The 114,111-nt window shown below is 39.5% G+C and overlaps 1 protein-coding gene, 2 long non-coding RNA genes, 1 other non-coding gene and 6 pseudogenes across 6 annotated transcripts; 8 read left to right on the top strand and 2 right to left on the bottom strand.

Annotated features, from left to right (window-relative positions):
• Positions 1-21,645: 21,645 nt before the first annotated feature.
• Positions 21,646-22,550, bottom strand: LOC112696934 (uncharacterized). Of its 2 annotated transcripts, XR_011862482.1 has the most exons (3): positions 22,192-22,512; positions 21,866-21,959; positions 21,646-21,751 (listed from the first exon to the last, which is right to left on the bottom strand). It is a non-coding gene; the product is annotated as an uncharacterized lncRNA (long non-coding RNA). The 2 variants fall into 2 exon arrangements; XR_011862480.1 differs by lacking the exon at positions 21,646-21,751 and having other exon boundaries at positions 21,816-21,959; positions 22,192-22,550.
• A 1,850-nt stretch (positions 22,551-24,400) lies between these two features.
• On the bottom strand, positions 24,401-27,573 carry LOC112696933 (uncharacterized). 2 transcript variants are annotated; one of them, XR_003151000.3, is made up of 8 exons: positions 27,279-27,568; positions 27,121-27,145; positions 26,846-26,946; positions 26,366-26,633; positions 26,080-26,279; positions 25,828-26,008; positions 25,086-25,163; positions 24,401-24,981 (listed from the first exon to the last, which is right to left on the bottom strand). It is a non-coding gene; the product is annotated as an uncharacterized lncRNA (long non-coding RNA). The 2 variants fall into 2 exon arrangements; XR_011862479.1 differs by lacking the exon at positions 27,121-27,145 and having other exon boundaries at positions 27,279-27,573.
• Positions 27,574-39,506: 11,933 nt separating this feature from the next.
• Positions 39,507-43,372, top strand: LOC112805736 (arogenate dehydrogenase 1, chloroplastic-like; annotated as a pseudogene).
• Positions 43,373-43,663: 291 nt separating this feature from the next.
• On the top strand, positions 43,664-47,656 carry LOC112805735 (uncharacterized; annotated as a pseudogene).
• Positions 47,657-48,674: 1,018 nt separating this feature from the next.
• Positions 48,675-50,761, top strand: LOC112805734 (arogenate dehydrogenase 2, chloroplastic-like; annotated as a pseudogene).
• Positions 50,762-50,786: 25 nt separating this feature from the next.
• Positions 50,787-51,828, top strand: LOC140172993 (arogenate dehydrogenase 1, chloroplastic-like; annotated as a pseudogene).
• Positions 51,829-53,385: 1,557 nt separating this feature from the next.
• Positions 53,386-82,245, top strand: LOC112805733 (arogenate dehydrogenase 1, chloroplastic-like; annotated as a pseudogene).
• Positions 63,041-63,148, top strand: LOC112699680 (small nucleolar RNA R71). The gene has a single exon (XR_003152625.1). It is a non-coding gene; the product is annotated as a small nucleolar RNA R71 (small nucleolar RNA).
• Positions 82,246-90,004: 7,759 nt separating the features above from the next.
• LOC112696931 (pentatricopeptide repeat-containing protein At3g29230-like) lies at positions 90,005-91,335 on the top strand. Its single transcript, XM_072198241.1, has 2 exons — positions 90,005-90,235; positions 90,421-91,335. The coding sequence occupies exons 1-2, from the start codon at positions 90,005-90,007 to the stop codon at positions 91,333-91,335; spliced, it is 1,146 nt and encodes a 381-aa protein (XP_072054342.1).
• A 78-nt stretch (positions 91,336-91,413) lies between these two features.
• LOC112805731 (pyrophosphate-energized vacuolar membrane proton pump-like) lies at positions 91,414-95,089 on the top strand (annotated as a pseudogene).
• The last annotated feature ends 19,022 nt before the right edge of the window (positions 95,090-114,111 follow it).

Here is a 114,111-nt window from a genome sequence, read left to right as displayed (position 1 = left end):
TGACTGAGACAACAACGATTATCCAGAAACGGACGGAAGACCTGTTCATGTAATCCATAAACACTGCAGGAGCGTCGTCAACCCGAAAGACATTACAGTGTACTCGTAATGACCATAACGAGTCTAAAGCAGTCTTAGGGATATCCTCACCCCTCACCCTTATCTGGTGATAACCGGATCGCAAATCAATCTTGGAGAAAACTCCAGCTCCTTGTAACTGATCCATGAGATCATCAATTCTCGCAATGGTATTTATTCTTTATGTAACCTTGTTCAGCTGCCTGTAATCCACACAAAGCCGCATACTCCCATCCTTCTCTTCACCAGTAACACTGGAGCACCCCACGGAGAGACACTTGGTCGTATAAAATTCTTTCCCAACAATCCTCTAACTGAGACTTTAGCTCGTTCATCTCTAACGGTGACATCCTGTAAGGAGCACTTGAGATTGGCCCCGCCCCGGGCACCAACTCAATAGCAAACTCAACCTCTCGTTAGTGGAAACTCATCAATATCATCAGGAAACACTTCCGGAAACTCACACACAACCGGAATCTGTTCCAACCTTTGATCATCACCTGAAACACCCGCGGTTAACAACATGATACCCTGACATTCGATTCCAGAACAGTTCACCATCATCGAATTCAAGTAATAATTATTCACCACGACCGGTCCTTCAGTATCCTCTGGCATAAAGTACACCGACTTTGTAGAACAATCAAGCAGGACATGGTTCTTAGATAACCAGTCCAGTCCCAAGATAAGATCAAGACCAATCATCAGCAAGCAGATTAAACTATGAACAAAATCACGCTGCTTGAACCTAAAAGAAACTTCCGGACATCCTAGCCTAGTTACCATGGCTTCATGGGTAGCATTATATACCTTTAGGTCATAACCTAAAGTTGCAATCTTCAACCCTAACTCATGGGCTTTCTCAAATGCAATGAATGAATGTGATGCTCCCGAATCAAATAAAGCATTTAAGTTTGACCAGCTATTTCACAGTTACCTCGAATGAGTGTCTCAGATCCCTCAGCTCCTACAGCTGAAGTGGTGAACACCCGACCAGTCTGTTGTGCCTTCCCAGCACCTTGTTTCTGCCTCTCCAGACAATTGGCGGCTTTATGCCCCGCTTTTCCACAATTGTAGCACAAACCCCATCCTGCCTTGCATGGTGCTCCCGGATGGTGACTCCCACACCTAGTGCAAGCTTGATCATTCTGAGGCTGCTTCCCAAACTTCTTTCCTTGGGAATTGTTGTTGTTGTTGGGCCTCCTGAAAGAGCTTCCTCTCTTGAAAGACGAACCTCTAGGTGCAAAGCTCTTCCCTCGGTTCTGTGGGAATGATCCCCTTTGACTCCCTTTCTCAGCGGTTGCCCTTTTCACACACTCTTCAGCAACTCTACACTTGTTCACCAATTCGGAGAAAGTCCTAATCTCCATTGGTCCCACTGAACTGAAGATATCACTCCGGAGTCCTCCTTCATACTTAACACACTTCCATTCCTCATAGTCCACCGGAGTCCCTTGGCACATACGAGAGAACCTGAACAGCTCCTCAAACTTGTCAGTATACTCTGATATGGACATAGTACCCTGCTTCAGCTGTAACAATTCAAGTTCCTTAGCCGTCCTAGCAGAAGTCGGAAAGTACTTCTTATAGAACTCCTCTTGGAAAACATTCCAAGTGATATAGTCATCACCCTGCTGCAGAAGACGTCGGATACCTTGCCACCAATGGGACGCTTCACCGACAAGCATATAGGTAGCAAACTCGACACGCTGTCCTTCAGGCACCACTTGCGCTTGCAGCGCTCGCTCTATAGCCTGAAACCATGTATCAGCCTCAGTCGGACTAGTAGTTCCCTTGAACTTAGGTGGATTAACCTTCAAAAAGTTTGCCAAGGTCATCGGACCCTGAACTCCACCTCCATCATTACCATGATTGTTCATCTGTTGACCAAGAGCCTCAGCAGTGGCTTGCATAGCAGCAGCCATGTCCTCCAACGCAGCCATAAAGTTCACCGGGTCATTAGGGTTGTTTTCCGGCGCACGAGCGTTCGTACGACCTCTCGCACTACCTCTACCGCGTCCACGAGGCGCCATCTGGTTCCTATACATACCAAACAATCGATATTAAGTTGATCAGTCTCAATATCGGAAGTCTAGTACTTCAAAGTCCCAAATGCATGCTCATGAACGTTTATGCCAATTATATCAAGCAGATATACTAATAGCACATAACACACACACAGAGAATGCACAGAAGCATAATCAGTCCATCCCTCAGGCTCTACAGGAACGAACTGCTCTGATACCATAATGTAACACCCTACCATACAAAGTCTTATGCTTAAGTCATAATTCAGAGATGGCAAGGTATTACGACCTCTAAAACAAAAATTAGTACGTATAGTAATATGAATAATTAATTATAACTAGGAGCCTTTGTAGAAAAGGGGTAAACAAAAAAACCGCAACCTTAAAGCGCAACACTCCGATCGATAACATAACGAACAAGGATAATCCAACGCGTGATTATATATATACAAAAGAGTGTCAAAAACAGGAATATCAAGACTCAAGATCCGGATGCGAAGATAACCGGTCCGAGCATAACAATATATATACATATGATAAAATAAGGAAAACCCCAAAGGAAACCCAAAGGGACACAAATACAGAAAACCTATTCTCCAAAATCTCCCATAAGAGGAGTCATCACAGTTGTATTATTTAATGGAGATATAAGTGTCTAAGCAAAACATATAAACCAAAAACATAGTCCCCAAGAACAAGGAATCTTCGCAATCTAGAAGTCTCCAGCATGCATCAACGGGAAACCTCACGTCCTGCATCTGAAAACCACAAAATCCGCATGGGTGAGAACCAGAGGTTCCCAGCAGGTAACAGCTTCCACATATATAATACATAATAATGGAGGAAAGCCGAAGGCAATCCTAGAACTCCCTCCAAGAAATATCAAAGCTTATAAACAAGTTAAACCGTATATGGGCATCTGACTAAAGATTCTTCAGTCTAACTAATACTTCCCTTTCCAATTCCTTCAAACCTCCCAACCACCAGCAGGAGTATATTATAGCAAACACAGTTATATCAGACAAAGAATATACAAGTAGGAGCAGTTAAGACATTTAGACAATTAGCAAGTAATATGCAGTCAAATAGGCAAATCTCCAACAATTCACATAGTATGCATATGATGAATGCCTGTCCCTAGTGGCCGATGATATCATCTTGTCGGTTATATTGCCAACCCGACAAGTCCTGGTCGCTAACCATTGGACTGTCCCTCTGTCGTGCATCCCCAAACTCGAGTTATACTCGTTTTAAACTTGATCATAAACATGATCCATATACATCACCCTCATTGGTGAATATTTACGGGGGTTCGAGCTCATCCGGGCCTTTCACAGTGCCCGGCCACACTTACAACATAGGGTTAACAGAGCTTCGAGTCTCAACCTGGAGCACGTGGTGGCTAGCCACTGCTACTACCCAAGGAAACTCGTACTCAGATAGTGGAAGTGCAATTTCACAATTATCAATAATTCAGCATCAACATGCATGAATTCTCATCCATGGATCAACATCCATATCAGCCATTCCGGCTCACGGTTCAATCCAGAACCAGCCAATATTCATAGCATACACAGCTATTCCGGCTCACGGTTAAACCCATAACCAGCCATATCATTAACAATTATAGCCTTTCGGCCCATGGCATAACAAGCACTTCCACCACCATCCTCCACATCTCACATAATCACCTTGATCCTCATTGATCATTCGTATTTCCCTTGCTTCACTCGCAAGTTATCACATTCACTAGCCCCTTTTTAATAGCTAGGCATGCCATAATGATTTAAGACATAAATGGTGAGATCGGAGGCTTAGAAGTATGAGATTTGGCTTTTAAAACTCAAAAATCAACTTTGGGATGAAAACAGGGCCGCGCGTACGCGCACTCCACGCTCACGCGTGGATGGCCTCAAAAACTCATCGACGCGTAAGCGTCATGCACGCTAGCGCGTGGATTCCAAACTTGCCCATCGACACGCACGCGTCAACCTCGCGTACGCACGGGTGTCCTCGTGCCCCAGGCACAACACCGGCACAGTTCTGGCATAACTCTCTGGAAAATGGCTGGGCATTGGGTGCAGCACAATCGGCGCGCCCGCGCACATCACGCGTACGCGTGGATGGCGCTTTTCGGAAGTTCGGCGCGTACGCGCCAGGTGCGCCCACGCGCAAGGAGTCATTCTGCTAAAAATTTTCTAAGTTAAAAGCTGCAGAATTTCGCAGATTTACACCCCAATCTTCCAACGGACATAACTTCATCATTTCAAATCGTTTTTCACCCGTTCTTCGAACGGCATGGACATCCCGGATCCAATTTCATTTTTAAACAGATTTGGTACAAAACGGAGATCCGTAGTCCAAGTTATGTCCCGTCAAAGTATGCCCAAAAACCATATTTTCATACAAAACCACAATATGCCATTTTCAAAACAAACCATTTTCAACTCTTTCCAAAATCAATCAAAACATGCCAATTTCATCCCTTTTCTTTGAAATCAATCAAAATGTATCAAATTCAACATCAAGCCTCCTCAACTCACACATTGACACATTACCACAATATACAAAATCACTATCTCATCATTTTAGCCCACTTCACCTAAGTGGCTCAAACTCAAACATATTGACATATCATATACTATTCTCATGCCAATTCTCAACAACACCAATTCCAATTAACCATCATTATACATAATCAATATCATATTCACTATCAACATGGTTCAACCCACAATTCAACCATAACCAATCATCAAGCATATATCACATCATGCATACTTCTCATACATCATACCATTAAGGCATCAATAATCATCATCACATATATGACCACATCATATATCTTAATCATTCAACAACATCAACCATTCAATGCCTATCTTAGGGCCTCTAGCCTAAGTACTTCCTACCACATTACATATTAGATACGGGAAACCGAAACCATACCTTAGCCGATTTTCCCAAGCTCCACCGGAGCACTTCCAAACCACTTATCCACAAGCTCTCAAGGCCTCAATACCTCCAAGAACAGATTTTTTTCACCACCAAGCCCTTTCCAAGCTTTTCAAAATCACCAATCAAGCTCCAATATCCACACATACACAACCTAAGTCACAACCATCATACCCATACACAACATCTCAAACCCAAACATCATAAAACAACAAAAATACACTAGGGTTGAGAATCTTACCACACCCAAGATCCAAGGAGACAAGATTGACCTTCTCCTTCAAGAGAGTTGGGCCCTATAACATTAAAGAACCCAAAATCTCAACATTTCACCCATAAAACTCGAAAATAGGGGCTGAAATTTCGAACAGCAAGGTGTGGCTTACCTCAAGATTGGTTGTATGGGTTTTGTAGAGCTCTCCGCGGTGAACGCGTGGCCGCAAACGGGGCGGCAATCGGAGCTCTAGATCAAAAGTTATGGTGGTTTGAAGATTAAGTGAGAGAGAGAAGTTGAGAGAATGTTCTTCCCTTCCTCTCCACCATTTCAGCTTGTGTGTGTAACAAATGAGGAGAGAGAGTGCTGAAAACTAGGGTTTTGGTTAAGTTATGTTGGGCCAAGGGCCCACTTTGGGTCCAATTGGCCCGGTTTGGCCCGTTCGGTCCAATCTTGGTCCGAATTCTATAAAATTGGTACCAAAATTCTCGTCTCAGTCTCCTCTATCACATTTAGCCATAAAAATCACATTTTAGGCTTTCTAGAATAAATTCTCATTTATGGGTTAATTAGCCGTTAATTAACCGGGTTTTACATTCTACCCACCTAATTGGGAATTTTGCCCACAAAATTCAAATGCAATTACCTGAGAATAAATGCGGATAATCCGTTCGCATCTCCGACTCAAGTTCCCAAGTGTGTTCCTCAACACCGCCTCGACTCCAAGCCACTTTCACTAAAGAAACCTCTTTTCCACGCAACCGTTTGATACTAGTATCATCAATTCTGACTGGAACCACTGGAAGCGTCAAATCTTCCCTTAACTGAACCGATTCAGGTTCCAACACATGGCTAGCATCAGGGGTGTACTTCCGAAGCTGCGACACGTGAAACACGTCGTGCAGGTTCGAAAGATGAGGTGGTAGAGCCATCCGATACGCCACCGGTCCAATCCTCTCCAGGATCTGAAATGGACCAATGTATCTAGGATTCAACTTCTTTGCCTTAATCGCCCTACCTACTCCCGTAGTCGGAGTAACCTTAAGGAAAACATGGTCTCCTTCCTCAAACTCTAAGGGCTTTCGCCTCTGATCAGCGTAACTCTTTTGACGACTCTGCGCTGTAAGCATCCTATCACGGATTTTCTTGACTTGTTCAGTAGTCTCAGCTATCATTTCCGGCCCTAACGAGCTTTTCTCTCCAGCTTCATACCAACATAGTGGAGATTGACATTTCCTCCCATACAAGGCCTCATACGGAGCCATTCCGATGCTCGCATGATAACTATTATTGTATGCAAACTCCACCAATGGCATATACCGATCCCAACTCGCCGGTTGGTCCAAAACACAAGCTCTCAACATATCCTCTAGTGTTTGGATCGTCCTCTCAGATTGACCATCTGTTTGAGGATGGTAAGCCGTGCTCAAGCTTAATCGGGTTCCAAAAGCCTTCTGAAATGCACCCCAAAACCTTGAAGTGAAACGAGGATCTCTATCAGAGATTATAGTAGCAGGTACACCATGAAGTCTCACAATCTCCTTTATGTATAACCGTGCTAGCTCCTCAAGGGTATAAGTCATACGAATGGGCAAAAAGTGAGCTGACTTCGTCAGTCGGTCCACAATCACCCAAATAGCATCAAAACCAGTCCTAGTCCTTGGCAATCCCGACACAAAGTCCATTGCAATACTTTCCCACTTCCATTGCGGAATCTCTAAAGGTTGCAACATCCCGGAAGGTCTTTGATGTTCAATCTTTACCTTTTGACAAGTTAAGCACTTTGAAACATATTCCGCCACATCATTCTTCATACCCGGCCACCAAAACATCGCCTTTAAATCATGGTACATCTTAGTACTTCCCGGGTGAATGGAGAATCCGCTTTTGTGTGCCTCCCTTAAAATATCTTGCCTCAGAGTACCAACATCCGGCACAATGATCCTACCCTTGAATCTCCATAACCCATCTTTTTCTTCCGACACTCTCCACTGTCTTCCTTGCTCAATAGCCGGTAACACTTTCCATAACGCTTCATCATTTTGATGAGCCTTTAGGAGTTCGGACTTAAAGTCACTTGAGATTTCTAGTCGGCTCAAACACAAAGTTCCGGATACTTCTTGAGTACCAATTTTCAGACTCTCGAATCCCTTGAGCAACTTCTCCTCTTGGAGCATCATCCAAGCTGCACATAACGACTTCCGACTTAATGCATCCGCCACTACATTCGCCTTTCCCGGATGGTAATGCAACTCAAAGTCGTAGTCCTTCAACAATTCCATCCACCTTCTCTGCCTCATATTAAGCTCTTTCTGATCAAAGAGGTACTTCAAGCTCTTATGATCAGAGAAAACTTGGAACTTAACCCCATAGAGATAATGCCTCCACACCTTCAAGGCAAACACAACCGCAGCGAGTTCCAAGTCGTGCGTAGGATAACTAACTTCATGAGGTCTCAACTGTCGTGAGGCATACGCCACCACATTACGATGCTGCATCAGCACGCACCCTAGACCCTTCAATGAGGCATCACAATACACCTCAAATGGCTCATTCGGCTCGGGTAACACCAACACAGGTGCAGTGGTTAACTTTTTCTTCAATGTCTGAAAGCTCTCCTCGCACTCAGGAGTCCAAACAAATGGAGTGTCTTTGCGAGTTAACTTTGTCATTGGCAAAGCTATCTGTGAAAAGCCTTTGATAAACCTTCGGTAATAGCCAGCTAAACCCAGAAAACTCCTTATCTCCGTCACGGTGGTTGGTTGCTTCCAATCCATTACAGCCTCCACCTTAGTTGGATCTACGGCTATTCCCTTCTTACTCACCACATGGCCCAAAAACTTCACCTCACTCTTCCAAAACTCACACTTAGACAGTTTTGCATAGAGTTTCTTCTCCTTTAGAATCTGCAACACGTCCTCAAGTGTTCCGCATGCTCTTCTTCAGTCTTGGAATAAATTAGTATATCATCAATGAAGACAACAACGAATTTATCCAGAAACGGACGGAAGACTCTGTTCATGTAATCCATAAACACTGCAGGAGCGTTCGTCAACCCGAAAGACATTACAGTGTACTCGTAATGACCATAACGAGTCCTAAAAGCAGTCTTAGGGATATCCTCACCCCTCACCCTTATCTGGTGATAACCGGATCGCAAATCAATCTTGGAGAAAACTCCAGCTCCTTGTAACTGATCCATGAGATCATTAATTCTCGGCAATGGGTATTTATTCTTTATTGTAACCTTGTTCAGCTGCCTGTAATCCACACAAAGCCGCATACTCCCATCCTTCTTCTTCACCAGTAACACTGGAGCACCCCACGGAGAGACACTTGGTCGTATAAAATTCTTTCCCAACAAATCCTCTAACTGAGACTTTAGCTCGTTCATCTCTAACGGTGACATCCTGTAAGGAGCACTTGAGATTGGCCCCGCCCCGGGCACCAACTCAATAGCAAACTCAACCTCTCGGTTAGGTGGAAACTCATCAATATCATCAGGAAACACTTCCGGAAACTCACACACAACCGGAATCTGTTCCAACCTTTGATCATCACCTGAAACACCCGCGGTTAACAACATGATACCCTGACATTCGATTCCAGAACAGTTCACCATCATCGAATTCAAGTAATAATTATTCACCACGACCGGTCCTTCAGTATCCTCTGGCATAAAGTACACCGACTTTGTAGAACAATCAAGCAGGACATGGTTCTTAGATAACCAGTCCAGTCCCAAGATAAGATCAAGACCAATCATCGGCAAGCAGATTAAACTATGAACAAAATCACGCTGCTTGAACCTAAAAGAAACTTCCGGACATCCTAGCCTAGTTACCATGGCTTCATGGGTAGCATTATATACCTTTAGGTCATAACCTAAAGTTGCAATCTTCAACCCTAACTCATGGGCTTTCTCAAATGCAATGAATGAATGTGATGCTCCCGAATCAAATAAAGCATTTAAAGTTTGACCAGCTATTTCACAGTTACCTCGAATGAGTGTCTCAGATCCCTCAGCTCCTACAGCTGAAGTGGTGAACACCCGACCAGTCTGTTGTGCCTTCCCAGCACCTTGTTTCTGCCTCTCCAGACAATTGGCGGCTTTATGCCCCGCTTTTCCACAATTGTAGCACAAACCCCATCCTGCCTTGCATGGTGCTCCCGGATGGTGACTCCCACACCTAGTGCAAGCTTGATCATTCTGAGGCTGCTTCCCAAACTTCTTTCCTTGGGAATTGTTGTTGTTGTTGGGCCTCCTGAAAGAGCTTCCTCTCTTGAAAGACGAACCTCTAGGTGCAAAGCTCTTCCCTCGGTTCTGTGGGAATGATCCCCTTTGACTCCCTTTCTCAGCGGTTGCCCTTTTCACACACTCTTCAGCAACTCTACACTTGTTCACCAATTCGGAGAAAGTCCTAATCTCCATTGGTCCCACTGAACTGAAGATATCACTCCGGAGTCCTCCTTCATACTTAACACACTTCCATTCCTCATAGTCCACCGGAGTCCCTTGGCACATACGAGAGAACCTGAACAGCTCCTCAAACTTGTCAGTATACTCTGATATGGACATAGTACCCTGCTTCAGCTGTAACAATTCAAGTTCCTTAGCCGTCCTAGCAGAAGTCGGAAAGTACTTCTTATAGAACTCCTCTTGGAAAACATTCCAAGTGATATAGTCATCACCCTGCTGCAGAAGACGTCGGATACCTTGCCACCAATGGGACGCTTCACCGACAAGCATATAGGTAGCAAACTCGACACGCTGTCCTTCAGGCACCACTTGCGCTTGCAGCGCTCGCTCTATAGCCTGAAACCATGTATCAGCCTCAGTCGGACTAGTAGTTCCCTTGAACTTAGGTGGATTAACCTTCAAAAAGTTTGCCAAGGTCATCGGACCCTGAACTCCACCTCCATCATTACCATGATTGTTCATCTGTTGACCAAGAGCCTCAGCAGTGGCTTGCATAGCAGCAGCCATGTCCTCCAACGCAGCCATAAAGTTCACCGGGTCATTAGGGTTGTTTTCCGGCGCACGAGCGTTCGTACGACCTCTCGCACTACCTCTACCGCGTCCACGAGGCGCCATCTGGTTCCTATACATACCAAACAATCGATATTAAGTTGATCAGTCTCAATATCGGAAGTCTAGTACTTCAAAGTCCCAAATGCATGCTCATGAACGTTTATGCCAATTATATCAAGCAGATATACTAATAGCACATAACACACACACAGAGAATGCACAGAAGCATAATCAGTCCATCCCTCAGGCTCTACAGGAACGAACTGCTCTGATACCATAATGTAACACCCTACCATACAAAGTCTTATGCTTAAGTCATAATTCAGAGATGGCAAGGTATTACGACCTCTAAAACAAAAATTAGTACGTATAGTAATATGAATAATTAATTATAACTAGGAGCCTTTGTAGAAAAGGGGTAAACAAAAAAACCGCAACCTTAAAGCGCAACACTCCGATCGATAACATAACGAACAAGGATAATCCAACGCGTGATTATATATATACAAAAGAGTGTCAAAAACAGGAATATCAAGACTCAAGATCCGGATGCGAAGATAACCGGTCCGAGCATAACAATATATATACATATGATAAAATAAGGAAAACCCCAAAGGAAACCCAAAGGGACACAAATACAGAAAACCTATTCTCCAAAATCTCCCATAAGAGGAGTCATCACAGTTGTATTATTTAATGGAGATATAAGTGTCTAAGCAAAACATATAAACCAAAAACATAGTCCCCAAGAACAAGGAATCTTCGCAATCTAGAAGTCTCCAGCATGCATCAACGGGAAACCTCACGTCCTGCATCTGAAAACCACAAAATCCGCATGGGTGAGAACCAGAGGTTTCCAGCAGGTAACAGCTTCCACATATATAATACATAATAATGGAGGAAAGCCGAAGGCAATCCTAGAACTCCCTCCAAGAAATATCAAAGCTTATAAACAAGTTAAACCGTATATGGGCATCTGACTAAAGATTCTTCAGTCTAACTAATACTTCCCTTTCCAATTCCTTCAAACCTCCCAACCACCAGCAGGAGTATATTATAGCAAACACAGTTATATCAGACAAAGAATATACAAGTAGGAGCAGTTAAGACATTTAGACAATTAGCAAGTAATATGCAGTCAAATAGGCAAATCTCCAACAATTCACATAGTATGCATATGATGAATGCCTGTCCCTAGTGGCCGATGATATCATCTTGTCGGTTATATTGCCAACCCGACAAGTCCTGGTCGCTAACCATTGGACTGTCCCTCTGTCGTGCATCCCCAAACTCGAGTTATACTCGTTTTAAACTTGATCATAAACATGATCCATATACATCACCCTCATTGGTGAATATTTACGGGGGTTCGAGCTCATCCGGGCCTTTCACAGTGCCCGGCCACACTTACAACATAGGGTTAACAGAGCTTCGAGTCTCAACTTGGAGCACGTGGTGGCTAGCCACTGCTACTACCCAAGGAAACTCGTACTCAGATAGTGGAAGTGCAATTTCACAATTATCAATAATTCAGCATCAACATGCATGAATTCTCATCCATGGATCAACATCCATATCAGCCATTCCGGCTCACGGTTCAATCCAGAACCAGCCAATATTCATAGCATACACAGCTATTCCGGCTCACGGTTAAACCCATAACCAGCCATATCATTAACAATTATAGCCTTTCGGCCCATGGCATAACAAGCACTTCCACCACCATCCTCCACATCTCACATAATCACCTTGATCCTCATTGATCATTCGTATTTCCCTTGCTTCACTCGCAAGTTATCACATTCACTAGCCCCTTTTTAATAGCTAGGCATGCCATAATGATTTAAGACATAAATGGTGAGATCGGAGGCTTAGAAGTATGAGATTTGGCTTTTAAAACTCAAAAATCAACTTTGGGATGAAAACAGGGCCGCGCGTACGCGCACTCCACGCTCACGCGTGGATGGCCTCAAAAACTCATCGACGCGTAAGCGTCATGCACGCTAGCGCGTGGATTCCAAACTTGCCCATCGACACGCACGCGTCAACCTCGCGTACGCACGGGTGTCCTCGTGCCCCAGGCACAACACCGGCACAGTTCTGGCATAACTCTCTGGAAAATGGCTGGGCATTGGGTGCAGCACAATCGGCGCGCCCGCGCACATCACGCGTACGCGTGGATGGCGCTTTTCGGAAGTTCGGCGCGTACGCGCCAGGTGCGCCCACGCGCAAGGAGTCATTCTGCTAAAAATTTTCTAAGTTAAAAGCTGCAGAATTTCGCAGATTTACACCCCAATCTTCCAACGGACATAACTTCATCATTTCAAATCGTTTTTCACCCGTTCTTCGAACGGCATGGACATCCCGGATCCAATTTCATTTTTAAACAGATTTGGTACAAAACGGAGATCCGTAGTCCAAGTTATGTCCCGTCAAAGTATGCCCAAAAACCATATTTTCATACAAAACCACAATATGCCATTTTCAAAACAAACCATTTTCAACTCTTTCCAAAATCAATCAAAACATGCCAATTTCATCCCTTTTCTTTGAAATCAATCAAAATGTATCAAATTCAACATCAAGCCTCCTCAACTCACACATTGACACATTACCACAATATACAAAATCACTATCTCATCATTTTAGCCCACTTCACCTAAGTGGCTCAAACTCAAACATATTGACATATCATATACTATTCCTCATGCCAATTCTCAACAACACCAATTCCAATTAACCATCATTATACATAATCAATATCATATTCACTATCAACATGGTTCAACCCACAATTCAACCATAACCAATCATCAAGCATATATCACATCATGCATACTTCTCATACATCATACCATTAAGGCATCAATAATCATCATCACATATATGACCACATCATATATCTTAATCATTCAACAACATCAACCATTCAATGCCTATCTTAGGGCCTCTAGCCTAAGTACTTCCTACCACATTACATATTAGATACGGGAAACCGAAACCATACCTTAGCCGATTTTCCCAAGCTCCACCGGAGCACTTCCAAACCACTTATCCACAAGCTCTCAAGGCCTCAATACCTCCAAGAACAGATTTTTTTCACCACCAAGCCCTTTTCCAAGCTTTTCAAAATCACCAATCAAGCTTCAATATCCACACATACACAACCTAAGTCACAACCATCATACCCATACACAACATCTCAAACCCAAACATCATAAAACAACAAAAATACACTAGGGTTGAGAATCTTACCACACCCAAGATCCAAGGAGACAAGATTGACCTTCTCCTTCAAGAGAGTTGGGCCCTATAACATTAAAGAACCCAAAATCTCAACATTTCACCCATAAAACTCGAAAATAGGGGCTGAAATTTCGAACAGCAAGGTGTGGCTTACCTCAAGATTGGTTGTATGGGTTTTGTAGAGCTCTCCGCGGTGAACGCGTGGCCGCAAACGGGGCGGCAATCGGAGCTCTAGATCAAAAGTTATGGTGGTTTGAAGATTAAGTGAGAGAGAGAAGTTGAGAGAATGTTCTTCCCTTCCTCTCCACCATTTCAGCTTGTGTGTGTAACAAATGAGGAGAGAGAGTGCTGAAAACTAGGGTTTTGGTTAAGTTATGTTGGGCCAAGGGCCCACTTTGGGTCCAATTGGCCCGGTTTGGCCCGTTCGGTCCAATCTTGGTCCGAATTCTATAAAATTGGTACCAAAATTCTCGTCTCAGTCTCCTCTATCACATTTAGCCATAAAAATCACATTTTAGGCTTTTTAGAATAAATTCTCATTTGTGGGTTAATTAGCCATTAATTAACCGGGTTTTACAAATTACTTTGATTTGATTAGTTAATTAAATGTTTTTGTTAGTTAATATTTTTTTTTAAATTCAAAGAGGATTTTTAAGTATTATTTTTGTATCTTGTTTATTATGTTGTGATGTTTATTTGAGTTGCATTTTAGATTTGTTAGAATAGATTTGGACATGAACTTAGTTTGGAATCGAATCTTTATAAAAGTTTTTCTTTTAAACAGAGGCCTCGCTTGCTACTACTTAGGTGGGTCAGTCATACACTTGCACCCCCGGACGCCATCGTCCCTTACTTGAGGGAGGTTTGGTTTGGCGACACGGTACAGCTCAAGAACTTTGTATTTGACAACTCCCTGATCACTGTATTTGTGGAGCGTTGCGTCTGAAGACCCACACTTTTCACTTGCCAAGGGGTAGTGCACCATCATCTTGCAGGACGTTACGTACCACCTCAAGTTATGCTCACACGGGGAGCTAGTGGGTGGATGTCTACGTGACTTCCAGACTTGCATCCAATGTATGGTAGTGACTGGGTACAGATGATAACTTTAAAATTGGACGCGGAGCAGGCAACAGGTATCGAACTGATCCACCAACAGGAGTCTCAGGTATGAACTCATCGAGTCATCATCATCATCATCGTCAGAAGAACCACTTTCGTGGCTATCGACAATGTACTCTTCGTCAGATTCCTCATCCTCAACGTTCATGTCATGTACTGGACTAGCACAGTGTAACGGTTGTGGTGAGAGTGGAGGGTCATCTGATACAAAATTCGAGCTGCTAGCACCACCACCACCAACATCACAAATCTCCGCAAAAAGCTTCATTCCTTGTTCAACCATAATTCTGCCGTGCACATCAAATATTAGGCGCACATATTCATCGCCATCGAACTACAATAGGCGAAATCGAAATACACCATTCCCCATTAGTACTAGCATCCTATACCCAACTCTACCAACCTCATTTCTCTCACCACCACCGACGTGCATCAATATCATACTCTTTAACTTAGACTATAAATTTGCTTTTCGAGTTTGGAACAACGCAGAACTCTCACAATCAAATATAACCCTGCTATCACTGTTTTTTATCTTACAGTTGGGATACACTATCACAACAAAAAAACCACTACCACTAGACATTTTTGCTAAGTTTTTCGAAGAAAAGCAAAAGAGAAAAAAGAATTGAGGGATTTCTGAGGAATACCAACGATTTTCTAATCCTTTTATAAGGGGTTATTTTTGTCCTATTCTATCTCGCTATGATGCACGGACATTGACACAAATATAGGACACGACACGACACGGGACAAGCCGACATGTAAATTTTAAAATCTTATAAGGCATGAGGACAAGCATACATATAAAATATAAAGTATTTTTTAGATAAATTGTAATGATATTTTAATATTTTATTGATATTAAAATATAAATTAATTTTTTTAATTACTTTTAATGTCTTATTTTAATTATATCAAGTATTTAAAATATTTTTTGTTGTAATAAATAATAATACTACTATATCTAAATTTATTTCAAGAATATATGTTAAGAATAAGACTGGATACACTGACACGTGATGATATTTAGGTGTGTCCAAGTGTGTCCGGAGAAAAAATTTTATTTTTTATTAAGACACGATTCGACACAACAGAAACGTGTGTCGGTGAGTGTCGTGTCCGAAAGTGTGTTCGACACGCGAACACGACAACTCGTGCTTCATAACAGTATCTTGTTTACTGTATAAACATTTTTACTCCACGTATCTTATTTACAATGTAAACGAGATATGATTAAACAGCTATTTCTTACCTATCACATTTATAAACGTGATACGTTGCCATATGTTCGTGTCTTATCTTGTTTATATTGTAAACGAAAACGAAATAAGTCACTTAATGAAAATTCATAAATACTCTTAAATTAACGTATATTTGTAATTAAAATATTTATTTTAAAAAAAATCCTCATTTCTGTAGGAACGGAGCAAATTGAATTTATGTCCTTAAATTGATATTCTATTCTTAGTTGGATTTTTGGTACATTTATATTGTTTTTCAGTTATTGTACTTTTTGCTGGTCCATTGAAAGGACGTCTTAAAAGATAATATTAGAAGCGATTTACGTATATCGTTGTATTTTAAAGTTGTGTTTATTTTTAGAGACAGAATAAAATATGATATTGAAACAGAGACAATAGAATGGAGATACTAAAAATTATTTTTTATGTATTGTATTTAAATACGATGTATAAGACATTAATGTTGTTAGAAACAAGAGACGAAACTGAAAAAATGATGGTATATTATTGAGTGTGCTCAAGTTGTCTACTCAAGTTGTCTAAAATGATACAATATGAAAGGATATTTATAGGTACTAAGAGAATCGTAATAATAAGGACGTAATCTCCTATAATAAATATTTAGATGTACTAAATAATACTAATTGATCCTAATTGATCTTAATAATATTCTAACATCCCCCCTCAAACTCAAGTTGTCACTTGAGTTTGAAACTTATTTAAAACAACGAAATAAAGAGAAAAAAACTGCATAAATTGATAAAACGGGTGCAGACGAAACTGCCAGAAAGAAGCGCAGACGGAACTGCCGCTAGTCTGAAGGAAGCGCAGATAGAACTGCCACTTGTCTGAAGGAAGCGCAGACGGAACTTCCGCTTGTCTGAAGGAAGCGCAGATGAAACTGCCGCTATCTGAGGAAAACGCAGACGGAACTGCCAGAAAGAAATGCAGACGGAACTGCCACAAGAAAACACAGACGAAACTGCCACGAGAGAAGGCAGTAACTGTCACGAGAAAACGCTGACGGGACTGCCACGAGAGAATACAGATGTAACTGCCACGAGAGAACGCAGAGAGAACTGCCACGAGAGAATGCAGACGGAACTGCCACGAGAGAACGCAGACGGAACTGCCACAAGAGAACACAGATGAAACTGCCACGAGAGAATGCAGACGGAACTGCCACGAGAGAATGCAAACGGAACTGCCACGAGAGAAGACATGCGGAACTGTCGAAAAAAAAGCGAAAACTATATGATTTCTTCATGAGAATAGGTAAGCAGCGGATGACAATTGTGTTTGATCATACGACTCAAAAAAAATACAAGACAAAAAAAATAGGCTAGTCGGTGAAGTGAAAAAGTATCAAAGGAGTGACAAAAGGGAAAGAAAAATGGCATAGAAAAAAATATAAAAGGTACGATGATTTCACCGCAAGGGAAACAACCTATCCTCTTCAAGGAGGATACCATGGCTCTGATACCATGTTAGAAACAAGAGACGAAACTGGAAAAAGGATGGTATATTATTGAGTGTGTTCAAGTTGTCTACCCAAGTTGTCTAAAATGATACAATATGAAAGGATATTTATAGGTACTAAGAGAATCGTAATAATAAAGACGTAATCTCCTATAATAAATATTTAGATGTACTAAATAATACTAATTGATCCTAATTGATCCTAATAATATTCTAACAAATGTAATGTTCAGTATTATATTTGGATATACATGGACACAACTAAAATATTATATGAAATAACTAAAATAGCTATGCGATACCAAATTTTTTACATCAAGTACAAACTAATTTAATAGAGAATGAGAGTACGTAGGAGTATAGACAGAACTTGAAAAAAATGTTTGAAGAGGCCAACAATTTTAATAAAAAAATATATAATAGTATTTATATTAAAATAAAATTTATAAATATAATTATTTTATTTTTAAATTTATTATTAATATGTAGGAATACATATGATTAAAATTAATAAAAAAAATCTGAGTTTGATTAATAAAAAAATTTGTTTAGATTAATAAGTCAAATTAATTTTAAATAAAAAAATCAGTTTTAAAAAAGAATCCATTTTTACATGAAAAAAAAAATAGTTTTTCACATAAAAATATATTTTTATTTAGAAAACTAATTTTTTATTATCTAAAAACTGATTTTTCTTTTAAAAAAACTGATTTTTCTTTAAATTATATAAAATTAATTATAATTTATAAATTATTTTTTAGCATTTTAAAATATTAATTTTACCTTTGATAATATTTATCTTTCAAAAGTTTTAAAATTTATTATTATTATTATTATTTTTATTACAAATCAAATAATATAATACAAAGTTAAAATGGTATTGATGTAAGAATGATAAAAAGGAAGGAATAATCCAACCCAATAAAAAACTCTACAAAAAGGAGAGAATACCTGAAAAAAAAAAAGAAGGAGAACACAGAAATAGAGAAAGAGCATGAATAAGAAAGTACCTCATTGTCCGTGTCCATTTTTCTAAATCCCGTGTCCATCATTGTCCAGGGGCGGAGATACATACATCTAAAGGGGGCAATAGCCCCCAAAATTTTAATTTTTATTTAAAAAAAATAGTCTAACCCCTCCTTTTTTTTATTTCCCAGCCCCTCCTTTTTTTTTGTACACTTTTCCGGTCCCTCTCCCTTTTAATTCATACAAAAAAAATCAGCCCATTCTTTATTTTTATATAATGTTAATATAGTATAATAATTTTAGGCCTAGTCCAATAGCCTACTTTACTTAAAAAATAAAATATAAATTCTTTTTCTTCTCCTAATGTCTTCATTCACTCAAACTTTTCACTTTCATTTTGCAGGTAACAATTTTTCCTATTCTTCTCCTTCTTTATCTCTTTAATATTTTTATCTTTTACCTTTTTGACTCTTTTTTTTACAAATTAAAAAAAAATGATAATAGTTCAACAAGTGATTCTTCACTCCTCTTTCTCAAAAAAAGTTCTATTTTTATTCTTTTTTATTTCAAGAAAATTATTGAACTAATAATAAAGACACATAGTCATACAAAAATAGAATAAATAAATTGTATTTAATTTTATAATTTTTTAAGAATTAGTAAATGTTACTAGAATGAAAGGATAAGAAGAATAAATTATATAATCTAGCATTATAATTTTCTTTTATGCTTTTTTATTATTTTTCTATTAGTCTTATCTAATTTTTTTATGTTTTTTTATATATTTAATTATTTACTTAATTTATTATTATTTGTTAATTAAGTTTATGTTATTATATGTTAGTTTGTATATTTAGTTTTTTTATTAGTTAACTATTTAATTATAATTTTATATTATTTATACTATAATGTTAGTAATTAGTATTATTGTTCTGAATTTTAATATCTTATTTTGAATTGAAATATAATTTTTATATTTTATAAAGATTTAGATTATAATTTACATTTTTTGCTAAATATATTTTTAATTATAGGAACTTATTTGGCTATTTGAATTATGAGTAAGTTTAAAATCATTGATACATTTTTTAAAAGAAAAGATCAAGAGAATGAAGATGCTTCTACTATTACTACTCCAATACTTGAAGGGTCATCAAATTTCATTACTTCAAGTTTTTCATTGAATAGCTCAAAGCGTCCACGACTTCTTCCAAATCAACTAGATGTTTTTCATTTGGAAAGAGATCCTGGAATGCGACCAATGATTTAAAAGTTTCTTCCAAATCAAAGAGAAGAAATCCGTCGGGTTTATATTAAAGTTGGGCCAAATCAACCAATTCTTGATAATTATCCATTTTCTGGTCATAAAAGTCATCATCGCTTTCAAACTTCATGATTTAAATTGTTCCCATTTTGGTTAGAATATTCTATAGAAGATGATGCTATATATTGTTTTTCATGCTTTTTTTTTGCTAAGGAACCTTTAATGAACACGGGTTCAAATGCTTTTATTAAGAATGGTTTCAGGAATTGGAAGAAAATAAATAGTAAAAAAGAATGTGCTCTTTTGAATTACATTGGCAAAGGTCCAAACTCATTTCATCATAAGGCGCTGAAATCATGTGATGATTTGATGAAACAATCACAACATATCGACAGACTTCTTCATAAGCAAACATCAGAAAAGATTGAAAATAATCGAATTTGACTAAGAGCATCTAGATTGCATTAGATGGTTGACATTTCAAGGTTGCGCGTACAGAGGACATGATGAAAGCCAAAGTTCAAGCAACAGAGGTAACTTTTTGAAAATGTTGAAATTAACAAGTTAGCAGATAAGTTTTATCCCCTTGACTTTCCTTCTAATGAGCTAAATATTTTGAAATCTCAGTTGCAACATTATCAGCATGATATACCAAATCATTTGAAAGGCATTGGTACACTTTCTGAATCGTGCAACAAGTTGCAAGAAACGGGAAAATCAAGAACTTTTCACATGGTTGATAGATTAATACGTCTTGTTTTGACTCTACCAATGTCTACAGCAACAATAGAAAGAACTTTTTTCAGCAATGAAAATTGTTAAAACAAGACTCCGAAGTAAGATGGCTGATAAATTTCTTGCGGACAATTTGGTCATCTATATAGAAAAAGAATTAGCAGTTATTTTCAACACAAATTTAATTATAGATAATTTTGAAAATAGAAAAAACGTTGAATAGCCTTTTCATGATACAAAATCGTAAGTGGTAACTTTTATATATTATTGTCTTACTTTGATTGAGATTATATATTTAATTTTTTTAATTTTATCAATAGCAATAGTAATATAAATTATTTTTAGTAAATTATTAAATATCGCCCCCTCCTAAATAGTTAGTCTAGCTCCGTCTTTGAATTGTCTTTCGTAAAAGAGTGGACACAAAAGTATAAAAAACTGTTTTGGAGACAATGTATTCAGTGTCCATGTCTCTGCTTTCAAATACTTTTTAAACATGTATTGTCCATGTCTCTGTGTCGTGTCTCCAAAAACAAACGCTACCTAATTGAACATTGTTCTTCCCATCATTTCAACCAATAAGATTTGTAATAAAATATAACAAAGGATGAGACGAAAGCGAGAATTTTGTACGTTAAATTATTTGTTTGAAGAGTATAGTAAAAAAGCAACTTACCTTTTTCTTCACCCACATAATGAGAAATAAAATTACAGTCTCATCCTTTAATGCTTTAACCAGTTTATGTTGGAAAGGACTAAAAGCAAGGTTCTGAAAACCGAACCGATCATCAAACCACTCTAGCTACTGGTTTACTGGTTTATAGGTTCAACCGATTCGACCGTGGTTGAACCGAAAAAATTGTTTTATAATAAAATAATAAATAAAATATAAATAAACACACTAAAATATAATTATAGTCTAATATAAATTTTAAAATATCTAAATTAAAAGTACTATATAAACCCGAATATTATAATCTCATTCAAATACTTTCATACTGTATCTTTTGATTTTTTTTGTCTTTCTGTCCTAAAAAATTAAATACAATATATGATAAGCCTAGTATTACATTTAACTACACAAAATCTAATTGTTATTGAGTGTTGGACCTAGGAACTATCTCAAAGCTCAATTGTTGATACTTAATCAATAGCTCAAGCTATTAGAGGCCATCAAACAATTTAAGTCTACTTCTTCAATGTCACAAAAGAGTAATTTAACTATGCAGATTAATATACCCCGAAACAAAAAAAATGAAGATTAATATGATAGTAGTGAAAAATTAGTGAAAAAGTAATTATTTATTCGGAAAAAGAAAAAGGGACAAATAAAGGGAATGTTCACCTCTCTGGAGCAATATTAAGAAGTTGATTGCATAGGGATCAATCCTAGAAGTGTCAAGTTTTGAAGCACCAAAGAATAGAAAGTATAAATTAAAATGAGCATGGAAGCTAACTAAATGGATGTGCATATTGGAGTGGATAAAAAATGTGGTTACATACTTTATCTGTATTCAACAATTGAAAGGTACAATTCAAAAACTCTATAGCTTCACTTGTTAGCTCCAAACTCTATCTCAATGCATAAGAGTCTGATCTGAATAATAACAGCAGCAAATTTCAACCAAAACAGAGTCAAAATTCAACCAATAACAGCAGCAAAATTCAATAATTATTCAACTAATAACAGCAGCAAAACTCACAGAATAATTAACAATTATTAACCCATAACAAGTTTATAGATTATTCAATAATTATTGTTTAAAAAAACCTAGAAGCTAGAAGCATAAAAGCATAAAATAGAGGGGGAATCGGTGAACAAAATTGACCAGTGCAACCGAGCTGACGCCGGCGACGGTGGAAGAGAGGTGTACGATGGAGGAAGGAGGCGAGTCCGGCGACGGTCCTTCCAGAGCTGAAACAGCGACGATGGTGGAGAGTTGCACGATCGCGACTATAATCTTCGAGGCTCCAACTTGCGACGGCGGCGGGAGCAGTCCAGCAGCTGGACGAAAGTGACGGAGACAACTCGCCGGCAGTGAGAGGAAGGACGAGCTCGAGGGTGAGGGTGATGGTGAGGGTGAGGGAGGGAGAGGGAGAGCTGCGCCGTTTGTCTTGTGTGGAGCAAGGGTTAGTGGAGTGGGTTACTGAATTAGGGATTTAGGGTTGCTGGGTTAAATGGGAAGGACCAAACGGCTGTGTTTTGGTCAAATTTAAAAATCGGTCGGTTCACGGTTCGGTTCGACCGACCGATTCCCGGCCGGTTTTGCGGTTCGACATCGATTTTCTAATTCTGCGGTTTTGCCATTAGTCCGAACCGAAAATTCTATCGGTTCACGGTTCAACCGGTTCGACCGTCCGGTTCGAACCGATTTTCAGAACATTGACTAAAAGTTATGATGGACTAACATGAGTAGATCTCTTTTCAATCAGTATTTTTGTTACAAAATAATTATTATTTTATTTAGATTTGTAATATAATTGAAATAGTATTTAATAAAATATTTTTATTCAATAAAATGTTATACACATATATTATTTAAGCTTTCTTAATATATATACAATTTTTTCACAGTAGATAAATATGTAATTTAGGCATTTGTTATATTTTTATATTTTAAAATATTCTCTTTATAAATTTATTTTATAACATTCATTTTAGTATGAACTTTTATATTTATTATCATCTAATAATCTCAATAAATAATATTCACTGGAAGATTAATATTCAAATTTTATTTTTTACCAAACGTTTTAGATGCAACCATAAAAATATATGTTTTTGTTATGTTTGAAAAAGATAATGAATTATAATAAAATACTTTCGCAAAAATAATCTTCATATCACTTTTTATATATATGTACAAGAAAATCATTTTTTTTGTAATAGAATTTCTTTGTGTTAGTTGCAAAAAAAACTTTACAAAATTTTAATATTATTAAAAGGTTTAACACTTTTATATCTACAAAATTTTAATATTATTAAAAGTTTTAACACTTTTATATCTGCAGGAGGGGATTATTTAATTCAATTTTAAAAAAAATATTATATATATACTAAAAAATTAATTATTATATATTTGTATATAAATATATAATATTACTTTATATATTTTTAATTCATATTCTATATTTTACATGTACTTTATATAAGTAATTTAACTCTCTTTTATTTTAAAAACCCATTTTATAATAATTAAAAATTATAATTTTTTAATATATTCAATACATTAAAAAATATAAAAAGATATTTTTCATGATTTTTAATAATTTTTTTTCGTGATACTGTTAAAATATTTTCTTAAGATATATGTTAATAAGATTAAAATTATATTATCATTAAAAAATTTAAATAGAAAATTAATATCGTGTAAATATTATAAAAGACATAAATATGTATGAATGAAAATAAGATAGAAATAACTGAATAATTCACACGTATTTGAATTTAGTTTGTGATGTATATCTATCAACACAACTAGAAAATGGATTGATACAGACAAATTTACAGACGGATTTAGTCTTTATTACAGACGAATTTTTGGTTACCGACGAAATTACCGACGGATTTTGTCCCTCTGTAAAAGCCCCGTCAGAAATTATTTACCGACGGATTTTTTTTCCTTCGAAAAATTACAGACGGATTTTTACCAGTTACCGACGGATTTTCTCTCTGTAAATTTTCGATCCATTTCCCAAAGGCAACGAACTTTTTGACGGATTTTCCGTCTGTAATTACAGACGGATTTTTCAACGGATTTTCTGTCTGTAGTTACAGACAAATTTTTTGACGGATTTTCCGTCTGTAATTACAGACGGATTTTCAGACGAATTTTCCGTCTGTAATTACAGACGGATTTTCTGATGGATTTTCTGTCTGTAATTTGAACCTTGAAAAATCATCTCACACTATGATTACAGACAGAAAATCCGTCTGTAAATTCGTCCGTAAAGTAAAATATAAATTTTTTTAAATTTTTTCATTGCAAAATGAATACTTTAAGTTTATTTTTTAAATTTTCTCTATCAAACACACTGTAAATTGAAAAAAAAAAGACTAAAAAACAGAATATTCATTACATGATACCTATAAAATTGGATGTTATTTTTCAACATCATTGACCAATATTTCACTATCATAAAAAGGTACCCAAAAAAATAAACCATTGACAGAACTATAACTATTTACATTACTCATTGACACTACTAGTTCCTTCATTTTCAACAATTTAAACAAACAAGATTTTATATTGATCCTATTCCTTTTAGATTGCATGATGGTGACTTGCTCAAAGCCATTGACAAATACACCTCCTGGATCTCCTTGTGGTTGTGTGTGGCCACTTCAAGTTAAACTCCACATCAGCATTGCAATATACAAGTTCTTCCCTTTGGTTTTCAAGCTAGCTGAGGAAATTGCAGCCAGTCTTTTGTTGAGTCGCAATCAGGTTCGCATTGTTGGAGCTAATACAGCAAATCATCAACTAGAGAAAACCATTGTTCTCTTAAATTTGGTGCCTCAAGGAGTTAAGTTTGATGATACAATAGCATTCTTGATATAAAGAAATTCTGGCACAAAGAAATTCTCACTGATGCTTCCCTTTTTGGCACAAGCAATTCTGGCACAAAAAAATCTAATAGCTTATTCAACCAGAAAATAAAGTGATAATGCAAAGTGTAGTCACCACAGAAAAGTAGCAAGACATTAGATGTAGTTCCATACCAAGTATTTTCAGATGAAAGTGCTTATATATAGGACTGAAGTGATCAACCTTGAAGCCATCTCATCGAACATTCTCAACTAGAGCAGGAGAAAATAAATAAAAATAAACAATGCAGTAGTTCTAATTGGTAGATAAAATAAGTTACAGAAGACTAAGATATCAGCAAGTCATACAAAGTTGACCCCATTCATATCACCTGCTCAAGAAAGTTTACCATGTTTATAATGCAGAGTGAAGTATTCATTATTTTATACTCTTCCTAAGGTTTTCATTATTTCGTGGTGCTCTCATTTTTTTCCTTTTCCCCCTATTTGTTGACTTTATAATGAATTGAATTCTTCCCTAATTGATAGATGTTGTTCTGTCTATAACCTGATAGTATCACTACCTTCAACATAAATGCACCTCTGTCATTTATCAGCAACTTAATATATTGCATTTGATTCTTTTATCATTAGAAGTTGTTCCATTTTCAGATATCTCCTACTTCTATGTTTATGTTCCTATTAAATCTTGTTTCAATAAATTATGTACGAGTTCATTGTCTCCATAATTACTACATAAATAATTTCCTGGTGACTTGAACTTGTATAAGGTACAGTATTTGATAGCTTTCAAAATAGCTTGTAATTAAATATCAAATATTGTAATTGATATTTTTAAAATATAAAAATAATATATATTGCCTCCAAAACTCCAAAAGAATTTCTAGTAGTAATGAGTTCATCAGAGAGAGTGCACATGTAATGTAGTGTTTCAATTCGTTTGAAGGCAAGTGGAATGTCGACAATGGCTTTCAAGAATCGGTCAGCGGGTCCAAGCATGTGTAGGTTCCCTGTGAAGAGTCTGAGCTTTCATTCTTCCTCTTGACTTGGTGCCATCTTCAACAAAGTGTTTAGGAATTCTGGAGGTATTTCATTTCCTATCACCAACACAAAATTATAAGAATTAATGCAAGTAAAATATATAATTGAACGAGGAAGAAAAAACCACCTTCAAGGAGTGCATCACAAACTTCTTCTAGTGTTACATTCAATGCTCTCAACAGAATTGACAAATTCTGTGCTTTCTTTGGTTCAATGATCTGAATATATTGAGGAGTTTGTTCACGAGATTCTTTCTTTATTATGGGTTTAGATTTTTCTTGAGCAATATTATATCCAAAAAATGACTCCATCATTTCTTCATTGAACCTGTCAAGAACATACCATTCAACTCAACTCAAATGTAGTCGCAACAAGAAAGCAGGAAGCAAAACTAAAAGAAACTCGAAACTTACTAAAAGACGCAGCTCTTGGAGATGGAGCCCTCGGAGAAGGAGCCCTTGGAGAAGCAGCTATAGGAGGGACAACAGGGGCTGGTTTTGGTTGCTCGAGAGGCATTGGAGGCCTTACAGATAGTTATTGTTGCTCTCTTTCAAAGTCGCCAAAGATTTTCTCAATGCTGCTTGGCTATCTGAAGAGGGGGATGAATGAATTGGTCTCTCCATGCCTTAGTTTTCCTAAGCCTTTTTTCTTCTTATCTTTCGAGCTTTTGTTCTCCGAATCCTGTTATATTGGCAAGGTTATCAAACTCGAAAGTTCACCCAAAATTTCAAAATATTAGAAATGATTAAGTATTTTAATACTACTACAAGTCTCTATCAGTAACAAGAAAACCAAACCTAACAACAACAAAAAGAAAAATCAAGAACATGCCAAACAGGATTAAGATTTTTCACATCATAAATAAATAAACAAATATAAATAAAATCACTTACATTAGGTACTTGCTTCTCCTTAGAGTGGTGTGTGAAAACTCTCGTTATTGCAGAAAACCAACTACCTTTCTTTCCCATATCAGTAGCATTAGTATCTTTTCCTGTAAAGAGTTTATGATTTTAGGAAACTCCAAATATAACATGAATCCAGTGTTGTAAGATCAAAATCACATTCATTTTTATACAATCTTGGATTCTTTTAGAAAAAATAAAACTATTATCAAATCAAACTATTATCAAAACTATTATCAAATCAAACTATTAAGTATTAGAACCTGCTTTATATCTTCATCATAATCGCTGATGTTGAAATTATCATAGAATAGGAAATAGAATCATAGTTAGCAATGGAACATAGGATAACATAATTAGAGTTAACGATGGTATAGAAAGAAAGAAAACAGTGATGAAAGAGAAAGGAGATTAGGGTTACCTGCACAACCGAGGCAAGATCGAAGAAAAAGAGCAAGCACTAGTGGTGAAAACGAAGAGAGAAACGCACATTATGGTTCGAAAGGGAGCGATGCGAGCAAGACCGACGGAAGGGGTGCGACAAAGATGAACCGGAAAGGGGTGCGACGGAAAGGAGCCATGCGAGCAAAGCCGATGGAAGTTGAGTGCAATGGAGGTTCGGTGAGACGGCGGAGCAAGGCTGATAGCGCCGCCGATGAAGATTCAGAGGGGATGAGTGTGGAATCGCGTAACTGGGGTGTGGAATAGAGTGGTATAACCGTGATCCTCACATTTTTATTCTAATATTTCCGACGAAAAATTTTAAATTACAGACGAATTTTCTGTCTGTAATAATTTAATAAAAAGTAGTATTTTATCTATTTAATTACAGACGGATCTTTCGTCTGTAATTATTTCCCACGAAAAAAATTAATTTTATCGACAGAATTATCGACGGATTCTATTTTTCGTCTGTAGTTTATGCTAATTCATTTTTTTTGTTTTCCGACAAAAAATCCCTCTAAAATTCCGTTTGTATTTTCGTGGGATAAAATCCGTCGAAAATATTCGTCTGTAATAACTAATTTTCTAGTAGTGTAAGAGTATTCAGAGCATTCTAGAAAAATGTTATTGTACTATGAAAAAAAAGTAAAGAATGCAACACTCTTTAAATTTTAAATCATAAATCATAAATCTTAAATTTTAAATCCTAAATCTTAATAAATTCTAAACTCTAAATTTGAAGTGTTGATATAAAATATAATAATAAAAAACTAAAATTTGTTTAATTGACAAAAATGATAACACTCCTTACTTAATAAAAAAAGTTTAAGAATTACTTTTAAAATAATAATGTTAGTCCAATTTGATGAAATTCGATAACAATGTATTTTACATTAAAAGTAATATACTAATATATAAGAATTTGAGAGACACTACAACATTTTCAGGTTGAGGAAACATTTAAAAAGTATTGCCTAAAAGCTGACAAATAGTTGCTTTTGATCTATGGCAATACTTTTGGACCTAAGGCAACGTTTTTGGGCGGCGTTGCATATGCAGCCGTTGCCTTAGATCAAGGCAACACTTTTTTGTTTCAAAAGCAACGCTTTTGAGAGCAACACTTGGTAAGTGTTACCTTTAGTTGAAAAACAACAACACTTCAAAGGTATGTTTGAGACAACACTTTTGCAGTGTTGTCTCTGCTCTCGTATTTTGGTCACTACTAAAAAGTGTTGCCTATTTGCAATAAAATACAACTCTTTTACGTGTTGTTTATAAGTTGGAATTTGCAATCCTTTGAAGTGTTGCCTATTAGTTTTGAATATGCAACCATTTAAAGTATTGCCTTTTCTTTTGGATATGCAACCTATACAAGTGTTGCCTTTTTTTTGGATATGCAACCTATACAAGTGTTGCTTTTTCTTTTGGATATGCAACTATACAAGTGTTGTCTAATATTCAAAATATGCAACTAATAAAAGGGTTGCCTTTTTGATAAAAGTACAAAAATAAAATTTACAATAAATTTTTTTTGTTCATACATGTGTAATTATTTTAATTAATAAAAAAATTTGTGCACAATAAAAAAATTATAAAAGAGACAAAATAACTAATAATAAAATTCTAATTAAAATAGATATTAAAAAGTTCAATTAGTATTTCAAATACATGTTCATCAATAATTCTCAAAAAAATAATAAAATTTTTGTCCAACAATAATTGTCATAACAAAATAGTAATTAATATTTATCAAAAAGATGTCAATCTACTTGTATATTTTATATCCATATTTGACTTGTCCCATATGCTAAATCTGCAAATACACAACAAAAAATAAGCAACTTATCATAAAAACTAAAAAATTATAATAATAGAATTTTTTTTATATATTAAATACATAAATATAAAAGCAATAAATAGGTCTAAAAAACTCCTTCTAATGTTCCTAACAATATATAAATATCATGAGAGTGAATGAATGGATAGATTGAATGGGTCTGGGTCTTCTCATGAAAGCAAATTTAATCCCATGTATATAACTGCATTTCCATTGGATGAACTTTTAATATGTTCAAATTTCTCGTTAGTAACTTTTTACAAAGAAACTAGTCAAGGCATCAACCAATTTATGATTAAAACCATGACATATGTAACAAATAACAGTCAGCATTAGGCACTAAATTCAATCTAAATGGGAATAAGAAAACAGTTTGAAATTTTCTTAAAAGATAACAGTCCAACAGCAATGCCAATAATTTATGAAGAAATATTGGGTAGCTTAATTTCTGACACTCTAGTAGTTTATGTATACATACATCATTGTTATCCAAATCTCTCGGATAGATCAAGGTAGAGTGATTAGAAGGATTTTAAATTAATCTATTTTTTAAAAAAATTCTAAAATAATGTGAAATTTAACAATTAGACCTGTATCAATATTTTTTTGGCAAGATTTAAAATAGTTATAATATAACTAACATTTGACCACTGAAATAATAATATGATTATTTATCAAATAAGAAAAAAATATCATTCAACTAAGAATCTTACATAGTACTGTGGTTGTGCATTATTTTACCTTCTTTTGATTTTTTGGGAAGAAGGTGATTACGTACAAAAGATACCCCACAAGCCATGAAAATGCTCATGTGGAACAGTCGGAGTTTAGAAAAATTTTTGATAGTTCACATGATACAATAGATTAAAAAATTTCACTCTCCCAATATGATTTTTCCTTGCGAAACGAAAAACCAAACCTCATTGTGGTGAGAAAGTTAAAGGAATGTGGCTATAACTATGTGTATTGTATAGAACTTAGAGGATTAACTGATGGACTAGTCTTAGTATGAAAAAACAGTACTGATGTGAAAGTAAAAAGCAGCCGTAAATTTTATATTCAGTTTACAGTATTAGATCAAGAAAACAGATTATGTGAAAAGTTCATAGAAATGAATTAATTTTTTAATCTCCTTAAAATTCAATTTAATTCCGCCATTTAGAAACAAATTCAATTGTATGGCTTATTTTTTTGGATATGAGAAGTGTGTATGTTGTGCATTGTTATGAAAAATGTGGGTGTTAGACATGGATGTGGAACAGCTTTTTCTGAAATAAAGGATGAAAAAATCAAACCATGCGATTTCTTTGTTAAAAAAATTAAGTCTACTAATTGGATAGTCCGATTTGTGTGGGAGGAAAAATTTGAATTTCGGCGAAGGTAATTGGACCGTCCGATTTTCATATAGATTTATTTTTTTTATTTCGCGAAAATCAAATCGAACCGTCCGATTTGATTATTATATGTGTTATTTGAATCTGTGAATACAAATCGGTGGTCCGATTTGCTATATATATATATATTAACTCGTAGAGGGGTTCTCATATCTCCTCTCCTTTTTCTTTTCTTCTTCTTCCCTCTGCTTCTTTGTCTCTGTTATTTCGTATGAAGTAAAAAAAATTGATATTGAAGTTTATATTCATATGAGTGAGAAAAATGGATGATAGAGTCATATTAAAAGTATATTATTTCGATCAGATTTTGTTACAAATATATGAAGGAGTAAAATTTATTTGTAAAAATCCGTTAGATATTGTTATTCCATTCACAATCTCATTCGAAGAACTAAAAGGTGTGATTTGTGAGAATATAGGTTGTGTAGTGTCAAGGAAAATATCATGTATTTTATACAGATATCATATACCAGTATTTAGTGAATTCGTTCAATTTCAAACAAAATATATAACTGATGAAGCGAGCATGCAAGAGATGTTTTCAATGTACACTGAAAGTCGAATTCCGATATCGTTCATTGAGTTGTATATTGAGTTCGAACAATCTGACGCCAACCAAAATATTAAACGGAAATATTATAATAGTAACAGTGAGGAAGAGTTTGAAAGCAATTACAAAGTTGTTGGTCCAGACGGAGACGAAGATTAAGGTGACGACACTATGACTCCAAATGTGACAGACGTGGCAAATGCACTCGCAAATGAACATCTGTTTGAGGAGCCATCTTTCATGTGAGTTTTGGATTTGGAAGCCATGCATGCTCCGGAGTTTCCGAAATATATGAATGCAGGTACGTAATTGTCTATATTTATACGAAGGATTAGAATTTTATAATAATTTATATTGATCGATGGACTAAATAGTTACGTGACATGTGAAAATATACTTAATTAGCATTTGTTTATGTGTTTATTTAGTTAAATTTAAGATAATAATCTTTTTAGTTAGTTATTGATTTAGTTAAATATAAATTAGTATTTATTAATTAGTATCTATTTATGTGTTTATGTGTTTTATGTTTTTATTTTGTTAAAATTGAGATAATAACTTGATATAAAGTTAATTTATATTAATATTGATGTAGTGAGTGTTGATTTACTTTTAATTTCACTTATTAAATATTTTTGTATTAAATATTTATCGTATGGTCGTGGTAGAAATACCTATTGTCGCAGATAGTGAATTTGTCGACGAAATGGAATTCAGTTCCAGGGAAGCTGTTATTATGACAATGAAAGATTATACTATCCAAAGAGGTGTAGACTACCAAGTGTATGAGTCGGAGTAGTTGACATTTTATGCCAAGTGTACACAGTATGGGTCAGGTTGTGATTGCTTAATCAGGGTTAGCATGATCAGCAGAAAGTATAGCATGATCAGCAGAAAGTATTGTTGAGTTATAAGGAGGTATAATGGTAATCACACTTGTACCAGAGCCACCATTTCTCAGGATCATTCAAAGCCGGATTCGAGTACAATTACAGAAGCAATAAAGTCATTGGTTGAGGCTGACCCCTCTATAAAGGTGAAATCAGTTATTGCGGAAGTGCAGTCAAAGTTCAATTACACCATAAGCTATCGAAAAGCATGGTTGGCTAACCAAAAGTCAGTGAAAAAATATTTGGAGGTTGGAAAGTATCGTATGAAGCTTTGCCCATATGATTTGAAGCCATGTGTTATAAGGAGCCATCAATAGTCGTCCATTTTGAGAGTATGCCTGCATATCAAGGCGATGACTTGGTAACTGATATCCGGGTATTGCATCGAGTCTTCTGGAGTTATTATCCCTGCATTAGAGCATTTAGACATTGTAAACCAGTTGTCCAGGTGGATGGGACTCACTTGTATCGAAAGTATAAGGGTTGTCTATTGGTTGCAGTGTCACATGATGGTAACAACAATATCGTCCCAATTGCATTTGCTATTGTGGAGGGGGAGACTTCTGATGCGCGACACTTTTTTCTTAGTAACCTGCGACAACATGTGGTGACTCGGGATAGTGTGGGACTAATCTCTGACCAACACGAATCCATCAATGCATCTGTGGCCCGCAGTAATGGAGCTTGGTCACCTTCTAGAGCTTTCCACATGTTTTGCATCAGGCATATAGAGTCGAATTTTTTGAAAAAGTTTAAGGCACGGTACCTACAAAAACTTGTCGTCAATATAGGTAACATTGAGTAATTTGAAGTTCATTATTAACAGAGTTACCTTTAAACAATGTTTTTCATCTTTTTTTTTTCTTTTTTTTCTTATTGCGCAGGATATTTGAGGACGGTTTGCGAGTACGAATTAGCATTTACGAGTACGCGGCGAGGCTTACACTAATTGGTTAAACCGAATCCCCCGCGGACAGTATGTATTGGCATTCAATGGTAGTTACTGATGGGGTCATATGACCACGAACCGTGTGGAATACATTAACTCAGTCTTGAAGGGTGCACGCAATCTCCCTATCACTGCACTTGTCAAAGCAACATTCTATAGGTTTAATGAGTTGTTCACCCAAAAAAGAGCCGAGGCGGAGGCTCGGATTAATGTTGGACATGTTTTTTCTGAGCTTGTGACCTCCAAATTGCATGCAAATCAACTTGCATCAGGAAACATCCAGGTTAATTGCTTCGACAGGCAGAATGAGGTATTTGAAGTGTGTGAGATGCCAAGTGAAATGGAGTATGCCGTCGACCTCCGTCGACAACAATGTGACTGTGGTGAGTTCCAGGTAGGCTGAATTCCATGTCGACATGTGTTTGTATGTTGTGCGAATCAACGGCTAGATTGGCAAGTGTATGTTCATGATGTTTATAAGATGGACCAAGTTCGACGGGTATATCGAGCTAGGTTTAGGCCACTGGGGAATCCTACTACATGGCTTGCTTACAACGGGTCTCGATTCGTGCCAAATCCGTTCCTGAGACGAGTTACCAAAGGTCACCCAAGGTTGACGCCTTTCTTAAACAAGATAGGCACGCGAATGTTATGTGGTCCTAGGCGGTATAGGCAATGTGGGGCTGAGGGCCACAGTCGTAGTAGATGCCGTCAATCAGAAGGTGCAAGTGCCGACAATAATGCTCAGTAAAGTTATGTATTTTACATTTTATCCAAGTACTCGATGAATCTTTATCCTACTTACTCTTTGACATTTGTGACTTTATGTTTTATCTAAACACTCTATGATATTTGAAACATTGCATTTTGTAAAATCACTCTATGACATTTGCGACTTTATTAAGTACTCTATCCCAAGCATAGTAATGATACAAACAAAACTTAAATGATACATGAAAAAGTTAAGTGATACTCATAACTTGTTAAGTACACAATTACTACTTTCTCATGGACCACTTTACATCTTTCACAAAATTCTTGCACTTCTTGGCGGCCTTCTTGAACATGGATGGGGTGAATCGATTAGCGCTACGACGTGGTGGATCAACCCTAAAATTGTAGCCTTTTCCTGTCTCATCTAGAGTTCGTGCCTCACCTGTACATAATTTAATTAAACAGACCATCCAAACATGAATCTAGTAATAGTAATCAACAACACCTCCAAACATGAATCTAATATAATCAATCAACAGCACCTCCAAATATCAATCTAATAGTAACAATCAACAGAACCTCTAATTATGAATCTAATATAAGCAATCAAACAACGAAAAAGTAAACCTATACCTGGACCTGCATCATCACCATGATCAAAATCATTGTCGTCGGATTCTTGATCATCATCCATATCCTCATATCCGTCCTCCTCGTCATCTGGTTCATCTACTAGATAGTCATCAGTCTCTTACTCAATTGCCTTAGTATTTTCTTCAGTTAGACCCATTGAAACACGTCGTGGGTTTTGGCTGTTAAGAATTTCTTGACCACTGTCACTCTTACTAGAGTCTCCTGATACTATCCCTCCAAAAGTACCAGAGGAAATGCGGCATGGATAACTTGCGTCCAAGGAATACCTACCCATCATCATATTAGGCTGATGGCTAGATTGAGATCGGCTTAGACTACAGCTATGAACCCAAGTAACTGGCTAAATGAAGCTCCTTCTCCTGTGTTTGAGTACTCCAATACTGCTGATGTAATGGGTATGACGGGATTAACTGTGTTTGCGGTACATATAGAATCGAGGATTGTGGTTGTTCTTCTGGAGGTTGAGGTTGGGGTGGCGATGACTGTGGCTCATCATTCTCCTGCTCTTGGTTGTCATCATCCCTAACTGAATTACCCTCATCATTCTCTTACACCACAAGATCCGACAAGTTCAAGTGGTTGCCATATTTTGTACGGTACCAATGCATGTAAATCTCTAAGGGATGCTGTGGAGGCACGGGAATCTCAGTAAGAATGTGATTATACCTGTTTGTCCACTGTATTACCCAAAATGAGTGCGTCGTGCTTGTGGCCCAGTCAAGATTCTTAGGACTAGTCAGGACTTCCCCGTGTGCCTTATCCAGACTTCGTTCCTGATGAGGAACTCCCTGAATGAAACCAAACTATCACCTAAATCGATCGGTTGCATGCCATTCAATGTATTCAAATAATACCAATGACACCGTAACACTCCACACAACTGAGTCAATGTAGACTTCTGCAGGAATTATGTCTGACTCAATGCAATCAACACCATAGGCCTCCCACACAAACTGCACACAATAAAAGAAACAAATGATTACAAACCAAATAATAATTACACTAAAATAAAAATAAATACTCCTTTAATGAAAACAAACCTGACCTTCCTGAAGATCATCCAATGACTTCCTAAAGTGAGCAAGACAAAGATATCTATAGCATCTGTCTTCACGCTCCCAGTTACACCACCTAATATAATTTATATCATTAACACAATTGGATTCTAAATATTAATTTACGATGTAAGTCAATAATGTTACCTGTTTGTAGGCAGAAAACTATGGGGTTTCCTAGGAACCGGCGCAAGATGTTGTAGACAGAGCCAAGCCCAAGCTGGCAAAAGTGCTAGTGGATCGTCAATTTCCTTGCAGTCAAAACGAGAAGAGCTGCATAACACCTTGTACAGGTGTGCTAGGCATGCCGATCCCCAACTATATTGTCCGATACTGCCAAAATCACGAAGCAAAAGCAGAAACTTCCAGTGTATAGCTGCCCCAGACTTGTCTCCAAACAAGATCGTACCAAATAATAACATAATGTGGCACTTCACATATCTCTGAATACTATTTTCGTCAATGAACTGTAAATGTTCTTTTAAATCTCGAAGCCACGTCAATTTTATGCAACTTCCTCTATAGTCTGACTTTCTCAGTGCAACCCTAAAATAGTGCAAACACTCAGCCTCTAAGGTTTCGTGACTACTCATAGTCACTCCTGTCACTAGAAGACCATTTGTCGAAAAACCAAGAATCAAAGCCACATCTTCCACTGTCACAGCACATTTACCAACCAGAAGATAAAATGTGTGTGTGTCTAGGTGCCACTTCTCGATTAGAGCATTTATCAGTGCTTTCTGCCATTGAACTATTCCAATTTGGGAAATATAATAAAAATCAGTGAACTATAAATATTCCTCCACAGTATAATTATATTGCTCTAAAAACAGTAAGTCAGTAAGTGATTACATATCAAATTCTGTAAAATCTACAAAAATATAACAAATTATTAATAAACTAATAATAATTACTAATTCACTACTAAAAGTTAATAACCTATCAATAATTTAACTATCATTATTAAAAAAAAGTTTCAACTTTAACTACACAAAACATGTTAATTCACTACCAAAAGTTAATAATTCCCAAATAATAGTAACTAATTTAAATCCAAAATATTAATAATTCAACGTTTTCCGAAAATTTCATTCAATTGTTTCTTACATAATTATTTATTTATATATTCATAGTTTAACGGATAATAATAATTCCTATATCACCAAAAATCATAATTACTAACTAACTATTAATAATAACTAATAACTAAATAAATTCAATTCTTATTTAACTAATTATATTCCACTTATTAAAACCTCAACTACAATAATATATTTGTATCAATTTAAATATTTAACAATAAATAACTAATTATTATCGGAGCAATATAATATATTATATTTTAAAAAATCTAATTATTAACCATAAATCCCAAAATTATTACAAACAATTATACAACAATTAACTAACTCTAAACATATAATTTCTAAAATTATTACAAAAAATTCTAAACATATATTTTTAACTAATCAATTATATTAGTCTAATTCAAACATTATTATTGATTAAAATGTTCACTAACTAAATCTAATATATATATTTCTAACTATTCTTTAAACATTTATTCCTAAATTTCTAACAATAATAATAATTTTGTAATATTTCTAACAATAATGACAAACACAGCCACATGTATATTATTTAAACATATATTTTTAAATTTCTAAAAGTAATAATAATAATTCTGAAATATAAAAAAATTAAAAAATAAACTTACATAATCAGAATGGCAGAAATAATTAATAATATGAAATTCAGAACGATCAATATCTTTACATTTTTGTTTCTTTGGCATTGTAATTTTCTTTTTTACTGTAGAAGAAGAAGAAATTAAAGTAGTGAAGATGAAGAAGAAGAGAGAGAATGGTGACTGGGTGGGTAAGGAAGAAAGTGACTTTGGAGGGAGAGAGTGAGCTCAGCAAGAAAACATGTTGTATAAGCCATAAGGGGCACTGCTGCTAGGGGAGGATGCATGTGCGACACGTGGTCTGGAGAACGCAAATCGGATGATCCGATTTGTGCCCCTCTAATCGAATCGTCTGATTACCTACCCTTAAATCAGTCCGTTCGATTTCTTTGATCCTCAAACTACACTCGCGTATAGTATCTATGCACCCCATATCGACCTCCTACACCATTCCGTGCTCCATATCAAAATTAAAAAGTGTCAATTATATATGTGATCCAGCTATATATAAAAGTCAAAGTGGTTAATTAATTCCACCACATTCGGATTTTCTATTTTTTTCAATATAGTGTATAAAATAAAATAAAAAGGTTTAATTACTTTATTGGTCCTATAGTTTTGCGAAACTTTTAATTAGGTTTTTATACTTTTTTTTTTCTTTTTAATTGAGTCTTTATACCAATTTTTTTTAATTGAGTCCCTACACTTTTTTTTCTTTTATTTGAGTCCTTGTACCAATTTTTTTTTAGTTGGGTCCCTATACAATTAAACTAATTACTATAAAAAAGAACCTAATTGAAAAAAAATTTGGTGTAAAGACCAAATTAAAAAAAAATATAGAGATCTAATTAAAAATTTTATAAAACTATAGAGACCAACAAAATAATTAAACTAAATAAAAACATATAAAATATAAAATAAAAACACACACACGACTATATGCTTAAAAGCTACAACAACTTTTATTGGCCACTATCTGGATTGTACATACTATCTGTAATAAGATTATCTGCTTCTTATAACCGCTCAAAACACCTGATTAAGCGAAGCAATTATTGTATACCGCTCAAAACACCTGATTAAGCGAAGCAATTATTGTATACGTATAGTATCTATTATCCTTAACTGTGTATAGTTTTGCCAGCACTTGATTGATTGGCTTCACAAAATCTTTTTTGAAAAGTGTATAGTATTGCCAGCACTATTGATGTTATTTAATTCAACAAAATTATTTATACGTATACATATTAAGATATACGGTAGATAGTTACGTTTTACAAATATTTATATAGTGCACTAACAATGACAACAATAAATAAATGATGCGTATTTCAAACGTTGATAATATAAAAGTTCATATATTAGTTAGTAATTATTATTTTATATTTTTAAATATTAAAATATTTATTTTTATATATTTTAATTTTTATTTATATAGTTATTAGATTGAATTTTATGTTAGTAAATTTAATTTTTTTATTTTAATTTAATAAAAAGTTATAAATATCTTTTAAATTATTATAGTTAATATAAAGATTTGAGGAGTGTCAAATTAGCATTTAGAGATTAAAAGAATGTTAAATTAACATTTAAAAATTAGATAAGTATCAAATTAGCACTCCTTTAATTTCTCTATATTTACTACAATAGTTTAAAAGATATTTGTAATTTTTTATTAAATCAAAATAAAATAAAATAAAATTTAAGTTTACTAACATAAAGTTCAATCTAATAATTAAATAAATAAAAATTAAAATATATAAAATTAAATTAAATATTTTAATATTTAAAAACTAATACCAATTAAATAATATTTAAATTTTTTATATTAGGGACATTTGAGGCATATATCAATAAAAGAGTAAAAGAGTAGCTAATTAGTATAATTGGTGACCTAATTTTGTTAATATACGATAGTCCTTCTTTAATAAGATTTATGTCTTTGGCTAATTTAACCTAGCAAGAAAAAGCATTATATTATATATCTTGTGTAATAAACTTTTTAAAGTTTAAATCAAAGATATAAAGAAATTCTCGGAATATTCTTTTAAGGTGGCCAAATTCCAACGATTTTGGAGACATTCTCGGAAGCCGAAACAGGAGGAGCTTCTTGTTCCTGTTGTCGTCGTCCAATGTTATCAACTCAAAGGCCATTGAAAACTTTGGACTTAGAGCTGGATGATGATGATGATGCTACTGTTACTCTGGGCCTAGGCCTGAGCCTAAGTCTGAGAGTGGAACTTGCAGGTGAAGGATAGAATTAGAAGTGCAGAAGATAATGAAAGGTTCTACTGATTGAGTTTGGTGTATATAGAAGTGGAAAGAAGCAGGTTGAGCTGTGTGCTCTGAGCATAAATTTTTTCATTTTTAGAAAAAATAATAAGCAATGGAAATTATTTAGTTTCGTAGGAGTGAGAGTAGTGAGTAGTATAATACACAAACCATGTATTGTGGGTTGGAGATGGAGAACTGAACATGAGGTTGCCACCAAGGACCTTCTTTGTGGCTTTCATGAAAGGATCACACCATGTAACCGAATTCTTGGAACATATTTATTTATACAAGTATATAAAAAATAAAATTTTATTATTATTTGAAAAATTATTATCATCTATGGCTTCCAAGTAAAAATTTTTTTGTCTTTAATTAAAATATTTAGATTATTATTGTTTAGGCTCAGATGGGAACCCACGAACCCTAAGTCCCTAATACGCAGTACCCAAAGCCATTCTTCAGTCTTTACCCTCGTCACTCAGCCTCAGCCACTCTCCTTGTCCTTCTCCGTCCAGCCACCGCCTTGCTACCGCCGCCGTCGCAACTTCAAAGCCACCATCAAAGAATTCCCCAAGAAACTGCTCCTTGAGCTCCACCCCTCCGATTTCGACGTCCTCTTCATTCACCTGATGTTCGGACCTGAGTTCGCACCTAACGGATGGACCGGCCTCTTATTCATTTTCGAGAAGGTTCGTATCCTTGACAAGGAGCACCGTGTTTCTCGCGGTGAGAAGTTCCTCAATAGATTTGCCAGAGAAGGTTGCAGGATGATGGAGATGATTTGTGAGGATCACGATCATTATGCCGCTGGTTTGCAGTTCATTACTCATACTGTTGGAAGGAGTTTTAAAGGGTTGATGCTGGAATCGATGCCGATTAATATGAAAAGGTACGAAAGTTTGTTGGAATTGGGGGAGAACACTGTTGGGGATAGCTTTGATTTGTATTATGGTTTGTTCATGTTTAATAAGAATTTTTTGGAGGTGCTGGAGAAGCTTGATTTGGCATTTGGGAATCTCAGGAAGCAGCTCATTGCGTGGATGCATCACGTGGTCAGGAATCAGTTGATGGAGAATGTAAAAGATTGCAGCAGTTGGATGGAAGTAACAACCATACACTACTCTGGCGAGCTCATAATGGATCTACATTGTTGCATTCCAGGTATTTGATATTTTGTACTTGAAAAAAATTCTCAAGGCTTTTTGCTACATTGTGTGAATATTTGTGATTGATGTTTTAGAGAGTGTTTGTGTTTGTTGATATTGAGAGCATGCAACTTAATCATTTTGAATTTGGAAGATTTTGTTCGTGTGATGGGAAAAAGGTTAATACATAATAATGATTAATTAGTAATGATACTAATAATGCAGATCCAATGATGTTGCTCTGCTAAGTGATTTCGCTTCAAATAATTCAAGTCCGTCTGATGAGAACACAAAGCTTAAGATTGCAATAGTTGGTTTTGGAAACTTTTGTCAGTTCCTTGCGAAAACTATAGTCAGTCAAGCTCTTGAGGTCTTGGCGTATTCTAGATCAGACTACTCCAATGTGGTTGGGAGTTGGGGTTTCGTATTTCAATGATGCAGATGATATTTTTGAGCAACATCCAAAAGTGATCTTACTCTGCACTTCGATCCTTTCGACGGTTAAAGTTCTTAAATCATTACCTTTCCAAAGGTTGAAGAGAAGTACATTGTTTGCTGATGTACTAGACGTCAAAGAGTTCCCTAAAAACCTCTTCCTTCAACACTTGCCTCCTGATTTTGATGTTCTTTGCACACATCCCGTGTTTGGGCCGGAGAGTGGAAAGCATGGCTGGAAAGAACTTCCTCTTATTTATGACAAAGTTAGAATTAGGAACGAAGAATCAAGAATATTGCGATATTATGGGTTTCTCGACATTTTTGCTAGTGAAGGACTCCAGATGGTTGAAATATCTTCTGCTAAACATGATTGGCATGTAGCTGGATCCCAGTTTGTTACACACACAACAGGAAGATTTTTAGAAAAACTGGAGTTAGAGACAACACCAATCAACACAAAGCGTTATGAAACTTTGTTGAGTTTGGTGGAAAATATCGTGGGGGATAGTTTTGATCTGTAACATAGATTTGGCTTTTAATCATTGAAAAAGCAGCCTTTTAGCCGATTGCATATTATCTACCAAAAGCAGCTATTTGAAAATGAAGAACAGGTCCTTGCTTTGCCAGAGAGGTTTATGTTGCCAAAGAAATCTGAAGAACAGATCCTCCTTGAGCTCCTTGATGAGCGGATAATTTGTACGCTTTTTGGCATTATTTTTAGTATGTTTTTAGTATAATCTAGTTAGTTTTTAGTATATTTTTATTAGTTTTTAGTTAAAATTCGCTTTTCTGGACTTTACTATGAGTTTGTGTGTTTTTCTGTGATTTCAGGTATTTTCTGGCTGAAATTGAGGGACTTGAGCAAAAATCTGATTCAGAGACTAAAAAGGACTGCAGATGCTGTTGGATTCTGACCTCCCTGCACTCGAAGTGGATTTTCTGGAGCTACAGAAACCCAATTGGCGCGCTCTCAACGGCGTTGGAAAGTAAACATCCTGGGCTTTCCAGCAATATATGATAGTCCATACTTTGACCAAGATTTGATAGCCCAAACTGGCGTTCAAAGTCACCATCAGAATTCTCAGCGTTAAACGCCAGAACTGGCACAAGGATGGGAGTTAAATGCCCAAACTGGCACAAAAGCTAGCGTTTAACTCCAAGAAGAGTCTCTACACGAAAATGCTTCAATGCTCAGCCCAAGCACACACCAAGTGGGCCCGGAAATGGATTTTTATGTCATTTACTCATCTCTGTAAACCCTAGGCTACTAGTTCTCTATATATAGGACCTTTTACTATTGTATTTTCATCTTCTGATCTTTGGAATCTTTTTCTTTAGATCTTTTGATCATTAGGAGGCTGGCCTCACGGCCATGCCTAGACCTTGTTCTTATGTATTTTCAACGGTGGAGTTTCTACACACCATAGATTAAGGTGTGGAGCTCTGCTGTACCTCGAGTATTAATGCAATTACTATTGTTCTTCTATTCAATTCCGCTTGTTCTTGTTCCAAGATATCACTTGTTCTTCAACTTGATGAATGTGATGATCCGTGACACTCATCATCATTCTCACCCATGAACGTGTGCCTGACAACCACCTCCGTTCTACCTTAGATTGGGTGGATATCTCTTGGATTCTTTAACCGGAATCTTCGTGGTATAAGCTAGAACTGATGGCGGCATTCAAGAGAATCCAGAAGGTCTAAACCTTGTCTGTGGTATTCTGAGTAGGATTCAATGATTGAATGACTGTGACGAGCTTCAAACTCCTGAGGGTGGGGCGTTAGTGACAGACGCAAAAGAATCACTGGATTCTATTCCGGCCTGATTGAGAACCGACAGATGGATAGTCGTGCCGTGACAGGGTGCATTGAACATTTCCACTGAGAGGATGGGAGGTAGCCACTGACAACGGTGAAACCCTTGCATACAGCTTGCCATGGAAAGGAGTAAGAAGGATTGGATGAAGACAGTAGGAAAGCAGAGAGACGGAAGGGACAAGCATCTTCATACGCTTATCTGAAATTCCCACCAATGAATTACATAAGTATCTCTATCTTTATCTTTATGTTTTATTCATCATTCATAACCATTTGAGTTTGCCTGACTAAGATTTACAAGGTGACCATAGCTTGCTTCATACCAACAATCTCTGTGGGATCGACCCTTACTCGCGTAAGGTTTATTACTTGGACGACCCAGTACACTTGCTGGTTAGTTGTGCGAAGTTGTAGTGATCACAATTTCGTCCACCACTCCTCCTTTCCGATTTCGACGTCCTCTACACTCACTCAATGTTCGGACTTGAGTCCGCATTTGAAGGATGGACCGACCTCCCATTTGTCTTCGAGAAGGTTCGTATCATTGACGAGGAGCACTGTGTTTCTCGCTGTGCAAAGTTTCTCAATACGTTTGCAAAAGAAGGCTGTAGGATGGAGGAGATGAGTTGCAAGGATCACAACTGTTACGCTGCCAGTTCGTAGTTTATTACGTATACCGATGGAAGGATTCTTGAAGGGTTAATGCCAAAGTCGACGCCAATTAACACGAACTTCCTTTCCCTCCATCGCATAGCCACTGTTCGAACTTCAAAGTCATTGTCCTGAACTACGTCGCAACCTCCTGCCTCATCGCGCAGCCACTGTCCTGTCGGCGTCAGCTCCTTGAAGTCTGTCGCAACCTCCTGAGCCTAAACACAAACCCAACGACTTCGTCCAGATCAATTTTCCAAAATCCGACCACGACTAACACTCCGAACCGCCGCCAAAACAACCATGCTCTCCATTGCAACCCTCAAACCTTCAACCTCATTCAATCACTCCCTAGATTACAATGTCCATCGTATCATCAACCGTAGCTCTCTCCTCCCATCCATATTCTCACTATCATCCAACTCAAATCCCTTTTGCTCTTCTTCTATCTACAGACCACTACACGTGTGCGCCATCTACGCCACTCAGCTCTTCAACTACAAGTCCAAGTTCGCCAAGGAGTTCACTATCTCCTAGTGCCTCTAGATTGCAATTGTCGGCTTCGGCAACTTCGGCCTTGCCGCCATATTAGTTCGCCAGAGCCACACCGTCCTCGTCCACTCCTGCCCCGACGACTCCGCCACAGCCAAAAAGCTTGGCGTATCATTCGTCCAAAACCCTGACGACCTATGTGTGGAACATCCCGAAGTGATCTTCCTTTGCTCCTCTTTAATCTAAACGGGGTGCGTGCTCCTCAAGCTCCCTCTCCAGCACCTTAAGTGCAACACTCTCTTTGTTGACATCCTCTTCGTCAAAGAATTCCAAAAGAAGCTCCTCCACTCCAATTTCGATGTCCTTTACACCCACCCAATGTTTGGACCCGACTCTGCACCTGATGGATGGACCGGCCTCCCCTTCATCTTCAAGAAGGTTTGTATCCTCGACAAAGAGTACCATGTTTCTCACTGTGAAAAATTTCTCAATGCGTTTGCCATACAAGGTTGCAGGATGGTGGAGATAAGTTGCGAGGATGACGATGGTTATGTTGCCGGTTTGCATCTCATTACTCATATCGTTGGAAGGATTCTTAAAGGGTTGATGCTGGAGTCGACGCTGATTAGTATGAACTTTCTTACACTCCATCGCACAGCCACTGTTTGAACTTCGAAGCCACTGTCCTGAACTCTATCGCAACCTCCAGCCTCCGTCGTGCAGCCAATGTGCCGCAGCCGCCACCATCACAACCTTCGAGCCAAAACACAAACCAAACGATGTCGTCTAGATCAATTTTCAAAAAACCGGCCATGTCTAACCACTCAGAACTGCCAACAAAATAACCATGCTCTCCATTGCAACCCTCAACCCTTCAACCCCATCCAATTGCTTCCCAGATTACACTGTCTGTTGTATCCTCAATGGTCATTCTCTCCTCCCATCCATATTCTCACTACCATCCAAATCGAATCCATATTTCTCTTCCTCCACCTACAGACACCTCTACGTGCACGCCATCTACGTCATTCAGCTCTTCGACTATGAGTCAAAGCTCGCCAAGGAGTTCACTATCTCTCAATGCCTCAAGCTTGCAATTGTCACCTTTGGCAACGTCGGCCAGTTCCTTGCCGCCACATTAGTCCTCTAAGGCCACACCGTCCTCGCCCATCCAATCATTCTTTCTCTACTCCTCCACATAATCTCAACCTAACGGTTGCTCTTCACACTCCCTTTCTAATGCCTCAAGCGCAGCATTTTCTTTGTTGATGTCCTCTCCGTCAAAGAATTCCCCAAGAAGCTCCTCCTTGAGCTCCTCCTCTCCAATTTCAATGTCATCTGCACTCACCCGATGTTTGGAACTGAGTACGCACCTGACGGATGGACGGGCCTCCCTTTCTTCTTTGAGATTCTTTGAGAAGGTTCGTATCCTCGATGAGGAGCATCGTATTTCTCACTGTGAAAAGTTCCTCAATACGTTTGACAGAGAAGGTTACAGGATCGTGGAGATGAGTTATGAGGATCACAACCCTTACACCACCGGTTCACAGTTCATTACTCATACTGTTGGAAGGATTCTTCAAGGGTTGAAGCTGGAGTCGATGCCGATTAATATGAACTACCTTCCCCTCTATCATGCAACCACCGTTCGAATTTTGAAGCCAGTGTCCTAAACTCCATCGCAACCTCCTGCCTCCGTTGCATAGCCATTGTCCCACCGGCTCCAGCTCCCTAAACTTCGTTGGAACTACCTGAGCCTAAACACAAATCAAAAGACGTCATCCAGATCAGTTTTCAGAAAACCGACCACGACTAACCAATCAGAACTGTCACTAAAACAACCACGCTCTCCATTGCAACTCTCAACCCTTCAACTCCATTCAATCACTCCCCAGATTATACTGTCCACCGTATCCTCAACCGTAACTCTCCCTCCCATCAACAATCTCACTACAGTCCAAATTAAATCCTTATTGCACTTCCTCCACTTACAGAAAACTCCGGGTGCGCGCCGTTGACGTTGCTCAACTCTTCAACTACATATCAAAGCTCGTCAAGGAGTTCACTATCTCCCAGCTCCTCAAGATCATAATTGTCGGCTTCAGCAACTTCAGACAATTCTTTGCAGCTACATTAGTCTGCCAGGGCCACACCGTGCTCGCTCACTCCCGCTTCGACCATTACGCCGTAGCTAGAAAGCTTGGTGTATCGTTCTTCCAAAACCCCGACGACTTAAGCAAGGAGCATCCCGAAGTAATCCTCCTCTGCTCCTCCATAATCTAAACCGAGCTCGTGCTCATTGCGCTCCCTCTCCAGTGCCTCAAGTGCAACACTCTCTTTGTGGATGTCCTCTCCGTCAAAGAATTCCCCAAAAAGCTCCTTCTTGAGCTCCTACCCTCCGATTTCGACGTCCTCTGCACTCACCCGATGTTCGGACCTAAGTCCTCACCTGTCAGATGGACCGTCCTCCCCTTCATCTTCGAGAAGGTTCGTACCATCAACGAGGAGCACTGTGTTTCTCGTCATGAGAAGTTCTGCAATGCGTTTGCCAGAGAAGGTTACAGCATGGTAAAGAAGAGTTGCGAGGATCACAACGCTTACGCCGCCAGTTTGAAGTTCATTATCGATACCGTTGAAAGGATTTTTCAAGGGTTGAAGCTGGAGTCGACGCCGATTAATATGAACTTCCTTCCGCTCCATCACACAACCATCGTTCGAACTTTGAAGCCAGTGTTTGAACTCCGTCGCAACCCTCTGCTTCTGTCGCGCAGCCATTGTCCTGCCGGTGCCAGCTCCCCGAACTCTGTCGCAACTGCCTAAGCCTAAACACAAACCAAAGGACGTCATCTAGATTAATTTTTAGAAAATCAGCCACAACTAACCTGTCAGAACCACCGCCGAAGCAATTGTGCTCTACATTGCAACCTTCAATCCTTCATCCCCCATTCAATCACTTTATAGATTACACTGTCCGCCGTATCCTCAACCGTCACTCTCTCCTCTCGTCCACATTCTCACTACCGTACAAATAGAATTCCTATTGATCATCCTCCACCTACAAACCACTCCACGTGCACGCCGTCGATGCCGCTCAACACTTTGACTACGAGTCAAAGCTCGCCAAGGAGTTCACTATCTCCCAGTGCCTCAAGATTGCAATTGTCACCTTCGGTAACTTCAGCCAGTTCCCTGCCGCCACATTAGTCTGCCAAGGCCACACCTCCTCGCTTAATCCCGATCTGACCACTCCGTTACAGCTAGAAAACTTGGTGTATCATTCTTCCGAAATCGCGACGACTTATGGGAAGAGCATCCCGAAGTGATCCTCCTTTCTCCTCCATAATCTTAACGGAGCACGTGCTCCTCACGCTCCTTCTTTAGCTCCTCAAGTTCAACACTCTCTTCGTTGTTGTCCTCTCCGTCAAAGAATTACCCTAGAAGCTCCTCCTTGAGCTACTCCCCTCCGATTTTGACGTCCTCTGTAATCATCTGATATTCGTACCTGAGTTCGCACCTGACGGATAGACCAGACTCACCTTCATCTTCGAGAAGGTTGGTATCCTCGACGAAGAGCACCGTATTTCTTGCTGTGCGAAGTTCCCCAATACATTCGTCAGAGAAGGTCACAGGATGGCGCAGATGAGTCGCATAAATCATGACCTTTACGCCCCCGATTTGCATTTCATTACTCATACCGTTGGAAGGATTCTCAAAGGGTTGATGCTGGAGTCGACGCCGATTAATCCGAACTTCCTTTTCTTTCATCGTACAACCACCGTTCGAACTTTGAAGTCCCCATTCTAAACTTCGTCGCGCAGCCACTGTTCTGTCGACGCCAGCTCCCTCAACTCTGTTACAACCTCTTAAGCCTAAACACAAACCAAAGGCCATCGTCCAGATCAATTTTCAGAAAATCAGCCACGGCTAATGTAACAACCGCCCTTCACCGCTTCTGAAAAATTCAATTTGAAATTTGAAAACCAATTAGGAGATAGGCTTAGAATTTTAAATTACGGATAGGAATCTAACAACTACCCTTCTTTTGAATTTAAAATACCGCAGTCACACCTACCACCAGAAGTATATAAATAGGGGTACACCAATAGGTAGAAGATTACCCCCTCTCAAACACTAATTCTCCCCCTTCTCTTTCTACAAAAATATTCTGTGTACAAATACAAGTGTCAACCTCATAATCAATAAAGAGGCATTAGAAAAAAAAGGGAATTATATTTTGTTACTTTTGTGCTTAGCATGCGTTATGCTCTATTTTGTTATTATTTACCATCTATGTTGTTCTTATCCTATTATCATGGTTGTGTGTCTTATGGAATTATTCTTCTTTTTCCTTTCCTTTACACACATACATCATGTTTGTCATCAAAGTTTCTCCTATACGCAAACCTATCATTGTTTAAAGCTTTTTTTATCAAGAGTACATGCATATTTTCTATGTTTTGTGATGAATGTTATTCCTATAACTGTTACTACTATCTTAAAAGCCTTTTAAGCCAAAAGTACATGCCTTTCCATAAACTTGGTTTGATTATTTAATATGCTTTATTCTCATTATATGCCTTAAAAATATGATGCTACACTGTCCAAACTTATGCCATTATGTTATTATTATCTCTTTAATTAAGGAGTACATGACTATCTTGTGCCATTATCATCATTATGGTATCATTACTTTACATGTCCTTTTGTCGTTATATCTTCTTGAATGATTCTCTTCTTATGTATATCTAAATAACATTGTCTGTAAATTGAACTGAGAGATCCTTTGGTAAGGGAAGGTGACCCCCAAAGACAACATATCGATATGACCCCTTGGTAAGGGAGGGTGATTAATCGAGATGAATCTTCGGTAAGGGAAGGTGATCGCCAAAACTTTCGGGATAAGAACCTTTGGTAAGGAAATGGAACTCCTACCTTTTATACCGGTTTGAGCTCAATACCTTCCCTAAAAGCTACAAGTTAATAAAAGGAAAGTTTGATTGTGTTCTTATTTTCAAAGTGTATCTATTAAGTTATGATTATGTTGATTATCTATTCCTCTATTTGGCTTATCTATGGTGATTATGTTATTATTTTCTTTTATAAATGCATACCATGCCATATTTTTAAAATCCCGCAAGTGGGTTGGGGATAGATATGAATGTGTCCACATAGCACTCCTACTGAGATTTTTTAAGTTCTCACCCCTTCTTTTTTCCATACTATCTCCAGAAGAGCATGACACAGCGGATAGAGACGACACAGTGCCCCCAAGAGTGTCTTCTGAGTATGATCCCTCAAAGCACGCGTGGTAGTTACAACCACTACTACCGTGCTCCAAACTATCTACTTAAGTCAAGATTTCATAGGAGAAGACCCCTAGTTGCCTGTCTTAACCTTCCTAGATACAAACACTTCAACACCCAAGAAACGGTCACCCGAGGTGGTCTACCTCGAATCAGATTCTAAGACAGAGGAAGAGGAGTCCAACAATTCTAGCCAGGAGGAGGACCCAATGGAGGAGGACCCAGAGGAGTAATTGACCTTTTGCAGAAGTTCAAAGGTGGAGTACATGTCCTATTCTCCCACTTCAACATCCCGTCAGATCTTAGTTTACCCCACACAACGGAACTGGATCTTCACCTCACAGAAAAGTATTAGAAGAGGATTGCTGGTACCCCAATTCATGGAAGACTAAAGGGTCCTGACAAAAGATAGAATATGACACAAGGATGGGAGTTTCTTCAATGAAATTAGTTAGGATGCGTTGAATTTTTTGTCATAGCTATTTTAGGTATCTATTTTTTATTAGAAACCGTACCCATGGGAATTTTGTTGTTATTTTATTTGCTCAAACTTGCTTGTGTGTGTTCAGTTCTGTCTTTTAATTGCTTATTGATTTTACCCAAAACTTTATGCATATTTCTCTTCTTCCTTGCATAACGATTGAGTTAATTTGCTTCCTAAAAGAGTGACACCCTATCTAAAAGCCTTCAAGGATAGGATTTAAGTTAAGGTGTTATAGCTAACCATTCAAAACTACGGCCAAAATAACCATGCTCTCCATTGCAACCCTCAACCCTTCAACCGCACTTAATCACTCTCCAGATTAACTATCCGCCATATCTTCAGTCGTCACTCTCTCCTTTCATCCACAATCTCACTACCGTCCAAATTGAATTCATATTGTTCTTCCTCCACCTACAGACCCCTCCGTGTTCGTGCCATCGGCACCACTCAGCTCTTCGACTACGAGTCAAAGCTCGCCAAGGAGTTCATTATCTCTAGCGCCTCAAGATCGCAATTGTCGGCTTCGGCAACTTCGTCAAGTTCCTTGCCTTAATATTAGTCTACCAAGGCCACACTGTCCTCGCCCACTCCTGCTCCGACCATTCAACCGCAGTCAGAAAGCTTAGCGTATCGTTCTTCCGAAACCCCGACGACCTATGCGAGGAGCATCCCGAAGTAATCCTCCTCTACTCCTCCATAATCTCAACCAAGCACGTGTTTATCACGCTCCCTCTCCAGCACCTCAACTGCAGAACTCTCTTCGTTGACATCCTCTATGTCAAAGAATTCCCCAAGAAACTCCTTATTGAGCTCTTCCCCTCCGATTTCAACGTCCTCTGCACTCACCCAATGTTTGGACCTGAGTCTGCACCTAACTGATGGACCGGCCTCCCCTTCATCTTCAAGAAGGTTTGTATCTTCGACGAGGAGCACTGTGTTTCTCGCTGTGAGAAGTTCCTCAATGCGTTTGCCAAAGAAGGTTGTAGGATGGTGGAGATGAGTTGCTATGATCAGGACCGTTACGCCGCCAGGATTCTTGAAGTGGAGTTGACACCAATTAATACTAACTCCCTTCACCTCCATCACGCATTCACCGTTCAAACTTCGAAGCCATTGTCCTGAACTCCGTCGCAACCTCCTGCCTCAAATGCGTAGCCACTGTCTCACCGGCGCTAGCTCCCTGAACTCTGTCACAACCTCCGGAGCCTAATCATAATCCAAACGACATCGTCCAGATCAATTTTTTAGAAAACCGGCCACGGCTAACCAGACATAACTGCTATCAGAACAACCGTGCTCTGCATTGACACCTTCAACCATTCAACCTAATTTAATCACTTCCCAGATTACACTGTCCACCATATCCTCAACTGTGACTCTCTCATCCCATCCACATTCTCACTACCGTCTAAATCGAATCCCTATTGCTCTTCCTCACTTACAAAAAACTCCGCGCGCGCGCCATTAAAGCCACTTAGCTCTTCGACTACGAGTCAAAGCTCGCCAATGAGTTCACTATCTCCCAGCTCCTCAAGATCACAATTGTCGGCTTTGGCAACTTCGGCTAGTTCTTTGCAGCCACATTAGTCTGTCAAGGCCACATTGTCCTCGCCCCCTCCCGCTCCAATGACTCCGCCACAGCCAAAAATCTTGGTGTATCGTTCTTCTAAAACCCCGATGACCTAAGCGAAGAGCATCTCGAAGTGATCTTCCTCTGCTCCTCCATAATCTAAACCGAGCGCTTGCTCATCACACTCCCTCTCTAGCGCCTTAAGCATAGCACTCTCTTTGTTGACGTCCTCTCTGTCAAAGAATTTCCCAAGAATTTCCTCCTTGAGCTCTTCCCCTCCGATTTCAATGTCCTCTACACTCACTCGATGTTCAAACCTGAGTCCACACTTGACGGATGGACCGGTCTCTCCTTTGTCTTCGAGGAGCTTTGTTTCCTCGACGAGGAGTACTGTGTTTCTTGCTGTGAGAAGTTCTTCAATGCATTTGCCAAAGAAGATTACAGGATGGTGGAGATGAGTTGCGAGGATCATGACCATTACGTCGTCAATTCATAGTTCATTACTCATATCGTTGGCAGGATTTTTGAAAGGTTGATGCTGGAGTCGATGCTGATTATTACAAACTTCCTTCTCCTTCATTGCGCAACTACCATTCGAACTTCGAAGCCACTGTTCTGAACTCTGTCGTGTCGCCATTGTCCCGTGGTTGTGAAATTTCACAAACCATAACTTACCAGCAAGTGTACCGAGTCGTACCAAATAATAACTCACTGTGAGTGAGTGTTGATCTCATGAAGATTAACGGACTAAGCAAACAATGGTTTATTAGCTATTCTAGTTAGACAAATTAAAATGAGGGTTTTGATTATCAATTACCATAAAAAACAATAAAATAAGAAAGCAAACAATGAACGGTTGAGAAAATGGTATGAGAATGGAGTTAAGATTTTGGAGATGTTTAAATGTTCGGATTAATATTCAATGTCAACTAACTTGATCATGCAATGATTATGTTTATGGCAAACCCCAGGTGATTAAATTCCTATTCCTAGGCAATCTAACCTCCTCTAATCTAACTGACTGTCAATTCCTTGTTTACTCAATTATATTAGAGGGTTAAGTTCAATTTCTGATTTATAAGCTACATAACTCTAAGAACCCAAAAGCATAATACAATTATATGTCACATACCACACTAAGTCCAGATAATTAGAAGTTGTGAGAAATTGGTTTTAAGCTGTAATTATAATGATATAACTCTTCCAAAACTCAAATAGAATTCAAGTTGAATTAGAGTTATTTTCCAATAATCACTAATCCCTAGGATGAGGAACGAAACTAATCCTTAAACAATAATCAAGACATTAATTAACGGTAGAAGAATAATTATTTATTAATTTATTCAAGTAAACAGAGTTTCTAACCTTAATAATGGAGGTTTAGTTGCTCATGGTGTAGAAAACCCTAACCGAGAAAAGATTGTAAAAGTGCATAATGAAATTTAGGAGAAGAGAAGTTCTCGCGAAGGTGGATCTAAAACCTATTTATAGTTCTATTTAAAAATAGATTTAAAACTTAAATAAAACCCTAAGAGATCTTTTCTAATAGCTTTTGATTTAGAAAATCAAATCTTCAAAAGCCACATTGATTTATTACAATGTGTGATCCCATCATTGTATATGCATTCGGCGCCAAACGCCAAGTATTGAGCGTTTAGCGCCACCCAGACAACAAGCTTTGTACGCAAAGAAAAGTCGTCTTGCGCTAAACACCGGTGGCTGGGCGTTAAGCACCAGGTGTCCTGAAGTATGGTACGTATTATGAAGCCTTAGGCGCTAAACACTAAGTCGTGGCGTTTAGCGCCACCCATCCAGAGGAGAATTGTCTCTCTTAAGCTCTTATAGTCGTGCGTACGCATGGCTCCTCTTTCTGCTCCAATGATGCGTACATGTTGTCCTCGATTGCTTCTTCATGCCTTTTTTCACCAATTTTTCATCCGAATGCTACCTGAAATCAATCAAAAGTAAAAAAAAACTCAAAGTGACATCCAATTAGGCTTAATTCACTAGAAAACTCTAATAAATCAACAGAATACCATGTAAATCACATAGAAAAGATACTACTGATGCTCACGCATCATCCTGCCAGTGTCAGCTCCATGAACTCCGTTGCAACCTCCTGTGCCTAAACACAAACCAAATGATGTCATCCAGATCAATTTTTAGAAAATTGGCCATGGCTAACCACTCAAAACTGCCGCCGAAACAACCATGCTCTCCATTGCAACCCTCAAGCCTTCAAGCCCGTTCAATCACTTCCCATATTACATTGTCCGCCGTATCCTCAATGGTCACTCTCTCCTCCCATCCACATTATTACTACCATCCAAGTATAATCCGTATTGCTTTTTTTCTACCTACAAACCACTTTGCGTGCGCATCATCGATGCCGCTCAGATCTTTGACTATGAGTCAAAGCTTGCCAAAGAGTTCACTATCTCCTAGCACCTCAAGATCACAGTTGTCGGCTTTGGCAACTTCAGCCAATTTTTTGCCACCATATTAGTCTGCCAAGGCCACACTATCCTCGCCCACTCCTGCTCCAACCACTCTGCCATAGCCAGAAAGCTTGGCGTATCGTTCTTCCAAAACACCGACAACCTATGCGAGGAGCATCCCAAAGTGATCCTCCTCTACTCCTCCATAATCTCAATGGATCGCGTGCTCCTCACGCTCTCTCTCTAGCGCTTCAAGCACAACACTCTCTTTGTTAACGTCTTGTCCGTCAAAGAATTCCCTAAGAAGGTCCTCCTTGAGCTCCTCCTCTCCGATTTTTGACATCCTCTGCACTCACCCGAAGTTCGGACCTAAGTCTACACCTGACGGATCAATGATCCTCTCATTCGTCTTTGAGAAGGTTTGTATCCTCGACGAGGAGCACTGTGTTTTTCACTATAAGAAGATCCTCAATGCATTTGCTAGAGAAGGTTGCAGGATGGTGGAAATGAGTTGCGAGGATCACGACTGTTACGCTGCCAGTTCATAGTTCTTACTATACCATTGAAAGGATTTTTGACGGGTTTATGCTGGAGTCGATGCCAATTAATACGAAAGGGTATAAGAGTTTGTTGGGGCTGGTGGAGAACATTGCTAGGGATAGCCTTGATTTGTATTATGGTCTGTTCATGTTTAATAAGAATTCTTTAGAGGTGCTGCAGAAGCTTGATTTGGCATTTGAGGATCTCAGGAAGCAGCTCATTGCAGGGTTGCATCACGTGGTCAGGAATCAGTTGATGGAGGACGGTAAAAGGTTGCACCAGTTAGATGAAAGAAACAGCCATGCATTGCTCCGGTGAGCTCGTAATGGATCTGCATTGCTGCATTCTAGGTATTTGATATTTGGAACTTGGAAAATCTCAGGGATTTTTGCTATATTGTGTGAATATTTATGATTGATATTTTAGAGAGTGTTCGTGTTTGTTGAGATTGAGAGCAAGCAACTTAATCATTTTGAATTCAGAAGATGTTCTTGTGATTGGAAAAGGGTTAATACATAATAATGATTAATGAGTAATGATGCCAATAATGCAGATCCAATGATGTTGCTCTGCTAAGTAGTTTCGCTTAAAACAATTCTAGCTCGTCTGATAAGAACACAAAGCTCAAGAATGCAATCGTTGGTTTTGGAAACTTTGGTCAATTCCTTGCAAAAACTATATTTAGTTAAGGTCATGAGGTTTTGGCGTATTCTAGATCAAACTACTCTGATGTAGCTCGGGAATTAAGGGTTTCATATTTCAGTAACGTACATGATCTTTGTGAGCAGCATCCAAAAGTAATTTTACTCTGCACTTCGATCCTTTCGACAGTTAAAGTTCTTAAACCATTACCTTTCCAAAGGTTGAAGAGAAGTACATTGTTTGTTGATGTACTATCCGTTAAAGAGTTCTCTAAAAAACTCTTCCTTCAACACTTGCCTCCTGATTTTGATGTTCTCTGCACACATCCCATGTTTGGGACGGAGAGTGGAAAGAATGGCTGGAAAACCTTCATTTTGTTTATGACAAAGTTAGAATTACGGACGAAGAATCAAGAATATTGCGATGTTATTGCATTCTCGATATTTTTTCAGGGAAGGATGCCGGATGGTTGAAATGTCTTGTGCTGAACATGATTGCAAGCAGCTAGATCCTAGTTTGTTACACACATAACAAGAAGACTTTTAGAAAATTTGAGGTTAGAGACAAGACCAATAAACACAAACGGTTATGAAACTTTGTTGAGTTTGGTGAAAAATACCATGGGGGATAGTTTTGATTTGTACTATGGTTTATTCTTGTATAATTTAAATGCCATGGAGCAACTAGAAAGATTTGATTTAGCTTTTGAATCATTTAAGAAGCAGCTTTTCAGCCGATTGCATAGTATCTACTGAAAGTAGCTATTTGAAAATAAAGAATAGATCCTTGCTATGCCAGAGAGGTCTATGTGTCCAGAAAAATCTGAAGACAGTGATGCGTCATCAGCTCTTTCAAAAACTGTAGACACCAAATGAATTTATGTCGAAAATTTTCATCTCATTGATAAGCATTGTAGGCCCCAATTATGCTAATAGTAGGTTTAAATAAATCTGTTAATTCTAAAATTTCACATTTAATAATTTTTAGAGTTTGGCTGCTTTGTCCCATTGAAATTAAAAGAAAACTGTTATAATTCTCAATATATTTTAGCTTCCCTATATTTCTTAGTTTTTATGCCATGTCTAACTTGCTGCATTGATAACAGTGGAGATGGATAATCATGTATTTAGGCCAATGCAGTTATTGGCGTTAAATGTAGACTTAAGAGTTTTGAATCTTAAATGAGATAAAGCGCAATCCAGTGGACAAGCATCCCGCGTTAACGCAAGGTCTGGGAAAGAGCCGCACCCAAAGAATATGATGTACGCAACCTAACCTAATAATTAAATCAGTGGCTCTTTTCATGGTTTTAACCCGTGATCTTGGGTTCACACGAAGACAACTCAATGGTTGTTCCAAGGCTTCCCTTCTGAATCTGAAGTGAGATATTCGTTGAAATGAAAAATGAAGATACTTTAGATAAAAGTTGGATGTATGTAGGAATTGAGTGACTTAAAATGTAAATATTCAGTTGGTATAACGTGAAAGTAGGAAATAATCAAGAAAACTACTCTGAAATGTGATCATGGACAATGCTGAGGGATGGCAAAAAAATCCGCATCCATGGATACTGATAGGCAAAATTGTGATTTACACTTTTTATAACTCGAACAATTCTTAGTAATGGCTCCAAGAACTTATTGCACACTACTATGGTTCACTCACATTCTTCACAACTTCGCACAACTAACCAGCAAGTGCATGGGTCGTCCAAGTAATAAACCTTACGTGAGTAAGGGTCGATCTCACGGAGATTGTTGGTATGAAACAAGCTATGGTCATCTTGTAAATCTCAGTTAGGCAGATTATAATGGTTGTAGAGGTTTTCAAAAAATAATAATAATTAAAGCATAAAATAAAAATAGAGATACTTATGTAAATCATTGGTGGGAATTTCAGATAAGTGTATGCAGATGCTTTGTCCCTGTTGAATCTCTGCTTTACTACTGTCTTCCTTCAATCCTTCTTACTCCTTTTTATGGCAAGCTGTATTTAGGGCATCACCGTTGTGAATGGATACTTTCCATCCTCTCAGTGAAAATGGTCCAAATGTTCTTGTCACAGCACGGCTAATCATCTGTCGGTTCTTGATCATGTCGGAATAGAATCCATTGATTCTTTTGCGTCTGTCACTACGCCCAACAATCGCGAGTTTGAAGCTCGTCACAGTCATTCAATCCCTGAATCCTACTCGGAATACCACAGACAAGGTTTAGACTTTCCAGATTCTCATGAATGGCCACCACTAATTCTAGCTTATACCACGAAGATTCTGAATAAGGAATCCAAGAGATATTCATTCGGTCTAAGGTAAACGGAAGTGGTTGTCAAGCACGCGTTCATAAGGATGGATGATGATGAGTGTCATGGATCATCATATCTATCATGTTGAAGTGCAACAAATATCTTAGAATAAGAATAAGCTGAATTGAATAGAAAATAGTAGTAATTGCATTAAAACTCGAGGTACAGCAGAGCTCCACACCCTTAATCTATGGTGTGTAGAAACTCCAGCGTTGAAAATACATAAGTGATGGTCCAGGCCGAATGGCCAGCCTCTACCAAAGACATATGAATTCGAAAATAGGGAAAAGGACCCTTTGTACAATAGTAAAAAGTTCTATTTATACTAAACTAGCTACTAGGGTTTACAGAAATAAGTCTAAGTGCAGAAATCCACTTTCGGGGGCCCACTTTGGTGTGTGCTTGGGCTGAGCTTGAGCTTTACACGTGCAGAGGCTTCTCCTGGAGTTAAACGCCAAGTTGTAACGTGTTTTTGGCGTTTAACTCTGGTTTGTGATGTGTTTCTGGCGTTTTACTCAAGAATGCAGCATGGAACTGGCGTTAAACGCCAGTTTGCGTCGTCTAAGCTCGAACAAAGTATAGACCATTATATATTACTGGAAAGCTCTGGATGTCTACTTTTTAACGCCATTGAGAGAGTGCCATTTAAAGTTCTGTAGCTCCAAAAAATCTATTTCGAGGGCAGAGAGGTCAGAATCCAACAGCATCAGCAGTCATTTGTCAGCCTGAATCAGATTTTTGCTCAGGTCTCTCAATTTTAGCCAGAAAATACCTGAAATCACAGAAAAATACACAAACTTTTAGTAAAGTCCAGAAATGTGAATTTTTCATGAAAACTAATGAAAACATCCCTAAAAGTAGCTAGATCCTACTAAAAACTACCTAAAAATAATGCCAAAAAGCGTATAAATTATCCGCTCATCACAACACCAAACTTAAATTGTTGCTTGTCCCCAAGCAACTGAAAATTAATTAGGATAAGAAGAAGAGAATATACTATAAATCTCAAAATATCAATGAAGATTAGTTCTAATTAGATGAGCGGGACTTGTAGCTTTTTGCCTCTGAACAGTTTTGGCATCTCACTTTATCCTTTGAAGTTTAGAATGATTGGCATCTATAGAAACTCAGAGTTTAGATAGTGTTATTAATTCTCCTAGTTAAGTATGTTGATTCTTGAACACAGCAACTTTTATGAGTCTTGGCCGTGATACATAAATGCCCTAAGCACTTTATTTTCCAGTATTACAACCGGACACATAAATGCCACTGACACATGACTGGGTGAACCTTTTCAGATTGTGACTCAGCTTTGCTAAAGTCCCCAGTTATAGGTGTCCAGAGCTCTTAAGCACACTCTTTTTGCTTTGGATCACAACTTTAACCACTCAGTCTCAAGCTTTTCACTTGGACCTGCATGCCACAAGCACATGGTTAGGGACAGCTTGATTTAGCTGCTTAGGCCTGGATTTTATTTCCTTGGGCCCTCCTATCCATTGATGCTCAAAGCCTTGGATCCTTTTTACCCTTGCCTTTTGGTTTTAAGGGCTATTGGCTTTTTCTGCTTGCTTTTTCTTTTTCTTTCTATTTTTTCGCCTTTTTTTCGCAAGCTTTTGCTTTTTCACTGCTTTTTCTTGCTTCAAGAATCAATTTCATGATTTTTCAGATTATCAATAACATTTCTCTTTTTCATCATTCTTTCAAGAGCTAACAATTTTAACATTCATAAATAATAAGATAAAAAATATGCATTGTTCAAGCATTCATTCAGAAAACAAAAAGTATTTTCACCACATCAATATAATTAAACTAATTTCAAGGATGAATTTGAAACTCATGTACTTCTTGTTCTTTTGTATTAAAAATATTTTTCATTTAAAAAAGGTGAAGGATTCATGGAATTATTCATAGCTTTAAGACATAGACACTAGACACTAATGATCATGTAATAAAGACACAAATATAGACAAACATAAAGCATAAAATCGAAAAATAGAGAAATAAGAACAAGGAAGTTAAGGAATGAGTCCACCTTAGTGATGATGGCGTCTTTTTCTTGAAGGACCAATGATGTCCTTGAGCTCCTCTATGTCTCTTCCTTGCCTTTGTTGCTCCTCCCTCATAGCTCTTTGATCTTCTCTAATCTCATGGAGAATGATGGAGTGCTCTTGGTGCTCCACCCTTAATTGGTCCATGTTATAACTCAAGTCTTCTAGAGAAGTGTTGAGTTGTTTCCAATAGTTAGTTAGAGGAAAATGCATCCCTTGAGGCATCTTAGGGATTTCTTGATGATGAGCTTCCTCATGTGTCTCTTGAGATCCATGAGTAGGCTCTCTTGTTTGCTCCATCCTCTTCTTAGTGATGGGCTTGTCCTCTTCAATGAGAATGTCTCCTTCTATGATAACTCCAACTGAGTGGCATAGATGGCAAATGAGATGAGGAAAAGCTAGTCTTGCCAAGGTAGAGGGCTTTTCGGCTATTTTGTAAAATTCAAGAGAGATGACATCATAAACTTCTACTTCCTCTCCAATCATGATGCTATAGATCATGATGGCCCAATCCATAGTAACTTCGGATCGGTTGCTAGTGGGGATGATGGAGCATTGGATGAACTCCAACCATCCTCTAGCCACAGGCTTAAGGTCCAGTCTTCTCAATTGAACAGACTTGTCTTTAGAGTCTCTTTTCCGTTGAGCTCCTTCAACACATATGTCCATGAGGACTTGGTCTAACTTTTGATCAAAGTTGACCCTTATAGTGTAGGGGCGTGCATCTTCTTGCATCATAGGCAAGTTGAATGCCAACCTTACATTTTCTGGACTAAAATCTAAGTATTTCCCCTAACTATTGTAAGATAATTCTTTGGATTCGGGTTCATACTTTGATCATGGTTCCTAGTGATCTATGCATTGGCATAGAACTCTTGAACTATTAAGATTCTGACTTGTTGAATGTGGTTGGTCAGAACTTCCCAACCTCTTCTTTGGATCTCATGTCGGATCTCTAGATACTCATTTTTCTTGAGCATGAAAGGGACCTCAGGGATCACCTTCTTCTTGGCCACAACTTTATATAAGTGGTCTTGATGAACTTTTGAGATGAATCTCTCCATCTCCCATGACTCGGAGGTGGAAGGTTTTGTCTTCCCTTTCCTCTTTCTAGAGGTTTCTCCGGCCTTAGGTGCCATAAGTGGTTATGAAAAAAAAAGCTATGCTTTTACCACACCAAACTTAGAATATTGCTCGCCCTCGAGCAAGAGAAGAAAGAATAGAAGAAGAAGAAGAAGAAGAAATGGAGGAGAGGGAGAGAGATGTGTATTCGGCCAAGAGGAAGAAGAGAGGGTTGTGTGGTGTGAAAATGAAGAAGGATGGAAGGGTTTATATAGTGGAGGGAGAGGGGGGTAGGTTCGGTTATTTATGGTGGGTTTGGGTGGGAAAGAGAATTTGAATTTGAAGGTAGGTGGGGTTTATGGGGAAGAGTGGATGGATGTGAGTGGTGAAGATGTGATGGGGAAGAGAAATTTAGGTGATTGGTGAAGGGTGTTTGGGGAAAAGTGTTATTGAATTGCGTGAAAGAAGAGAGAGGGTGAGTTAAGATAGGTGGGGATCCTGTGGGATCCACAGATCCTAAGGTGATCCTGTGGGGTCCACAGATCCTGAGGTGTCAAGGATTTATCATCCCTACACCAATTAGGCGTGTAAAATGCCCTCTGCATACAATCTTGGCGTTTAACGCCAGATTGATGCTTGTTTCTGGCGTTAAATGCCAGTTCTATGCTTGTTTTGGGCGTTCAACACCATTCTGTAGCATGTTTCTGGCGTTGAACGCTAGTCTGCAGCATGTTTTTGGCGTTGAACGCCAGTTCCATGCTTGTTTCTGGCGTTTAATGCCAGCTCTCCTCAGGGTGTAATCCTTGCGTCTGAATGCCAGACTGTTGCTTGTTTCTGGTGTTCAACGCTAGATTCATGCTCTGTTCTGGCGTTCGCTCCTTACTGGCGTTTAAATGCCAGTAAGCTCTTCCTCCAGGGTGTGCTGTTTCTTCTGCTGTTTTTGATTCTGTTTTTTATTTTAGTAATTGTTTTATGACTCCACATGATCATGAACCTAATAAAACATAAAAGAATAATAAAAATATAGATAAATAAAAATTGGGTTGCCTCCCAATAAGTGCTTCTTTAATGTCAATAGCTTGACAGTGAGCTCTCATGGAGCTTCACAGATGTTCAGAGTATGATGAGGGCCTTCCAACACCAAACTTAGAGTTTGAATGTAGGGGCTTCTCAACACCAGACTTAGAGCTTGGTTGTGGCCCCCCAACACCGAACTTAGAGTTTGATTGTGGGGGCTCTATTTGACTCTGTATTGAGAGAAGCTTTTTATGCTTCCTCTCCATGGTTACAGAGAAAGATCCTTGAGCTTTAAACACCAGGTAGTCCCTATTCAATTAAAGGACTAGCTCTCCTCTGTCAACATCAATCACAGCTCCTGCTGTGGCTAGGAAGGGTCTTCCAAGGATGATGGATTCATCCTTATCCTTCCTAGTGTCTAAGATTATGAAATCAGCAGGAATGTAAAGGCCTTTAACCTTCACTAACACGTTCTCTACCATTCCATAAGCTTGTCTTATTGACTTGTCTGCCATCTCTAATGAGAAAGTGGCAGCTTGTACCTCAAAGATTCCCAGTTTTTCCATTACAGAGAGTAGCATAAGATTTATACCTGACCACAGGTCACACAGAACCTTCTCAAAAGTCATGGTGCCCATGGTACAGGGTATTAAGAATTTACCAGGATCTTGTTTCTTTTGAGGTAAAGTTTGCTGAACCCATGTATCTAGTTCACTAGTGAGCAAGGGAGGTACATCTTCCTAAGTCTCATTACCAAACAACTTGGCATTCAGCTTCATGATAGCTCCTAGATATTGAGCAACTTGCTCTCCAGTTACATCTTCATCCTCTTCAAAGGAAGAATAGTTTTCAGAGCTCATGAATAGCAAAAGGAGGTTTAATAGAATCCCTATGGTCTCTATATGAGCCTCAGATTCCTTTAGGTCCTCAATAGGGAACTCCTTCTTGTCTGGGAGATGTCCTATGAGGTCTTCCTCATTGGGATTCACGTCCTCCCCTTCCTCTCTAAGTTCGGCCATGTTGATTATATCAATGGCCTTGCACTCTCTTTTTGGATTCTCTTCTGTATTGCTTGGGAGAGTACTAGGAGGAGTTTTAGTGCTTTTCTTACTCAGCTGGCCCACTTGTGCCTCCAAATTTCTGATGGAGGACCTTGTTTCACTCATGAAACTTAAAGTGGCCTTAAACAGATCAGAGACTATGTTTGTTAAGCTAGAGGAGCTCTGCTCAGAATGCTCTATCTATTGCTGAGAAGATGATGGAAAAGGCTTGTTATTGCTAAGCCTATTTCTTCCACCATTGTTAAAGCCTTGTTGAGGCTTTTGTTGATCCTTCCATGAGAAATTTGGATGATTTCTTCATGAGGAATTATAGGTGTTTCCATAGAGTTCACCCATGTAATTCACCTCTGCCATTGCAGGGTTCTTAGGATCATAAGCTTCTTCTTCAGAAGATGCCTCTTTAGTACTATTGGATGCATTTTGCCATCCATTCAGACTTTAAGAAATCATGTTGACTTGCTGAGTCAACATTTTATTCTAAGCCAATATGGCATTCAGAGCATCAATTTCAAGAACTCCCCTCTTCTGAGGCGTCCCATTACTCACAGGATTCCTCTCAGAGGTGTACATGAATTGGTTATTTGCAACCATGTCAATGAGTTCTTGAGCTTCTGCAGGTGTTTTTTTAGGTGAATGGATCCACCTGCAGAATGGTCCAGTGACATCTTAGAGAACTCAGATAGACCATAATAGAATATATCCAAAATGGTCCACTCTGAAAGCATGTCAGAAGGACATCTTTTGGTCATCTGCTTGTATCTTTCCCAAGCTTCATAGAGGGACTCACCATCTTTTTGTTTGAAGGTCTAAACATCCACTCTAAGCTTGCTCAGCTTTTGAGGAGGAAAGAACTTAGCCAAGAAGGCCGTGACCAACTTATCCCAAGAGTCCAAGCTATCTTTAGGTTGTGAGTCCAACCATGTTCTAGCTCTGTCTCTTACAGCAAAAGGAAAAGTATGAGCCTGTAGACTTCAGGATCTACTCCATTAGTCTTAACAGTCTCACAGATCTGCAAAAATTCAGTTAAAAACTGATAGGGATCTTCTGATGGAAGTCCATGAAACTTGCAGTTTTGTTGCATTAGAGCAACTAGTTGAGGTTTGGTGGACGAAATTGTGATTCTTAATTAAAGGCTCCTTGGCATGTGCCAAAGAGAACTAATTTAACTAACTGATTACTTTCCTTTCACAACTCCGTTCAACTAACCAGCAAGTGTACTGGGTCGTCCAAGTAATACCTTACGTGAGTAAGGGTCGAATCCACAGAGATTATTGGTTTGAAGCAATCAATATTTATTTTATTAATCTTAGTCAGGATGTCAATAGGATTATTTGGATTAAAAGTGAAATTACTAGATTTGATTATAAAAATAAAAGAGGGAACAATGTTACTTTGTTTTGCAGTACTGGGGAATATGTTGGAGTTTTGGAGATGCTTTGTCCTCTGACTTCAACTCTTCCTTGAAATCCTCTTCTCACACGCAGGTTCCTTCCATGGCAAGCTCTATGTAGGGTGTCACCGTTGTCAGTGGCTACTTCCCATCCTCTCAGTGAAAACGTTCCTATGCTCTGTCACAGCACGGCTAATCATCTGTCGGTTCTCAATCAGGTTGGAATAGAATCCATTGATTCTTTTGCGTCTGTCACTAACGCCCAGCCCTCAGGAGTTTGAAGCACGTCACAGTCATTCAATCCCGGAATCCTACTCGGAATACCACAGACAAGGTTTAGACTTTTCGGATTCTCATGAATGCCGCCATCAATCCGGCTTATACCACGAAGATTCTGTTGGGGAATCTAAGAGATATTCATTCAATCTGATGTAGAACGGAGGTGGTTGTCAGGCACACGTTCATGGATTGAGGAAGGTGATGAGTGTCACGGATCATCACCTTCTTCACAATTAAGCGCGAATAAACATCTTAGATAAGAACAAGCGTGTTTGAATGGAAAACAAAGGAATTGTATTAAATCATCGAGACGCTGCAGAGCTCCTCACCCCCAACAATGGAGTTTAGAGACTCATGCCGTCACAAAGTATGTAATTCAGATCTGAAAATGTCATGAGGTACAAGAAATGTCTGTAAAAGTTGTTTAAATAGTAAACTAGTAACCTAGGTTTACAGAAAATGAATAAACTAAGATAATTGGTGCAGAAATCCACTTCTGGGGCCCACTTGGTGTGTGCTGGGGCTGAGACTAAAGCTTTCCACGTGTAGAGGCCTTTCTTGGCGTCAAACTTCAGGTTATGACGTGTTTTGGGCGTTCAACTCCGGATAATGACGTTTTTCTGGCGTTTAACTCCAGACAGCAGCATGAACTTGGCGTTTAACGCCAAGTTACGTCGTCTATCCTTGCGCAAAGTATGAACTATTATATATTGCTGGAAAGCCCTGGATGTCTACTTTCCAACGCCGTTGAGAGCGCGCCAATTGGACTCCTGTAGCTCCAGAAAATCCATTTCGAGTGCAGGGAGGTCAGGATCCAACAACATCAGCAGTCCTTTTTCAGCCTAAGTCAGATTTTTGCTCAACTCCCTCAATTTCAGCCAGAAAATACCTGAAATCACAGAAAAACACACAAACTCATAGTAAAGTCCAGAAATATGATTTTTGCCTAAAAACTAATATTATTTTACTAAAAACTAACTGAAACATGCTAAGATCTACATGAAATTACCCCAAAAAAGCGTATAAAATATCCGCTCATCACAACACCAAACTTAAACGGTTGCTTGTCCTCAAGCAACTAGATGAATAAAATAGGTTCTAACAGAAATTAAGAAGTAATAATATTTTAGAGTATTAAATGAAGCTCAGATTCTTATTAGATGAGCGGGGCTTGTAGCTTTTTGTTTCTGAACAGTTTTGGCATCTCCCTGTATCTTTTGAATTTCAGAATGATTGGCACCCTTAGGAACTCAGAATTCAGATAGTATTATTGACTCTCCTATTGTAGTATGTTGATTCTTGAACACAGTTATTTTATGAGTCTTGGCTGTGGCCCTAAGCACTTTGTTTTCCAGTATTACCACCGGATACATAAATGCCACGGACACATGACTGGGTGAACCTTTTCAGATTGTGACTCAGCTTTGCTAAAGTCCCCAGTTAGTGGTGTCCAGAGCTCTTAAGCACACTCTTTTGCTTTGGATCACGACTTTAACCACTCAGTCTCAAGTTTGTAACTTGAACTTGCATGCCACAAGCACATGGTTAGGGACAGCTTGGTTTAGCCGCTTAGGCCTGGATTTTATTTCCTTGGGCCCTCCTATCCATTGATGCTCAAAGCCTTGGATCCTTTTTACTCTTGCCTAGTGCTCATGGCTTGTGAATATTGTGTTTTTTTTTTTACTGCTTTTTCTTGCTTCAAGAATCAATTCTATGATTTTTCAGATCATCAATAATATTTTTCGTGTTCCTCATCCTTCCAGGAGCCAATATTCATCAAATTCAAAGCACAAATTATGCACTGTTCAAGCATTCATTCAGAGAACAAAAAGTATTGCCACCACATATAATTAATTATAAATTTTATTATTAAGAACTCGAAAAATATACATTACTTCTTTATTCTAAAAGAAAATCTACTACTTTATTCATGTCTAATGATGATGAGAAAAATAAATTATAGCTTAATTGGAAATAAAATCAAAATAGACATCCTAATTACTACTAAATATCTTCTAAGGTCAATTTCTAAAAGGGATAATTATCACTAAGTTAAAACAGAAAAATTGGAACTCAGCAACCTGTTGTTTTGAGGAGTGGATGCTCCTCTAATTCTTTGGGGTGTGGTTCAAGGATTAATTTTTGGCGCTTCAGCTCCCTTAGATCACGCCCTTGCTCCTCCTGTTCCTTGAGCAGTTTGCAAATCATGCTACCTTGATTATTCTGTTCTTCCTTTATTTGATCCATAGCTTCTTGCAATCTGGAAATAGAAACCTCAAGCTGTTCCCAATATTCAAATTGGGGCAGTTCTGGGAGGGCTTCTTGTGCTCTCCTTCTGGCAGAATCCTCTTGTTGCTGTTGCCTGACCATTGATGTTCCAGTAATGGGCTTTTCAATTAGGATATATTCAGTTATTCCCATCTTTATTCCAGCATCTTTGCAAAGCATAGAAACTAGGCTTGGATAAGCCAATTTAGCGTCCTTAGAATTCCTGTTTGCTATTTTATATAGCTCACAGGAGATCAGCTGATGGACTTCCACTTCTTTTCCCAACATGATGCAGTGAATCATGACAGCTCTTTTGATGGTAACTTCAGAATGGTTGCTGGTGGGCAATATGGAACGACTAATAAAATCCAGCCAGCCTCTGGCTACTGGTTTTAGATCTTCTCTTTTGAGTTGAACTGGGATGCCAGTTGTACTGGTAGTCCACTTGGCTCCAGGGATGCATATATCCTCCAGAACCTTGTCCAACCCTTTATTAACCCTCATCATTCTCCTATTAAAGGAGTCTGGGTCATCTTTCAGTTGAGGAATCTTGAATATCTCCCTGATCTTGTCAGAATTGGTATGAATGATCTTTCCTCTGACTAAGGTCTTATGGTCAAAGAGAGCAGCTCCAATGATTCTTTGCCTTTCTGTCTGCCATAGATTAGCATAGAATTCCTGAATCATATTCTTCCCCACTTTCGTTTCAGGATTGGCCAGAATTTCCCAATTCCTGTTTCGAATTTGCTCTTGGATCTCCGGATATTCATCTTCTTTCAGATCAAATCTGACTTCCGGGATCACTGATCTGTGACTCATTATCTTGTAGTAATGGTCTGAATGTTCTTTAGTTAAGAACTTTCCTTGATTCCAAAGTGGCTTTGGAGCGCTTTCTTTCTTCCCTCTTGGGGTGGTTTGCTTTCCTTTAGGAGCCATGATCTTAAGTGAGTATATTTTTTGTGATCACGGATAAGCACACCAAACTTAGAGTTTTGCTTGTCCTCAAGCAAAGGAGAAGAAAGAAGAGGGATAGAAGGAGAGCAAGTGTTGGATGAAGATGAGGAGGAGGAGGCCGAATATAATATAAAGGGATGGGGGGTGGGAAATTTTCGAAAAACAAGAAAGAGATAAGATAAAAGATATGATTTTAAAAATTATGATCAGAAAAAGATATAGTTTTAAAAAGGAAAAGATATGAATCATAATTTAAAAGATAGATTTGAAATTTAATTTTGAAAAAGATTTTAAAAGATAATTGATGTGTTGAAAACAAATTTGAAAAGATGATGGCTTGAATTGGAAAGCCATTTGGCTTTATGGATTAAGATATATTTAATATTTTTGAAAAAGGGATTTTAGAAATTAGGATAAAAACTTTTGGAATTGAAAGTGATAATTTAAAATATGTTTATGCAAGAAATCATGAATTGAAACATAAAAATTTTGAAAAATTGCAAAGAAAAACGAAATTGTACCTCCTCCCACCATCCTGGCGTTAAACGCCCACATGGTGCATGGTTTGGGCGTTTAACGCCCACATGTTGCTTCTCCTGGGCGTTCAACACCCATGTGATGCTTCTTTCTGGCGTTGAACGCCAGGAAGTCCTTCTTTACTGGGCGTTTTTCTAAACGCCCAGAATGCAAGCAGATTGGCGTTAAACGCCCAGAAGGTGCATCTTTCTGGCGTTTAACGCCCAGAAGATGCTCCTTTCTGGCGTTTAACGCCCAGAAGGCTACCCTTACTGGCGTTAAACGCCCAGTGGGTGCTTCTTTTGGGCGTTTAACGCCCAAAGTGTTTCTTACTGGCTTTTTTTCATGCCAGTGAGCTTCCAAATTTCTCTGTAACTCTTGGGACTTCAGTAAATTTGCTATTTCACCTTTGAAGATACTTAGACCTAAACCTGTAAAGAAAGAAAATTTATTTAATTAGTAATTAAACTTTGTACATGGCTGGGTTGCCTCCCAGCAAGCGCTTCTTTAATGTCATTAGCTGGACTATCACTGATCTTCAATTAAGTCTCGGTTTTGAGCATTCTTGCTCGAAGTTGCCTTCAAGATAGTGTTTAACTCTTTGTCCATTAACAATGAACTTTTTGTTAGAGTCACTATCCTGAAGTTCTATGTATCCATATGGTGATACGCTTGTGATTACATATGGACCTCTCCACCGGGATTTTAATTTCCCAGGGAATAATTTGAGCCTTGAATTAAATAGCAGAACTTTCTGTCCTGGCTCAAAGACTCTGGATGACAATTTCTTATCATGCCATATTTTTGCTTTCTCTTTGTAAATTTTTGCATTTTCGAAAGCATTGAGTCTAAATTCCTCTAGCTCATTTAACTGGAGTAATCGTTTTTCTCCAGCTAACTTGGCATCAAGGTTCAGGAATCTGGTTGCCCAATAGGCCTTGTGTTCCAGTTCCACTGGCAAGTGACATGCCTTTCCATACACCAGCTGATACGGAGAGGTCCCTATAGGGGTCTTAAATGCTGTTCTGTATGCCCATAGAGCATCATCCAAGCTTCTTGCCCAATCCTTTCTACGGTTAATTACAGTCCGTTCCAGGATTCTTTTAAGTTCTCTATTTGAGACTTCAGCCTGCCCATTAGTTTGTGGGTGATATGGAGTAGCCACCCTGTGGTTGACTCCATAACGTACTAGAGCAGAGTAGAGCTGTTTATTACAGAAATGAGTGCCCCCATCACTGATTAACACTCTAGGGATACCAAATCTGCTGAAGATATATTTCTGGAGGAATTTTAACACTGTTTTAGTGTCATTAGTGGGTGTTGCAATAGCCTCCACCCATTTGGATACATAATCCACTGCCACCAGAATATAGGTGTTTGAGTATGATGGTGGGAAAGGTCCCATGAAGTCAATGCCCCATACATCAAACAACTCAATCTCCAAGATTCCTTGTTGAGGCATGGCATAACTGTGAGGCAGGTTGCCTGATCTTTGGCAACTATCACAGTTAAGCACAAATGCTCGGGAGTCTTTATAGAGAGTAGGCCAGTAGAAGCCACTTTGGAGGACTCTTGTGGCTGTTCGTTCACTTCCAAAATGTCCTCCATACTGTGATCCATGGCAATGCCAAAGGATCTTCTGTGCTTCTTCTTTAGGCACACATCTACGGATTACTCCGTCTGCACATCTCTTAAAGAGATATGGTTCATCCCAAAGATAGTACTTTGCATCTGTGATTAATTTCTTTGATTGCATCTTACTGTACTCTTTGGGTATGAATCTTACTGCCTTGTAGTTTGCAATGTCTGCAAACCATGGCACTTCCTGGATGGCTAGTAGTTGCTCATCTGGAAAGGTTTCAGAAATTTCAGTGAGAGGGAGGGACGCCCCTTCCACTGGTTCTATTCGGGACAGGTGATCTGCTACTTGATTCTCTGTCCCTTTTCTGTCTCTTATTTCTATATCAAACTCTTGCAGAAGCAGCACCCATCTGATGAGTCTGGGTTTTGAATCCTGCTTTGTGAGTAGATATTTAAGAGCAGCATGATCAGTGTACACAATCACTTTTGATCCTACTAAGTAGGATCTGAATTTGTCAATGGCATAAACCACTGCAAGTAGCTCTTTTTCTGTGGTTGTGTAATTCTTCTGTGCATCATTTAGCACACGGCTGGCATAGTAAATGACATGCAGAAGCTTGTCATGCCTTTGTCCCAACACTGCACCAATGGCATGGTCACTGGCATCACACATCAGTTCAAATGGTAATGTCCAGTCTGGTGCAGAGATGATTGGTGCTGTAACCAATTTAGCTTTCAGAGTCTCAAATGCCTGCAGACACTCTTTATCAAAGATAAATGGCGTGTCTGCAGCTAGCAGGTTGCTCAGAGGTTTGGCGATTTTTGAAAAATCCTTTATAAACCTCCTATAGAATCCTGCATGCCCCAGAAAGCTTCTGATTGCCTTAACATTAGCAGGTGGTGGTAATTTTTCAATTACTTCTACCTTAGCTTGGTCCACCTCTATTCCCTTGTTCGAAATTTTGTGCCCAAGGACAATTCCTTCAGTCACCATAAAGTGACATTTTTCCCAGTTTAAAACCAGGTTAGTCTCTTGGCATCTTTTCAGAACAAGTGCTAAATGGTTAAGGCAGGAGTTGAATGAGTCTCCAAATACTGAAAAGTCATCCATGAAGACTTCCAGAAATTTTTCCACCATATCAGAGAAAATTGAGAGCATGCACCTCTGAAAGGTTGCAGGTGCATTGCACAGGCCAAATGGCATCCTTCTGTATGCAAATACTCCAGATGGGCATGTGAATGCCGTTTTCTCCTGATTCTGGGGATCTACTGCAATTTGATTATAACCTGAATATCCATCCAGGAAGCAGTAGTATTCATGACCTGCTAGTCTTTCTAGCATCTGGTCTATGAATGGTAAAGGAAAATGATCCTTTCTGGTGGCTGTATTGAGTCTTCTGTAATCAATGCACATACGCCACCCTGTAATTGTCCTTGTAGGAACCAGTTCATTTTTTTCATTATGAACCACTGTCATGCCACCCTTCTTAGGGACAACTTGAACAGGGCTCACCCAGGGGCTGTCAGAAATAGGATAAATAATCCCAGCCTCTAGTAATTTAGTGACCTCTTTTTGCACCACTTCTTTCATAGCTGGGTTCAGTCGCCTTTGTGGTTGAACCACTGGCTTGGCGTCATCCTCCAACAAGATTTTGTGCATGCATCTGGCTGGGCTAATGCCCTTAAGATCACTAATGGACCATCCAAGAGCTGTCTTGTGCGTCCTTAGCACTTGAATTAGTGCTTCCTCTTCCTGTGGCTCTAAGGTAGAGCTTATAATTACAGGAAAGGTTTCACCTTCTCCCAGAAATGCATATTTCAGGGATGGTGGTAATGGTTTGAGCTCGGGTTTTGGAGGTTTCTCCTCTTCTTGAGGGATTTTCAGAGGTTCTATTATCTTCTCTGATTCCTCCAAATCAGGCTGAACATCTTTAAAGATGTCCTCCAGCTCTGATTCGAGACTCTCAGCCATATTGACCTCTCTTACCAGAGAGTCAATAATATCAACACTCATGCAGTCATTTGGGGTGTCTGGATGTTGCATGGCTTTAACAACATTCAACTTGAACTCCTCCTCATTGACTCTCAAGGTTACTTCCCCTTTTTGGACATCAATGAGGGTTCGGCCAGTTGCTAGGAAAGGTCTTCCTAGAATGAGAGTTGCACTCTTGTGCTCCTCCATTTCCAGCACCACAAAGTCAGTAGGAAAGGCAATGGCCCAACCTTGACAATCATGTCTTCAATCACGCCTGATGGGTATTTAATGGAGCCATCAGCAAGTTGAAGACATATCCTGGTTGGTTTGATTTCTTCAGTCAAACCAAGCTTTCTGATAGTAGATGCAGGTATTAGGTTGATACTTGCCCCAAGATCGCATAAAGCTTGCTTGGTACAAACACCTTCTAATGTGCATGGTATCATAAAGCTCCCAGGATCTTTAAACTTCTCAGGTAAGCTTTTCAGAATGACTGCACTGCATTCTTCAGTGAGGTAAACTTTTTCAGTTTCCCTCCAATCCTTCTTATGACTTAAGATCTCTTTCATGAACTTAGCATAAGAAGGTATTTGCTCAAGTGCTTCTGCAAACGGAATCTTTATTTCAAGAGTCCTGAGATAGTCTGCAAAGCGGGCAAATTGCTTATCCTGTTCTGCTTGGCGGAGTTTTTGAGGATAAGGCATTTTGGCTTTGTATTCCTCAACCTTAGTTGCTGCAGGTTTATTACCTACAAAGGTGGGTTGGGAAGCCTTTTTAGAAGGATTGTTATCAGCACTTGTATGTGACTGATCACCCACTGGCGTTTGAATACCAGTGGTGGAAGCTGGGGTGGCGTTAAACGCCACCTCCTTACTTGTCACTGGCGTTTGAACGCCAGAACCATGTTCCTTTTGGGCGTTCAACGCCAGATCCATGCTTGTTTCTGGCGTTGAACGCCAGGAATGAGCATGGTTTGGGCGTTCAGCGCCAGCTTTATCCCTTTCTGGGCTCTGCTTGTCCTCAGAGGGATTTTGAGTAGCTATTTATTCATTTCCTGTCTTCTTGCTGCTTTGAAGTGAGGTATTTAATGTTTTCCCACTTCTTAATTGAACTGCTTGGCATTCATCTGCTATTTGTTTTGACAGTTGCTTTTCTGTCTGTTTTAATTGCACTTCCATGTTTCTATTAGCCATTCTTGTTTCCTGTAATATTTCCTTGAATTCGGCTAGCTGTTGAGTTAGAAAGTCTAATTGCTGATTGAATTCATTAGCCTGATCCACCGAACTGAGTTCTGCAGTTACTGTTTTAGCTTCTTCTTTCATGGAAGATTCACTGCTTAGGTACAGATGCTGATTTCTGGCAACTGTATCAATGAGCTCTTGAGCTTTTTCAATTGTTTTTCTCATATGTATAGATCCACCAGCTGAGTGGTCTAGAGAAATCTGAGCTTTTTCTGTAAGCCCATAGTAGAAGATGTCTAATTGCACCCATTCTGAAAACATTTCAGAGGGGCATTTTCTTAGCATCTCTCTGTATCTCTCCCAAGCATCATAAAGGGATTCAGTATCTCCTTGTTTGAAGCCTTGGATGCTTAGCCTTAGCTGTGTCATCCGTTTTGGAGGGAAGTAGTGATTCAGGAATTTTTCTGACAGCTGTTTCCATGTTTTTATGCTGTTCTTAGGCTGGTTATTTAACCACCTCTTAGCTTGATCTTTTACAGCAAATGGAAACAGTAGTAATCTGTAGACATCCTGATCCACTTTCTTATCATGTACTGTATCAGCAATTTGCAGAAATTGTGCCAGAAATTCTGTAGGTTCTTCATGTGGAAGACCAGAGTACTGGCAGTTTTGCTGCACCATGATAATAAGCTGAGGATTCAGCTCAAAGCTACTAACTCCAATGGAGGGTATACAGATACTACTCCCATATGAAGCAGTAGTGGGGTTAGCATATGACCCCAGAGTCCTCTTGGACTGTCCATTCATACTTACTTCCATAATGGAATACAAGTTGAGAATTTATATGTTGAGAATTATTTATTTTATAGAAATGGAATAAAAATGGAATAAAATAAAAAGAAGTTAAAAATATATATATATTTTTTTTTGAATTTTGAATTTTATGATGAAAGAGAAAAACACACGAAAGACACAAGACTTAAAATTTTGAGATTTAATGTTCCTTATTTTCGAAAATTTTGGAGGGAAAACACCAAGGAACACCAAACTTAAAAATTTTAAGATCAAGACACAAGCAAAATTCAAGAACACCTTGAAGATTCACAAGAACACCAAGAACAAAAGGAGGAACACCAAACTTAAAATTTTTAGAAAACTTTAATAAAATTTTCGAAAATTATAAAAAGATTAACAATAAAACACCAAACTTAAAGTTTGGCACAAGATTAAATCAAGAAAAATTATTTTTGAAAAAGATTTTCAAAAGTATTGGTGCTCCCTTATCAAGAATATAAACCAATGCTTTAGCCAATTGGGAATAAATATGACACTTGATGCAGATATTCCAATTAGTGCTTTAAAAGGAACACAAGTCGAAAATTTTAAAGAAAAATATGAGATATGCAATTGACACCAAACTTAGAACAAGACACTAAAATTCACGAAAATTAGCGATTAATTAAAAGAAAATAATAAATTTTTAAAAAGAAATTTTTGAAAAGAAACTATCCTATCAAGATTTAATGACTCTATAACAATAAAAAAATAAGAATAAAAATAAAAATAAATTATTCCTAATCTAAGAAATAAAATAAGCCTTCAATTGTCCAAACTCAATAATCCCCGGCAACGGCGCCAAAAACTTGGTGGACGAAATTGTGATTCTTAATTAAAGGCTCCTTGGCATGTGCCAAAGAGAACTAATTTAACTAACTGATTACTTTCCTTTCACAACTCCGTTCAACTAACCAGCAAGTGTACTGGGTCGTCCAAGTAATACCTTACGTGAGTAAGGGTCGAATCCACAGAGATTATTGGTTTGAAGCAATCAATATTTATTTTATTAATCTTAGTCAGGATGTCAATAGGATTATTTGGATTAAAAGTGAAATTACTAGATTTGATTATAAAAATAAAAGAGGGAACAATGTTACTTTGTTTTGCAGTACTGGGAAATATGTTGGAGTTTTGGAGATGCTTTGTCCTCTGACTTCAACTCTTCCTTGAAATCCTCTTCTCACACGCAGGTTCCTTCCATGGCAAGCTCTATGTAGGGTGTCACCGTTGTCAGTGGCTACTTCCCATCCTCTCAGTGAAAACGTTCCTATGCTCTGTCACAGCACGGCTAATCATCTGTCGGTTCTCAATCAGGTTGGAATAGAATCCATTGATTCTTTTGCGTCTGTCACTAACGCCCAGCCCTCAGGAGTTTGAAGCACGTCACAGTCATTCAATCCCGGAATCCTACTCGGAATACCACAGACAAGGTTTAGACTTTCCGGATTCTCATGAATGCCGCCATCAATCCGGCTTATACCACGAAGATTCTGTTGGGGAATCTAAGAGATATTCATTCAATCTGATGTAGAACGGAGGTGGTTGTCAGGCACACGTTCATGGATTGAGGAAGGTGATGAGTGTCACGGATCATCACCTTCTTCACAATTAAGCGCGAATAAACATCTTAGATAAGAACAAGCGTGTTTGAATGGAAAACAAAGGAATTGTATTAAATCATCGAGACGCTGCAGAGCTCCTCACCCCCAACAATGGAGTTTAGAGACTCATGCCGTCACAAAGTATGTAATTCAGATCTGAAAATGTCATGAGGTACAAGAAATGTCTGTAAAAGTTGTTTAAATAGTAAACTAGTAACCTAGGTTTACAGAAAATGAATAAACTAAGATAATTGGTGTAGAAATCCACTTCTGGGGCCCACTTGGTGTGTGCTGGGGCTGAGACTAAAGCTTTCCACGTGTAGAGGCCTTTCTTGGCGTCAAACTTCAGGTTATGACGTGTTTTGGGCGTTCAACTCCGGATAATGACGTTTTTCTGGCGTTTAACTCCAGACAGCAGCATGAACTTGGCGTTTAACGCCAAGTTACGTCGTCTATCCTTGCGCAAAGTATGAACTATTATATATTGCTGGAAAGCCCTGGATGTCTACTTTCCAACGCCGTTGAGAGCGCGCCAATTGGACTCCTGTAGCTCCAGAAAATCCATTTCGAGTGCAGGGAGGTCAGGATCCAACAGCATCAGCAGTCCTTTTTCAGCCTAAGTCAGATTTTTGCTCAACTCCCTCAATTTCAGCCAGAAAATACCTGAAATCACAGAAAAACACACAAACTCATAGTAAAGTCCAGAAATATGATTTTTGCCTAAAAACTAATATTATTTTACTAAAAACTAACTGAAACATGCTAAGATCTACATGAAATTACCCCCAAAAAGCGTATAAAATATCCGCTCATCAAGGTTTCAGCTCAAAATTGTTTGCTGCAATGAAAGGGATTGAGATGCTTCTTCCATCAAATTTGGAAGTAGGTGTAGTATAGTCACCAAGCATCCTCCTTGCATTATTATTTTCGGCTGCCAACTCCTTTTCCTTTTCAAAAATTTCTGTAAGGTTGTCTCTGGATTGTTGTAATTTAGCTTCTCTTAGTTTCCTCTTCAGAGTCCTTTCAGGTTCAGGATATGCTTTAACAAGAATATTCTTGTCCTTTCTCCTGCTCATATGAAAAAAGAAAGGAACAGAAAATAATAATAGGGATCCTCTTTACCACAGTAGAGAGATTCCTTTATGTTAGTAGAAGAAGAAAAGAATAGAAGAAGGAAAAGAGGAAAATTCGAACTCAGAGAGGAGGAGGGGTTCAAATTTTAGGATGAAGAGAAATGTTAGTAAATGAATGAATAAATAGAAAGAGATGAGAGAGAGGGGTTTTCGAAAATTAACTTAAAATAAAAGAAAAATATTAAAGTTAAAATTCGAAAATTGTTTTTGAAAAACAGTTAGTGATTTTCAAAAATTGAGAGAAGAAATAAGATCAAAATTAAAATTTGAAACAATTAGTTAATTAAAAATAATATTTGAAAAAGAGGGAGGTAATTTTTGAAAATTAGAGAGAGGAAAGTAGTTAGGTGGTTTTGAAAAAGATAAGAAATAGTAAAACAAACAAAAAGTCAATTAGTCAGTTGAAAAAGATTTAAAATTCAATTTAAAAAAAAAAGATATGATTTGAGAAAGATATTTTGAAAAGATATGATTGAAAAAATATTTTGGAAAAGATTTGATATTTAAAATTAAAATTGATTACTTGACTAACAAGAAACTAAAAGATATGATTCTAGAATTTAAAGATTGAAACTTTCTTAACAAGAAAGTAACAAACTTTAAATTTTTGAATCAATCACATTAATTGTTAGTAAAGTTTTCAAAATTTTGAAATAAAGATAAGAAAAAGATTTTGAAAATCAAATAAGAAAAATTTCGAAAAATAATAAGAAAAATGAAAAAGATTTGATTTTTGAAAATTTTTTTGAAAAGATAAGATTTTTAAAATTGAAATCTTGACTTGACTAACAAGAAACAACTTATTTTAAAAAATTTTGACTAAGTCAACCAAAAGATTTCGAATTTTATGAGAGAAATAAGGAAAATATATTTTTTTAATTTTTGAATTTTTAATGATAAGAGAGAAAAACATAAAAATGACCCAAAACATGAAAATTTTGGATCAAAACACATGATGCATGCAAGAACACTATGAATGCCAAGATGAACACCAAGAACACTTTGAAGATCCAGACTTATTTTTGAAAAAGTTTCAAGAAAAAAAAACATGCAAGACACCAAACTTAGACATTTTTCATGCTTAGACATTATGAATGCAAAAATGCATATGAAAAACAACAAAAAACACAAAACAAGAAAATATCAAGATCAAACAAGAAGACTTACCAAGAACAACTTGAAGATCATGAAGAACACCATGCATGAGTTTTCGAAAAATGCACAAATTTTTAAAGATATGCAATTGACACCAAACTTAAAAATTGACACTAGACTCAAACAAGAAACACAAAATATTTTTGGTTTATTATGATTTTATTAAAAAAATTTTGTATTTTTTTCGAAAATTATATTTGGAAAAATGCAAACAAAGAAAAAAATTTTGAAAGATTTTTGAAAACTTTTTGAAAAAAAAAATTATCTAATCTGAGCAACAAGATGAACCGTCAGTTGTCCAAACTTGAACAATCCCCGGCAACGGCGCCAAAAACTTGATAGGCAAAATTGTGATTTACACTTTTTATAACTCGAACAATTCTTAGTAATGGCTCCAAGAACTTGGTGCACACTACTATGGTTCACTCACATTCTTCACAACTTCGCACAACTAACCAGCAAGTGCACTGGGTCGTCCAAGTAATAAACCTTACGTGAGTAAGGGTCGATCCCACGGAGATTGTTGGTATGAAGCAAGCTATGGTCATCTTGTAAATCTCAATCAGGCAGATTATAATGGTTGTAGAGGTTTTCGAAAAATAATAATAATTAAAGCATAAAATAAAAATAGAGATACTTATGTAAATCATTGGTAGGAATTTCAGATAAGTGTATGGAGATGCTTTGTCCCTGTTGAATCTCTGCTTTCCTACTGCCTTCCTTCAATCCTTCTTACTCCTTTTCATGGCAAGCTGTATGTAGGGCATCACCGTTGTCAATGGCTACTTCCCATCCTCTCAGTGAAAATGGTCCAAATGTTCTTGTCACAGCACGGCTAATCATCTGTCGGTTCTCGATCATGTCGAAATAGAATCCATTGATTCTTTTGCGTCTGTCACTACACCCAACAATCGCGAGTTTGAAGCTCATCACAGTCATTCAATCCCTAAATCCTACTTGGAATACCACAGACAAGGTTTAGACTTTCCAGATTCTCAAGAATGGCCGCCAATAATTCTAGCTTATACCACAAAGATTCTGATTAAGGAATCCAAGAGATATTCGTTCGGTCTAAGGTAAACGGAAGTGGTTGTCAAGCATGCGTTCATAAGGATGGATGATGATGAGTGTCACGGATCATCATATCCATCAGGTTGAAGTGCAACGAATATCTTAGAACAAGAATAAGCTGAATTGAATAGAAAATAGTAGTAATTGCATTAAAACTCGAGGTACAGCAGAGCGCCACACCCTTAATCAATGGTGTGTAGAAACTCCACCGTTGAAAATACATAAGTGATGGTCCAAGCATGGCCACCAAAGACATATGAATTCGAAAATAGGGAAAAGGACCCTTTGTACAATAGTGAAAAGTTTTATTTATACTAAACTAGCTACTAGGGTTTACAGAAATAAGTCTAAGTGCAGAAATCCACTTCCGGGGCCCACTTTGGTGTGTGCTTGGGCTGAGCTTGAGCTTTACACGTGCAGAGGCTTCTCTTGGAGTTAAACGCCAAGTTGTAACGTATTTTTGGCGTTTAACTCAGTTTGCGTCGTCTAAACTCGAACAAAGTATGAACCATTATATATTACTGGAAAGCTCTAGATGTCTACTTTTCAACGCCGTTGAGAGCGCGCCATTTGGAGTTCTGTAGCTCCAGAAAATTCATTTTGAGTGTAGAGAGATCGGAATCCAACAGCATCAGCAGTCCTTTGTCAGCCTGAATAAGATTTTTGCTCAGATCCCTCAATTTCAGCCAGAAAATATCTGAAATCACAGAAAAATACACAAACTTATAGTAAAGTCCAGAAATGTGAATTTTGCATGAAAACTAATGAAAATATCCCTAAAAGTAGCTAGATCCTACTAAAAACTACCTAAAAACAATGCCAAAAAGCGTATAAATTATCCGCTCATCAAATACCCGCTGGGATTACCTATGATGAGGAGGTTAACGTAGACCTGCAAAATTTCTACGGGGACAGAGACCCACTCCCATGAATAAATGGAAACAGGAGCAGGAATTGAGGTACCTGCCCAACAGGGTCCCATGAAATCCTCATGAAAAGTGATTTACTTAAATATTTTTATGTATATAAGTTTTGTAAGTAACTTTAATTCATTTTATTTTAATTTATATGTTAGAAATTTTACATATATGTTATTATGTTAAATTTGTGTTTGAATTATGTGTGATTTAATATACTTAATTGAATTATATAAAATTTTATTATGGTTGTGTTTATTATCTTTTAAAAAAATTTAAAACTTAATAATATTCAATTATTCATTGATACTCGTGAATATCCCTCTCTCCCGCATAGAGAAATAAACGAGACCCGTAGCGGGAACTGAGGGCAGGAGAGGGGTCCCACCCCATGAAGACTACTGCCATCCTTAATGCTGATACAATGATACTAAGTGCCCTTTCATATCCTAATCTATAGTATATAGTCTATAGTCTATTTCAGTTGAACTTATTCTACCAATGATTGTATTACATCTATGTTATGTTTATTTGATCCCATATAATCCTATGTAATTTTGTTAACTTTTTTTTTTGCTTCATAACCTTGATTAAGCACTTGATATCCCTAAAAGATTTTGCTCCAAGAAAAATTAAACTTGTCATCGTCAAGCTATTGATGGAGTTGGTATATGTATGTATATATAATTAGTCTGTACTCTAAGAAAATTTGGTAGAGATGTGGTGGCCATATTTTGACTTAAATGAAAGGTGAAAGAGCCAATGTAGGGGGTCACTATTATCGGATCTTTTTTATGGTGTCTCTGAAGATGCTCCGTTAAGGCGAGTAACAACAAATTTTTCAATGTATATCAGAGGATGATAAATATTCAAGATCATAGTCTTTGTGGCATAAACTAAGTATTGATTTTTAATTTATAATACATAAATTAATAATACGATGGGATCTCTTTCAACTTGTACATGCTTTTTTGTCATCTTTGAAATGAATCTGAATGGTGATTATGTCTTGGGTCGCATGTGTTCTTTCGGAACTCGAAAGTTTGTAATTTAGGCAGTTGCAAGTCACTAATTTTTCTCAGTTTTATTTTTATTAGTATGCTTTCTATAACACTAGTATCTTTCACATATTTATAGAGGAAAAATTTTATGTACTTAATCAAATAGTTATCTTCATTAAGAACAGTATTATAGTATATGATTCATTGTTTTTTTCTTTTAATTATTTCACCTTTTTTAGTTCATGATTGTACTACCTCTTAGTAATTACTTTACTACTATTAGGCCTGAAACAAATTTTAATATTGTAAGTTATATTTGTTTGTCCTCTTAAATTGAAAATAAATGCTTCACTCTCTGGGTTGAAAAACATATTAAAATAATCAATAATTAGATGAGCCTTAAAAAATTTATTGTAAAATAAATTAAGAGAAACTTGATAACCTGCATCAAAATTATAAATCAAAATAAACCAAAGAATGACTTACACGTAAGAGAAAACTAAATATGCTATTCTACCGAAAAATTATGGGTATAAAATGAATTGTGACATCACAAAGAAATAACCGTACACAATTTTTTTAAGTAATTTGACTTAGGGGTGATATTGCTGAGACGCGTGCTGTTTATATTTGAAACTATGAGTCATTAATGTTGTCTCAAACCAAAACTCGGCAAGCAACAACAAATTATTTTCTTTCCCGCTGCTATTGTCAATTTCAAATATGATTTTATTGTTTTTTCCCGTATAAACTAGAGAATTTGTTAATTCAATTTCTACATCTAAATTCTATTATGGTTATGGCATATTATTTTATTATAATTATTCTGATAACTATATTAAATATATATTAAAATTAAGGACAAAATACCCTAATAAGCCAATGGCAGTTTCAAGGTACGTAAATAAGCCAAAATAAAAATCGTTTCAGCAATAAGGCAAGTGATAATTTTAATGTAATTCGAATCAGCATGGTTCGAACTACAAATGTTAATAAATCGAACCATGGCAGTTCGAATTAGGGTGAGAAAAGGTTGAACATAATTTGAACCAATGTGGTTCGAACTTAATATGCACATAATTCGAACCAATGTGGTTCGAATTATACAAAGTAAAGCATTGCATGTAAATCGAACCAACCTGGTTCGAATTACCCTTGGCGTGGCTCATTAATAATTCGAACCTACCTGGTTCGAATTACAGGTGATTCGGCTATATAAGGAGTTCGAATCAGCCTCATTCGAACCATTCTTCCTTTCCCATACCCCACCAAATCCCAGAGAAAACGACCCAGATTCTATCCGACGAAGACTTGAGCAAAATACTCTGCTGATGGGGGATGATCCGACACGGTTATATCGCTTGGACGGAGTTGCTCATATAGCCGGGGTCATCAACGACGAGGTTAGTACAGAAATAACTTAGTGCTAGCAGTAAATCGTTGTAGTATTGCTGGTGGTTTAGTTGAGAGATTCTGCATGCGATTTAGATTATGGTTTAGTTGGTGGTTTATGTAGGTGGTTTCTGGTGGTGGCTTATGTTAGTGGTTTATTTTAGTGGTTTATGTTAGTTGTTTTGTGTTGGTTGTTTTATGTTGGTTGTTTTATGTTGGTGGTTTAGTTGGTGGTTTATGTTAGTTGTTTTTTGTAAGCGGTATGGTTTTATGTTGGTTTTTTTATGTTAGTGGTTTATGTTAGTTGTTTTATGTAAGTGGTTTGTGTTAGTTGTTTTATGTTAGCTGTTTTATGTTAGTGGTTTATTTTGGTTTTTTTATGTTTGTGGTTTATGTTAATTATTTTATGTTAGTGGTTTATGTTAGTTGTTTTATGTTAGTGGTATGTTTTAGTTGTTTTATGTTAGTTGTTTTATGTTAGCTGTTTTATGTTAGTGGTTTATGTTTGTTTTTTTATGTTGGTGGTTTATGTTAGTTATTTTATGTTAGTGGTTTGTGTTAGTTATTTTATGTTAGTGGTTTGTGATACTTGTTTTGCGTTAGCTGTTTTATGTCCATGGTTTTAGTTAAGCAGTTTTATGAAATTGGTTCTAGTTTAGCTGTTTTATGTTAGTGGTTTAGCTGTGTGGTCTATGGTAGTTGTTTTGCATCTGGTTCTCGTTCATGGATTTTTAAGCGGTTTTATTTAGTATGACGTTTTCTTGATGATTTATCATTTTGGCTATGTTTGTCATTGGTTATGAAGCTGGTTCTAACAATGCGGTGCATGTCATGTGCAGCCCCAGCGATGCATCCGGAGCATGCGGCGGCAGCAAGGCATGCGACTCGATGACAGATACGTTCCGTACTTGCAGATGGCCGGACTATACCATCTAGCAAGGCTGAACGATAGATGGTTCTGATTAGACGAGGCCCTTGTCAGTGCATTCGTCGAGCGATGGCGTCCGGAGACGCACACGTTTCACATGCCGTTCGGAGAGTGCACGATCACACTTCAGGACGTGACATACCAGTTGGGTTTGCCAGTGGACGGGCGTTACGTCAGCGGCTGCCTATCAGAATTCCATATTTACATCCAGGGTGGCCGTCTAGCCTGGGTGTGGTTTCAGGAGTTGCTCGGAGTGGTTCCTCCTCCCAGCCAGGTTCAGAAGTACGCAGTGAACTGCAGCTGGTTTCAGGAGACTTTTGGTGAGTGCCCTGAGGGAGCTGATGACGAGACTATGCGGAGATATGCCCGTGCATACATCATGATGTTGTTGGGTACGCAGCTGTTTGCGGACAAGTCCGGCAACCGCATTCACATCAGATGGCTTCCCTACGTAGCTAGGCTGGATGAGATGGGTACCTACAGCTGGGGTTCTGCAGCACTGGCCTGGTTGTACCGGTGCATGTGCCGAGTGGCGAACAGACATGTGGTCAAGTTAGCGGGCCCACTTCAGCTACTTCAGTCTTGGATCTTCTGGCGATTTCCTCGGTTCAGGCCTGAAGGGTATGAGACGTTCAGCTGGCCATTGGCGTCGAGGTACTCTACTTAGCCTTCTCTATTTCAATTGAATATAAGTAATTCCATGTTAATTAAAAAAGTATTACGAACCCTAAACACACATTTATGATGCAGGTGGTCAGGATACAACTCTTCCGGTAGCGATAAGGGTCCTAGAGTGCAGATGTGGAGGCTGAGGATAGACCGGTTACAGGATAGGGAGGTGAGTATGCTACGTAATAAGTTTCTTTATTTAATCACAGTTTATAAGTTGGGTCCATGAGTTGCCCTAACAATGGAGAGTTCTTCGTGCAGTTTATCTGGATGCCTTACACAACTCCCGACGTACTTCAGGTTGTGCATCCAGAGGCATTGGAGCCTCGGCATATGGCGTTGTGGCGGTCTGTGGCGTCGCTGATCTACTTTGCCGTCATAGAGTGGTATCAGATAGATAGGGTTCTTCCGCAGTTTGGAGGTGTGCAGCCCTGTCCGAATCCCGCCCTAAACATCGACTTTCTGATGTCCAAGGACGGCAGAGGCGGCGATCGATGATTCTCGTACCAGTTGCAGAAGTGGCATCTCTATTGGGACTCCCATGCGGACACCGTGCTGAGGTTCGATGTTGTTGCCGACCCTGGACCGTCGCAGCAGTTCCTCGATTGGTGGAGGCAACATGGAAAGAAGTTCCTGTCTCCAGAGATGCAGTTGATGGATCCGAGAGCCGTTCCTATTCTAGTTGAGGCCTCACAGCGGGGTGTTGGGCGAGTTCCTGACATGGATCGGCCTGAGGACGTGCCGGACAGGCGGCAGGTTGAGAGGAGAGCTCGTGTTGGGACACGACGGAGCCAGCATAAGTGGAGGTGGCTTGATGCGGCTATTGACGATCACGACGATGACGGTCCCACTAGAGGCGGACGACGAGGCCAGGGAGGAAGACGGAGAGGGCGTGGTGCGGGGGACCACCGTCCTCGTGACCCTGACGACGATGGCGACGATCAGCATGGTCCGGTGGGCGGGGATGGTGCAGGTGCTGTTGCAGTTCATGGTGTTAGTACCCACGATGGCAGACAAGGAGGTGAGTGGTATGGGTCAGGTATGGGTGACGTGGCTGACCCTGGTCATGCTGGACTTGGGTCGGGGCCTCTTGGAGATTATTTCGTTGGTGTACCCGCCCATGACCAGCCTCAGCAGGAGGGTACCCCATGGGTTTTTCCGGGATCACAGTGGTCAGACTTCCTTGCCTCAGATACGCTTGATGCGGACTTCGGGGTGCACAGTTTTTGGATGACATCACCGCCATCATGCAGGAGGATGTGCCAGCTCGGAGGCGTGGTCAGACATCCGTCACGCAGGCACCGTTGGACGTTGATCTGAACGAGCCTCCTACGGCATCCGTTGGTGACCATTTTGGTTTGCGAGGTACCCCACCATCCGCCTACGCTACTGCATCAGAGTCTGTTGCTGGGCCGTCTGCGGCACCCGCCCATTTTACGCCACCTGCACAGCCTGGCCCAGATGAGGACGCGGATGAGATCGAGGATGAGGAGCCGTTTATCCGCAGAGGTCAACAGGCACGGTACCCCGTCGTTGCGGTACGGGATCGCATATGTTTAGATGAGTCATGTATCATGTATTTTGTTCCGTAGGGTTTATTCATGTATCACAGCCATATGTACTTTTGTTGTTATTTTAGAGCTGTTTTCCTTTGTTGTTTGTTCATCGAATTGTACTTTGAAAACTGTTGTTTACCGAATTTATCAGTGACTATTTATAATCATTGCATCATATAACAGTCTAATATGTACATTTATTTATTAAATTTTGCATTTAGGGTACTTGTAGCAAGACTCAAAGTGATACATAACATATTCATTACTTAATGCAGCATGCTGAATACATGAAAGTTAAAAAATCAACAATAAAACTTAACTAAAATAAGTACTAACGCTAAGAACATGGCTACTAATGGCCCCCAGTGTGAGACGATCCACCCAACTGTGGGCAACTTCGACGTGTGTGTCCGGGTTGGCGACATAGGCCACATCTCTTTGGACGGTTTGGATCTGCCTCGTTCATATTTGTTCGTATCCTGGTGGACCTCGGACGACCCTCTCTCGCACGCCTCTTGTCAGGGTCCGGTATCACAGTAGGCTCGTCATATGGTGGCCAGAAACCCTCCGGAATCGGAGGGGTGAATCCCATACGATACACACTGAATACCGAACTAATCCTATACACGCTGTGAACATAAGTGGTCCAGTTCACCCGTGAGTAGGCACAACATGCAAGTGCGTGCGGACATGGAAAATGAAGCGCCTGGAAGTACCCGCAGTCACATGTCCGAGCGGCAAGCGATACTCTGTAGCTATCCAATGAGAAGGAACCAATTGGAGTGGTTTCGGCTACGGTGAACTCGGAATTATCCCTGTCATACAAAGTCACCGTGAAGCACCTCGCCGTCTTCAAGTTGGCCTCAATACACTTGGCCAAGTGCTGAGTAAATTGTTGTCCGGTTCCCATCTGGGCCTCAGCCTCTCTCCCCTTGCGAACAAAAAGTTCCGCAAGCCTACCATATGTTGCCTTCACCAGCGAGGATACAGGTAGGTTTCTGACACCCTTGAGGATTGAGTTCACACACTCGAAGATATTCGTCGTCATGTGACCGAATCTCCGCCCCTCATCACGATGCTGAGTCCACAAGGAATAATCAATCCGGTTCGCCCACTCACACATCGCCGGGTCTTCAGACCACAGAATATCAAACCAGTAATCAAACTCAACCTCAGTCTTGGCATACGCCGCATTCACAAGAAGCCTCCGTGCGTCTTTGCCCTTGAAGGTAAGGGCAAAGTTAGCAGCTACGTGTCGAATGCAGAATGCACGGTATGCAGATGGAGGTAACCAACCTCCGTCAGGAGCCTCAAGCGCAGCCTTGATGCCGTTATGCCTGTCCGATATAACCAGCAGACCCGGCTGCGGTGTCACGTGCTGACGAAGGTGGGAGAGAAAGAATGCCCAAGACTCAGCATTCTCACCCTCTACTAGTGCAAATGCAACATGTAGAATGTTCGAGTTTCCGTCCTGTGCAATTGCGATGAGCAACGTTCCCCCGTACTTGCCATACATATGGGTGCCGTCAATGCTGACTAGCGGCTTGCAATGACGGAATGCCTCGATGCACGGTAGAAACGTCCAGAAAAGTCTATGAAAATAAGCTTGAGACTCGTCTACCTGTCCTCCAACTCGAACGGGGCTAGTCCTTAGGACTACAACAGTACCAGGCATCATCAACTAGACTCCCAACACCCACCTGGGCAGCTCGTTGTATGACTCATCCCAGTCACCGTAGATGAGGGAAACAGCCTTCTGCTTCGCCATCCAAACCCTCCTGTAAGTCGGCCTAAACCCAAAGTATGCTGCCGTGGCATTCAGGAGCACCTTGATGCTGACGGATGCATCAGCCCTAACCATTGGCATAATGAACGCCGATATCACATGATAATCCAAACTCCTGTGGTCACTCGAGATGGAGGTGGCAAGACAAGTGTGAGGTCCATTGTATCGTTTGACCTCCCAAATGCCCTTGCGCTGTCGGAGACTCAGTCGAATCAACCATGTGCTCCCAAACTCAGAACACTTGCCCACATACCGGCGATAATCAGACTTGATTACCTTGTACTGTACCCCTCGCCGGATGCTGTAAGTATTCACACTTAACAGGGCCTGATCTTTATCCTGAAATTGCTGACCAACCTGGAACTCTGTCAGACCAACAGTTCCTTCCGCATCTCTAGCTCCGAATCCAACAGAGTGCCCAGAAACCCCCTCCTGCCTCATGGCATCCAAGTCCAAAGAGGAAAAATGAGGTGGATACTGCTGTGTGCCAGAGCTAGAACCACCTACCGCCAATGCAGGCTCACTCGCTCCAATCATATCCGGCTCGACGTCATCCTCCTCTGCATCACCCAACAATCCGTCTCCAATACCAAGCGGTGCAACGCCCAGTAAAGCGTTCGGCAGATTTTCCCTTGAACTTACCTCGTCGCCTACGCTGCCGTTGAGATCAACAGCAAAAGACGGGGAGGCGACAGGTTGGACCACTGGCTGGTACACAGGGACGGAGGAAGAACCAACGGCAGGCCGAGAACTAGAACCGACTGCCGTGCCTAAAGTGGTAGTATTCCGGTTCGAACCCCCTGAGCTGGATACCACATCAACCAGCTTTGCCAATAACTCTGGTGTCCTCACCTCTGGAAACTGCCGCCGACAAAGAAACATTACTTGCAAGTCCTCATCGCTACTAATCGTGAAACAATCATACTTCACGGTATCCTAGAGCACCGTGATTGGAATGCGATAGAAAAACTTCGTAACCCGCTTCGCACCTTCTAGACCGAGCTTCATCAGTACAGATCTAACAAGGTCATCAAAGCTCGTCGTAGGAGTAACGACAATACAGAGAGGATCCTTATCTGTGAACTTCACTCCGGAACGAGTTTTCCTCTTAATGGATCCTCTGTGGTGAACCAAAACAACAAAACTCTCCTCACTAGCCATCTTACTCCCTCTAATGAGACCAACTCACGTTTACAGCCATATATATAGAGCTCTTTCTCCCACTAATTCGAACCGGCCTCCTTCGAATTAAAGTTTGTTTAATTCAAACCAGCCTGGTTCGAATTACTTTGGCCGGGTTCTCTCTCTATAATTCGAACCACTCTGGTTCGAATTACTTGCAATCAAAGTTCGAACTAAGCTGGTTCGATTTATAAAGAAGACTCAACTCATAATTCGAACTGACCTAGTTTGAATTATTAACAAATGCAGTTCGAACCAAGTTGGTTCAAATTATATTAATATATGATCTGGCGCATTACTGAAACCATATTCAGTTTGGCTTATTAACGTAAATTCTACAGCACATTGGCTTATAATGGTTTTTTTGCTCTAAAATTAATCACTAAAATTAGTCATTAGAGTAAAATGTATATTAAAATATAAAATACATATTAAAAATAAATTAAATTATATATGTATTTATATTCAAATATATAATAACCGATTAAGTGTGTAAATAGTATTTTTGTTACTCTGAAAATATGATGTATGATTCAATATAATATTTATTTGATAAGTAAAAATAAAAGTCAAATATATAACTATTGCATCATATGATTCATATCCCAAATGTTTAAAGTGTGTTTTATTTTTTATTTTTATTTTAGTATTTATTTTTAGATTTTATAAAAAATAATAAAATAAGCATATAATAATCTCTCACAAAATAAAATTATATGCAAATAAGAGTTAAGTATTAAAATAGTCTCTGAACTTACACTCAAACTTCAAAGTAATTCCTAAAATTAATAATTATTCAAATTTTTCCCTGAACTTGTATTCCGAAACTTATAGTAATTCCTAAAGCATTTTTCGTTCGTCGAAACCTTAAAACGACGTCGTTTTAAATAAAAAAACAGAAAAAAGAAAATAGCATAGAACCCCAATTTAAAAAAAAAAAAAAGAAAAAAGGATAGGTATAACTCCTTCCCTCCCAATTCCCAATCTATTCCCTTCCTCATCTCCATCCCCAACCCCTTTTCCTCTCTCAGCCTTCTCCTTTTCCTTTTTCATCCCCAATCCGTCCCCTTTTTCCTCTTCTAACCTTTTTTCTTTTCCTTCTGCTTTTCCAACCTGAGATCATTCCCCTCCCCTTTTTCTTTTTAATATGATGCTCTCCCTCTCCCTCTCTCCAACCATACTCTCACACTCACAAGAGCTCTTCTCAACTTTTGCTGTCATCGTCTCTCACTGACTTTTGTGTTGCTGCTGCCGTTGCTCGCTAGCTTCCATCTCCGCTCGTCTCCCTCTTCTCTCCTCTGGCGCGGTTCTCTCTCTCAGCCATGATGATTATTTTCGTTAATTTTTTTAGTTATCAAATCATTGTTTTGTAATGTTCTGGGTGATTGTTGCTGCTGATCCTATTTTAATATAACAACATTGGTTAATTTTTTATTCTATAATTATCTGTTTTTTTTTTGTTGTTGCTATTTTTTGTGCTTGTTGATGTTTAGGTTGATTAATACTTGCTATTTAAGTTGATTGATCTTTTCTAATTAATGGTGATTTTTTTGTAATATTTTGTGTTGTTGGTTTTTATTTTTGTGATCTGTTGAAGAAAAAGAAGAAGAACAAAGTTGAAGAAAAAAAGAGGGTTGTTGTTTTTTTTAATATAAAACAACTTTTTTTTCTTTTTTTTTTGTTCAAAACGACATCGTTTCAAGATTTCAATAAACAAAAAATATTTCAGGGACTATTATGAATCTTGGAGTATAAATTCAGAGGAATTTAAATAATTATTAATTTTAGAGATTACTTTGAAAGTTGAATATAAATTCGGAGTATATTTTAAAATTTAATTCTCCAAATAATATAAAACTTGTGCATGAGTTCTATGCCAATTTCCTGACAATACATGTAATTATTGGTCAAATTCCTGCTCCTCTTTTAAAGGTTTCTTATCTAAAATGTTCTTTTGTCTGTTTCAGTTTTTATAAAATTTTAGATGTAAATAAAATTTTTATGTTAATTTTGTTTTTCATCTATTAAAAAATATATTAAATTTTAGAGTTTAATTTTGATACTGATAGTATAAAGAATTTTACACTTTTGTGTAATTATATTTATTTTATTTAGATAACCATAGAGTAGTTATTTTTACGTGTTATATAATTAAATGTGCGTATTAAAATTAAATTCAATTTATTAACAATATTTAATAATTCAATATATTTTTATAATAATAAACCCTGGTGGGCATAAGTCGAGGGGTTTTGCTGTTGAGACATTTCATTTCAAAACCCTTTCCCTGCAAAGCCACCGTCAGCGACAGATGCAATTGCCTGCTGCAGCGGCGCGTGCGCCCACATGGTTTTCCACTTGCTGCCTTCTCGATGAAAAGCTCTCTGACCTCCACCGCTGCTCAAACCTCAACACCGTGAAGCAAATCCAAGCTCAAGTCGTCAAGCACGACGTCCACCAAGACCCTTACGTCGCACAGAAACTCGTCGCCGCGTTCTCCGTCTCCCGCCACCTCCCCTCCGCCGGCAACGCATTCAACCTCGTAACCAACACCAACGCCCACCTCTACAACACTCTCTCAGAGCTCAGGCCCAAAACAAGGCTCACCCTTCCGTCGTATTTGAAACCTTCTTCCAGATATAAAGGAACAATGTTTTTTTCAGATAGCTTCACCTACACGTGTCTATTGAAAGCTTTTGATGGTTATAACAGTTTCGGATGGTGCAGATGATCCACGCACATGTGGTGAAGTTTGGGTTTTTTGGGAGTGATATATTTGTGCCAAACTCGTTGATAGATTTGTATTGTAAATGTGGGGGAGCTAGAATTGATGCGGCAATTTGGTTGTTTTTGGAGATGGAGGAACGAGATGTGGTGTCTTGGAACTCTGTGATTGGTGGGTTGTTGCGAGGTGGTGAGTTTGAGAAAGCCTGCAAGGTGTTTGGTGAAATGCCTGAGAGGGATGTGGTTAGTTGGAACATCATGTTGGATGGGTATGCTAAGGCTGAGGAGATGGGGAAGGTGTTTGAGATGTTTGAGGGAATGCCTGAGAGGAATGTCCTGTCATGGGCGACGATGGTTTGGGGGTATTGTAGAGTTGGGGATGTGAATATGTCAAGGATGTTCTTTGATAAGTGTCCTGGGAAGAACTTGGTGATTTGGACCACTATGATATCTTGGTATGCTGAGAAGGGGCTTGTTAATGAGGCAATAAAATTGTATGTTAAGATGGAGGGAGTTGGGATGAGGGTTGATGATGGGTTTCTGATAAGTATTTTAACTGCATGTGCTGAGTCTGGAATGGCTGCGTTAGGGAAAAGAATTCATGCTTCTGTTGAGAGGCGGAGGTTTAGGTATAGCACTAAGGTGTTGTGTGGATGTGTGGATGTTGCCCTTGGTGTCTTTAGTAGGATTGAAAAGAAAGATTTGGTGCCTTGGAATTCCTTGATTCAAGGGTTAGACATGCATGAACGTGGTGAGAAAGCACTTGAGCTTTTCACTAGGATGGTACATGAGGGTTTTGAACCGGACAAATATACGTTCATTGGCCTTTTATGTGCTTGCACCCATGCAGGCCTTGTCAATGAGGGAGTATTACTTCTATTGAATGGAGAAAGTGCATGGGATTGTTCCTCAAGTTGAGCACTATGGTTGTATGATTGATCTTCTTGGTCGAGGGGACACCTGGAGGAAGCTTTTCAGCTTGTGCGCAGCATGCCTATGGAGCCAAATGAAATAGTCTTTGGAACTCTTTTGGGGGCTTGTCGAATGCATAATGATGTAGATCTTGCAAAAGCTGTGTGCGAACACTTGTTTGAGTTGGCACCATTGGATCCTGGAAATTTCAACCTTTTGTCAAACATTTATGCTCAAGTAGGGGATTGGGTGAATGTTGCTAGTGTAAGGTGGCAAATGAAGAACACAGGAAGCCAAAAGCCTTCTGGAGCTAGTTTCATTGAGGTGGAAGAGGAAGTGCATGAATTTACAGCATTTGATCAGTCACACCCGAAATCAGATGATATATATATATAGAATGATTGACAGATTGATAAAGGACATTAACCAGGTCTGGAAAATCAAACGGAGGTAGTCCATAGCTCAAGAAAAGAAAATATGACTGTCACAAAATGGTTTAACATTCCATATATGTAAACTAGATTTGATCTCGATATGAGCAGTATGTGTTTATTGATGAGCTTAGAGTACATGTTTTCTCTATCATCCGTGAAACAGTTTTAACATTTTCGTACTCTTAATTCCTTATTGCCGTTTGAACATGGTTCATATGTTATTTACTCTCCATTGGCTATATCTTCACAAAAACCTTTTAGCCTTAGGTTTGTTTCAGTTTAATACTACTAGACCTAATCCTAGTTTCAGCTGTTGCTTGGAGTTTTATACATGTCTGCATATTTTTTTTTTAAATCTTCAATTCACATTTACGGGATATTTTTCTAACTATTGTTGTGTATTTCTTCTTATGGTAATATATTTATTGTTGATCATCATCAGGAGCAACCTCTTTCCTTTTCACTGAGTACAAGTGTGTGGGAATCATCATGGTGGCTTTGCCATCTTGATATTCCTCTTCCTTGGGTCTGTGTAAGGATTCAGCATAAGCCACCAGCGGCCAGCCTTGCACCTATGATGAAACCAAGATGTGTAAACCAGCTTTAGCCACTGCCCTTTTCAGCACCATTTCATTCTTGCTCGGTGGCATCACGTCGCTAGTCTCCAGTTTCTTTGGAATGAAAATCGCTACTTATGCAAATGCGAGAACCACTCTGGAGGTGAGGAAGGGTGTTGGAAAGGCTTTCATCACTACATTTAGATCTGGTGCAGTTATGGGATTTTTCCTTGTTGCAAATGGTCTATTGGTTCTTTACATTGCTATCAACGTATTCAAGGTCTACTATGGTGATGACTGGGAAGGTCTTTTTGAGGCCATAACTGGTTATGGTTTTGGTGGGTCTTCTATGGCTCTCTTTGGCAGAGTTGGTGGAGGTATCTACACTAAGGCTGCTGATGTTGGTGCTGATCTTGTTGGCAAGGTTGAAAGGAACATTCCCGAGGATGACCCAAGAAATCCTGCTGTAAGAGAGATCTCCCTGAGCTAGATTTTATTTTTAAGGTACTTTCAATAATTTTCCTGTATATCCGACTCTGAGTCAATCATGTTGTAACCAGGTGATTGCGGATAATATGGGTGATAATGTTGGGGATATTGCTGATATGGGATCTGATCTCTTCGGTTCGTATGCTGAGTCATCCTGTGCTGCCCTTGTTGCTTCCATCTCCTCTTTTGGGGTGAACCATGAGTTGATTGCTATGTTGTACCCTCTCATTGTCAGCTCTGTCGGTATCATAGTCTGTTTACTTACCACCTTATTTGCAACTGACTTTTTTGAGATAAAGGCTGTGAAGGAAATTGAGCCGGCATTTAAAAAACAACTCATTATTTCCACTGCTTTAATGACCATTGGGATTGCAATTGTTAGTTGGATTGCACTACCATCTTCTTTCACTATCTTCAATTTTGGAATCCAGAAAGATGTCAAGAACTGGTATGTTTTATAATTCTCCATTAGCAAAATAATGAATGGTACATTGCCTATTTTGGAACTAATGAAATTGCTTTTTGTTTGCAGGCAACTATTTTTATGTGTTGCTGTTGGTCTTTGGGCAGGGCTTATTATTGGATTTGTAACCGAGTACAATACCAGCAATGCATATAGGTGAGCTGTTTTAGGACATATTTTGCACTTTCACATGTTCTCATTTTTAGATGTTACCTTATTTTTTCCCTACCTGCTTTTGCAGCCTTGTGCAAGATATTGCAGATTCCTGCAGGACTGGTGCTACCACTGATGTTATCTTTGGGCTTGCCTTGGGATACAAGTCTTTCATTATCCCAATTTTTGCTATTGCCGCTAGTATTTTTGTTAGCTTCAGCTTTGCTGCCATGTATGGTATTGCTGTTGCAGCACTTGGGATGCTGAGTACCATAGCCACTGGATTGGCCATTGATGCTTATGGTCCAATTAGTGACAATGCTGGAGGTATTGCTGAGATGGCTGGCATGAGCCACAGAATTAGAGAGAGAACAGATGCCCTTGAAGCTGCTGGAACACAACTGCTGCTATTGGAAAGGTTTGGATTTTTCGACAGTCTGATATCTTGATTTTATGGAAACACCACATTTCCTGATAGGTGCGTGACAATTTGTTATTCTTTTTCAGGGATTTGCAATTGGTTCTGCTGCGCTTGTGCCTCTGGCTCTCTTTGGTGCCTTTGTGAGCCGTGCTGCTATCACAACTGTTGACGTGTTGACTCCAAAGGTTTTCATTGGTTTGCTTGTTGCTTCCATATTGGTTTTCCGCCATGACCATGAAGAGTGTGGTAAGTGATGCACTAAAGATGGTTGAGGAAGTGTGCAGGCAATTTAATACCATTCCTGGCCTGATGGAGGGAACTGCCAAGCCTGACTACGCCACATGCGTTAAGATCTCCACCGATGCTTCTATTAAAGAAATGATCCTGCCTGGTGCCCTTGTCATGCTTACACCCCTCATTGTCGGTATCTTCTTTGGAGTAGAAACACTTTCTGGTGTCCTTGCTGGATCTCTGGTGTCTGGTGTACAAGTAATATTTTTTGGTTTAGTGTACACATTTTATTACATGCTCAATATTCAAGTAACCGGTTGTTTTATTTTGGCTCTATCAACAATCTTCTGGATTCTCCTTTTTATTGGAGGCATTTCTCCAGTCCCTGACTGGCACATGCCAAGAAGTACATTGAGGTAAGGAGTTTACTATGGAGTTGGGATATATATATATAAATTGATGTGAAAGGTTTAATGAGTATGGTCTAATGTGTAAATGAATTATTTGGATGTCATAGGCTGGTGCATCTGAGCATGCGAGAAGCCTTGGGCCAAAGGGGTCAGATTGTCACAAGGCAGCTGTGATTGGAGACACTATTGGGGACTCACTGAAGCACATATCTGGACCCTCACTCAACATCCTCCTCAAACTTATGGCCGTTGAGTCCCTCGTCTTTGCTCCCTTCTTTGCCACCCATGGTGGCCTCCTCTTCAAGATCTAAACTTTGTTTTCATACACACACAAGACACTGATAAGACAAGTGTAAAGAGCATCGTCCATCAATTCTCCCCATAACAAGGAAGAAAATCCGTCCTCATTCTACTATTTTTTCTTCTCCCCCTACCCTTCCCTCACCAATAAAAAAACAATATAATTTTAATTTCGTCGGTAGTTTTTCAGATACTTAATTAGGTTAAATCTGCAGAGAAAAGTTTTCCTTGTAAAGAGGAGGTTGATGATGATGACTATGATGGTGTTGATGATGATGATATTTCACAATAGTCTCTTCTTGGTATTGTTCCGGCTTCCTACGTTGTTTTGAATTGTTAAATTGGCTATATACCTATTTACTTACCCATTTTTATTTTCTCAGTGTTACATTATGCTTGTGATTCATAGTCTTTCATACGCAAGGATGGTCAGCTCAAACTAAAATGATATGGACCTATACCGAAATACACCCACACGGACCACGAGGCACGTTTTTAACTTGGTACAATTTGCATTGAGTTTTATATTTTATTTTATCTATTTACTATTTTAGAGTTAAAAAGTTTAAATTCATAACTTTATTTAATGAGTAGAAGTTAGGTGTTAGTTACTTAAATTAACTGGGGATCATTGGCCTTAGGGTTTCAGTGTAAAATTCAGATGTCAAGAGTCAAAGAACTAAGGTGAGAAAATTGAATTCTTTATCGGAGTTAAAAGACTCCTTTTCAGATGGGGTGTAGTGAAATTTAGAAATACCTCAAGGCGTTCTTAATTAACCGTATTTGTCTCGAAAAAAATTTCTACATGTACATTAAACTTGACTTCAAATTACATGATTAAAAGCAAACTAGTTATACTCTCTATTTAAGATAAAATGAAGGACACTCAGGTTTGGTTTGGTAAAATTTTTTCAAGAGGTGCTTGTGTTTTTAACAAGCACAAACACCTCATTTTGTGTTTGGTAAATTAAAAAGTTCAATTAAAAAATTTAAATGCTTGTGTTTGCGGTTTTTAAATGTTAGGGGTGCTTTTGAAAGTACTTAAGCGAGAGCTTTTTAAAACTGGCTTGTGTTTATCAAATTTTATTTATTTTCCCACACATATTTTCCGCTATTATATTGCGGTTGAAATCCTCATATATTTATAACTTCTCATTCTAACCTTCACAAATTTTAACACAGTCTTTACATATTTTTTATTTTTCAACCTAATTTTCACAAATTTCAACACAAATACATTTCTATCACATATTAAGTATACACTTCTATCTATTTATATTATTTTTTTGTGCATTGTTTTTGTATTTTTTCAGTATATCTATGATATTTGTTTATTTTTTATCTGCTCTTTGAAATGTGAAGAGGTTGACTTGGTTTATGAAAACTGTTCATACCCTGGCCCAATAACAAAGGCCCAGGATCAAGCAAAAGATCTAATCCCAAGGGTTGGGCTTCACCAGTACCAATCTCCATCCTATGAAGTCGGTACTTATCACGACCTACTCTAAAGAAGTCGGGAACGAGATTAGCTGGCTGATAAACACTCATTCAAATGAGTAACTGCCCCTAGAATATCTCTAACCACTTCCACGAGCCATATCTTAATCTCCCTAAGATAATGGGACGGTTAATACTCTAAAAATATGGCACTACTTTAACGGTGGTTATTGGTTCACCACTATAAATACACTGACACCCCTCAGGTATCTCTAAGTCCAATAATCTCTAGACCTGCTCACACCCTTGCTAACTTAGGCATCGGAGTATCTTTGCAGGTACCACCCCCATCCCTTCGTATAAACAAGTCGGACGGAGTCTCTCGAGTTGCATACCCATTCGGAATCCTCCTCCTTCACACATTTGGGCTAACCGACGCCATCCAGCCCATCAATCTCCGGTTACCCACCGTAACATTGGCGCCGTTGCTGGGGACCCGAGAGATCAACCAGTAATGGCGGACAGATCCCCTGAAGAGGCTCGTGTGGAGTCATATTCTGAACAAGAGAATCTAGACACAGGCAATAATGATGCAGACTTGACCCTCCACCAGGGAATTAATGATCAACACAGGGAAGGTACCTCCGGAGTAAAAAATTCGAAGGTAAACTCTTCAGAGGGGCGCGAATCAGAGAAAGAGGGACCATCCCATGTAACTGAACTCATGGGATTAGTCCACAGTCACTTGGAACAATTAGAACAAGAACGGGAGCGACAAAAGGAAACCGAAAAGAACCTAAAAGAGGAGATGAAACGACGAAAAGAGTTAGAGAGAAAACTTTTAAAGTTAGAATCCTCCCTCAAAGGTCACAACTCCCGCGACGAACGAGAAGAGCTGCCCTTAGGAGGGGAGGATCCTTTCAGCGAGGACATAATGAGGGCAAAAGTTCCGAGGAACTTCAAAAGCCCCGATATGGATCTCTATGACGGAACCACGGATCCAAAGCATCACTTGAGCAATTTTAAAAGTCGGATGTACCTAGCTGATGCTTCCGACGCTACGCGATGCAAAGCTTTCCCGACCACCCTATCGAAAGCAGCGATGAAGTGATTCGACAGCCTCCCCCCGAGGTCGGTTACTAGTTTTGAAGACCTCTCAAGGAAGTTTTTGATGAGGTTCTCAATCAAGAAGGACAAAGTGAAACATGCACCGAGCCTCTTGGGAATAAAACAGGAGGTTGGAGAATCCTTACGAGCCTATATGGAAAGGTTCAACAAAGCATGTTTAGAGATTCAAGACCTGCCCACAGAGGCAGTCATAATGGGGTTAGTCAATGGACTCAAAGAAGGCCCCTTCTCACAATCCATATCTAAAAGACACCCCGTTTCTCTAAGTGATGTAGAGGAAAGAGCTGAAAAGTACATCAATATGGAGGAAAACGCTAAGTTGAGAGACCTGAGTTGGCGCCCTGGGCTCCCTCCCTCAACAAAAGAGAGGGAAAGGGAAACCAAGAAAAAGGAAGAACTCGGTCTCGAGAAACCAAGAAAATACCACTTTTATACTCCTCTAAAAGTTTCTATAGTGGACGTATACAGAGAGATTTGTAACACTGAAAGACTGCCACTCCCTAGACCCATTAAAAATAAAAAAGGGAGGAGCCGCAGCGACTACTGTGAGTACCATAAAATATACGGTCACTCCACAAATGACTATTACGACCTTAAAAATGTGATAGAAAAGCTGGCTAGAGAAGGTCTGCTTGATAGATATCTCATAGAAAGGTCGGACGGTCATGGGAAGAGAAAGCGAGATGATATGGATAAAATAGACCCACCGCCGCAGACTCCGGAGAGACATATCCATATGATCTCAGGAGGGTTCGCGGGAGGAGCATTCACCAAATCCTCTCGCAAAAGACATCTCAAAAGATCTACCAGGTCGGAGAAGAGTCATCCGACCTCCCTACCATTTCATTCACAAAAGAAGATGGGTAAGGAATAATCCCTGGACACGATGATCCAGTAGTAATAACTATGATCCTGGCAAATGCCCATCTCCAATGAACCCTAGTGGACCAAGGAAGCTCGGCGGACATCCTTTTTAAGCCCGCTTTTGACAAACTAGGGTTGGATGAGAAAGAATTAAGAGCCTACCCCGACACCCTATACGGGTTAGGGGACACGCCAATAAAACTACTGGGATTTTTGCCCCTCCACACCACTTTTGGAAAGGGGGAAAAATCAAAGACTCTGAGTATAGACTTCATAGTCATCGATGTAGGGTCAGCATATAACGCTTTAATCGGCAGAGCTACTCTAAACCGACTCGAAGCAGTGGTATCTACATCCCACCTTTGCATGAAATTTCCGACTTCAGCGGGGATAGCAACGGTAAGGGGAGATCAAAAGTTGGCAAGGAAATGCTACAATGAAAGCCTAAATTTGAGAGGAAAGGGCAGAGAAGTTCACACAATAGAGCTCGGAGGTGCAAGGGCCAGAGAAGAGCTGCGACCACAACCGGGAGGAAAAACGGAGAAAATACAGATCGGCAAAGAGGAAGGAAAAAATACTCACATAGGAGCCAACCTAGGGGAAACCCTAAAACAAGGGTTGACTAAGCTCCTAAGAGATAACTCCGATCTCTTCGCCTGGAAGGCCTCCGACATGCCTGGGATAGACCCCGAGCTCATGTCCCATAAGCTCTCGGTTTACACAGGGTCCCGACATGTACAACAAAGAAGACGCAAGCTCGGCCTGGAACGAGCCCTAGTAGTAGAAGAACAAGTACAGGCGCTCCTGGAAGCTGGCTTCATCAAAGAAGTCAAATACCCAACATGGCTAGCCAATGTAGTGCTAGTAAAAAAACAGAATGGCAAATGGAGAATGTGTGTCGACTATATTGACTTAAATAAAGCATGTCCCAAGGACCCTTATTCGCTGCCAAGTATTGATACCCTAGTGGACTCCAGCTCGGGGTATCAATATTTATCATTCATGGACGCCTACTCGGGATATAACCAAATCCCAATGTATGAGCCAGACCAGGAGAAGACATCATTCATCACACCCAGAGCTAATTTTTGCTACGTGGTCATGCCATTCGGGTTGAAGAATGCAGGAGCCACATATCAAAGGTTGATGAATAAAGTGTTTTCTTCTCACCTTGGGAATCTAATGGAAGTATACGTCGACGACATGCTGGTAAAGACCAAGAAAGAAGTCGACCTCTTGTCCGACCTCTCACAAGTCTTTGACACCATAAGACTGCACGGGATGAGACTAAATCCCGCAAAGTGCACCTTCGCGGCGGAAGCAGAAAAATTTCTAAGATTTATACTAACACAAAGAGGGATCGAAGCCAATCCCGATAAGTGTAGAGCCATCCTAGAGATGAAAAGCCCGACTTGTTTGAGGGAAGTCCAGCAACTGAATGGCCGACTTGTAGCCCTCTCCAGATTTTTGGCAGGATCGGCACTAAAATCCCTTCCACTGTTCTCCTTATTGAGAAAGGGATGTCAGTTTGAATGGACTCCTGAATGCGAGGAGGAGTTCCAGGAGTTCAAAAAATTTTTAAGCCAACCTCCTATTCTGACCCGACCAGTATCTGGAAAAGACCTCGTCCTGTACTTATCCGTAGCGGACAAGGCTGTTTCATCAGCCCTGATAAGAGAAGATGAGGTCGGACAACATCCAGTTTATTTCATCAGTAAAGTTCTACAAGACCCTGAGCTAAGGTACCATAAACTAGAGAAGTTTGCCTACACTTTAGTAATAGCCTCACGAAGGCTACGACCTTACTTTCAGGCTCACACAATAAGAGTCCGTACGAACCAACCCATGAAGCAAAGGTGATGATATACAGCGACTCACAAGTGGTGACCTCCCAGATAAGTGGAGAGTATCAGGCAAAGGACCCAAATATGAAGAGGTACTTGGAGAAAACTCTGGAGCACCTTGGGCGCTTTGCAGAAACCGAGGTCAAACACATAACTCGGGATCTAAACAGCAGAGCGGACGCCCTATCCAAGTTAGCAAGTACCAAACCGGGAGGGAACAACAGAAGCATGATCCAAGAAACCCTCCAGGAACCCTCAGTAGTAAAAACAGAAGACAAACAAGAAGTACTTGAGGTAGTCGGTTTAAACCTCGGATGGATGAATCCCTTGGTCGAATACATGAAATTCGACATCCTCCCTAAAGAGGAGAAAGAGGCAAAAAAGATCCGAAGGGAAGCACAACACTACACCTTGGTGAGAAATATTCTCTACAGAAGGGGGATATCAACACCATTATTAAAATGTGTACCGACCTCAAGAACTGCTGAGGTATTAAAGGAAGTACATAGTTGGATCTGCGGAAACCATCTTGGAGCAAGGTCACTAGCCAGGAAAGTAATCCGAGCTGGATTCTACTGGCCGACCTTGCAGAAAGATGCCACAGAATTTGTGAAAAAGTGTCAACCATGTCAGATGCATGCAAATTTTCACGTGGCTCCACGAGAAGAGCTCATCAGTATCACTTCTCCATGGCCCTTTGCAAAATGGGAAATGGATTTGTTAGGTCCTTTTTCCCAAGCGCCAGGACAAGTCAGATACCTGATCGTAGGAATATATTACTTCACAAAGTGGATAAAAGCAGAACCATTGGCCACCATCACCGCACAAAGAAGTCGGAGGTTCCTCTACAAAAATATCATCACAAGGTTTGGGATACCTCATTCCATTACTACAGATAATGGAACACAGTTCACCGACTCTACCTTTAGAAGCTTAGTAGCCAGTATGAAAATCAAGCATCAGTTCACCTCGGTGGAGCACCCGCAAGCCAATGGGCAAGCCGAAGCAGCCAACAAAGTCATACTGGCAGGGCTAAAGAAAAGGCTACAAGAAGCAAAAGGAGCCTGTGCTGAAGAGCTCCCACAAGTGCTATGGGCTTACAGGACAACGCCCCAATCCGCCACTGGAGAAACACCCTTCCGGCTAGTTTATGGCGTGGAAGCCATGATACCAATAGAAATCAATGAACAAAGCCCAAGGGTAATTCTCCACGACGAGATCGGAAATATACAGGGGCACAAAGAGGAGCTCGACTTACTCCCAGAAGTCCGAGAAAAAGCCCAGATAAGAGAAGCGTCGTTGAAGCAAAGAATGACTGCAAGATACAACAAAAAAATCATTCGAAGAGTATTCACCCCAAGTGACTTGGTCTTAATCAGAAACGACATTAGAGTCAACAAATCAGGGGAAGGAAAGCTCGCCGCAAACTGGAAGGGACCATACAAAGTCAATGAGGTCTTAGGAAAAGGGTATTACAGAGTGACCGACCTGAACGGCACTGAGTTCCCAAGGTCGTGGCATGCTTGTAATATGAAAAGGTACTACAGCTAAAAGCGAACTCTACTCCCTGATGTACTCTTTTTCCAATTTCATGATTTTTTCCCAATATCAAAGGGTTTTTTCTGGAGGAGGGTTTTTAACGAGGCATCATAGTAGAGGCTAAGGGAAAATAGGCTATTAAAAACCCTTAGAAGCAAGAAGGTACCTCCCCAATCAATAAAGATCTTTTTTCATTTACAATATCTCTTATAAACTCCTTTCTATTTTCTAAATCTTTCTACGAAACTCGCCGACTTAAGCTCGACAAAACGTGTAAATCCCATGAACCGATCTAGATGGTCGTCGGGATAAAACGACGAGGAACAAGTCGGTGTAAAGAGGTTATATAAGCTGATCGTAAATAACTCGGAAACAACCCGACTCATAAGTCGAAACGAAACTCCGAGTAGAGAAGCTCGAAGACACTTCGACCCGAAAGTCGGAGTGAAGAACCGAGCAGAAGAAAAACGCATCGTAAAAATAACCTAAGTCATAAGAACTCAATAAAGCAAAGTTGAGTATAAGGAATAACAAAAAAGAGATTGAAAAACCTAGGAAAAAGTTTAAAGGCTGTCCTAAAGTCCTTAAACAGAAAGGCTCAGAAAAACAGACAAGGCAAAGGGAAAGGTTTTCAGAAAAAGATCAAGGGGACTTCGAAAAATCAAAATCAGAAAAGCATACACGCATAAGGTAACTTAAACCCTTATCCAAAAAAGGGTATTTATTTTGTTAATTTAAAACCCTTATTAAAAAAGGGTATTTTTAAATATTTTGTTTACGGCCTTGAAAGGCCAAAAGAAATTGTTCAACGAATACCACCAACAAACAAATATAAAGAGTTTAAAAAAGGGGGACCCACAGGCCGAGCCCCCATATAGCCACATAGAAATTATTTCTGCAGAGGAGTAGACGGATCACCACCACCAGAGTCAGGAGGAGCGCCACCAGGGCCGGGAAGAGAGGCATCCACAGGAGATGAAGAGGAAGTCGGAGGAACAACAGAAGAACTCGAAGCGTCCTTGGAACGAGGAGGGGACTCAATAATCCTCTGCCCCCGAGTCTTCAATTCTGACTCGGAAACAATTACGGGGGCAGGAGGATCCACAATAGCACCGTCAATGACGACTTTGTCCGGATCTAAAGGAGAAAGGTCCAGGTCAGGGGCAATGACTCCGACCTGCTCCTTGAAAATCCTCCAAGCCTCCTCGGCGCCGTCAGCAATAGAGTCCTCCAATTCAGCATACGCATTCCGAGAGTTCAACAAGTCATTCCTCACAGACACAAGATCTTGAAATAAACTCTGATAACTCTCTTGTGCTGCCTTCCTCAAACCCGCCTCCATGTTGCATTGGGCCTGCAACTTACTCTCCTTCTCCCGAAGGGTATCTCTCTCCTCCTTCAGCTTAGCGACCTCCTCCTTCAACTCCCTCTCATGCTCTTGATAAGCAAGAAGCCTTCCCTCCAGCTCCTCAACCTTCGAGGTTAACCCCAAAGAGCTGAAAGGAGTCTTCTCAAAAATATCCAAGAGCTTGCCACAAACACCTGCCGCCCTAAAACTCTCCTCAGCCAGAGTGGTAAGGTGGTTCCGAACAGAGACATCATCCATACTTATATGAGGATAGATGTTCTTTCGGACGAATGCAAGAGCATCCGCCTTAACCACACCATCAAAAGAAGAGCTAGACTCTAAAGTCTTGCGCTTCTTCTTCTCTGGCTCAGAAAGAAGTCGGGCGGAGGGGAGTGGCCGAGACAAAGCTGAAGAAGAAATCACAATGGGCTGGGAAGGAGTCCCCACGTTCTGAGGAGGAGGAGGAGGAGGAGAGACGATCGCCCTGGTACCACCAGTCCTAGCCCGGGATCTTGCCTTAGCCTCTTGAACTCTTTGGTAAGATTCCTGAGCATTCTTCCTTGCCATATCTGCAAAAGAAACAATTAGCAAAAATTACAAGTCGGCAAACCTCAAGTCGGCAGACACAAGTCGGAAATAAGAAATATATAAAAACTACCTAGTTGCGACCGAACAAAGGTCGGCGATCCCTGGAGGAATTTCCTAGTATCCAAGTATGGGGCCCTCCCCCACACTTCTCGGAAAAACCCCACAATGCCGCCTCCACCTCATCCAGGTCGTCTAAACCGTACTTCTCACAGGGGGAGGCCTCCAACCAATAGAGGGGAAAGCGAGGGGAAGAATTCTCATCCAAGAAAAAGGGGTGGTGACCCTCTACAGCTTGCACTTTGAAAAAATAATTTTTGAAGTCGTGGAAAGATTCGTCAAAAATGGTGAAAATTCTCCGACCTTGTATGGCTCGAAAAGACACCCATTACTGTTTGTTATTTAGCCCACTGAAGGGCTTAGTCATGTGGAAAAGATAAAAGAAAATCCTCAAAGAGGTCGGAAAGTACAAAGCGTGACTTATAAATTGATAAATTTTCAAAAAACCCCAAGAGTTGGGGTGAACTTGGGTAGGGGCAACACGACAGTGGCGCAGAACAGCCATTTCAAATTTAGAAAACGGAAGAAAAACACCCAAATGTGTGAAGGAGGAGGATTCCGAATGGGTATGCAACTCGGGAGACTCCGTCCGACTTGTTTGTACGAAGGGATGGGGGTGGTACCTGCAAAGACACTCCGATGCCTAAGTTAGAGAGTATTGGACTTAGAGATACCTGAGGGGTGTCAGTGTATTTATAGTGGTGAACCAATAACCACCGTTGGAGTAGTGCCATATTTTTAGGGTGTTAACCGTCCCATTATCTTAGGGAGGTTAAGATATGTCTCGTGGAAGTGGTTAGAGAGATTCTAGGGGCAGTTACTCATTTGAATGAGTGTTTATCCGCCAGCTAATCTCGTTCCCGACTTCTTTAGAGCAGGTCGTGATGAGTACCGACTTCATAGGATGGAGATTGGTACTGGTGAGGCCCAACCCTTGGGATTAGGTCTTTTGCTTGATCCTGGGCCTTTGTTATTGGGCCAGGGTATGAACAGTGCCCCCTACTCGAGCCCAATTTTCCTTTCAAGATTTGGGTTCGAGTATTCTACTCGGGGTCGCAGCCGACTTGTAGGAGGACCGACGTGATGGTCCGAAACCGACGTGACTTTTCGTAGCCTTTTGGTTCTGACGGTTACGTCTAATCAAGCGTCGTGTCCGTTTAGGGATGTGCGTAGGGAGTGATGGTCTTGGTAACGGTGCATTCTCATTAATGACTGCCCCGTTTTTACCATTGTACCCTCCACGTACTTATAAATATTCTCCCTCTCTTTCATTGTTTCGTTTCTGCGATCTTTCAAATTTTTTTTTCTTTTCACTCGTTCGTGCTGCATTCTCGTGTTTTCGAAGGCTTTTTTCCTCCTCCAACCCTCATTTTTAGATAAAGGTTAGCTCTTTCTGTAACATGCTTTTCTATTTGCATGCTTTATTTTGTAGATAGATAGGGTGTTTTTCTTCCGTTTTCTAAATTTGAAATGGCTGTTCTGCGCCACTGTCGTGTTGCCCCTACCCAAGTTCACCCCAACTCTTGGGGTTTTTTGAAAATTTATCAATTTATAAGTCACGCTTTGTACTTTCCGACCTCTTTGAGGATTTTCTTTTATCTTTTCCACATGACTAAGCCCTTCAGTGGGCTAAATAACAAACAGTAATGGGTGTCTTTTCGAGCCATACAAGGTCGGAGAATTTTCACCATTTTTGACGAATCTTTCCACGACTTCAAAAATTATTTTTTCAAAGTGCAAGCTGTAGAGGGTCACCACCCCTTTTTCTTGGATGAGAATTCTTCCCCTCGCTTTCCCCTCTATTGGTTGGAGGCCTCCCCCTGTGAGAAGTACGGTTTAGACGACCTGGATGAGGTGGAGGCGGCATTGTGGGGTTTTTCCGAGAAGTGTGGGGGAGGGCCCCATACTTGGATACTAGGAAATTCCTCCAGGGATCGCCGACCTTTGTTCGGTCGCAACTAGGTAGTTTTTATATATTTCTTATTTCCGACTTGTGTCTGCCGACTTGAGGTTTGCCGACTTGTAATTTTTGCTAATTGTTTCTTTTGCAGATATGGCAAGGAAGAATGCTCAGGAATCTTACCAAAGAGTTCAAGAGGCTAAGGCAAGATCCCGGGCTAGGACTGGTGGTACCAGGGCGATCGTCTCTCCTCCTCCTCCTCCTCCTCAGAACGTGGGGACTCCTTCCCAGCCCATTGTGATTTCTTCTTCAGCTTTGTCTCGGCCACTCCCCTCCGCCCGACTTCTTTCTGAGCCAGAGAAGAAGAAGCGCAAGACTTTAGAGTCTAGCTCTTCTTTTGATGGTGTGGTTAAGGCGGATGCTCTTGCATTCGTCCGAAAGAACATCTATCCTCATATAAGTATGGATGATGTCTCTGTTCGGAACCACCTTACCACTCTGGCTGAGGAGAGTTTTAGGGCGGCAGGTGTTTGTGGCAAGCTCTTGGATATTTTTGAGAAGACTCCTTTCAGCTCTTTGGGGTTAACCTCGAAGGTTGAGGAGCTGGAGGGAAGGCTTCTTGCTTATCAAGAGCATGAGAGGGAGTTGAAGGAGGAGGTCGCTAAGCTGAAGGAGGAGAGAGATACCCTTCGGGAGAAGGAGAGTAAGTTGCAGGCCCAATGCAACATGGAGGCGGGTTTGAGGAAGGCAGCACAAGAGAGTTATCAGAGTTTATTTCAAGATCTTGTGTCTGTGAGGAAGGACTTGTTGAACTCTCGGAATGCGTATGCTGAATTGGAGGACTCTATTGCTGACGGCGCCGAGGAGGCTTGGAGGATTTTCAAGGAGCAGGTCGGAGTCATTGCCCCTGACCTGGACCTTTCTCCTTTAGATCCGGACAAAGTCGTCATTGACGGTGCTATTGTGGATCCTCCTGCCCCCGTAATTGTTTCCGAGTCAGAATTGAAGACTCGGGGGCAGAGGATTATTGAGTCCCCTCCTCGTTCCAAGGACGCTTCGAGTTCTTCTGTTGTTCCTCCGACTTCCTCTTCATCTCCTGTGGATGCCTCTCTTCCCGGCCCTGGTGGCGCTCCTCCTGACTCTGGTGGTGGTGATCCGTCTACTCCTCTGCAGAAATAATTTCTATGTGGCTATATGGGGGCTCGGCCTGTGGGTCCCCCTTTTTTAAACTCTTTATATTTGTTTGTTGGTGGTATTCGTTGAACAATTTCTTTTGGCCTTTCAAGGCCGTAAACAAAATATTTAAAAATACCCTTTTTTAATAAGGGTTTTAAATTAACAAAATAAATACCCTTTTTTGGATAAGGGTTTAAGTTACCTTATGCATGTATGCTTTTCTGATTTTGATTTTTCGAAGTCCCCTTGATCTTTTTCTGAAAACCTTTCCCTTTGCCTTGTCTGTTTTTCTGAGCCTTTCTGTTTAAGGACTTTAGGACAGCCTTTAAACTTTTTCCTAGGTTTTTCAATCTCTTTTTTGTTATTCTTTATACTCAACTTTGCTTTATTGAGTTCTTATGACTTAGGTTATTTTTACGATGCGCTTTTCTTCTGCTCGGTTCTTCACTCCGACTTTTGGGTCGAAGTGTTTTCGAGCTTCTCTACTCGGAGTTTCGTTTCGACTTATGATTCGGGTTGTTTCCGAGTTGTTTACGATCAGCTTATATAACCTCTTTACACCGACTTGTTCCTCGTCGTTTTATCCTGACGACCATCTAGATCGGTTCATGGGATTTACACGTTTTGTCGAGCTTAAGTCGGCGCGTTTTGTAGAAAGATTTAGAAAATAGAAAGGAGTTTATAAGAGATATTGTAAATGAAAAAAGATCTTTATTGATTGGGGAGGTACCTTCTTGCTACTAAGGGTTTTTAATAACCTATTTTCCCTTAGCCTCTACTATGATGCCTCGTTAAAAACCCTACTCCAGAAAAAATCCTTTGATATTGGGAAAAAATCATGAAGTTGGGAAAAGAGTACATCAGGGAGTAGAGTTCGCTTTTAGCTGTAGTACCTTTTCATATTACAAGCATGCCACGACCTTGGGAACTCAGTCGCGTTCAGGTCGGTCACTCTGTAATACCCTTTTCCTAAGACCTCATTGACTTTGTATGGTCCCTTCCAGTTTGCGGCGAGCTTTCCTTCCCCTGATTTGTTGACTCCAATGTCGTTTCTGATTAAGACCAAGTCACTTGGGGTAAATGCTCTTCGAATGACTTTTTTGTTGTATCTAGCAGTCATCCTTTGCTTCAACGCCGCTTCTCTTATCTGGGCTTTTTCTCGAACTTCTGGGAGTAAGTCGAGCTCCTCTTTGTGCCCCTGTATATTTTCTATCTCGTCGTGGAGAATTACCATTGGGCTTTGTTCATTGATTTCTATTGGTATCATGGCTTCCACGCCATAAACTAGCCGGAAGGGTGTTTCTCCAGTGGTGGATTGGGGCGTTGTCCTATAAGCCATAGCACTTGTGGGAGCTCTTCAGCCCAGGCTCCTTTTGCTTCTTGTAGCCTTTTCTTTAGCCCTGCCAGTATGACTTTGTTGGCTGCTTCGGCTTGCCCATTGGCTTGCGGGTGCTCCACCGAGGTGAACTGATGCTTGATTTCATACTGGCTACTAAGCTTCTAAAGGTAGAGTCGGTGAACTGTGTTCCATTATCTGTAGTAATGGAATGAGGTATCCCAAACCTTGTGATGATATTTTTGTAGAGGAACCTCCGACTTCTTTGTGCGGTGATGGTGGCCAATGGTTCTGCTTCTATCCACTTTGTGAAGTAATCTATTCCTACGATCAGGTATCTGACTTGTCCTGGCGCTTGGGGAAAAAGACCTAACAAATCCATTCCCCATTTTGCAAAGGGCCATGGAGAAGTGATACTGATGAGCTCTTCTGGTGGAGCCACGTGGAAATTTGCATGCATCTGACATGGTTGACACCTTTTCACAAATTCTGTGGCATCTTTCTGCAAGGTTGGCTAGTAGAATCCAGCTCGGATTACTTTCCTGGCTAGTGACCTTGCTCCGAGATGGTTTTCGCAGATCCCATTATGTACTTCCTCTAATACCTCGGCAGTTCTTGAGGTCGGTACACATTTTAATAATGGTGTTGAATCCCCCTTCTGTAGAGAATATTTCCCACCAAAGTGTAGTGTTGTGCTTCCCTTCGGATCTTTTTTGCCTCATTCTCCTCTTTAGGGAGGATGTCGAATTTCATGTATTCGACCAAGGGATTCATCCATCCGAGGTTTAAACCGACTACCTCAAGTACTTCTTGTTTGTCTTCTGTTTTTACTACTGAGGGTTCCTGGAGGGTTTCTTGGATCATGCTTCTGTTGTTCCCTCCCGGTTTGGTACTTGCTAATTTGTAAAGGGCGTCCGCTCTGCTGTTTAGATCCCGAGTTATGTGTTTGACCTCGGTTTCTGCAAAGCGCCCAAGGTGCTCCAGAGTTTTTTCCAAGTACCTCTTCATATTTGGGTCCTTTGCCTGATACTCTCCACTTATCTGGGATGTCACCACTTGTGAGTCGCTGTATATCATCACCTTTGTAGCACCGACTTCTTCTGCCAACTTCAATCCAGCAATCAAGGCTTCATATTCTGCCTGATTATTTGAAGCTGGAAATTCAAATTTTAGGGAAACTTCTATCTGGGTTCCTCTTTCATCTACCAATATTATGCCTGCGCCGCTTCCTGTTTTATTGGAAGATCCATCTACCCATGTAGTTGATTTTTCCTCCTGATCCCCTGCGTATTCTGCAACGAAGTTGGCGAGGCATTGGGCTTTGATCGCTGTCCGAGTTTCATATCTTAAGTCGAACTCGGAGAGCTCTATTGCCCATTGAACCATTCTCCCTGCAACATCCGTCTTTTGGAGGATTTGCTTCATGGGTTGGTTCGTACGGACTCTTATTGTGTGAGCCTGAAAGTAAGGTCGTAGCCTTCGTGAGGCTATTACTAAGGAGTAGGCAAACTTCTTTAGTTTGTGGTACCTTAGCTCAGGGCCTTGTAGAACTTTACTGATGAAATAAACTGGATGTTGTCCGACCTAATCTTCTCATATCAGGGCTGATGAAACAGCCTTGTCCGCTACGGATAAGTACAGGACGAGGTCTTTTCCAGATACTGGTCAGGTCAGAATAGGAGGTTGGCTTAAAAACTTTTTGAACTCCTGGAACGCCTCCTCGCATTCAGGAGTCCATTCAAACTGACATCCCTTTCTCAATAAGGAGAACAGTGGAAGGGATTTTAGTGCCGATCCTGCCAAAAATCTGGAGAGGGCTGCAAGTTGGCCATTCAGCTGCTGAACTTCCCTCAAACAAGTCGGGCTTTTCATCTCTAGGATGGCTCTACACTTATTGGGATTGGCTTCGATCCCTCTTTGTGTTAGCATAAATCCTAGAAATTTTCCTGCCTCCGCCGCAAAGGCGCACTTTGCGGGATTTAGTCTCATCCCGTGCAGCCTTATGGTGTCAAAGACTTGTGAGAGGTCGGACAAGAGGTCGACTTCTTTCTTGGTCTTTACCAGCATGTCATCGACGTATACTTCCATTAGATTCCCAAGGTGAGAAGAAAACACTTTATTCATCAACTTTTGATATGTGGCTCCTGCATTCTTCAACCCGAATGGCATGACCACGTAGCAGAAATTAGCTCTGGGTGTGATGAATGATGTCTTCTCCTGGTCTGGCTCATACATTGGGATTTGATTATATCCCGAGTAGGTGTCCATGAATGATAAGTATTGATACCCCGAGCTGGAGTCCACTAGGGTATCAATACTTGGCAGCGGATAAGGGTCCTTGGGACATGCTTTATTTAAGTTGGTATAGTCGACACACATTCTCCATTTGCCATTCTGTTTTTTGACTAGCACTACATTGGCTAGCCATGTTGGGTATTTGACTTCTCTGATGAAGCCAGCTTCCAGGAGCGCCTGTACTTGTTCTTCTACTACTAGGGCTCGTTCCAGGCCGAGCTTGCGTCTTCTTTGTTGTACATGTCGGGACCCCGGGTAAACCGAGAGCTTATGGGACATGAGCTCGGGGTCTATCCCAGGCATGTCGGAGGCCTTCCAGGCGAAGAGATCGGAGTTATCTCTTAGGAGCTTAGTCAACCCTTGTTTTAGGGTTTCCCCTAGGTTGGCTCCTATGTGAGTATTTTTTCCTTTCTCTTTGCCGATCTGTATTTCCTCCGTTGTTCCTCCCGGTTGTGGTCGCAGCTCTTCTCTAGCCTTTGCACCTCCGAGCTCTATTGTGTGAACTTCTCTGCCCTTTCGTCTCAGATTTAGGCTTTCATTGTAGCATTTCCTTGCCAACTTTTGATCTCCCCTTACCGTTGCTATCCCGCTGAAGTCGGGAATTTCATGCAAAGGTGGGGTGTAGATACCACTGCTCCGAGTCGGTTTAGAGTAGCTCTGCCGATTAAAGCGTTATATGCTGACCCTACATCGATGACTATGAAGTCTATACTCAGAGTCTTTGATTTTTTCCCCTTTCCAAAAGTGGTGTGGAGGGACAAAAATCCCAGTGGTTTTATTGGCGTGTCCCCTAACCCGTATAGGGTGTCGGGGTAGGCTCTTAATTCTTTCTCATCCAACCCTAGTTTGTCAAAAGCGGGCTTAAAAAGGATGTCCGTCGAGCTTCCTTGGTCCACTAGGGTTCTGTGGAGATGGGCATTTGCCAGGATCATAGTTATTACTACTGGATCATCGTGTCCAGGGATTATTCCTTGCCCATCTTCTTTTGCGAATGAAATGATAGGGAGGTCGGATAACTCTTCTCCGACCTGATAGACTCTTTTGAGATGTCTTTTGCGAGAGGATTTGGTGAGTCCTCCTCCCGCGAACCCTCCTGAGATCATATGGATATATCTCTCCGGAGTCTGCGGCGGAGGGTCTCTTCTATCCATATCATCTCGCTTTCTCTTCCCATGACCGTCCGACCTTTCTATGAGATATCTATCAAGCCGACTTTCTCTAGCTAGCTTTTCTATCACATTTTTAAGGTCGTAACAGTCGTTTGTGGAGTGACCATATATTTTATGGTACTCACAGTAGTCGCTGCGGCTCCCCCCTTTTTTATTTTTAATGGGTCTAGGGGATGGCAGTCTTTCAGTGTTACAAATCTCTCTGTATACGTCCACTATAGAAACTTTCAGAGGAGTATAAGAGTGGTATTTTCTTGGTCTCTCGAGACCGAGTCCTTCCTTTTTCTTGGTTTCCCTTTCCCTCTCTTTTGTTGAGGGAGGGAGCCCAGGGCGCCAACTCAGGTCTCTCAACTTAGCGTTTTTCTCCATATTGATGTACTTTTCAGCTCTTTCCTCTACATCACTTAGAGAAACGGGGTGTCTTTTAGATATGGATTGTGAGAAGGGGCCTTCTCTGAGTCTATTGACTAACCCCATTATGACTGCCTCTGTGGGCAGGTCTTGAATCTCTAAACATGCTTTGTTGAACCTTTCCATATAGGCTCGTAAGGATTCTCCGACCTCCTGTTTTATTCCCAGGAGACTCGGTGCATGTTTCACTTTGTCCTTCTGGATTGAGAACCTCATCAAAAACTTCCTTGAGAGGTCTTCAACACTAGTAACCGACCTCGGGGGGAGGCTGTCGAACCACTTCATCGCTGCTTTCGATAGGGTGGTCGGGAAAGCTTTGCATCGCGTAGCGTCGGAAGCATCAGCTAGGTACATCCAACTTTTAAAATTGCTCAAGTGATGCTTTGGATCCGTGGTTCCGTCATAGAGGTCCATATCGGGGCTTTTGAAGTTCCTCGGAACTTTTGCCCTCATTATGTCCTCGTTGAAAGGATCCTCCCCTCCTAAGGGCGGCTCTTCTCGTTCGTCGCGGGAGTTGTGACCTTTGAGGGAGGATTCTAACTTTAAGAGTTTTCTCTCTAACTCTTTTCGTCGTTCCATCTCCTCTTTTAGGTTCTTTTCGGTTTCCTTTTGTCGCTCCCGTTCTTGTTCTAATTGTTCCAAGCGACTGTGGACTAATCCCATGAGTTCAGTTATATGGGATGGTCCCTCTTTCTCTGATTCGCGCCCCTCTGAAGAGTTTACCTTCGGGTTTTTTACTCCGGAGGTACCTTCCCTGTGTTGATCATTAATTCCCTGGTGGAGGGTCAAGTCTGCATCATTATTGCCTGTGTCTAGATTCTCTTGTTCAGAATCTGACTCCACACGAGCCTCTTCACGGGATCTGTCCGCCATTACTGGTTGATCTCTCGGGTCCCCGACAACGGCGCCAATGTTACGGTGGGTAATCGGAGATTGATGGGCTGGATGGCGTCGGTTGGCCCAAATGTGTGAAGGAGGAGGATTCCAAATGGGTGTGCAACTCGGGAGACTCCGTCCGACTTGTTTGTACGAAGGGATGGGGGTGGTACCTGCAAAGACACTCTGATGCCTAAGTTAGCAAGGGCGTGAGCAGGTCTAGAGAGTATTGGACTTAGAGATACCTGAGGGGTGTCAGTGTATTTATAGTGGTGAACCAATAACCACCGTTGGAGTAGTGCCATATTTTTAGGGTGTTAACCGTCCCATTATCTTAGGGAGGTTAAGATATGGCTCGTGGAAGTGGTTAGAGAGATTCTAGGGGCAGTTACTCATTTGAATGAGTGTTTATCCACCAGCTAATCTTGTTCCCGACTTCTTTAGAGCAGGTCGTGATGAGTACCGACTTCGTAAGATGAAGATTGGTACTGGTGAGACCCAAACCTTGGGATTAGGTCTTTTGCTTGATCCTGGGTCTTTGTTATTGGGTCAGGGTATGAACAATACTTATTAAAAATCATTTTTAATTTAATTTTACCAAACACAAGTATTAAGACTTTTAAAAATTTATCTTTTATTTTTATAAATTATTTTTAAAAAATAAAAACTTTATCAAACAAAATCTCAGTATATTGCATGAAATAAAAATTCTGCAATTGGTGATGTCATTTTAATATTTTTTTGGTTGGGTTTGTGGGTGATGATGGGTCATGGTACTGCATTGCATCGGGACAAGGACAAGTAGTCATAATTCATAAACATAAACACCGATTTTTTATTTATCTTTGAAATGTTAATATTACTATCCTTTGTGTTATCAAACGTAGAGATGAAGTTAAGTTTCTGTTGGGACGACAAACAAAGACCCCACCACAATAATGCATATCCTTCTGCAAATCATTAGGGCAGTCCGGGCAAGACATCTGTTCTTTTTTTATTTTTCCACATCTCATGCTTTTTTATCTCAGTTTTCCCACTTGGTTTTCGTGTCAGATTCTTATTGCTATTTCTTACTTGGATTCACACGAATATCTACTTCTATATACTTAACTGGAATTGATAACTAGTGACGTGCATATGCATTATTTACACACTTGTTCCATTAAAACTTTACATGCTAATGCTACTACAAAATTAAGCATTTTCAACAGACTTTAACCATGGTTTCAAGAAAAATATAATGTCTGGATGTTTGTGATAAAAAAATCTATTTTGTCACGACACTCAATGATAGTTTGAGTGAAGGCAAGAAAGACCTAGTTTGAGTGAAGGCAAGAAAGACCTGCTTCTGCTATT

Source organism: Arachis hypogaea, chromosome 6 (assembly GCF_003086295.3).
Source record: "Arachis hypogaea cultivar Tifrunner chromosome 6, arahy.Tifrunner.gnm2.J5K5, whole genome shotgun sequence".
NCBI lineage: Eukaryota > Viridiplantae > Streptophyta > Magnoliopsida > Fabales > Fabaceae > Arachis > Arachis hypogaea.
This window is presented reverse-complemented; position numbering and strand designations above follow the sequence as displayed.

Coding starts and splice junctions, on each gene's coding strand:
- LOC112696931 (XM_072198241.1), top strand. CDS start 90,005: ATGCAATTGCCTGCTGCAGCGGCGCGTGCGCCCACATGGTTTTCCACT. Junction 90,236..90,420: donor CCGGCAACGCATTCAACCTC/GTAACCAACACC, acceptor CGGATGGTGCAG/ATGATCCACGCACATGTGGT.